A 144,179-nucleotide genomic window follows, 5' to 3' on the forward strand; every position below is an offset into this window, starting at 1 on the left:
CAAGAACAAATGTTGGTTGTTCTCAGCCTCTCAGTTTGTAGCACTTTTTTATGGCAGCTACAGGAAACTGAGCTGGGGGCGGGTGGCCGGTGGTGGTTAGGGGGTGGGGCGGGGAAGGATCTGTGATCATGGATTCGGGGGCATGATTTTAAGGACCCTGGGCAGCTGCGGGGTGTTTAAATGAGTGGGGACCACAAGGACAGCGACTGAGATCCCCAGGTCCAGCCTCCCCGGCTTCCCGAGAGCCTGGCCAGTCGCTGCCGCAGCAGCTCCCCGTGGGCCATCAGCCATTGTCAGCACAAACCTCCCCATGCAAACCGAGTCCAGCCCCCAACTGCTGTTTTCTTTTCTGAGCCTCAAGAACACATGTTAGAAATCAAGAGTTCCCTGCGGACCTCCTACCGTGATATTTCCAAGGCTGGTGATTTACTGCGCCCAAGAGATGAATAGGAGCCAAGCGCACCCCGGGGAGCGCCCGTTCTCCCACCGTGGGTCCTCAGGCTCAGGGAGTCACCACACCCCAAGGGGCTCACCCAGTGACCCTCCGACCTCGCAGCCTGGGAGCAGGGAGCACCCCCAGGCTACCCTTGAGCCCCTCCCCACTCCTGGAGGGTCCTCTCGGGGCAGGGAAGCCTTGGCCCTCATGCAGACTAGGAAGCTGCCAAAGAAAACGACATTTATGGAGAGGTTTTCCTTCTTTTGTTATGTATTTGCATTTTGTATTTTGTATTTGCAGCCAAGACTGCATATGCACTTAAAAAGAAAAAAAAAAAGCTTAAAGGCGCCTATTTTCTTGATAACGTACTGTGATGGCAGAAGATCTCATCCCCAGCCCGGTCCCTAGGACGGCCATCCTCAAAAAGAAAACACACACAGCAAGTGTTGGCGACGAAGCGGAGAAACTCGGGGCTTTGCTGGCGGGAGTGAAGCATGGGGCAGCCACTCTGGAAAACAGGACGGGGAGTCCTCAAAAAACGAAACCTATGGGGCGCCTGGGTGGCTCAGTGGGTTAAGCCGCTGCCTTCGGCTCAGGTCATGATCTCAGGGTCCTGGGATCGAGTCCCACATCGGGCTCTCTGCTCAGCAGGGAGCCTGCTTCCCTCTCTCTCCCTCTCTCTCTCTCTCTCTCTCTCTCTGCCAGCCTCTCTGCTTACCTGTGATCTCTCTCTGAAAAAAAAAAGAAAGAAAGAAAGAAAAAAAAAAACTAAACCTAAAGTTATCATATGATCAGCAATTCCCATACTGGGTGTGTATCTAGAAAAAGAGCCAGTGGGGTCTTGAACCCGTTTCGTGGTACACCCACTCTCCGAGTAGCTTCGTTCACAATAGCCAAGGGGCGGGAGCAACCCGTGTATGCATCAGCGAATGAGTGGGTGAGACGAATGGGGTCTATCCCTCCGAGGACTGAGGCAGCCTTCAAAAGAAGGGGGTCCTGACACCTGCTGTGCCACAGAAGAACCTTTGGGGCATCGAGTTACATGAGAGACGCCAGTCACGAAGGGAGAACTCCTGTGTGATTCCATTTACAGGAGGCACCTGGAGGAGTCACGTTCAGAAACAGAAGGCAGAACAGTGGGTTCGTGCAGGGGAAATGGGGAGTCGGTGTGTAACACGGAGAGAGCTTTAGTGTTGCAAAATGAAAAACATTCTGGAGGGGGACGGTGGTACCAGGTGCAAAATCACGTGAACGTACTTATGTCACGGAATTGCATGCTTAAAAAAGCGAAATAGTAAATTTTTATGTGATTATATTTTTCCATGATTTAAAAAAAAATGAAAAAGATAATATTTGGGGAAACCGGGCGAAGGGGGTACGGGAACTCTCGGTGCTAGTTTTGCAACTTATATGAGCCTAAAACGATCTCAAAATAAAAAGTTTTTTTAAAATCCATTTAAAGAGTAAAGATGTCTTTAAAAATGCACAGGAAAAAATTCTGAGTACACATCAAATGTTGTTTTTAGGTCATGGGATTTGGGGAAAATATTTTTTCCTCTTTTTTAAATTGTCTAGACTCGTTAAAATCCAATGGCATTATTTCAGTTGAGGGGAGAAGGAACCCAACGTTTAGAAACTCCTTGGAAACTCTTCTAGTTAAACAGAGAAATGTATCTTTTGACATCCGAGGGCCAAAACAGAGTCTTATTTTAAGATCCCCAGCCCCTCGCAAAATTTATTTATAAACAAATATTTATAGATTTGTAAATCTATATTTATAGTAGTAAGTAAATTTCTGTTGAAGGAATTATAGCCACCATCCCTCTAATCAGCAGTGAGATGAAAACAAGACAGACCAGCTACTAAATAAAGGAAACAGGCGTCAGCCACAGCCGAGACGAGTGGCCGGATGCTACATCCTGAAGGGGAAAGAGTGTCATTGCCACCAAAGACTAGCGGTCTTGTCCGTGGTAATCGGGAAACTTTTCTATGAAGCTCCATCATGACACAGGGACATAGGGGCTCTGGCGCCTTCCGTCATCAGGCCCCTTCAGCCTTTCCCACCCCCTCCTTCATTGGAAACCACCGCAAAAGTGCAGAGAAAAGATTTCTTGGGAAAATTGGAGCCAAAACTCTCGCCTCCTGGATGACAGGCTCTTAGAGGGTAAAGAGTGCGTCCCTATCCCCGCCCCCCCAACAAAAGATACATTGGAATCCTAAAGCCCAGTACCTAGAATGTGACCTTATTTGGAGACAAGGTATCTCTAGAAAGAACGAGGTTAAAAGGAGATCACTAGGACATCCCTAAATCAATATCCGTATAAGATATCCGGATAAGGAGGGGGGATACAGAAGCAGACAGGCTCAGAGGGAGGAAAGCGTGAGGACACGGGGAGAAGACAGCGGCCTTCAAGCCAAGGAACACGCGAGGCTCCCAGAGACCGGAGAGAGACCTGGAGAAGAGTCTCCTTCGCAGCCCTCAGAAGGACCCAAGCCTGCCAAAGCCTTGATCTTGGACTTGACGCTCCAGAACCGCGAGGCCAGATGTTTCTGATGTTCCAGCTTCCTGCCCGTGGCCTTGCTACGGCAGCTCTCGAGAGCAAATACACTGGCCTTCGTGGCACTTCCAAGCCCTCTGCTTTCTGGACAAGCCGTTCTCAGGCCGCTGATGGGGGGGGGCTCTGCCCTGGACTCAGTCGTTGCCGGTTCAACCCCCTTTCCAGACCCATCGGCAGCTGAAGCAGCTGCTTTCCTGTTTGTACCGGAAAGGTACGAGCTTGTCATCTTTGGCCCTGTTATTTTAGGCCGCCTGACAGACTGGATCTTAGCCCATCCCGAAGACCGCCTCTCTCCGTTCTGCCTCACCGCAGCCCAGAACAGAGGGATGCGGGACCTAATGACCTTTGACACCCAAGACACCAGCTACCCTGGGAGCCCCAAGGACAGAAGGACAATGGGTTCCAACCAGCCGGTTACTCAGCCTCTCGTGTCCCGGGTCGACAGACAGAGAGGGCACAGCCTCAGATCGGGTTGCGCTTCCACCCTGCAAGGACTAGATGGTGGCCACTTTTTACTTATTTATTATTTTTTTACTTTTTCAACCCACAGCTTGTGGGTTAGCCCAGAATGAAGGAAATGCAGCAGCCCACACGCCACCGTGGGGAGGGTGGTTGGTGAGTTCAAACGGAGTCACGAGCTCCAACTCCATGTGGTTTGGCAACATGAAGACCGAGCAGTACTAACGTCTTCAAACCTCAAACCTCCTCTGCGTGGGGAGGAGGGACCCTCAGAGAGCCTCCCCCACCCCAGTTCTGCAGGGCCTCCCTCCTGTGCACCTCCGACCTGCAGCTCCCTGAAAGGGCTGGATGTGGCTCCTCTGGGCTTGGAAAGGGGGGCAGGGACTCAAAGGGAGCCAGCAACTTGCTGGGCCCTTTCTTCTCTGCACTAGCTACATTCTTGGGTGATCTCAGCCCACGTCAAGTCCAGCCAAACGTTAGATCTGAAAACCACAGTAATGTCTCTATTTATATAACCATCCAACAAATGTTTGCTGAGCACCTCCTATGCTTGGGGCATGGCTGGTACTGGGAATACAAGGCGAGAAAGGTAGGGTTCCCATGCTTAAAGAGTATGCAGTTGGAGGGAGAAGGGAAGGGGGGAGGGGGAGAGAGATGCTGACATAGACGACTGTCTGTTGATAATAATAGTAAGTGACATATATAACCGGTTATGGGAGAATCAGAGAGCATCCTTGTGGTTCACTGAATAATGTCCCTGGGAAAGATAGTCACATCCTAATCCCCAGAACCTATAAGTGTTACTTGTTATGGCAAAAGGAAGCTTTGATCACAGAAATGATTAAAAGGCTCTTGCTAGGAGGGAGGAGATTCTCTGGGATTACCCAGAAGAGTCCGTCTAATTGCAAAGGGACTTGTAAGAGGGAGGGTCGAGGGTCCAAGTCGGAAAAAAAGAGGCATATGATAAAGGAAGCGAAAACGGGTGTGATGTGTGTTGAAGGGGTTCACACACCCAGGAATGTAGGCAGCCTCTAGAAGCTGGAAAGGCAGGAGACAGATTCGCCCTTCAGAGCCTCCAGAAAAGACCAGTGATGACAGCACCGTGATTTTAGCCCCATCAGATCCATTTCAGACTTCCGATCTCCAAGGACGCGAGAGGATACATTGGCGTTGTTAAGCCATTAAGTGTGTGGTGATCCAGGACAGCAGCCACAGGCGGCTAACCCAGTCTCCGAGGTCGCGGGGGATTGATTTCTCCTGGTAGGACCACACCTGACACTGTCTCATGAAACAGGCAGGAAAGGGGGCCCAGCAGAGAAGATGGCAAACGCGCAGGGGGAAATCTTAGCAGTTGAGCAGGGTCGGAGCACCAAGTTGTAGGCAAGAGACAGTGAGAAGTGAGTTGGGGGACAGGCAGGGACCAGAGGGCACAGAGCCCTGCGTTCTTGCTGAAGAGTGGGGATTTGCGCTGATGGCCATCAGGAAGCCAGGGAAGGGCCCCATGCACAGGAGTCACGTGGTCGGGGTTGCTATTAGGGAGAACAGGGGCCAGGGCCGACGCAGGGTGGATTTCGGGAGACCAGTTCCCCAGACCCTTGATGTGAGGGGCTTGATGAGAGTTGATCAAGATCAGTGTATAAGCGACTGAAGGGTGGAAAAAGTTAGATCCTGACGTTGGTTGAACATGGGAGCCGAAGGACAGGATTCTGGCCTGGGGGCCACAGACAACAGAACAGAGGAGTGAGAGCAGATTCAGAGGGGGAAACTGGTAAGTCGGGCTTTGTAAGGACTGACTTTGAGGTGCCCACAGAGTATCTGACAGACGTCCCTCCAGAAAGGGATGGACCCCCACATTTGAAGGTCAGGGAGCTCCAGATGGCGACAGCTCTGGCTGGCAGAGAGAAGCTAGACAATGATGGGGGACAGGAGGGGGGACGCCGTTGTTAAGAAAGCAGGTGAGAGAAGAAGAAATCCAGAAGAAGCAGGAATCCGATAGACAAGACGAGAGTGATGCAACCAGGGTAGGAAAGAGTTTCTGGAAGGAAAGTGTCTTAGCTTGGGCTTAAACAACAACCGTTCCGGAGTCTGAAAGTTCCCGATCAAGGTGTTGCGGGGTCAGTGTCTCCTGGCAGATGGCTGTCGTCTCACTGTATGTTCATGTGGCCTCTTCTCGGTCCCCTTCTTCTTCGGTCATGGGTTCTATCCCATTGGGGACTACCCTTATGACCTCATTCAGCCCTCCTTACCTCCTTAAAGGCCCTCTCTCCAAATACTATCACACTGGGGTTTTAATGTTTTCACATATGAGTTGGGGAAGGGGGGCAGAATTCAGTTCATAACAGAGATAGTCCAGGAAAATAAGCAAAAAATGTCCGCTAGAAGGCACAGCTGGCGGCCTGTCAGTGTCGCTGTGGCAAATGGTCTCCATTCCAGCAGGTTCCGCAGCCCGGGGCTGACTGACTCATGGCTCCCAGTGGGGATGCAGGGTACAAAAGAGAAAACCCAAAATGTCTAATATATTTGACAATGAGAAAAGTTTTAACAATGCGGGAGAACAATTTCTGCGAGGCAGTGGGAGCCCAGCATGCAGCATGCAGTGGTCCGGCAAGGTGAATGGAACAACGTAAAGAGGCAGAGGCAGCGAATGGGAGGACATCTATTTTTTTTTTCAGGGGGGGAGGGGCGGAGGGGGTGGGACAGAGAGATTCTTAAACGGGATCACCCCGGGGCTCGATCTCACCACCCTGAGATCGTGACCTGAGCCCAAATCAAGTCAGACGCTTAACCAACTGAGTCACCCAGGTGTCCTGTGAGGACATCTTTAATGATGGTGGATACGTTGGGATGAGAAGGGGAGAGGAGAAAACAGATTCAAGATGGGACCGTGTTGGGTCAAGACAGGGTAGGACTGACGCCTTACTGTCGTTTATGGGGCTCTACAGAATAAAGCTTTGTGGGGAATTTGGGGGGACTCCTAGACAAATGGCACATGGCCCTTCTCAGGTCGGTGTATTAGTTGGGGTTCTCCAGAGAAACAGAACCAATCAAATATGCGTACATGTTATACATACAATATCCATGTCTGTGAGGGACAGATTTACTATAAGACATTGTCTTATGAGATAAAGAGGCTGAAAAGCCCCACAGTCTGCCCGCTATAGGCTGAAGGTCCAGGAAAGCTGGTGTTAGAATTCAGTCCAAGTTCAAAGACAGGAGAACCAGAGGAGCATCTGATGTAAATCCCAGTTCAAAGGCCACAGAGGATGGGATGAGATGTCCCAGCTCAATGAGTGAGGCAGGAAAGAAAGGGGAGAATTTCTCTTTTCTCTGTGTTTTGTTCTATTCAGGCCCTCAAGGAATTGGGTGATGCCCGTCTACACTGGGGAGGGCAATCTGGGTTCTGTGTCCTCCAATGCGGTAATGCTAATCTCATCCGAGAAGGTGCTCACAGACCCAGGCAGATCTAACACGTAACCTGACTGGAGCTCCCTGACTCGTCAAGTTGACGGGTAAAATTCATCCTGATGGACAGAATAAACATTCTAGCTCTGCCCTGTGACTACATCTGTCTATCCACTGAAATGGTTTCTGTGTGCTCCAAGAGGGGGCCTGCGAGGCCGATGGAAGTCAATGACTCATCTTAAAAAGAATTTGCTCCAACCCGTCTATGCCTGGCGGTGGCTGGACCCCCCACACCTGGCAGACAGGTCCAGGCCAGAGGCCTGAAGAAGACAGGCGTGTTACTTCATGCCGGCGTGAAAATGGTTGTAGTTTTAAGAGCAAAGGATCTCAAAGTTTGTGTCAAGTGAAACAATGGGCAAGCTAGACATTTGACATATTACAAAGAAGCATTTGGAGAAGAAGCCGAGAACAGATGGCAAAGAGGTGAGGTTTAGGACAGTCACGGAAGGCTGAAGGCAGGGAGGAGAGCCAGTCAGCGAGGGAGCTCGAAGGAGTGGCCTTGTCACTCACGAGAGCGGTGGAAATGCTGAAAGGTCAGCATGTGGGACAATTCATCGTGAGCGTTGGCTGACGTGTTACATTCACTTGGAAGACAACTTGACCACCAGGGGAATTTCTGTGAAAACTTGCCAAGGATTCTGAATGATGAACTTAAAACTAAAGAGCCTTGGCATTTGCTCTGACTGTTCAAGGGTGTTGGGATGGGGGTGGGGTGAAAAAATTTTAAAAAGCACACGTTTTTGAGAGAGATAGTAACCGATCACTGAATATGGTGTTTCTATTATGATACAGAAGCAAAGCCTGAGGGTTTGTGGTAGAAAACTTCAATATCCCTAAGACTTAGAAGAAACACCCGGAGCACCTGGGTGGCTCAGTGGGTTAAGCCTCTGCCTTCGGCTCAGGTCATGATCTCAGGGTCCTAAAATGGAGCCCTGCATCGGGCTCTCTGCTCAGCAGGGAGCCTGCTTCCTCCTCTCTCTCTATCTCTCTGCCTGCCTCTATGCCTACTTGTGATCTCTGTCTGTCAAATAAATAAATAAAATGTTTAAAAAAAAAAGAAGAAGAAGAAGAAACACCCATTTCCAAAACAAAAGTGAAGAAAGTACCCATTTGTTTCTTTCACATCAGTGATGTTGTTCATGCTCACAAAGAAGAGCTGCCCAGATTTTTTGTATGCATAAATCACATGCAAATAGTTAATGCTTTCATTGCGCTTCCTTTGTACCAGAGTGTACAGGGTGTCATATATATTAACTAATTCATCTCATTTACCCTATTACCCTCAAATTCCTATTTTGCAGATGGTTCTGGATTTGATGTATCTTCAATCGCACCATGCTAAATGGCAAGAGTGACAAAAGAACGGGTTTCCTGCCTCCCATGTGGAGTTTGTTCTGATGGCCCCGGCTAGCCCTTCATCTTTGGTGGATGGAACTAACAGGTGCTTTGTGAATGGACCAGATGTGGGAGGTGAGGGAAGAGTGTGGTCCAGGATGATGCTCAGGTTGGGGCATCTGAGATGCCCTTTACTACGTTAGAGGGCATAGGAGAAGCTGATCTGGGGCATGAGATTATTTGTTTTGAATACAACGGGTTAGTGCGGACCTTCTATGGGCTCCATAGGCATGTCTAAAACTCCAGAGAAGGTTCTGTTCCGAACAGAGAATTGATGAGTGATCTGGATTTTGTGAGGAATCACAGGTCCCATGAAGATTCCATAAACCCTCAGGCACAGCACTCCCCCAGCTGTCCCTCAGTGAAAGTCTATGTCGGGAGGACACCAGAATGTCTACCTGCTTCAGGATCTGCCTTCCCGGAATGGGCATGCCAGTCACTTCGTGTGATCGGATATGGATTCCTCTCCTCTCCGCCTCTAAGCATCCTGAAGTTCCCACCCAAAATGTCACCTCCTAACATCCTCTATTCTGGATGTCACAAGACTTTGCAGAGTTGACTTCCCTGTCGTGCCCAAGCCTTTGCATCAAGTCCAGATTTGCCAGGCTTCCCGACCTGGTAACAGAGAGCGGGGCCCTTAACCAGTAGAGCAATGAATAGCGTCTCCTCCAAAATTCACATCCATCTGCAACTTCAGAACATGACCTCATGTGGAAATAGGAGTTTTTTAGATGTAATTAATTTAAGATGGCTCTAAGTTCAATGACTGGTATCTTAATACAAGCAGGCCACATAAAAGCACACAGGGAAGAAGGCCACGTGAAGACGGAGCAGACATCAAGAATAGGACACCAGAGCCGAAGAATGCCAGTCTCTGCCTAGAACCACCGGAAGCTGGAAGAGGCAAGGAAGGATCCTGCCCTAGAAACTTCAGAGAGAGCATGGCCTGCTACACCTTGCTTTCAAACTTCCCTTCTCCAGAACTGTGAGGGGATTAATTTCTATTGTTTGAAGGCACCAAGTTTGTGGTGACTTTTCACCGCAGTCCTAAGAAACTAAGCCAGGTCAGTGGGGTGAGAAGACATACCACCCCTCTGTGTGATACGGCATGTGCAAATGGACAGTGGCTGGGAGATATGTGATGGCAGGACTCTGACCCACCACCTCTGTGGTAACCAGACTCTGAAGTCAAGCCACAATCAGCCCAAATGATTAGGGCTTGGTCAGTGACTCCCCCCAGTTTTGCCCCTCCTTCCAACTCAGAACGAACCAGAAAAAGTCAAATATGCTCCCCGAACCAGTCATGTAGGATGCCCCCCTTCTAGTGTGCCTGCTTCCAGCTTCCCCAGGACAATAGCCACTCAGCAGGGCACACCTGAACTCTCCCCTTTATCCCGCTGTAAAGCTTTCCCACTCCTCTGCCCGCTGCTGAGTCTCTGCTGAACACAAGGGATGGTTCTGACCCCTTCACTGCAGCAAGCTCTGATAACTGCCTCTGTTCTCATCGGATGCTCTTCGTTATTTCCATACCTGCGATTTGTGGGCATGGACTGCTGGGGCCACCATAACAAAATGTCGCGACCTTGGTGGTTTAAACCACAGAGATTTATTTTCTCACTGTTCTGGAGGCTGAAGATCAAAGCTGGAAGATCTGGGGACTCTCTCTTGGGCGGACAGATGGCAGCCTTCTTGCTGTGCTCACGTGGTCTTTCCTCTGTGTTCTTGCATCCCTGGGGTCTCTCTGTGTCATCAAATCTCCCCTTCTTAGAATGACACCATCGAATCAGGTTAGGGCCCACCCTCCCAGCAGCCCCGTTCTGAACTTAATCACGTTTTCAAAGGCCCTTTCTCTGAATGCATCTCCTGCAGTACTGGGGGTTCAGGGCTCAATATATGGACTTGGGGAGAACTCAGTTCAGCCCACAAGAGTGGAGAAGGTCAGCTGGAGGGAGACAGGTGTGTGAATGCTGTCCGGTCAGCCATATACCTGCCTCGTAAAAATGCCTTATCTGTGTGTAGCCTTTAGATGGTTTGTGCGTAATGATGTTGGAAGCTTGGGGCAACAAGACATGAGTGAGGATACCGGCAGTTCAGAGTTGGCATTAGGACACAGAGAGGAGTCTGGACCTCAGTGTCCTGGCCCAGTAGATAACTGTGAGAGGGAAGGAGCTGGGCCATGGTGCTGGCCCTACTTCTCATATAGTTGCCTCACATTCTTGCCAAATCTAAGGTCACGAAAGGTAAACAGCCAAATGGGTGTACATGCATTTGACAGATGAGGACAATGACTTCGCCACACAACCAAGGTCCATGATTACTTGTTTCCAGGGTGGCGAATAGGCAGATTGTGGCTTGATCTGTAGGGGGAGGCAGTGCTTTGGCTGCCCCATGTGAAGGATGTTGGTACCCAAAGTTTGTGCCCTATTTATTTTCCAGGCCCTTCATTTTTATGTTTAAAAAGTATTTGAGGGCTCATGCCTGAATTAGGAGAGTATTTCCTTTCCCCTAAATGCCCTTCAGACATCCACTAATCTAAGTCATTTAACTCCTCTTGGCATTTACTCTCAATCCTACTCATTCATCATTCTATCCCCCACCCATCCATCCAACCTCCCACCCATTCACCACTATCCATCTATCATCCACTACCCAACCAATCACCACCTACCCATCTACCCACTACCTACCATCTACCAACCCATCTATTTGCCATCCATCCAACCACCCATCCATCCATCACCATCCATCTATCATCTATGCACTCATCCGTTCATCTCCCCAATGACCCATGCATCCATCCACTGTCTACCATCTAGCAACCCATCTATTTACTATGCATCCAACCCCCCATCCATCTACCACCATCCATCATCCACCCACTCATCTGTTCATCTCTCCACCCACCTATCCATCCACTACCTACCACCCACCCATCCATCTACCATCTACCTTCCACACACCCATGTATTTACCATCCACCCAACCACCCATCCACCTACCACTATCCATCTCTCACCCCCCCACTCATCCACTCATCTCTCCATCCACCCATCCTCCCATCCATCCAACTATCCACATACCCACCACTATCCCTCTACCATCCATCCATCCATCATCTACCCACCCATCCACCCACCTATTCATCCATTAATCCATTCATCTATGTGTTTAGATCACTGGGTATAAATACAAAGATGAGTGAAACAGTGTCCTAGAGCCCTGGAGGACAGGGCAATATGTTGACGATTATCATAGTCAGTGCTCCAATGTGTATACCTAGGGGTACTCAAAGGAAGTCAAGACAACTTATGCTTGGCAAGGTGGGAGAGAGCACTATCTGTATCCTCGCCCTTCAAACACTCTTCACAGACCAATTTCCTTCTTTCTGTTACGATCATCACCATATCCGCCCTGTGGACCAAAACTCTGAAAGGGGAGCAAGTAGACCCAACATCATGACATCCCCAAGCATCCCAGCCTTCCTTTAACTCTTGGCTCTTTGCCAGGGCTGGTGGGAAGAAAACTGACCATGGAGGCAGACATTGCCACCGACAAATTGTGAGTTCTTTAATGCACCGTTTGTCCATTTCAGTGTCAGATACATCATGTAAATCAATGTAAAATGAGGGAGGTTGGCTCTGACTTCTACCTTTCAAAATTATTCCCAGAACTATCCAAAGCAGAGAGGACAAGGAGGGTTGGACTCGCAAGACTCACACTGATTTTGCATCTGAACACTTGACAGGTTAGTTGTAAGTTAAAAGAAAAATTAAATTTAAATTGAGGTGAGTTATAGAAACTCCGCTCCATGAAGTTGTTTTGTGCTTATTCTAAAAACCCACATTTTTTTGGTGTTCTTTGAGGCCTGCCCCAAATTCCAGGAGACTGAGGCTAGGGCGGGGTGACCGCCCCCCACCTGCCAGGTCCCCGTGATTCTGTGGCTCGGACCCGAATGTTCTAAAAGTGAGAATTGTTCATGTAATTGAAGCGGTCATGGGTGGGAAAGACTCTGAATGGGCTCTTTGGAACTGATTCAGATGACACGATTCATCTTTCATGAAAGGGGACACTTGTCAAACCTGCAGTGACATGGCATCATTCAGGTGTGAGTAATGGCAGTGATTCATCTATGAGACACTGTCCCGCCTCGCATCTGCTCTAGATTTAGACTTGTTCTTTAGGACTTTCCGCAAGCTCTTTCTTTATCAGCCACGAGAACCCATTTTTGAGAGGCCATTCACAGAGAGAAAGGGGACATGGCTTGAATGGAAAATGATTTGTGCCCCAGAGCCACGCTCCGTTCAGCAAGGATGAAGGCAGGGATGAATCTGAGGGTGGGGACTCCATTGCAGGGGCAGACTTGTGACAGGGACGGCTCTCCTGAAGCACCACCAGGTCTGTGGACAGTAGCCAACTCTGAAAATCCACTAAGAGCAATACAGGGAGCAAGGCCAGAGTCTCTCCCCACCTCCAAATTCCCTTAGCTTAAATCCTCACCCCAGGCCCTTTGCCCAGTTCATTACTATGAATGATGACGCCTTCTGAGCACCTGTGAGCCCAGATATCACAAAAGAAGTTCTTTCTTTTGTGAAAAGAAAGGTGGCTCGTTCCTAAAACGAGTGCCTGCAGTGTATGGCTGAAATCCTGATTGTGTGAATTGGGCAAACGACCCAAACTTACCTTGTCTGAGACAACACAGCCATTTACAAGGTTCTTGGGAAGGTACAGCAAGAGGCCTGAGGGCCCAAGTCTGTGATGGCCTGTCTTTATGTGCCCACCAGGTAAGAATTGTTGTCGCACGTTTCAAGGGCCGTAAAGAAAACAAACACCAAACTACAAACCCAAAGATGAATATACAACAGAGTATATTTCCCACCTGGAGAAATATACTGGAGTGTATTTATATAAATATACCGGGAGTATATTTACTACCTGGCCCTTTACAGAAAAAGTTTGTGCATCTCTGGATTAAAAGAAGAAATCTACTTGGAACTGGCTGGCACAGGGCCTGGCACACAGGGGACACTTGGAAAGGTAGGCTCTCACTGCCAAAAAAAAAAAAAGAAAAGAAAAGAAAAGAAAGGATATTCCAGGAGTGATTTAGTTATAAGAAAATGTAAATGGGATGCAGATACAAGAGAAAGTTTGTCAGATTTGTGGAGCATATGAAAATGTTCCTATCTGGCCTCCCCACTGTGTTGGTTCTCTAGGGCTGCCATGATGAAGAGCCACAGACCAGGCAGCTTAACAGAAACTTATTTCGCTTTAGTTCTAGAAGCTGCAAGTCCAGCTTTCGGTGGGTTTGACTTCTCCTGAGGACTCTCTCCTTGGCTTGTGGATGGTTGTCTTCTCGCTGTGTCTCTCTCACAGTGTTTCCTCTGTCTGGTGTCCAAATTTCTTCTCCTTATAAGGACACTAGTCAGATTGGACTAGGTCTCACCCTAATGGTGGCCTTATTTTCACTCACCTCTTTAAAGGTTCAATCTCCAAAGACAACCGCATACTGAAGTCCTGGGAGTGAAGGCTTTAATATATGAATTTGGGGGAGAATAACAATTCAGCCCACAACACCCCCTCTTAAATTAAATGAAGCATTAATAATTAACAATGCTCATTCCTTTGTTTGGAACAAATAACCCGTATATACTAAGAGGTGCCATAATTGGGTAATGGAAAGGGAATGGCCGGTCTAGTTTGCGGGGCAGGCATCTTTACCTTCCCTGTGACAGAAACAGTGACTGTACCCCAAATATTCATACGCACCCCCACATCTCTCGCCTCTGGCTCACAGGAGGGCCACAGCACTAGCTGCAGCCCTCAGAGAACAGGCAAGGGCAGAGGAAGGCCCACCACTTCATGCTCTCTCTGCCACAGCAGCCACAGAACCACATTGGGTGGATGGAGCCAATGGGCCAGAAGCAGCCTGAATCCCTGAGTCACCACAGGGAAGATGGCTGCCCTGGCATCAGCCAAACTGCCTACAAATCTGTGTGAGAAATAACCTTTATTGGGCAAGTCACAGAGATTCGGGGTTTGATAGCAGAGCAAAGTCTCGTCTATCTAACACATCGGGTCACCAGAGAAGAAGTGAACCCCGACGAAGGGGTCACGGAAGACATTCTCCTCTCAGGCCTGCCATGAATTCACCGCCCAGCTTTGGGCGAGAAGCCTTGTTTGTGACATGGGCTCGCTTCCTGCCCTCTTCAGCTGGCTCCAGTAATGAGGCCGATACAGAATCCTTTTTGTTATTCCTGAGGGCTTCTAATACCAGCCAGAGACCTTTCTTTCAAAATAGCTAATGGGTCATGTTCTGAGCAGGGACTATGTTGCGTAACTAGCTCAGGACCTGAAGTCGGACCCATTTCTTTCGTCTACCTGAGAACCATGCCGTGTCCTGGCATTGTCTTCTCTGCCAAGTGCCATTGCTTGGTTTTATACCGCTAAGCTCTGGCTGACCCCTGGGTTTACTCCATTGCTTGGTTTAATACCGCTAAGCTCTGACTGACCCCTGGGTTTACTCCAACCCGCCAGAGCAGGTTGCCCCAAACGTCTCCTTACCCACACACCAGCTCAGACGGAGACAGACCCACGGAAGGAGACTACTTTCTGTAGGAAGGAGACTCCCCACCCTTCCCTCACCCCACTCCATCAGTGCCACAGCCATCAGATCTCACAGATAACTGTGTGTCAGGGAAACAGGACCGCAGAAAACAAGTATATACCCCATTGGTCTCTGGAACCAGATGTCTGAAAAGCTCCCTTGACGAAAAAGCTGCCACAAATAATACACTCATTTACTACTCAGGAAATACGCTCCTTTCATTGAGAAGTGATGACATTAAATTGAACCGGCTCCCAGTACTGCTCTGAATTATTCTCACTGTGCCTGGAGCTCATAGGGGGTCCTACAAAGAAAACAAATATAATAACCGAGAGGCTTCCAGACCCCCCCACCCCCAAAATATCAGTCTTGCACTCTTTCTGAATTCATTTCATTTTGTGACATGGCTATTGAGAAGATGTTTTATATTGATTTCATCTAGTAAAATCCAATAGCATTTTAAAAGCTAACACAGATAACTAAGAGTCCCAGGGGTCACTGCTCACTTAGAAGATCTGTTGAAACAGAAAGTCTTTCTCTGGTGGTCGCATGGTGAAAAGAGCGTGATGCACAGAATCTTAAGAAACCGCATGATTCTGATACTGACCTGAAATTGCAAAGACCGGTCTATGGAAGGAACTTAAAGACACCTGTTGTAATGGCAGCTTGTTCGCGGTGGATCCCCCACTCTGTCCACGACAGCCACACTCTGACTTCTGAGTGTTCTTGGAGGGAGGATCCCTGCCTCCCAGACTTGCTCTGGCACCAGCTCACTTAGGGACACTGGGGAGTCCTTAAGCCATTCAGGGCCCCAGTTTTTTTCTCTTCTGCAGAAAGCTTGGGGTTGAAGCACATCATCTCAGGTCCCTTTCTGTTCTGAAACGTTTCTGATCCCTGGGTGGAAAGAGCATCGCCGAAACCTGATACTCATCGGGGCTCCCTGAGCCCATCACACTTCAGGAAACCTCGCATGGCAAAAGGTGCACTCCCACTACACCATCCTCTGAGCTACACTGTGCTACAAGGCTTTAAGCAAGGTGATATATATGTATATATATGAAAAGCTTTTTGCAGACAGTGATGAGTGAAGTCAGAACTGGGACAATTCAACCCTCCCATTCCCCCTCATCACCCTTCTTCCCCCAACCCTAAAGCAAGGACAAAAGCTGGAGGTACTATTCACAGATGTCATTCTTCATGTGCCATTTTCAGAATCTCCAAGGGAGATCCTGAGCCTGCTGAAAAAGAGGGAAAATGTTGATTTTTCTTGAGCCACCATCAGCTGTCCCTCAGTCATAAAAGAATTCTGTGGATCAGGGCACCTGGGTGGCTCAGTGGGTTAAGCCTCTGCCTTCGGCTCAGGTCATGATCTCAGGGTCCTGAGATCCAGCCCCACATCGTGCTCTCTGCTCAGCGGGGAGCTGCTTTCCCCTCTCTCTCTTCCTGCCTCTCTGCCTACTTGTGATTGCTCTCTCTCTTTAGGTAAATAAATAAAATCTTAAAAAAAAAAAAAAAACCTGCTACGAGGGAAATGAAGCAGTGATATAGGAATGGAAGATGTCCCCAGATGCGCTACAGCTGGGTTCCCACCTGTACGAAGTCCGAGGTGGGGTCACAGACGTAGAAAACAGCCTGACTGTTGCAATGTACTCATTGTGTTAAGATTGACCAAAAAAAAAAAAGATTGACCAAATGCAAAGAAATGAAGCAGTCAAAGTGAGGGAAAAAGTGTATTTCACAGTCATTATAAAAGTACATATATTTAATAATGGTGACATAAATACGGTCCTTACTTACGACCAAATCGTACAATTACACTTGACTTTTTCCTCCTGGACTTCACGTGGCGATAGGTCAGTCATTTCCATTGGTTAACTACAGGCTGACTGAGGTCATGGGCACAGACTAATGAGAGACAGTCATGGGTGGCAGAGACAACACACTCTGTACCTAACCAAAGGGACAGTCAAGTTTCCCATATAAATATAATAAAATAATAAAGAATTTAACATTTCTTCTTTCACTCGGTTTCATAGATTTGTCAGGTGCTCACATACAAAAAATACAGTTGGCTCCCCCCCATTCTCACTCCCCCCTCACCTCTCACTGGATTCTGGAATAAACCTGAGTTCACAGTTCAAGCTACCAATGGTGACACGGTCAGTTAGTTGCATGACCATCCGTGGCTGCTCCTGGATTGAGGAACAGAACACAGGTCCCAATGAGCTAAGAGCGATACAGAAAAACACTATGTTCTAAAGGCAAGTGCAATACGAGAACGAGACACAGAGGGTAAGAAGTCCACAAGGCACAGGGACGGGGCCTACAAACCTGCAGAGCGGGACACTTGCAAAAACGGTTCTTCGCTGACCAGAAACCAGACACTTCACATCCAACGGAGAGGGGTCTTTTTCAGATGCTTTTCTTCTCTCTGCTTAAAAAGCTCCATTTTCAATGGAAAGTTCTGGAACCCGGTCTGGAGCCACAGAGAGGGATAACACCAAAGCCCAAGAACCCGACTCCTTCATAGCAAGCCCTAGAGCCAGGAGGACCCCATCGAGGGGGGAGGCGGCGGCTCCAAGGTCTTGTCAAGATCAGCCGAGACTGGGCCTATCCCAGCGGCTTCCAGGGTCAGCCAAATACCTTTCCTGCCTTGGTCAGAATCGTGCAGAGCAGAAGGAGGTCACAATGGCTAAATGAGAAAAGATGAAGAAGCACCCCACAGCTCCCCGGCCTGGGCTGGCTGCCAGTGGGAATGAAGGTGGGCTTCGCACTTCTCCAGGCTCACGGCCTGTTTCAGACTCAGAGGTCTGAGCGGACTAGTTTTGGGGTGACCTGTGGGTTCTGCTCACGCCTGTACGAGCCAAGAGCTGAAGACCCCGAGCCACGGTGTGACCTGTCTCCTGAGCTAACCATGATCTGCCCCGTGCTGGTTCTTCTTTTTTTTTTTTCCCCAATTTTGCTCATGACGGAGCGGCCTCCCCTCCCCCATCAAGCCCCAGGGCCCAGGCTCCACGTGGAGGCAGCCCCAGCAGGCTCCTGCGAGACATGGTCAGACAACATGGAGATCCACAAAGCCATGCAGGGATGGCACAGACAAGGAACCGGAGACGCATCTTTGGTTCAAGCCTTGGCAAAAGGTGTGAACATGGGACGCAGACTCAAAGCGCGTTCGAGGCATGCTGCTCTCCTCAGAGAACACGTGGAACTGCTTTTCTGACCACGATTCCCGCCGTGGGAGGCGGCTCACAGCTTACAAAGAACTCGTGCGGCCGAAACTCCTCTTGGTCTCTTGGCAGCCCCAAAACGGCACTGAGCAGAGGTAATGAATGGTGCTCTCCAAATGCATCCACATTGAACCTTAACGTCTTCTTTCTCGACACCCAGCTGTCACTAGGTCCCATGCCTTCCAGAAGGTTAGGCTGTGTTGGTTTGGTGGGAAGAACACAGGGCCCACGGCGATCGTGCCCTCCTGTGGGCCATCACGGGGAGGGCCACCGGCCACCGAAAGCCTCACGTAGGAGAGCGCCCAGGCCCTCCACGTGTATCATCTCGTGAAAACGTGACTTTGGTAGGCTTGCTTCTCATCTCCCCACCCAAGTTTTTAAAATCCTGTTACTTTGATTTGACATCCCCTAAGGAAAAATCATCTTTGGAAAAGATAAGTCGATGCTTAGCAAGTTTCAAACAAAAAAGATGGAAAATGTGTGTCCCCTTTGGACACACATTTGTGTGTCCTTTGCCTTTGCCTTTCGTTGGGGCGCCACTGTCTGGCTCCATCTTTACCTGCCCCTTCCCACGCAGAGAGGGCGGCACCGCCGGCCGAGGCTGCGGCCCACTTTTCTTGGAGGTGTCCGAGGCCTGGCCGTTGAGTCAGCCGCTCCCGGGGCCCTGCGGGGAGTCACCTCTACTAGCGGAAGGGGAACCGCTCTGGGACACTGCCAGTCCCCACGTGACAGGCTCCCTGCTGAGAAGTCACAGTCCCGAGAGGCGCCCCCAGAGTACAGCATGAGCGTAGAGCCCATCACAGGCTGGGACAGGGGTAGCCCAGAGGCTGATGGCCACAGTGGCCTGGCAGGGGGAGGTGAGCACAGGGCTGGCGGGCGGGCGGGCAGAAGCAGGACACAGAGACTGCACCTCGAGCCAGAACTCCGAGTGAATTCCGGCATCTCTGGGGGTCCTTGTGCAAGGCTGGGCTGTGCAGGCTTTGGGTCTGTGGGTGTCAGCCATTCACAGTGGGGAGACGGCACGGCAGGGGGAGAGGAGAGACCCTGAAGGAGGGTCCCATGCGACCTTCCAGTCGTCACACCCTGATGCGCGTGGGGAGCTCTATTCCTTTGCTTTCCTCACAATTACCCAGAATCCCACCCCGGCCCAGGTCAGCACTGGCCCTTGACCCCATCAGGCAAGTCGAAGGAGAGGCTCACGGGGGCCATGGGCTGCAGCGGGGGCATGCTGGCCTCCAGGGGCCGGTCTGCGGAGGGCTGCAAGCTTTGCTGGCGTTTCCGCAACATCTGTCCGATGCCCATCATGGGGAACCTGCCCCGGCTTTTCACGCAGTTTGGGCTCCCCAGGGGCTGCATGGGGCCACTGCCGGGAGCTGGAGATGGGGGACACACGCCCTCTTCCTTTGGGGGGCTGTTCTTTTCTTCGTGAGCAAAGGACACCAGAGTGGGATGCAAAGGAGTCTGCAGGGGGGACAGGCTTCCGGGCAGCAGGGCCGGGGAGAGCGTCCGCTCACCGGGACTCCCACGGGCCAACCCCCCAGGCGAGCCGAGAATCCTATAGTGATGAGACGGGGACAGTGGCTCCGTGTGGTCCTCGCGATCCACGGACTCGAAGGAGCGTACCATATCCAGCACCAGGGGGTCTTCCTTGGGGGGCAGGCCAGGGACCCCAGGGCCCTGCTGAGGGGGCTCTGGTCTCTTGACAATCCTGGGGGTCCTGGGAGGGGGGACAGGGATGAATTCCATGGAAGAAGAAGCCACACAATTGGAGTCTGAGGTTTTGCGGAAAATATTGCGGCAGCCGAAGGAATCTGCACCCAAGAAAGCAAAGGACAAAGGAGAAAAAGCATAGGACATCGTGAGGAGAGTTGTATCAACTGTGCAAACGGCCCTCCCCGGCCTGCTGTGGCCTCCTGACCGAGCCAGACCCCTCTCAGGGAGACCAGAAGGAACCGAGAAGCAAAGGGCTCTGGCGTCCGGCGCTCCCTGCAGGGAACCAGATGCTCTTCCTAGGACAGAGGGGACAGCAGGCCGGGGACAGGCGGCCTCCCGCATCCTGATCTGCCCACGGCACCACCTTAACATCTGCTCTCCTTTCGGTCGCTGAACTCCAGACCCTGCCAATGAGTCTTTGAATAAAAAAAGTACGTGGCTCAGCGGAACCACAGCCCCACAGCCAGAATGACACGTACCCGGCCTGGCTTGCTGTGGACCCATGAACCTAGTCCTCAGACAACTGACCCTGGAAGGAGTGTTTCCCTCGTGACTTTGTTTTATGTGTTTTTTTTTAATTGTGGTTAAAAAAAAAAATGACATAAATTTCTCATCTTAATCATTTTTCGGTGTATAGTTCAGCAGGGTTAAGTATATCCCGTGTTGTTGTGAAATAAAACTCTTAGTGGCAGAAATCTAGAACTCTCCCCGACTCAACAGGAACTCCCGTTCCCGGCCCCTGGCACCCACCAGGCTGCTTTCCGTCTGTGACTCTGACGACACCAGGCGCCTCACGTAAGTGGGATCTCTGCTGCCTTCTGGGACCAGCTTGTCTCACTGAGCAGAACCTTCTCGAGGCTCACCCGTATGGTAGCAAGTGTCCGAATTTCCTTCCTCACGATGCCCAGTAGGACCGGAGCCTCACCCCGTTCTGACAGGGGTGACACACTCCTCGTCTACACACCGAAGGCCATAAGCCAGTCCCCAGTTTCCACCTCAAGCAGGCCCAGCCTGGAATCCAGGTTTGCAAACCGGGCCAGAAAAGAAAGGGAACCCCCCCAAATTTGAAGTGCAGGGCAATCAGGCCAAGTTCCTGTGGAGCAAGGCCGGCCTCAGCGTCCCTTCTCTGCCACCAGGCTTTACGGGCCCCCGTCGAGCCTCAGCCGCAGGATCAAGCAGTGATTCACGAGCAGCCGAGGCCGCCGGGCATCCTCTTCGCCTCCCATAAATAAATCACAGGTCCCGGAATAAATCTCCTCCTCAAGCCACCGCAGATGCCTGGGGTCCGCCGGTGGAGACAAGCAAATTCTCACCAACGGCTGACGTGCCCAGTGCACCAGCCAGCATGCGAGCATCCCCTCCTCTCCCCTCCCCTCCCTGCGATGGCCGTGGGCTCCTAATTAGTGGCCCGTGGTCCCCCTCCTCTGCCCAGTCCTGCGTCCTCCACTTCCCCGGAGATGCAGAGCCTGTGAGGAAGCCTCCCACACACGCCCTGCTCATCTCCAGCCCAGAGTCACCTGGAAGTCACCCGCACACCGCATTACCCACCCCCAGCCCCCCAGCCTGTGAGCGCTCTGGCTGGCTCCTCCTCATCCATCCTCATCAGGAGGCAGGCGGCTGCATGGATCAGGAGAAAGTTCTAGAGCCAGGCGGCCCAACAGGAAATCTGGACTCTGCTGTTCACCAGCTCTCTGACTTTGCACGGTTCCCCATGCCTGGTTCCTCTGCTCTAGAGAGGAGGGTGAGAATAAGCTCACTGGGGTGAGCTAAGAGCCTGAAACAGGGTCTGGCCACACAGCAGGTACTCAGTGCTAATGTCTGCAACCTGCCAGGCTCTCGGACGCCTCAGGGCGAAGGAAGAAAAATGCAAAGAAACCAATGATGACCTGCCGAGCAAACTACCAGGCACAGAATCCACCTCGAGGGTGGCAAAGTTTTCCAAAGTGTCAGCACTGACCTAGACTTTCTTGGGGACAAGCACGAGATAGCACCATCAAGGGCCCAACTTCGCTGCTGGTGACCAAGCCAGAGAGCAGAAGCACTAAGGGGGGACAAACAGAGCTCCGCCCAGAGAGATCCCCTGCCTTCTGCAAGCTCAAGAATGAAATTGAATCCAGTGGAACTTTCCTCCCCGGCTGAGAACCAGGACTCTCCTAGGGGAACAGTCCCACTGCTCGGCACTCTGAATCTTTCCAACACTTTCCTGCCCCCACTGCTCGCTTTCCACACTTCTCCGTGCTGTCCGGGAGGAGGGAGCCTTGTATTTATTAGTTACCCGAGGGAACGAATTCGGATCCTCTGAGGGTCAGGATCTTAGCTCACAAGAAGCCAACAGAGCATGGGTCTGAGCCCCCCACCCGCAGCCCAGAGCCCAGACTCTATCGACCAGGCTTCAGTGCCTCTACCGGGCTCTCTCTCCTGTGCACGCTCTCTCAACACCATGCCCTACACCCCGATCTCTGTTCCTATAATACTGAACACCTGTCCCTTGTTCCACAACACTGGGCACCCCCGTCTATTCCTACATCCCAGTCTCTGCTGCTGGAATATTTTGTTCCCTGATCTCTGCTCCCAACCACGATACCATGTACCTCGTCTCTACTCCCACATTACAGCGCACCCCCCCCCACCCCGCTGTCTCAAAGCCTGCCTTCATAGGCAGCCAATACCACATGGTCTGGACCTTGATGGTTCTCGGGTTCCCCTGGTGTGCTCCCTGGCTTCCCATGGGTGCAAGAATCGTGTGTGTCCAGGGACCCACACAGCCACCCATGAGGGGTACACAGCGACCACGCATCTTGAAACCCAAGGGGTCCAAGACCGAGCTGACCCACCTTTGTCGGGGAAGCCGGCCTTGGGGGCCTTGCGGTCCTTCAGCAGCGCTTTCGTGTTCTGAATCTGCGTGATGAGAGAGGCCGAGGGCTGTTTGTGCGCGGGTGCGTTCTTGTCCGACTTCTTGGAAAACGGCCGGTGAAGAAAATCTCCTCTTTTTTCTTGTTCTTTGGGCTTTTCATCCTTCGAGTCAGAAGTAAACACATGGCCTCAGACACACACAGATCTCCGAGGAGATCGAGACAGCCCAGACTCCCAAAACTCTGCTCTCAACTGCACGAGGAACGTTGCAAGAGCCAGGGCCCTGCAGACGCTCGGGGAAAGCTCCCTTCCCTGCCAACCACCCCACCCCGGGCCCACAGCCAGCTTCCCTCACCCCCAGCTCCCAGCATGGCGCTGTTTAGAGGTGTTCCAGCAAGGGCAAGGTCACCCTGAGGAGGTCCCTGGTTCCAGAACACGCTGGAGAAACTAAGGCATAGTCCATGAGGACTTCTGGAAATCTGTTGACTTATTTAAAGCAGGGCCCTCAGATGCAGCCCCCAGAGGAGACACAACCGCTTCAATCCCCATGTCTACTCCTGTGTGTTCAGTCAAGCCAAGGAGGCGGGAGCCCTGAGCCGCCCTGGGCGTTTCTGACCCGAGCCCACCCTTGGTCACACACGCCCTCGTGTGCGCGCTGAACACCGGCACTATTTAGCTATTTTTGCTCGCAGTCTTGCCTTTCCTGAACTCTACCAGGATCCTTCTGACGGGAGTGAAGTTTCCTATTTTACGTATCTTCCACCCCACAGCCTCTGGCATAAAGCCAGACATACAGAGAAGGTTTAATAGTTATTGAAATGTTTATTTTTTAAAAGCCAGTGAAAACTGAACCGAATTAAAATCGAGTTCAAGCTTCTGGGAAGGGAGTGATAGGGCTCTGGAAGTCCTTCTCTGGCCCTGAAGAGTGTCTGATGTTTACCGTTTAACAGAGTCCCTGACCTCACCACCAGGGAGGGGGGAAAAAAAGACAGTTTTGCATTTTTGCCTTCAGTGTTGAGAGCATTTGCGATTCAAGAGAACTCATCCATTTTTCATGGGTGTTGTTGAAAAGCTTGTAAGGAAGCCTTGGAAGGCTCTTTCTGATGAGGATTTTCAAAGCCTCTCCAGAGTGGGGTTCATTACGCCCACTCTGAAAATGGGAGGGAAGGAATTGAAAGTGGGGGCGCCATGCTGAGCCTGGGGGTCTCCGTGAGGGCCACGTGGCTGTCACCAGTGTCGACCGAGGTGGGAAGAAAGGAGAGGAGGAGCCCAGAGAGTGGTCGTTCTCTCCCGTTGACACTGCGGGCCCTCTGGAAGCCTGGGGCAGGGCCAGGAGAGAGAAAGAGCGGGGCACAGGGGCTGGCGAGGGACAAGGACTGAGCTGTGGTCCCCAGGCTCCAGGTCGGCATTGGGGATGGCACAGAGAAGGCTTGTGCTCCGGGTCCCAATGCAGAATGTTACTGAGTGGAAAGAGGGGGCCGCCTGCTCCAGCCCACCTCGGTCAAGGCCACGGTTCTTTACTGCTTCACTCTCCCTGTTTCAGTGAAACACCAACATCCCCTTCTCTAATGCAAAGGGGAGCAAGCTTTCACACGCCCCCATTCCCCAAACATCAAAGGGCACATGAGAAGCTTGTCCTAAAAAGTCTGGCAAAATTTCCTCCTCTCACGCTGTTCTTTTACTTCTGTTTTTATGAGGAAAGTCACCAGGTCCACTGTTGACACTCTGAACAGCAAAAAGGCAATCAAATGCACTTCTATGAAACACTGTAAAACAGTGTTTAGAAGTAAAGACAAGATTGGCGTTCCCTGCTTTTCAGGACTGGTCTACAACAATGAGTACAGTCTCCTTTGGGCTGCTCTGGGACCTTAAACTCTTTAGAGGGCTGCCTGGTTTCATGGCTTCATTTTAGCTCCTCCCCAGCTGTCTTTGGCTTCTCAAAAGCTGAAAAGTCAAGATGCAAAGTTTCTGGGCCCCAGCAACACCACTTAACTAGAGTTCATTAGCATGGAGAGGTGAACTAGACATGAATTTTCTGCAGAGGGAACCCAAGGTTGGCTCTAGAAATCTCTCTGGTAACTGACAAAGGGATATTTGGCACCAAACAGAAAGCTGCTATGGAGGGGGGGTCAAAAGAGGGGGGAAATGGAATAAGGACACCTGCTCGGGCCACCCTATTGAACCTAATTCCAGGATCCTACACCCTGGTGTTTCTCCCAAAGGCCCCAGGACGCCCTTCTCCTGCCCAGAAGAATGGGTGATTTCATGGTGACCTGTTTCCTGGGGGGGTACCAAGAATTCAGAGTCCGGCAGATCCCTGCCAGGGATAAATTGCCCGATGGATCGGTGTGGATGGTCGACAGCCCCGACAGCCCACACGAGGGATGCGTTTGTTTGCATGTCACTAGCCAATCTCGGGGCGCGCTCCAAGTGCAGGTAACCAAATGCAACCGATCATCCAATTATACCTTTTCATTTGCATGCCCTATTTTCTCCACAAGAGATCTAGGGAACAGGATGCGAAACTGCTTTATGTAACAGAAACAGATCTTCAGAGGGACTCATTATGTTCCCCCTTCGACATGCCCACACCCGCTCCTGCGCTCCGCTCCCAGCGATGCTGTTGCCTGCGCGGCCTCTTTGGTTTTCTTCTGATTCTCACTTGCTCCCCACACCCACACACACCCCCCACTGCAACCGAACTCCCCAAGGCAGATCAGAGAGGGGGAACCCCAAGAGGACCCAGAAGCAAGCCCCGTACAAACCTCCTGGTTTTCTTTAAACCACTTTCTACCCACTGCCCAAGTGAGCGGACATTTATAAAACTGGACACTTTGAAAATGTGGCATCATAAAGGAGGGTCTACCCAAGACTCTTCTAGTGTCGGGACTGTTTCAGAGAAGAGAGAAAGCAGCTAGTGAGTGATGGTGCACCGGGCTTCTGGAAGGAGCGGTCTGCAGGCCTGACAGCAAGTAGGAAGAGGAAAAAGGAGGTCCTCAGCCTCTGAGATCTGAGCCTCAGCACTGGTCCCTTGAGACTTGTCCCTGGGACTCCAGCCTTCTGCCTTTCAAAGAGCAGGACCCCTCCCCTTTCCTCCTCAGCTCTGCTCCTGTGGGAGTAATAGGGTGACCTTCCGTTGGGATGGCCCAGGGGCCCAGGTGTTACTTGCTGGTTGCTTTGGGAAAGCCACAGAGATCTGATTTTGCCACAGGACAAACACAGCAGAGTTGAGAAAAAGAGGGCTTGGTTCATAAATTGGGCCATGGAAGCTCTGGACTATCACACAGCCCACTTCTCATGCAGGTAGATACATAAATGCATAGCCAAGTATAGAGTTACAGCAAGACAATAAAAAATGGTCAACTAAACCTAGAAAGCACCAGTCTAATCTGAGGGGATTCTGATAAACCCACTCACAACTGGATTCTGCATTTTAATTCCAGACTGGGATGAAGGGAAGGGATGTAGAATCCAGACAGCCCCGAGCAGAGAGATTCCTCAACCTTCAGGGTCATATGTCATGGTTAATTTCAAGCGTCAGCTTGGCTAGGCCACGGTACCCAGTGTTTGGTCAAACAGCAGTCCAGATGTTGTTGTAAAGGTTACTTTTCAGATGCAATTAAATCAGTAGGCTTTGAGTAAAGCAGAGGACCCTCCACAATGTGGGTGGGCCTCGTGCAATCAGTTGAAGGCAGTAGAGGAAAAAGACTGAAGCATCCTGAGAAAAAAGGAATTCTGCTTCCAGAAGGCCTTGGGACTGAGCTGAAACATCCATTTTTCTCTTGGTGTCCAAGCATCTCTCTCTCTCTCTCTCTCTCTCTCTCACACACACACACACACACACTTCCTGTTGGTTCTCCTCGGAGAACTTAGACAAATTCATCATAACCCCCAAGTTCTTACCTGCACAGCATGAAATTCAAGGTCTCTTGTCCAGGTGTCCAGGGAGGCCTGTGAAAAGCAACATTTTCAACAATTTAGAAACTGTACCTGCTATTTATTCCCTAAACTCTATCCCCTACCATTTGCACCTCTGGCTAAGAATTATTCATTTCCATGTTTAGAGACAAGAAGCCAAACTCTTAAATCACCACAAAAGTAGGTAGCAGATGCTCTAGGTCATGCACTGAGTAGGTTTTCTAGCCAAGTTTTTAATTAAAGTCTAAAACATGTAACAGAGGAGTGCTCTAACGGCAAGGGAGTGGTTCAACCAATGCATTTTCTCCAAGAGTAAAAACACGCACGGAATGAGCACCCAGACCAAGATACAGAACCCAACTGTACCCCCACCCGTGTCCTCTCCCAGTCCCCAAAGGTAACCACCACTCCGATTTCCAACAGCCCGGAGTGTCTGATCTGATTCCACACTTTATTTTTACAAGTTGCGTAGATTTGAAACAAGACACCAAGGGAAAGTTTTAGTATTTTCCCTTTAAACTTACTGCTCCTGTGATGGGTTGAATTGCATTCCCCCTAAGTTCATACTCTGGAGTCCTCACCCCCCAGGACCTCAGAATGAGACCTTCTTGGAAGACAGGGTCAGGACAGGCCGATCGTGTCCCCTTTGATGCTTGGGGGACAGGAGTGTGAAAGCGCATTGTCCTTCGCCTTTGAGGAGGGGCTCGTTGGGGAGTCACCTTTACGGAGGTCACCTAGCCCCACTGCGATGGGACTGGGATTCTCATTAAATGGGGGAAACTGGACCCAGAGATGCATACACAGAAAAGAGCAGGTGAAGACACAGGCAGATTTCAGTCATGCTCTAAGTCAAGAAACCCAGAAGATCCTGGTGACCCCCCATAGCGAGAAGGCACGGGCCAAGTTCTCCCCTCACAGCCCTTGAAAGAAACCAACCTTCGGCTCGGACTTCTGCCTCCAGAGCTGAGAGACAGCGAATCCTTGCTGTTGAGCACCCTGTGTGATGCTCTGTGACAGCAGCCCCCTGCGTGCGGGTCTGGTCCCTCTGCGACCCCCCCGCACAGCGTCCCTCCCAGGCTGTCCCGTGGCTCTCCGCCACAGAGGAGCCCTCCAGCCTGAGCTGACTTTGATCTGCACATGAGCGATTTTAACAAACACGGCCTCTGGTTCTCTGCGGCTTTAAGAAGCCAGTTTAAGTACGATGGCTGCCTCTCCTTGACCTCCACGGCCCTTGGTCCTTGAGGGCAGCTTTTCTTTTCTTTTCTTTTTTATTTAGGAAGAGGAGTCCCTGGGGCACATGCTCAAGGCATTCTAAGGTGAGACAGATGTCCCACTTTTACAGACATATTTGCCACCTTTTAAAGGAAAAGGAGGAGGAGAAAGGTGGGGAAGTCGTCCAAGAACAGCCCTGTAATCCCACGGGGAAATTATTCCAGCTTAATTCTGTTCCTTTGTCTCCTAGGAGAAACAGAACTGGAGCCGAGAAGAACAAAGAGGCCACGCACGCTCCCAGGACACGGACATGGCCCCGAGCCACCCCGGTGCCAGCTAGGGCGTGACCTGAAACCCATCCCTCTCCCCGCGGCTTTTCCTGGACCAGCGGATGGTGACTGCAAGGAGGCGCATGAAGGCTCCGAGGGGGCTTTATCTAGAAACCCTGGGCCCTTCAGCTCCTCTGAACACGCTTTCTAACTGGCCCCATTCCACGCTCTGGGCTCCAACAGAGGCGGGTGAGACAATCTCGTAACGGCCTGTAATTTAATTAGTACAAGTATGGCTGCCGTTTGGAGAAAACAAATGGCTCATAGAAAATTGAAATGCTCTTTTTCCATTAGCGTTCCTATTGAAACCCTAACCATTAAATGTTTCAACAAGTGTTTAAAACACTCGCCCTATGTTTTCAGGCCAAATGAGATAATCATCCGAGAAAATAATCTGGGTGGAAAAAAAAAAAAAGGCCCGTTTCCCATCACAGATGCTTTCAAACAAACAATCGCAGGGGTCAGGTTCAAGGGCGACCAAGGACATGGGCACCAGCAAGGTGACTTGGAGGCCACTTAGGGCACACACATGGGGCACTGGGTACGTTGTTACTGGAGTTCCTCAAGAGTCAAATGCAGACCAAGAGGCAAGGGAGCCTCATGGTGAATTCTGAATCCTCTGCACCCCAGTAGAGGTAACAACCTCAGAGCAAGTGACTGGATGTCCCTCCCTGCCTTAGGGCTTGAGCAGCAAAAGGGACACTCCCTGCTCTTAATGAATTCCCAGTCCAGAGTGGGAGATAAGCATGAGTCAAACACTCCCTGAGCAGCAGAACAGGCAAATGGGACAAGTTCCAGGATGTGGAATGGGGTGTGACAGCCTGTAGAGAGAGGGGACCCAACGGCAAAGGCCAGAGAATGGTGGGGGTTGGAGTCTGAAGACAGAAGAGATCAATCAGCAAAGAGAAGCGAGGAGAACATTCTGGAAGAGGGAAACAGGGAGTGCATAGCGCTGGGAGCCAGGAGAGCACAGAAGTCTGAAGGTCCCGTGGGTCTGAGCCCACAGCAGGAACCAGGGCTGCGTGTGAGGGTCTGGGGGACAAGTTAGATGCGGCGGCCGTGTCACCGACTTTGCCTTCCAGGTGAAGGAAGGCTTCGAAGGCTTGGAACAGGGAAGTGATCCCATCTGAGTATGGATGGTTGGCTCTGGCTAGCATGCGAAGAAGCGAGAGGCAGGCGTTCATGGGAAAGGGGTGACCAGCGAGGGCTGTGGCCAACATCCAGGCCAGAGGCGGTGCTGTCTGGATGGGGGGTGGGAGGGTCGAGACGGAGGGGGTGGATGGGGTTGGAGAGGTTTAGGTGTCAAGCTGGCAGAGGGGCCAGGAAAAGAAAACACTCCTGTGTTTCTGCCCTACACTGAGTGTGGGCGGTCACCTGCAGAGGGACACAGGGGTGGGGCGGTTCCAGGCACGCTGGCCTGGGGACACCTTTGCTCATGCAGGAGGAGGGTTAGTAAACAACCGGCCAGAGGGGTCTGGAGCTCAGGGGAGTCTGCCCCCTACACCACCTGCGCCCTCCAGCCCTCAGCCTGAAAGCCGTGCTCGGGCATGGGGCCCAGCCCCAGAACACCCCCACCCCAAAAGCTGACCTGTACCCCTTATCATGCTGGCACTGCAGCCGGTCTCAGAGGAAGACAGCCCAGGGTCAAGGCTAAGCCCGGTCCCACCCCCAGCCATCCCTGGAGCTCCTCCGAAACTTCCCCGCCCTCACTCCTCCCAGCCCACACGGCCTCTCCTCTTCACTGCCAACGTCACCAGCAGAGAGGCCTACCCTCACTGTCTACACTTCCCTCCCTCCCCTTCTGGAGCCCATGAAATCTCTTTCTGCCTCTGCCACTTCCATAGGCTGGTCTGCTGACCCCGCCAGAGTCTAACTAACAGCTCAGCTGACACCACGGACCATTTTACACTCAGCCTCTCTCCCGGTCTCCTCCGCGCCATTCCCGGGAGCGTCTCCTACACGCCCCCAGACCACCCCTGTCATCCTTGCCGGTTCCTCAGCCACGGGTGCCTCCCCATCCCCGCCTCCCTCAATCTCACCGCCCCCTAGGTTCTGCCTAGACGGGACAGCCCTGCCATTCTGCCCTGCCTCGACGCTCGGGGTGGCCTTCCCTGGGCTCCTGTCACAGTGGTGCCTGGCAGCTCGGCTCTGGGTCACCCATGTCCCCAGGCTGGCCTGGGCCATGCCCCAGGTGCTCTCTGTCGCAGCCAAGGAGCCCAGAATGGTGTTCAGTCACCACCCGCCCTCACTCAAGAACAACCCAGAACTTCCTTCCGAGGGGACGGGGCCCAGCTCGTGCAATCGCAAGGATGGAAAACGGAGTCCAAACAGGGAAGCGGAAGGGGGCAGGCCCGTCCGCACGAGGAAGGCTTCCATACTGATCTCTCCTTAAATGAAAACATTCCGGGGGCATATGGCAGAGGCTCCTGGGGGAAAAGCAAGCAGATTCCCAGGAAAATCAGTGAGAAGGCAGAGGAGCCACGTTTGACAAAGCACCAAGTGAGGAATCCGGGATGGGTGGTGGGGGTGACCTCAGCTTGGGCCCCGGGACCCCGGATCTGGCTTTTCAGGCACAGTCTCTTCCCAAGCACATATATTGGGTCCAAAACTGGTACAATTTGCCATACGATAGTAGTTTTCTAGTTTTTCTCTGAAATCAAAGAATCTCAGTGTTTTCTCTTAGATATGTACTGGGTAGCAATAAGTTGCCAGGAACAGGTGCCTGAAAAAACTTGGTTTCATCCAAAACTTTTTCTGTCCCTCATTTACTATCTCCTTTCGATGCCAGGCATTACACTCATGTACTTTTCTGAGCATCTATTTTTGCCTTCTGAAGCCCTGACAGTGGTTTCCGACCTTGGCCACTCAATGGAGTCAGCCAGGGAGCTTTAAAAAATACGGAACCCCCACCCACCGCCCCCTGATTCCTGCCCCCATGAGCTTCAGTGGGGGGTCAGAGGGGGCAGTCCACACACCCAGATGTTTAAATGCTCCCCAGTGATTCTAACATGTGGTCACAGCTGAGAACCACAGTCTGACGACAGAGATGGTAGCTTGACTGGAAACCATTTTTCCGGGCTCAGTTAAGCCAGGAAGCATTTGTCTTTTGCTGCTTCTATGTCCCACCATCCTTGGTTTCCTTTCCATTCTGCTCTCCAAATGGAAATCCACTCTTCCTAAGCGATCCTGGGTTTTGCTTTGGGGGTCACTCACCTCGTAGGGCTCCTTGGCCGGCCTGCACTTTTCTATCTGGTAGAGCTGTGTCTTGTAGCAAACGCTGTCCTGGATGTCAGATTTCTATCAGACAAGAAGAGGGGGGGAAAGCATGGTTTAACCCACAGGAAACAGAAATGTCCATTAAGCAGTCATTAATTTTTCAGCCAGCACTTGGCGAAACAAGTGTTGAAAGCGGCTGGCAAGCCAGTTCATTGCGATGCAAAGCCTCATCTGAGGACAGCAGGCAGGCAGGATGCGGCGAGGGGGGAGCCCCGGACCCAGAATCAGGCAGCCTCTCCTGCTAACTCTGGGCACATCTCCACTCTGGACTGGTCTCAGATTTTTCATCTGCATGATGAAGGCTGCTCTAAGATGTAAAAGCAGAAACCAAGTATGTGAGCTAGAAAGAATAACTTATGTTATAGAACCATGAATTAGGACAGGGACCTTGTTTATTGGCTTTATTAAAAAACAGTGAGCCTCGTCTGCCCCTCCCCCCGTGATTCACAGCAATTCATAATATGGCTTAAAGACGATGGCCAACTATATCTAAAACAATCTAGGTGCATGATGGAGGTCCAATCCTGCCTGGAGATGGGTAAATTACATGACTAATTGGTTTACTAACCAACAAGACCATTCAAGGAATGGCCTTACAGGCTCCCACACAAAGTCCACACTTCTTGGTTCTACGAAGAAGAGATGAGAACCAAGAGAGAAAGGGAGAAATGACCAATAATTAAGTAATAATCAAGGTATGTATTTTACTTTTGAGTACACTGGTTTCGGTTTTTAAATTATACAAGGCTTGTTAGTAATCGGTTGATGAGATTAATAGCTGAGACAGTGCATCCCATGCAATTAACTTAGCCGTGCGCGGAAATTGTGGAGCGGGCCAGCTGTAGCTGTCTGTGGGGATTAATTCACTCTGGTTAAAAGCAGCCCCTTGCCTAGACACTGGTTCTCAGACCAGGTAGGTGCTGTGATTGAAGGAACAAGCACCAAACAGACATCATACAATAAAAACCTTCTCCAGCGAGAAGCACATTCGCTGAGTTTCCATAGAACATTCTCAGGAGACAGAGCAGGGCTCAGCTTTGCAACACTTGCGTGCCACCCCGACGCTGGGCAGAGCGGAGGAGCAGAACCAAGCAGATGGCAAGAAACAAAGACAAATCAAGACACAGCCGAAGAGCTTCAGTGATTGTTTAGGAAGAGCGTGAGTCACCGAAATTTGTATCTGTACGTACGGAGGCAGGCAGCAGAAAGAAAATATTTTAAAAACTAAAGACCTGGGGCACCTGGGTGGCTCAGGGGGTTGAGTGCCAGGCTCAGGTCATGATCTCAGGGTTGTGAGACCGAGCCCTGTGTTGGGCTCTGCACTCACTGTGGAGTCTGCTTGGGATTTTCTCTCTCCTTCTCCCTCTGCCCCACCCCTTCTCATGGTGTACGCTCAGTCACTCAGTCTCTCTGTCTAAACATTAATTAAATGAATCTTTTAAAAAAAATTAAAAAATAAAGTCCCTTGGGGTGCCTCGCTGGCAGTAGTGTGTGACTCTTGATCTTGGGGTTGTGAGTTCGAGCCCAAAGTTGGGTATAGAGATTACTTAAAAACAAAATCTTTAAAAAACAACAAAACAGGGGCACCTGGGTGGCTCAGTGGGTAGGGCCTTTGCCTTTGGCTCAGGTCATGATCTCAGGGTCCCAGGATGGAGCCCTGCATCGGGCTCTGCTCAGCAGGGAGCCTGCTTCTCCCTCTCTTTGTGCCTGCCTCTCTGCCTACTTGTGATCTCTGTCAAATAAATAAATAAAATCTTTTTAAAAAACAACAACAAAACAAAAAAACCCCAAAGTCCCTCCATCTTATCGATCGGCATCCAAACAAGTTCTGCCAAAATAATGTTTGAATCGGCTAGCTTGTTTAGGAAAGTAGCAATTTGAGCCTTTAAATATAGAACTGTGACTTTGATAGTCAGCTTCAGGGAGACACTTTCCAAAAACTAATTTTTGAACAACAGTCATCATTTGAAAAAAAAAAAACCGGTGTGTTGATCCTCTTTTCTTCCTTTTACTTGACAGCTATTTAAATTCTTTTTCAAGATCTTATTTATTTGAGAGAGAGAGCATGAGAGGGGAGAAGATGAGAGAGAGAAGTAGACTCCCCGTGGGGCTTGAAGCCCCATGTGGGACTCGATCCCGGCAGTTCGGGATCATGACCTGAGCCGAAGGCACTCGCCCAACCAACAGAGCCACCCAGGCACCCAACAGCTGTTTAAATTCTTAACTACTATCTTCTACCACAGTGGTCCCCAGACGGTGTGACCTTGAACTCATATGAGTGAAAAAGGTATACAAAGGCACCTATAATAAATGCAGATTTGTTTGTAACTATAAGCATGTACCAATGTACTAACAGATCACATACATGATAAAATATATATTAAATAGGAATTTAAAAGGATAAGATAAGAAACAGGGGGCATGTGGACTTCTTATACAAAGGAAATGGGAAGGATCTTCAAGTCCGATATCTCTTCGGTTCATCATCATGGGAGGGCAGGGAACTGGGCAGGGTACAAGAGGTTTTCTTACTCCTTATCACATAATAAGATGATATAAAAATATACTGTGTCAGAGCACCTGGGTGGTGCAGCCAGTTAAGTGTTCCACTCTTAGGTTCGGCTCGGGTCCTGATCTCAGGGTGGTGGGGTCAAGCCCTGCCGCGGGCTCTGGGCTCAGCATGACTCTGCTTAAGACTCTCCCTCTGCCCCCACCCCAGCATTTGCACATGCACTCACGCGTGCGCTCTCACTCTCTCCCAAAGAAATAAATAAATCTTAATAAAAAAAATACTGAGTCAAGGGTCCTGTCTTTCTGGCCTCCACTCCTCTCCTACAGTAGCTTTCCTGCAACGGCGACACCATCTCTAACACCCAGTCTCAAAGCTGAGTATTTGTCCCCATCAGAAGCGTCATCCGATCACTGCTTACACAAAGCAGGTTTTCTTCCCCTCCATAAAACACTGTTCTTATTTTTAAAAGCCTTTCACTGTTGAGAATGCTTCTCCTTGTGTACGTCTCTCCTTTCGTGGTTCACCCAAGAAGTACTTCTGTGGATAATTTCCCGCTGGAGCCAAGTCTAGCAAATTCCCCAAGCTGAGTCAGCTTAGAAACATCTGCAGTCTCGGCCAACTGTCTGACAAACCTCCCAATGAGCTTCTTCGTCGATTCAGCAACGTTTTCTAGACATCTCCCAAATCTGTTTGCCTAAGAGATACGCAATGACCATCTTGTCTTCTGGGCATCATCGCGTGGTCCTTTCTGCCGTGGCAGGGGAATATCATCTCCCCAGTTCTAGGCAGATTATCGTCTTTAGCCCTAATACAGAAACCTCACAAAAGGTTTCAAAGCCTATTGTTTAGTGGAATTTTGCGGAACACTGGGTTGCCTATCACATGACTTTAAATAGCACCGCCATGAAGGGCGATTCTCAAGGGGTGAGGACTTCCTTTTTACTTTCCAGAGAAGTACAAATAAATAATGGCCTCCTCATAAACCATGCTTTAGAAATGAATGCCTGAGAGACCTGCTCCCCAACTGGTAGGACCACAGAAGTCCCCGATGCCTTTAACACGGGAACCCAAGATACTCAGAGGCAGATAGAGAAGGCAACAGAGAAACTGAAGGGGAAAGTGGCTTGAATGTCTACCGGTGCCGCCCCGGGGGGTTAACTCTGTGGGAGGATGTTTGAAAAACACCTCAGATAAAAAGCACCAGCCACCTGAGAAGCAGGTTTTGCTACTACTTTATCCCACATTCAGAAACCCAGCCTCCCATTAGTTCAAATGAACAGCTCAGATCAAGTGTCAGCAACGGAGAAACACTCCAGGTGTAAGAGCTCCTTTTTCCACGGAGAGCAGAGAAAATTGCCACGAGGGCCCCCACTCACCCCTGACAGATAGCGCTCGAGTTTCTTGTTTAAAAGGAAGTAGATGGCGAGGATGTGGCAGGCGCGGTTGGAGAGCACAGTGTTGATCACGTCGCTGTTCTTGTAACCCAGCTTCTCCGTCATGTGAAGCACCACGCTCGGGCTCAGGTCCTCCAGGGAAATCCTGCCCAGCAAAGAGAGCACCGGTCACCTCTCCACCTCCACTGAGAAGCTCCGGGGCCCCCTTAGCGATGCTCACAAACATGGCGGCACAGAGCACCCACTGCCCCCCACCAACCAGGGCCCCAATGGATAATCATGTCCATCCATCCACCTGTCCATTCATTCACTTGACCTTTTTTATTATGAACAATGTCACACAGACAGAAAGCTAGTAAGAATAGTATAAATCACCTTTGTGTACCCAATACCAGGAATATACCACTGATAACACTTTGCCCTATTTTCTTCATTTATTTACTTGTTTATTTAGTGCTCAAGCATTTTAAGTCACAGACATCATGACCTTTCATTCTTACACACCCCAGTGTGCTCCTTTAAGATCCAAGGACACCTCCTGCAGAATCACAATGTCATCCGTGTACCCAATAATTTAATAATTTGTAATAATCCTTAGTATTCTCTAATATCTAGCCTATACTCAAATTTCCCCCAATGAGCTTCGAATTTCTTACCATCTGGCAGTGATTTCTAAAAATGTGTTTATTGGACACAGGTAAAGAGCCCACACTTGAGTTGGGTGAAAGCTGGGCTCGGAAAGGAGCACATTCACGAGCCAAACCATACTGCGTTTAAAGGAACAGTGTGAGACCCCGCATTCACAGAGGGAACTGGGGGCTCAGGTGTAAAGGAGGGTGCTCTGGGAAGACAGATTAGAGCTTCTTCGCAGGAGTATTATGAAGATAAACTCCTTGGTTAGAACTGAATGCTTGTTATTCATTTATCTACTTATCCACTCATTCCCTTATTTATTCCTTCAACAAGTCCCTATCTCGTGGAGTCAACATTCCAGTAGGAAACACGACATTCGTTCATTTAGTCTTCATGAAAATCTTATGAGTGGGTACTATGATGATCCCCATGTTACAGACGGGACAAACTGAGGCCCGCAGCTGTGAAGTGCACTGCCCCGGGCTCCCACAGGCAAGAAGGAGTGCACCCTCAGGTAGAGTCTGGCTCGGAGTCTGGATGCTAAACCTCTACACTCAGCAGCTCTCAAACAGACAGACACGAGGAAGGGCTGCGGAGAACAAGCAAGCAGGCTGGGGCGTGTAGCACGTGTGTGAGGGTAGCGGGGGTACATCATCAACAGAACACTCTAAACCCCATAAGAGAGCTATACATAGGGCAGTCTGAGCAGAAGGCAAGCACAACCAGCCGGAGAGCTCTGTAGCCCACCGACCCTCCGCCAAGGGTCCCAGGACACTTTTTATGGGACCTCAGACCATAACACCCCAAGAAAACACACAGGACAAGTCCATAATGATACAGAAGATGAAACTGATTTGCCGGATTTACAGGCCAGCTGAAAAGGGGGGCAAGAGCAGACCTGGGCCCGTGGCCCACCTTCCACCCCGCATCAGTGTCGCCCATGGCCGCACACTCCGTCGCTAGACACCTAAGTGCCATTCAGAGAATGCACCCAAGGAACCACAAAATCTGCCCTCCCCTCCTTGTTGGCCACAAAATCAAATTCTCCATAATGGATGGGAGGGGGGTAGGAATGACTAGTGGTTTAAAAAAAAATAATAATAAATAAATAAATAAATAAATAAATTAAATAATAATAATAATAACGTTTGTTTAAAAAGAATGCAAATGAACTTTGACAAAGCACTTACTAAAGCAGAAGGCTCCATTTTGGAAACTATCCAGCAATGCCTGTGTGGGCGTGGCCCTGCCCCTGGCCAATCGGACCACGGCCCTGTACCTAGTTCTTGGCCAATCAGAGCACGGCCACATGGCCTCACCCCTGGCCAATCAGATCGCGGGTACGTGAGCCGCCCCTGGCCAATCAACCACCGCGCCATCCTCTGCAGCACGTCTGGTACCCCGCCCTCTACCCAGAGCAAGCCCGGGAAGGGAGAGCGATCAGGAAGAGGGGTGCCTCCAGGGTGAGGTTGGGGCATGGAGGTGAGAAGGGGGCAGTAAGCAGGGTCAGGCACCCCATCTCTGCCCTTCATATCTCCTGTCCTCAGAAACAGGAGAGCTCTGCCAGAAGACACTGTCGACTTCGTTCACTGGGAGTATTAAACATTTTCAGTAAGCAACATGTATATTTGGAAGTCTGCAATATCAGTTATTTAATTGTTTACTATCTCCCCGTGTTTGAACGATATAGACCCTCGTAAAACATTCCAGAACACTAGCCAATGACTTCCTTTCCCTCACACCCAACCCCAGAGCTAAGTGGACGGTGGGAGACTGTCCAGGCTCGAGTAGGGCGATGGAGGAAGGCTGCCAAGGTCACCTGCCTAAAAATATCTGCTCCTAGCACAGGGAGGCTGGCTCCCTGCACAGCAAACTGTTGACTGACTGGCATGAATATTTATTATAAAAAGTTGACTTTTAAAGATACTTTCCTCTTGCCTTTTGGAGATCAACTTGGAAGCCAAAATGACTTAACAGAAGGCTTTACGGAAGAGTGATATAAAACATAAGCCCCGTATTTTCACTCTTTCCCAAAAGTAAAACATTTTAACGACATCTAAAATAATGACATCTGAGGCTAGGCTTGTTGGGAAGCTATAAAATATACTTTATGATATAGTCTGTATTCCTTTCCCTGATCACACGCTCTGACCCCAATTATCTGTGCTCCGGTCAAACCAGAAAAATAATTATCAAAAGCACTGTTTCTTTTTAATTTTTCTTTCTTTTTTCTTTCTGTCTTTCTTTTTTTTTTTATTTTTTTGCCTTACACAGTTTTCAAAGTCAAGACTAAAAAACCAACCTCCTGCAAGAGTTTCTTTAAATCTCTTTAAATTTCTTTAAATCTAAAACTTTTAAACGGAACATGATTTTTGCCTCTGGTACAAAATGAGCAGTGGGCCGTGTATAAACAGAAAATAGTGGTTGTTTTCTTTAATATAGTGATCTTAACCATTTTCACAGGCCAACTAGTTCATGGGCAGCCTTTATGTTTCTGACCCAAGTCCAAAGGCAAAAAATTGCTCACCTGGCAAAAACCAGTGGAGGATCCTTGCATTTAAGTTTGGATTTACAAATACTGACTACCACCCGTGGGAAACTATAGTATGAGATGCCACGGTATGATTTTTTTGTCAATGACTATGCGGCCAACAAGGTGGGGGAGACTGGATTTCCAATACCAGCGCTGCTTCCTCTGAACAGCTGCCATGCTGAGTGGATTGATTACGCTCATTTAGGCAGTGATTACATTAGCTTAATGACTCATGTGGCTGCCACCAGCACCCCCTCCTCTAAGGGAAAGCACACCTGCGTGCTGCCGTCTTTCAGGAGCACAGGTAATGAGGCATGGCTCCTCGGCTTTGCTTTGCATCTCACGTTGAGGTAATATTTCTGGTGTCTGTTTCAGATACGGGCCAAGTGGAGCTAGTGTTGGAAACCAGCAATCTATTTCCAGGTTCCCTTGGTAACCCAAGTAACCTAGACTTTGCTTAAATTACATCTCAAGAGTCAACTGCTAGAATTCTAGATCGCTCTGGAGTGAAACCACCTCATCTACGGCCACAGGGAGGGTAAATTTGGCTCAGTAGCACAGGAGGCAGACTCTACCCGTGGCCTCTTAAATTCTTTAGGAACTTTCTCCCCAAGACAGAGCCCTGCTTGCCCATCCGATTTGGAGAACTCAATGCGACAGCTTTCTTACAGCTTGGTGGATGTTTCTAAAACTTTCTGGACATTTTGAAAATATCTGTACCCCTTCATCAGCATCTGGGCTTCAGACCAGAGTGACCAGGCCCAGGCCCTAGAGCGTGGGTCTCAGGCCTGGAAGGTATTTGACCCATGTGGTCTTCATGTTTGCTGTAAACGAACCAAGGTGAGGGGCCTTGTGCCTTCACTCGGGGCAGTTAACAATATATCCAGTGAGTAGGCAGAAAGCACAAGGCAATGTTTTCTTGTACTAGTTTTCAAATCTGTAGTCAGCACAGCAACAGTGGAGACGTGTGTGGAGGGGCCCCTCAGGGTCTTCACGCTCTGGATCCCCGCCTGCAAGCCTCGCCTGACGCGTTCTCCTCTTGGAAGCTGCGACGGGGGAAGCCCTCACAGGAAGTCCACAGGGAAACATGGTCTGAAGCAACTGTCTCCTTCTACTGCCTTTTCTTCCTGCCCCCAACATTCTAAGCAGGAACTCAACATCGGAGCAAAGAGGCAGCAGCAGAAGGGCCCAAGGGGCAGTCTGAATGGGAAGAGGGACTGTCCCACTGGATTCTGTCTGAGCCTGGCAGGAGGGCTCAGGAATGGATCTCACACACACTCAAACACAACCAGATACCCTCACAGATGCACTCAAACACACACACACACACTCACTCACTTAGGCCACAGCTAGTCCTAATGGTCCCTTTATGTGAATTAGAAGGAGGGGCCACTCTGAAGATGCAAGTCGCCAGGGCAAGTCTGACAAGGGGACTGTGGTGTGGATTCCAGCCTCCACCCACCCCTGCTGGGTGTCCCAAGCCGGGCACACTCGGCACAACCACATGGAATGGCCCCATCTACACTTCCTCTCGTGTGCCGAGGGTATGCGGGCACCGAGTGGGGGGGGGGTGGGCTGTCACGAGAAAACGCAGCTTTTCCTTAAATCACCTACCGCTTCCTGTCTAGAAGGATTCGGGGCTCCTAAGGCCGCCCCATCCGGGCTGAGAAGGGGTCCACTCTGTGTGTACTTGGTTACCTGTTGGGATAGGTGACGTTACACGGCACTTTGCCCGTGTAATTCTCATTAAGCCAGCGGTTCGCCAGTGCTTGCTGGATATTGGGTCTCTTCACAGGATCTGGTTCCAGGAGAGAGCGCAGGAAGTTGATGGCGCCTGGGAAGACATTGGGCAAACATACCCATGTTACAGGCCGAACACAGAAGCCCTCAAGACTCAAGGCAGGTGGTCCACCCCCTCTCCGAGTCACGGCCGGCACTGGTCTCTTCCCTGGATCTCCGGGTGCCTCAAGTCCAAAGAGCTTAAGATATCTGTCCAAGAGTACACGGTGAAGCAAGAACCAGTTTGGGTCTCCCCATGCCCTGCACTTCCCAGGACAGCCTGTGTTCCAATCTCACAGCCCATCTCTAAAGATAAGCCCAAGAGCTGTTCTATTTCCAGGCTTGAAGGGATAAAAGCAAGTAAAGAGAAAATGGTTGTCCTCAAGGTGGGTTTTTGAGTAAGTACTCAGAAAAGAGCCAGGGGGTAAAGGCACTCTAAATTATACTATACTATACTCTAACTTGCCCCCTCACCATGTAACACACAGTCTCAAGACACCAAGAGAGGTCCTGCTTGCTTTCCAGTCTTTTTTTTTTTTTTTTTTAGGTTGCGGGAGGGGCAGAAGGAAAAGGGGGGAGAGAATCCTAAGCAGACGCAGGGCTCCGTCTCACAAGCCCAAGATCACGACCTGAGCTGAAATCAAGAGTCAGATGTTTAATCAGCTGAGCCCCCCAGGCGCCCCTGGTCCTTTCTTTTAAAGGCATTTTACTTGGCCGCCCACTTAGTCCCCAGACTCTGAGCGGACAACACGGTGCCCAGACCAGCCAGACCCCACACAGCCAACCCGATCAGAGAGCCAGGTTGAGGGAAAGTGTAAGAAAACTCTCTAACAGTCCCCCAAGTTTTAAACGCCTCGTTTGTGTGCCAAGTTCCAGTAAACCCATGTCTACTTGACGGGCCCTTTCCTTTTGCGCTTTCCCTCAAAATGAAGGGGCTGCTTGGGCAAGACGTACGCCATTCAGGGCTGTCCTTATTTTGCAGCCGACCAAAGTTGGCTGTGGTCACATCAGCTATGCGGAGCATGGTATGTCATAAAAGAGTATGAGAAGCAACTGACAAACTATACGATCCTCCCAGCCCCCTTTCCTTTCCACCCCAAGCGAAAATGATTTTCAAAAGCCCTGGGTCTCTTTTCATTAGATGAGTTTTTAACAGAGCACCTGCTGTCCACCAGGCACTAAGGATAGGAAGCCGGTTCATCTCTAAGTAGGTATTTGCAACCTTGAAGATTCTAACAATGTGGGACAATGGCATGACGTTGGAGAACATGCGTATAATTCACAGGAAGGTCACAGGCTCCCGGACTGCTAGCAGAATACACATGAACACATATGGGTAAAATGCCAGGGATTACTTCCAAATGAAGATGGTCTGTCTTGCTTGAGTTGTGGGGCTACTCTTTTCTTTTCATTCTATGCTCCTTCTTTTATGGAGCATGGTCATATCATCTTGGCACTACAAAAAAATATCCTTTTACATAGCTTTGTCCATAATATTCAATTTCCCATATACCAAGTAATAGACTCCAGAACACAGTCCTAATTGGCTTCTCCCACTGCCTGCCACTCCCCTGCTTCTGTGCATTCTCCAGCTCTCTCTGACAAATAAATAAACAAAATCTTAAAAAAAAAAAAAAAAGAAAGAAAGAAACAACTTTTACTTGGTCATGCCACCAATAACCCCCCAGTGGGCTCTCATCCAGTTGGTGTGGTCACCAGAAGGTCATTTCTCATTAAGAACGGCGTGGGTAAAAATGTAAGTGCAGACACCAGCTCGCACATGAGGAACATTTAACACTCTGAGTTTTATAGTGGGGTCTCCAAATAAAACTTTCCTAAAATATTCTTCAGTGGTATGAAAAGCAAGATCTCTTTAAAAAAAAAAAAAAAAGTTCCTCTTTCCAGAACCTCTATCTCCCTTCTCTCAACTCCCCAACGTTGCAAGAGTCATCTGGATACCTGATCAGGGCTGTCTGTGGGTCAAACAAAAAAGATGTGGGCTTCCTCAATTGAAAAGTGGAGGCTGCAAGTTCACAACGTTTCTGAGACATCTCTGTAGCTTACCCTCAAAGGAGCTGTACAGCAAGGCTACCACCAGGCTTCTTCAGAGTATGATTAACCAGAAATGCTAAGAACAGACTGGATGTGTGTTTCTGTTCTATTTTCAGAACCACGCGCTCACCATCTTCACAAATTGCTGATGAGCACAAGTAATTTTAGTTCTGATCTCTACTGATGAATTTTATTTCTTTGGACATCACCGACATTGCGTTCCTATCCAAAAAGGACTTTGAAAATATCAGGAGAGTTCTCCAAAGTTTGTCTTAATGATCTTGAAAATCCCAATGTTTCATGAGCAAGAGGGATTAAAATTCTCTACTGTCCTGGAAAGCCATGGCGGGCACAGCCTCTCATGGCTCTCCGCACCTCTAAGCTAGTCAGTGGGGTCTCCATTCAGGCCCCAGGGTAGGGATGGCCCACACAAAAAGCTCTCTCTCTGAGCCCATATCACATGCAACACACACTTCTCTGGTCCCAAACCTACTTTCCTCCGGGAGGCGTCTGCATTCCATAGTCTAGACCAATGTGTGTGAGCACCTTGACACCGTACCTAGGGAAAGGGCTAGAGGCTACAGACACAGCCACGGGACCTTCTGTAGAAGGGGAGCCCATCAGACACGAGTGGAGTCCCATCCCACTCGAGGCTCCTTCCCTACCACCTTCAAGGCAAAAGCAACAAGTTATATGACCGTTGGACCTTCTCAGAGATCTCCGTTGGCGCTGGCTTCTCAGAGATCTCCCTTGCAACTGGGAACACCTCCCCTTCAGCTTCACTTCCCTGACTTCATGGTACAAAATTCTCCTGCTCGGAAATGACTGTCTGGAATGTGGAAGCACCATCACTGAGATGTAGAGATGTAAAGACAAGCTGTCTGAAAAATATGTAAGCCATGAAAGGCATTCCCGACGCTGTGATACGCCAAGTGCCAACAAGCCGAGAGAGACTGTCTGGAAGCAAGCTGGAAAGGTCCCAGAAGCTTCAGTTTCCAAGCTACGTGGTGGAGATGAGGGGCAATTCTTCGAAAGCATGCTTGAAGGACTCACAAAAGCAGTAACACTGTCTTTTTTCTTCCAACTCAGCAAAAATGCTCCCAACTTAATCTAAAAAAGAGTACTACAATACAGTCGATGTATAGAGATCATTGCAGATATAAGTGACAGAGTCATTAAATTAAAGATGCATTAAGGCTCAGTCGGTTGAGCGTCTGCCTTTGGCTCAGGTCATAATCCCAGGTGTTGGGATGAGCTCTGCATCGGGCTCCCTGCTCAGCCGGGGGTCTGCTTCTCCCTCTTCCCCAGCCCCTCCCCCCAATTGTGCACACATGCTCTCTCTCTCTCTCTCAAATCAATAAATAAAATCCTTAAAAAATTAATTAAGTGGGGCGCCTGGGTGGCTCAGGGGGTTAAAGCCTCTGCCTTCGGCTCAGGTCATGATCTCAGGGTCCTGGGATCAAGCCCCTCATCGGGCTCTCTGCTCAGCAGGGAGCCTGCTTCCCTCTCTCTCTCTGCCTGCCTCTCCGTCTACTTGTGATTTCTCTCTGTCAAATAAATAAATAAATAATCTTTAAAAAAAAATTAAGTAACGGTGTTGGTGAGAGACTTAATGAAACTGGCATATTTACATCTGGACATCCCAGTTCTGACATTACTCAGAATATAAAAGCAATAATAAATAATTCCCCCAAATCTGGGGGTAAGGGAAGCATCTTATACCCAGTAAAATAAAGGGAGAGAGGCAGCCCAGTCTAGGAGGAAAACCCAGGTTTGGGAGTTGAGCAGACATAAAATCAAAAACAGAGAAGCTACATAAGTTCATTGAGACTCAGTTTCCTCACTGATACACTGGAACTAAGAGTACTTACCCTGCAGGATTATTACGAGAACAAAGGGATGATGTGAAAAGCACTTACATATGGCCATTCAGCTACTCTTGTTGCTGGACAGTTAGTATTTCTGGATATAAACGAGATGGTACCACACGGTATCATACATGAAGGTGGGCCAGGCTGGTTGGGAAGAAGGGGTAAACCCAGCAGGGTGTAAAAGGCAAAGGGCTGGAGAAATGGGGGGTTGTCAGGAGGCCAGGGGCTCATCTCCAAAACTGGGATCCTTCACTGTGTAAACAAGATAAGAGGGCCAGCGCGGAGTTCAGGGCCCCAGTGGCTTGGGTCAAGTCCCATGCGTGAGCAGGCAGGTGGATCTATGGGCTGCCTCCCAGAGACATACATTTGGACAACCCAAGTCAGCAGCCTAGATTCCCTGAGCAAACACCACGCTTGATATCTGGCATGTGCCCTTGTTGAGAAGAAATACTTGTATATCCCAATAGTGTTTAAAAAAAAAAAAAAAAAAAAAAGGTTAGGGGAGGAGTCTGGATTCCTTAATTGGAAAATCAAATATAGAAATGCAATTTGGGGGGAGCCTGGTTGGCTCTGTCGGTTGAGCAACTGACTCTTGGTTTAGGTCCGGGTCATGACCTTGGGGTCCTGAGACTGGGCACTGTGTGGGGCTCCACACTCAGCAAGGAGTCTGCTTGTCCTTCTCCCCCTGTCCCTCTCAGAGAGAGAGAGTGAGAGAGAGAGAGAGGCAGAAAAGCAGACTCCCGGGGCACCTGGGTGGCTCAGTGGGTTAAGCCTCTGCCTTTGGCTCAGTTCATGATCCCAGGGTCTTGGGATCAAGCCCCACATCAGGCTCTCTGCTCAGCAGGGAGCCTGTTTCCCACTCTTTCTCTCTGCCTGCCTCTCTGCCTACTTGTGATCTCTCTCTCTCTCTCTCTCTCTGTCAAATAAATAAATAAAAAATCTTTAAGAAAGAAAAAAAGAAAAAAAAAAGAAAAGCAGACTCCCCACCCAGCAGGAAGCCCAACACAGGGCTTGATCCCAGGACCCTGAGCCAAAGGCAGACACTTAACCGACTAAGTCACCCAGGTGCCCTTAAATAAATGAAATCTTTTTTTAAAAAAAAGAAGAAGAGGAAGAAAGAAATGCAATTCTTGCTTGTTCACGCTTGACAAGTCAAGACAACAAAGTCCCTTAGGAATGTGAAGATCTTTAAAAAGCACACACAGAGCTTAAAGCCAAAGTCAAAGCTGTCTGCTCAGAGCAGGAGCCAACCCCAGTGATGCTAAAATTGCTCAGAACATTTCTAATATATCTTCTTTGGAATTTCTTCTGAACTATTTTTTAAACACCTTCGGGGTGGAGCTTTTACTTATTTAAGGTAAATTTAATTTTCACAATCAGAAAACGCTCAGAGCCCAGCCTGCTAAGTCTGGGTAAAATTACTGGGGTTAAAATGGTGTTGGTTCTTTGCCTTTTAAAGGTTGAGATATTGATTGGAGAGAGCGAGAGCACGAGAGGGAGGGGCAGAAAGAGAGAGGATCTCAAACAGACTCCATGCTGAGTGGGGACCCCAACACGGGGCTCGATCCCAGGACCCTGACATCATGACCTGAGCCGAAACCAAGAGTTGGACGCTTAACAGATGGCACCACCCAGGCACCCCAAAACAATGTCAGTTCTAAAGTCAGGAGACTGACTTCTTGGACTGCTGAGCTACTTGCCCTTGTCCTGCTGCACAGCCCATCCCAGGGACCATGGGCCAAACCATCTGCTCCTCCTCCCCTAACCCGTGGCTCACACTCATGCTGTTCAACAGATGTTACCAGTTTTCTGCCTCCTAGACACACAGTTGGGTTGTATTTCCCCATCCCTTTTAGTAGGGTGAAGCCAGGTGATATACACTTTACAAAGCACATTGGTGGGAGACTTAATTGCTAAACGAGATATGATCTAGACTTTTCTTTTCCTCCACATGGACCTGGTATGTTTGAAATGATAGCTGCTCCAGCTATCCAGTTGGGACCCCAACTGACTAGGAGGGGTGGAATCCTCCAACTCTGGACTCAGTTCTCCACAGATCTGTGGCATGAAGGAGAAAGAAGTCTTTGTCGTCTGAATCCACTGAGATTTGGGGGCTATTTGTTACTGCAGCACAGCACAGCCTATCATGACTAAAATAATGAGAAGCCTTTCTCTAGGTCCTTAGGGTCTCCACGGGATCCAAAGTGAGCTCTGTCTGCCTTTTCCAGGCATAAGGGTACAAAGAGATTCTACCCTCCCTAGCCAAGGGGAAAGTACAGACCAAATTAGGTCGTTAAATACAAGAACACATTTCAGCTTGAATTCCATTTGGCAAGCATAAATTCAAGGTCAGCTTCATGGATGCCTTACAAACTCAAGAGAAAAAATACCTAACAGTGATAAAATAAAAATGCTATATTTTAAACCATGTATTGTAAGTTGAAATAATTACTTTTTTTATTGTTGGTTGGTCACATGCCTTATCTCAGTGAAGCTGAGTTTATTGTTTATTCTAAGGAGCCAATTAAATGATCGCCAGGGCCAACCTGAAGCCAGGAACTTGAAGTGAATCGTGACCCAAACAAAGGAACGAACTGTGCTAATTTACTGGATCTGAAACCAAATCTCAAGGCGACCCGTTTACTGAAATGTGAACCACCTGAAATTCGAGAGTACTTGCCAAACACACCTGACGATTCAGTCTAATCAAGTCACTGAAACTACGTATATTTAAAAATTTTCGACCAGGCTCCAAACCTCAAATAGCGAGACAAATCACAGACCAAACTTGAACGAAAGCAGTATTTCTTTACAGGGAATTGACCGAGGAAAGCACAATAGAAATGTGATTACAAATGCTTTTTTCAAAGACAACCTTATAATATGGTGAGATTTAAAACAATCAAGGCTGCAATTATTTTTCCAAGATCCTTTCGATGAGTGTGTTTTGTGCAGAAGGAGGAAGGAGTTAGTTGGGGGTTCAGAGTTATAACGGAGAAGAAAAGGACCAAGGTGAGACAAAGGGTGGCTTAGCCATGGGAAACTCAACCACCCCTGAGTCATAGTTTAATCCCAGGAAAAGGCCTGATACTATTTCTGTGAAGTAAATACTGGTTTCATGGACAGACCAAATCGGATAGGCACACAAGTCCTGGAACCCGGGAGCCACGGCAGCGGGTACCTTACCTGCGGAGAGCTGGGTGGGGAGGGGGTTCATTTCCTTGTCCACCATCTTCTGGTACAAAGCCCTCAGGCTAAAAGGCTCCACCGTGAAAGGCAGGGTCCCGGTCAACATGGCATACATGTTCACGCCTCTAAAGAGAGAGACACCAAAGCATGAGACCAGAATGAGGCTCCTGAGAGGGGAAGACAAAAAGGGCACAGGCTTGGCGAAGTTTCAGCCCTGTCACTTTCACGCTGACCTCAAGAGGCCTTATTTCTAGAAAACTCGGCGCCACGGTGAAGGAGCAAAAGCGAAAGGCATGGGTAAAAGCTCGCCTGAGAAGACTTGGACAATGGACTGTGGAGATCAAAGGAGGCTAAGGAACTTCTAGAGCTGCCCCCTAAGGAAGGGAAACCATGTCCTTCCTTCTGGAAAGAAGTCCAGACGAAATTCTGTGGAAAATACCAGAAGCATACTAGGAACATGCTAGCATGAGTGAACATGATCGCTAACATGAGGGAAAGTAGTCTTGCCATTATGTGGTCTTCCAAGGATGGCTCACAAGGTGGAGCCTGGAGCCCAAGGATGACTCACAAGGTGGAGCAAGACCCTGCATGGGGAGGGGGCAGGGTGGGGGGAGTCACAGCCCAGCTGGCAGGCCTGGTTCCTGGTCAGCCCTTCAAAACAAAAGTCTCCTCCCCCAAACTGGCCTGTTGTTCCTTGCGCCTGTAACTAGAGAATTCCACGGGTGGCGGGGAGTGGGGGGAGGGGGGCGAGTGTCTCCTTCCCGCTCTTATTTTTTATACCACTCTTCATTGTGAGATTTGGCCCTGAGCCCTGGCCCCCGTAGCTCCGATGTGGTCGGAAGACCTTCTGAGTGGGCTTAACTGCTCATATCCAAAGCCAATGGCAACATCTTCTTGGAGGACTTTTATTTTCCTGATGTGCAAACCCAGTATCATTTTGATGAGATTTCCTGATGGGGATGAAATGGATGCCTCGCCAAGAGGTCGCAAGCGTTCAAAAGGGCCCGAGGGACTATGTTTTAAAAACAGGCAATAGGATTTCCAGTGAAAACAAATCCAATGAGACCGATTGAAATGAAGACCCTTGGGGCCCAATTCCACGGAGGCACCTCTGAATTACAGTGCCCGGATGAAGGCAGGTACAAAGCCCACGGGCTCCAGCCAGAAACCATTCTCAAATTGCAGGCATAACTCTTAAGACCCAGTTCCTCCTCTGCAACCCACAGTGGAGTTAAGGAGAGAGATACATAAACGTCCAGGCGACAGACACCTGCTGGCCGGCTCTCCGCCCCGGGCAGTGGTAGAGGTACTGGGCAGCCGTGAACCAGACAAGGCCCCGCCACCTTAGATTGTGGGAACAGACGGTCAACAAGTCAACAGGTGACTAAGCACAATCTCTTCAAGCAGAGATGAATGCAGGGGGTTTAAGAAACTCTGCCGCTCCTGACCACAGAGGCGTTCAATTAAGGGAGAAAGAGGTCTTTAATGAATACTTGAAGACAGGTGGCCTCTTGGGGAAGGGGCGAGTATCTGAGTGAGCTTCTGCGTCCTTGGGATGGGGATGGTAAGCTGGGCGGAGAGGGTCCGGAGACAAGAATGAACCAGGCATACACAGAGCCATGTAGACAGCATTTCCCTGTGTGTTTGGTGGAACGCCCTCCCCAGGACAGGAATAGATGTTGGGCAAATACAAGTTCACGGCCAGACAATCTGGAGAGCAGTCATCTGGCATGAAGTGATTTTTAGAGGCTCAGAATGGGGAGCAGGAGCCTGGGGCAGTAAATCGGCAGGCTGCTCTCGACGGCGGAGCGAGCGGGACAGGCAGGCCAGAGAGAGAAAGGCTAGTAAGTGACAGACATCAGAAGGAAATGTGCCAAGTTGTCCCCAATCCTGGCAAGCGGGCCGAACGGTGGGAATGGTGACAGAACTGAAGATGCCGGGAGGGGCGGAGGGATGGAGCACGAGGGCTGGTAACGCATTGGAGGACTCATCCTGCAAGGCTGCATCGTGGGAACATTTGAGCCAGAGCTAAACATCTTGGCTGGGAGGATTCTGGGAGACCAACAAGAGAGAAAACTAAGAAGATCCCCCCTCGACCCAGCTGTAGAATTTCTGCATTTGAAAGGTCTGGGACACGTGGCTTTTAGAACAGGAAACCCTCCCAGAACATCCACAGAGTTCCTGTTGGGGATCCCTGAGCCGCCTTCAAGACCGCTGTTTCCAACCTTCCCAGTGCAGCTCATTCCATTCAGGGCAACTCCAGGCTCGAGGAAGGCATCCCCGTGCTAAGCCACGGTCTCGCTCTTCTCCCCTTTGGTTGTGGAACAAGACCGGTCCTCTCTGTCCCTGCTTGCATCGGGGCACCTTTGTCTTGTCTTCATATTCACACCTAGACCTGAAAAGCCTCGTACTTACACAATATCATTCCCCCCACCAACAGGTAAATGTTTTACAATACCCAAGGGTACAGCGTTTCCCAAACTGAAGTATACAGGACACATCTTCAGGGCTTCTATTTTTTAGTTTCTTTTGGCGATATACATCCTACAAGTCGCAACCTCGGCCATCGGACGGCCACCACAGAACCAAGTACACACTGGATTTCCGAGCTTGCTTTTGCATTTGTGTTTACTAATACACAACCTTTGCCCAAATACAGCACTCTTATTATCACAGACTCATGAGGAAGGAACAGAAATGAACTCTGGGAGGGGGAGTTCCCAACGTGCACAGCATCACCTGGAAATTTGGATCTGCAAATTCTGGGGCCCCGCCCAGAGTCTCTGGGGATAGGGCTGTGGCTGTGGGCTGTGGGTTGTCACAAGCCCTCCAGGTGCTTCAGAGGCAAGGTCAGGTGTGGAAGCCACTGGAAGGGTGAAAATGGGGGAGGGGGGAAAGTTGAATTATCACACAGCAAGGGGCCGACCAGCTCAGAGCGCCTGTGCCCAGCAAGGAGAATTATGCCCAGACCTCTTAGCGCAATTCTGTTCTCACGGCACCCGTCTAACGCTGCCCATCTGGCTACCTGGGGATTCTTTCAGTCTTGGTTATATTTAATTTGTAAATTAGTTTGGGGTTTTTATTTGTGCAGGGCAGTACACAAAAGGAGTTTAATCTTGTGTAGTGTACATTCAAGTACATTAAGCAACACTTAAATAAAATATAAATTACTCAAGTCAATATCAATAACTCAACTCTTAAATAAAAAGAGTTCAAGTCAATGCCAGGGGTTACCAAGAATGTTCTTCCCTTTTAAGAACAGTATAAGATACTTCAACTTAAAGAATGCTGCCCTATGACCTTTTCTATTTCCCTTTGTCTTCAGGGGACATAGAGCTTCCTGTCACAGGTGGGGAGAATAAAATAGTGCTACATTCTTTGTGGTGAAGGAATGATGAATATTGTTTTTCTGAAAATAAATAAATTGGGGAAAAAATCCTAAAAAAAAAAATAAATAAAGGTGGGGTTTGTTAAGATGGAAAAAAAAAATAGTGCTACATTCTGTAGGAGGCAGGACATTATGGTCATCATGGAGGGAAATCCGACTGAAGGACATAATATGTAACATGAACGTAATATGTAACGTGAGGACCAACTTTAAAGCCTTATAAAGTTTCTTTCTGGGGCTCAGTTGGGTAAGCGGCTGCCTTCAGCTCAGGTCATGATTCTAGAGTCCTGAGATCGAGTCCCACATCGGGCTCCCTGCCACTGCACCGGCGGGGTGTCTGCTTCTCCCTCAGACCCTTCCCCCCTTCATGCTCTCTCATTCTTTCTCAAATAAATAAGTAAACTCTTTTTAAAATAATAATAAGAAGAAAGTTCCTTTCTTCAAGGTGTCTTTGAGACATCTCCTTGCCACCAAATGGCTTCAAAAGTAGACGTTCCGGTCACCACCTTTCTCCATTATCTGGCTGAGACCCCCGATAGAGGAAACAGATGCTTGTTCTAAAGACAGTGCTGGTAACCCTAGGCAGAAGAGTCCAACCGCGATGGAGCGAGTTATAAAAACTAATTCTTTTACCAAACCGACTCCCAGAATTTCATGTCGCTTGGAGAATTTTATCATCAGCATAAATAGTTACAAGTCATTAAAGAGAACTCCGCGGTCTCATCCAGGGTCCCTCCTCTACAAAACATTAGGAACAACAGTACCTCCTTCTCAGGCTGGAGGAGGATCAAATGAACTACGCCACAGAAAGTACTGGATTCTGGGCCTGGTACAGACTCAGTGCCTGATCAACGTGATGGGCTTCATCACTAAACTTTTAAAAACCACAGATACAAAGCTACAATTGTTATACAATTGTATCCTGTTGCCAAATTAATAATGGAAATCTACATGAAGAGTCATTTCGTCCCAGGAGATTTTATCAAGAAATTAGATCGAGCATCTTCCTTCCTCTCCTCCAGGCTTTTCATACATGTTTAATATTGGGATAAAGGGAAATCTCATCCCTCTGACATTTCAGAAGTATGTGAGAATACCAAGGGAAAAATGCGGAATGCAGTTTATAAACTTCTGTAATCCCACAGAATTAGTAGGAGTCCCAAGACATGTTCAGAATTTCCTGATGTGTCTTTTGAAATATGGTCCAGGGGCTTTCTAACTGTTCTGTGGCAGACATGGGGCCCCCAGGAATCACAAATAGGTTTTTTGCTTAATATTTTTAAAATTTATTTAGTAGAGGGGCAGTAGAGGGGCAGAGGGGGAGGGACAGAGATTCTCAAGCAGACTCCACGTGGGGTGCAGAGCCCAACACTGAGCAGGGAGCCTGCTTATCCCTCTGCCTGCTGCTGTCCCCCCCCCTATCTCTGTCTCTCTGTCAAATAAATAAATATTAAAAAATAAAATAAAGCCTTGAAAGTAGAGTGGGAACAGATCTGTCCATTTGGAAAATCTCAAACTTCACGACTGCTCCTTAAAATGGACCATGAAGAAAGTAATTTGTTGTGGATTTTAACACTTTTCCTTCCCTTTTCCTTTCTCCTTTCCCTCTTCTTTTTATATGCACAGGTTAGCCACAAAAAAAAAAAAAAAAGCCTGAGATTTTTAGAAGCTGAAAAATTTTAGAAGCTAAAGGAAATTTGTCTGGTAAAAGTCAAAAGCCCTAAGCTATCCAAAAGAAGTCATAGGTCTCCTGTTTCTACCTCCTTCTCCGGCCATTTTGAGGGGGTATAAATGGTGAGAAAACACAATTTCTTCCCCATTGGACCACTAGCAGTAGCTGGTGGTATCTGTCAGTATTTACAAAAGAGAGTCTAGGGGCGCCTGGGTGGCTCAGTGGGTTAAGCCTCTGCATTAGGCTCAGGTCATGATCCCAGGGTCCTGGGATCGAGCCCCGCAACGGGCTCTCTGCTCAGCAGGGAGCCTGCTTCCCCCTCTCTCTCTCTGCCTGCTTGTAATTTCTCTCTCTGTCAAATAAATAAATGAAATCTTAAAAAAAAAAAACAGAGTCTAAAGCCTAAATGCCTGAGCAGGGCCGGCAACAAGATGGCCTCCATTCAGTCAACTTGCCTACCCAAAGGGACAACACTGGGGAGAGACTTTTCCCACTAAGTGAAAAGAGATTCAGAGAGATGGGGTGGTGGTCTGGGTGTGTTGTACACCACCCTCCAATAGGCACAGGTCTTCACATAAATACTTCACCCCCTCCCACTCTCACCCCCGACCAGGCACTCCCAAGAGAGCAAAGAGCAGCTTTGGTTGAAACAATATAGCATTTCCAATGTTTTGGGGATTGGACTCTCAATTTCTATCTTCCTTACTCTTAGAGATTCACCAAAGTTCTCAAAAGGGCTCTGTAATGTTCTGAAAATAACGTTAATTTTTATTCTTTTCATTTAAAAAGTACATCTGCATTAGTGTTTTTTCTTTTTAATTAGCATATATGCCACTCTGAGGAAAAGTCAATTAACCATAAAAAAGGTTCACTACCACAGAATGAACATTTTTGGTTTCATGTCTGACATCTCAAAGTTCACTAGAGATCAAGATATGCCAGTCATCTCGATTAAAGGTAAGACATGGATGATTTGAAAGATACTCATAAATGAAAATGAAGACCACTGGAAATAGTAAGCTGACATTGTTAATGCCTGATTCACTAGAGGAGGAGGGTCCTGGGGGCCCAATTAATGGAAAGAGCTCTCCTTCCGAAGATTTTCATGAGTAACAAGCTGGTTTTCTTCTGAAGTCAGTCCCAGAAGTCTTGGAGAAAGGCGCCATCCATCCGTCAAAGTCCAAACCTCTGGGAGGCAGAAGTTTGCTCTTGATTTGAGAAGTGAATTCTTCATTCTGTTGTTTCAGAACGATAAAAAGGATGTTTTATAATAACAGTGTCTGACCCAGAAAGAAAATTGGTTCCATTTCCTCTCTCCTTCTTAAATGGCCTTTTAAATTAAATTCTCTTTGGGTTTTCCATTTCCAACTCTGCCAGCAAAGTCGTGGGCACCAAACAGAAACCCAACCAGTATCTCAGACACAACACCCCAAAGCAGTGGAAAATTAATCTCTTAAAGAAGGTTCTGAAGTTTTTCATTTTCTCCAGGATCAAGAATGATCGTCATCAGGTTTTCATACGTTCAAGCCTCTGCATATGCTGTTCCCTCTGCATATCCTGTTCCCTCTGCCTGGAAATCTTCCTCTCCTTTCCTTCACCTGGCAAAATCCACTTTATGCCTCAGACGCAGATTAAACTCTCCTCTGATGGCTTCTTGAACTCACCCAGCTACGCAGCTGGGCCCCCTGAAAAGCCGGAATTGTTTACAGGTAATGCAAGTAGGAAAGTACGTGTGTTAGTGGCTCCAGGCCACCATGACAAAATACCACAGATGGGGTGGCTCAACCAACAGACATTTTCTCACAGTTCTGGAGCCTGGAGCCAACATGGCGCGGCTGTGGTGGGCTCTCTTCCTGGTGTGAAGATAGTCACCTTCTTGCTTTGTCCTCACTGTCGGAGAGCAAACAAGCTCTCTGGACTCTCCCTTCTAAGGACCCTTAGCCCATTATGGGCACTCCGCCCTTGTAACCTCACAAAGGCTCCACTTCAATTCCTAATTCTGGGGAATTAGGGCTTCAATGTATGGATTTGGGGGGGATGGGCTACAGTTCAGTTCATAGCAATCCATAAGTGTGTTTGATTGCAAAACAAAACAAAAACCCAAATCCCACACATTCCGTACCACTCCCCTCATCACAGGGTGGAAGCTTCTCTCTCCCCTTGATTCCGGGTTGGCCTCGCAGCCTGCTTTGCCCACTGAAAGGTTAGTAAATATGACACAGACGCTTCTTGAAAAGCATTCATGCACTAGGGCTTGCCCTCTCTTACTCCCGGCGGAACCTTCCACCATCATGTGAATGAAATTCTGCATATTTTTTGGTCTTCTTTGTTTCTGGTTTTCATATATCCAGTAACTTCTTACTTATGGGTAGCAGCAATGCTTGAGAATTTGGATTTACAGTCGAATCGCATGGGGCTCTCAGCTGGGTGGCAGATGGGGGCTTCCACTCGGATGGGTAAGGGATGACCAAGAATTCCGTTGGTCTACTTCATTTGTCTGTTAGTGAACTTGATTCAGTACAGGAATCACTTCCTACTTCCTGGGAAGGAGAATGGCTCTTGAGATCTGGAGTGGTAAGTTTTGACTCATCAGTTTACTTTTGGCCTTTCCTAGGATTTCAGAGCTTAAACAACAGAAGTTGATTTTCTTACAGTTCTGAAGGCTTGACGTCCGAGCCAAGAGAGTCAGCATGGTTGGTATTTTCTGAGGGCCAGGAGGGAGAACCTGTTCCATGCTGCTCCCAGAGCTTCTGGTGGTTTCTGGCAATCTGGTATTTCTCAGCTTGGAGATGCAGCATTATGGCGTCCCCCTGTGACTCTCTTGTGTCCCAATTTCCCCCTTTATAAAAACATCTGTCGGACTGGATTTTATGACCTCATGTTCACTGGGTTACCCTTATAAAGACCTTCTCTCTAAATAGCACCACATTTTGAGACACTGGAGGTTAGGACTCTGTCACATCTTTCGGGAGGAGAACCAATTCAATCCGTAACACGTTGTTACCCACCTGCTTATAATTTTCCAGTGGCTTCTCACGACCTTTAGGGCAAAACCCAAACCCCTTCCCACACCTCCCCTCCCCACCCCCACCCAGCCTTGCCACATCCTGTTCCCTGTGCCCTGGGCCTTTCTCCCTGACACCTCCCCCTCCCCAGAGTTCAGTTCTACTCATCCTAAGGATCTGGTTTTGAGGTCTCCTCCCCTGGAGGCCACCTCCATCCTTCTTTGCTGTATCCCACCTGCCTCCTCCTCAGCCGTTCCCACACCCAGCTTATAGCTTGTTTAAAAACCGTCTGTCTGCCCCACTAGAACGTAAACCCCACGAGAAGAAGCACAATGTAGTAGAAGTAGAAGCAGTGAAAAGTAACCGTTTAAGGCCAACGCTAGTGTCAAGCCAGCTTGGTCAAATCCTGGCTCTATACCCACTATCAGTGCCACTTGCCTGAGAGCCCAAGACTCCCTGGGCCTCAGTTTCCTTATCTGTAAAGTGGGATCACAGAGCCTCCCTTGAAGGGTTGTTGATAAGATAAGTTAATGTTGATGAGATAAGTTAATATTTGCAAAACCCCTGGAGCACTGCCTGTGACTCCATCCGAGGGCCATGAGCGTTAATAATGACCTTTATGGGAGCAGGGACTGACCAAGGCTGTTTGGCTATTTTACTCCCCGTTGTGCACTCAGAATTCGGCACAGTGCCCGGCTCAACCCGTATTTGCCAAATGAACAAATTGCTGGTAAGCTATCTCTGGCTCGCGTGGCTTCTTTTTGTTTTCTAAGCTTTATCAACGGCTTCTAAAAGGGGCCTCACTGATGCCATCCCTGTGAATTAGGCATGGGTCCTGTGACCTCATCCCCTAGAGAACATTCCAGGGTCAGCTAACCCAGACTTCCTCCAGGGAAACCTCGTTATAAGAATAAAACAGAGTCCTTCTCGGCTAAATAGGGAGAGACTCTCCTACCACAACTCCCCCCTGCAGGGAACCAGCACACGGAGTCTCTGGTTTACCTGGGATCCAGAGCTCTGTGCCACAATCAACGGAAGACCAAGGTGTATAGGGTGTGTTACTTTCTGTCAAAGACTTCCCCACACATCAATCTCTGACACCAGGACCAAGAATGAGGCCTGATCGGAGCTTTTCAAAAGACCTGAAGCTGCATATCACCTTTTTGGCGGGATGCGGGGGAAGCGGGGGAGGCAACCAAGTGGGAGGTGAGTGAAGAAACATCCAGCAGCTCCAGACAGCCCAATGGTGACAGAAGTCAGCGTGGGGGAGGGGAGCGAGCGTTCCGGGTCACCCCCATCCCTCCCGCAGCTTCCCCTCCACCCTCCCTCCTCTAATGCCACGTTCCCCATGGAATCACTGCTTCTGGCGGAAGGAGGGGGACACAACGGGTGGCAGGAGACCACGCCCCTTTCTTTGAATCATGGGGTCCCAAAAACTGAGAAATAGAGCCCCTGGGGTCCCTAAATGTGGATTTCTTTCTCAAGTCCAGGGACTTGGCAGGATGGGCAGGAAAGAAGCTTGAGCTCACACCTGACCCTCACCCTGTGCTGCCTTGGATTTCCCCAGACAGGAGAGACAGCTTCTTCCCGTCCTACAGTCAGCACAAGGGGACAAGAGGTTCCACGCCGGTGAAACGTGCCCAGGAGCTTCCCTGAGGCTCTGACAATCCACAAGGCTCCTTCCCTCTACCAATGCTTCTAGACAGCGAGGAGCTGCCTGCTTTGCGAGTCACGGAGCGGAAAGGTCCCCCTTTGTAGGCTGAGCCTCGTCACCATGACAACTTGTGCTGACACCTATCCTTCCATCCCAGGGACAGCAGGGCCGAGGAGGACACTGTCACCGGCTCTCCGGCTGCCGGCTTCTCATTCCCGGGGCCGTTATGCCGCTCACCCACCTGTTACATCACGCCTCGGAACCTCTTGGCCTTTCAGGCTCCCTGTGCTCCACAGCCTTTTAATTTTAATTTTATTTTTTGTGCACCAATGGTCCCTGGTATACCTCTCCATTTAGCATAAGTGAGTTCCCCAACTGTTAAGGAGTCTGTAATTACAGACTCTAACATGTATATTCCTCCTTTAATAAATATCTACATGCACCAGACACACGTGAGAGTTCTTCAGCATTGAAAGCGACAAGAATGGATTTCACCTCAAGGGTCGACTCTGATCCCTTGGCAGTGCTTTCCGACATTGTGCTAAGAAGGATTCTGAGGCCCTTCTGGGCCCAGAATAAAGAGCCTGTGAGTCACCGATGCCGACCAAACAACTCAGGGCACCTCAAGGAGAAGGCTTCCTCTGCTGGGACTTCCTGCCCCCACTCCCACCCATTCCAGTAGCCCCCCCACCCAGGACCCCCTCCCTGGTTCAATCCCCAGCTCCACCGCTTAGTAGCCCTGTGATCTTAAGAAATTTTATTTTTGGCTCTTGCGATGGGTTTCTTCTTCCATAAAATAGAGATAGAGGAGAGTAACAGCTTCACTGGGTTACCGTGAAGATTAAATGCCATACACCACGCATGGGGCAAAGGTTCCCTTTTCTCCAAACAGGACGAGGGACAGGTAGCGAGAAGGGAGAGATGTAGGGGAATTCCAGAAATGTATGGGATCCACACACTCTGGGTTCAAATAAGCCGCCCTCATTGCCAGCTTCCTTAATCGGGAGCCCCTCTGTCTGCAGCCCATCTCCCCTCGGTGGGGAACTCGATCCCCACCCTGGAATCCAGGATTCTGCTCGGCTCCCTGTACCATGCACACCTGATGCTGAGGGGCTCACTCGGCGTGGGGACCATGGGGACCATGGGGACCTGGACTCAGCCACGCCACAGCAACCCCTGACTCATCCCTTCGGCGGTGACTGAGTTTGCCCCAGGAGGCCCATGCTGTGCGGGACACTGGCGGAGCGGACCCATCAGGTCCCCATGCTCACGCAGCATCCTTTCCCGACTGGGGAGACAGACACTAAATGGATTCACAAACCATAAAATGCCAGGCCGCCATGGGTGCTAGCGAGGGCTTTGCACGGGTGAGGAGACAGCATCGTGGGGGCCTTTCTCACAGGGAACTCAGCGATGCATTCTGCGGGGGAGGGGAGGGGACACTGGATTAAAACCAGAACGTGGGAATGGACAGGCCACCTGAAGATCCGGGAAATGGCATTTCAGACCCGGGGCCTAGCAGGTGCAAAGCCCAGACCTGGGAGAGATGAAACAAAGGCCAATGTGCCTGAGGACTCGTGAGCGGAGGGTTGGGTAGGACGCCCAGGTAGGAGGCCTAGGCGGCTTGCTTTCTGGAACCCCGGAAAGCCGCGAGATGATTTTAAAGCAAGGGAACCACAGGAGTGACTCTTGAAACAAGAACATGAATTCTGGGAGCTCAGGACCCTGTTTTCTTGTCTCCCCAGCAACAGAATGAATTTTGGCAAAAGCCTCTCCGGTGGTCTGTGCAGAACCAACCAGAAGGCACAGAGGTGGGAAGCCAGGCCCCAGGAATCGCAGGATATCTGTCCCAGAGCAGGTAACATGACACCCTTCTCATTGAATACTCAGAGGTTATTTTGTAAGAAAGGGAGAGCGGACGCGGCAGGAGGGCACGGTCCATAACTCACATGGACCAGACATCAATTTTGGGGCCATATTTCTTCCTGGCGAGAAGTTCAGGGGCGGCGTAGGCCGGGCTGCCGCACTGCGTGCTGAACGGGTCGGAGTGGCCCAGGATCCCCGCACAGTTGCTCAAACCGAAGTCTGCAAAGAGGAGAAGACAAAACCGCCTCCAAGTTAGAAAACTGTGAAATAGAAGAAGGAAGGAAAAAAACAAAAAAGAAAACGAGCAAACAAAGAACAAACAAAAAACCCACAAAACCAAAAACAACAACAACAACAACAAAACCAACAACCAGAAGGCAGCAGGAAAGGAAACATTCTCTCCGGCTGACACATCAGTCAGGATCCCAAAGGAACACCGGCAGCTGCAGACCATAACCTCCGGATACGGGTCTCAAGCCTGGAAACACCGGACATCAGGCCTCACTGTGAGATCCAGCTAGAGCTAAAACGATGTTGCACCAAAACATATTTTCATCAAACCTTGCAAATGAGTCATCTAGGAAAAAAAGGGAGGCTTCGCTTTCTAGGACTAAAGGCAAGAAGAGAGGAAGAGCGGAGGCCTCGGAGTCAGCAATCTGGCTTTCCAGGGGCCACGTGTGAAACGCAGACGGAAGATCCGTTTTCTCTGGCTGGGTCAGCGTCACCCCGGGTGACATGCGATCCCCCCACGTAGACTTGACTTTTTTCAGCTCCATGTTTCATGTTATGCAAGTCACGGAAAAGGCTCCGGATGCACGTAGCCCTATGTGGGGATTGGAAGAGGGAAAACCATGCCCCCGACGATTTAGACGATGCTGAGTGTTGGCTTGGACGCTCAGGCCAGGAGACAGCTCAGCGACCTCGTAGCGTTGCCTTGTTCTCGGATGATGAAGCAAATGGGAAAAGCCAAGAAGAGCCGGATGCCTCCAAAGCTTTTCTTTCATGTTTACGTTTTTGATCCGCCAGCTACGGCAACTGACAGGTGATCAGCGACGTCAGTGTCCCGTCCTCATCTGACATCTTTCCTCCATCTTTGCTGGCCCCCAGAATTCAGATCATGGCTTCTCCTTTGAACTTCAACATGAACATTACGGTTCTCGTTCCCCAAACAGGAGACTCTGCCCACAGGGCTCAGTGGCCAGAGACGGGCTCCATGTGTCTTGAACAAAACCCCTGTCTTTTTTTCCTCAACTGGCAGGATTTATACCTGCTTTCACAACTGTGTTTTCTCCTTGACTGATGGGCCACCACCTGCACATGCATGAGTGCTCTAACCACTCCGGAAGGTTCAGGAACAGAGGAAGACGGGACAGGGCGCGAAGGGACTCTTTCAAGTCCACAAAGTGACTCACACCCTGGGTCAAGAGGCACCACTAGAAATTCTCCCCACAGTCGCTGGCTAAGGCTGTGTCATGAAGGAGCGTTCCTAAAAAGAACCCCCACCAGGCAGAGCGCCAAGAACTCTTCAAGGCTCCAGGCTCGGAGACGGAGAACCAGAACCTACCCCGGGGACTGGCAGCCCACCCAGGGATGCTGCTTGTGGACACAGTTAACTCTTCCTTTGTTTCTGGTTTTTATGATTTCATGTTTTTTTCTCATGATTTCCCTTTGCTCCCTACACTCCCCCCTACACCTCCACCCAGCCCCCATTTCCTTCCCCTCTCCGACTCCCCCTGCCCCAGTCCATACCAGTAGGTCCCACATAACCTGCCCAAAAAGACCCCTACAGGAGCCACGGGGCCCCCAGTTCACCATCTCAAGGGAAGATCTCTGTGCCAAAGGATCTGAGGGCGCCTGTTCTCAGACCTCTCGGACCGTATGGTATCGCCTACACGGGAAAAAAATGGAAGGGCGAATATTTTCATAAGAGGAAAAATCATAGCGTGCTTGAAATTGGATGGTTGCTTAAGTGTTTTAGATCTGCAAATCACCCTAAAGGAATTTTAATAAAACAACAAATGCAGAAAGAACACCATGCAATAAAGATTACATTGTTTGGGAAGCAACACTTTAAGGGAAGTTTCGCAGTCATGTTAGAGGCCTGATCTCCTAGGAGTCCCGTAAAGTTTCTCTCTAGATTTCTGACATTAAAGCAAAAGACTCGGTGTCTAATCTCAGCGGGGCGCCATTCCCAGCAAAGGACCTCCTCATTCAGGTCTCTCCCTCCACCGCGCCTCCCCCCACTGGGGTCTGAGAAGAACAGTGGGACACCAAGAGAGTAGGGTGAGATAAGAGACCAGGTCACCCCCGACCCTCCTACCTACCCCCTTCGGCTCCCCCATACCCTCACTCTGCTCCCAGGCAAGCTGGAGAACACAGCGCCTTGCCTTGTCACAAGCACTTTCAAAAAGGTAAATTAGCAGCTGATCTGGTGCGGGGAGGAGAAATCTGCATTTTTAAATGACTTAAGGTTGACCTCGCTGGAAGGGTTTCATTTGAAAATGTATCCTAGAGAAATAACCGGTCCTTTTCACACCCATAAGGGTAATTATTAAAATGTTATGCACGTGCCTATAATTAGAACGGTGAAACCAGAGAGAGGTCTGCCTCCTGGGGTGTCCCCCAAGTCTGCTCCAATTAGATCTGGTAAATAGAGAAGCCCACGGGTCTCAGTTTTCCGAGAACCACAAAGCGAATCTCACAAAAGGTCCCAGGGAACGCTGCTGTGGGACACCAAAGTGAAAAACCGTTCTAAACCATCAAACATCAGACTGCTTTTTCTGAAAGGGGGAAAAAAATCTTGATTAAATCAGATCTTACCCCCAGTTAGCTCTAGTTTATTTGAAACATGGCAGACCTGGCTTAAGTAAATGCACTTAAATTGAATTATTTCAAAGAAGGAAAACTATTATATGAGGCAATGCAAAGAACTATAATCCATCTTTGAAAAATAACTAGGTAATTCCTTTGAAGAAAAGGTTCAAAGAGCTTTCGAGTTGCAAAAAGACAGTCACAGAAACATGGGGTCCAAATGGCTTGACCCAGGGGCAAGAAAACGCACATGACCCCGGGTCTTCCCTTCCTCCAGCGCCCACCACTAGCTTCGTGATTGACCCACTGGGGAAAATCGGATACTGGCCAACACAAGGCAATTCCCAGTTGTCCTCTACTACTGTAACGTCTCCTTGGATTACGGGTGTGTGGTAGGACTTCTGGTTTATCCTGGTCATAAGGGAACTCGGAGCTACATAAAAAACTCCAATAATGGGAAATCCAAAGATCAGAGCCTCCTTGCCAGCAGTCTTGGAAATGGTGGTCTCTGACACCACAGACAAACCCACTTGCGTCCCAGCTTGGGTGCCTGTCCATTGGCTGCCATGTTGAGTGGAGATGACTTGAGGCATCCGAATCCAAATCCACCATCCTGCTCTCCTCCAGGGGAACCGTGGGCTCCCATGCACGGAGGGCTTGTCTTCCTCTCACTTGCACGGCTCTGCTCTGAGAGGGTTTGCCGGATGGCCAACCTGTAAGCTACTTATCCACGCATCCGCCATCTACAGAGATTGGTTCTTCCAGAATCTTCTGAGTACCCTTCTAACCAACAAAAACAGCTGTGCTTTTCAACACCGCTCATTCCACAGTGCATTTTTAGTGTCATACGTGATTGTCCAGGGCTATCACTTGGGGAGAAAAGAGAGAGCAAGCCCCCAGGGCAAGGGAGGGAAGAGGAAAGGGAAGGGACAGCGGGAGTAGCACCAGGATAGAAGAAAGATACAGCCCCTGGTGACCTGCCTTGGCCTCAGTCTGGATGGTGCACGGGGGACGTGAGCTTAGCCTTTACTATAAAGGACATCCGGCCTTCATGTGGCCTACTTTCTTATGATCTGCTGGAAATCAGAACCAGTAAGACATCCACAGGAATGTCAACATCTGTCTTGTTTAATGTTTCTGTATTTGGCCCTCGGGACAACTGAAACATGACAATGAAACAACACAATAAAAAGAAAACTCTTTGAATTCTCCATTATAAAGCATCTGATCTTTAAAATCTTTGGGAGGAAATTAAAAAAAAAAAAAAAAGGTTCCCTCTGGTTAGTTTTCTAAAGATTGGTATGTTCATTCATTAATACCTGTCGGTGGTGTTTAATCAGCCAGCCAAGGACTCCTGGTTTGGGGAGCCCAAGAATCTAACTGGGTTACTTGAATGACATGTTTCGGAGAGTCTAGTGATGGTTTTTAGTAGTTGCCAAACAAAATTTCCTTCTTGGGGACAAGAGTTAAATTCACACTGTTCTATTGATCCTTCTTTTTTCTCCTAATATAAAGCCTTTTCAAGCCATCGAGATGGAAAAAATGACTTGCACCTGAGGTGGGAAAAACAAAGAAAAGAGAGGAACTAATGATGGGGCTCACATCTGGGTGTAAAAATGACGCCATGAGACTTTTGCCAAGAGCAATCATTCAGGCAAACAAAAACGGATTCTTCTAGAAAATGAGTCATGGAGTGACCTCACTTATGGACCCTGAATTATGAACCAATTATGACTCAGTCTATCCTGGAACTTCCTTCTAAATTCTCCCTCTGTGGGGATTTCTCTCTGCACAACCACCATTGTACGATGGGCTTGGCTAAAACACAGAATAAAGTGGGGTTCCCTTTTACTTCAGTGTCCCGATATTCACAGAAAGGGAATTCAGCCATGGCTAAGCTAAGAGTAGGACTTCTGAACACAACTATTTCCCATTATTTTTTTTTTAAAGATTTTATTTATTTGACAGAGATCACAATTAGGCAGAGAGGCAGGCAGAGAGAGAGGAAGGGAAGCAGAGTCCCCAATGCGGGGCTCAATCCCAAGACCCGGGTATCATGACCTGAGCCGAAGGCAGAGGCTTTAACCCACTGAGCCACCCAGGCTCCCCTCTCATTATTTTTAAGAAGTTTTATGGTTAATCGAAATAAAAATAACCACTGTAAAATTCAGATCCACCTGAGTGTAGGCAAAGCTGAACTCTGGACAAACCGTGGAACACGGAACCAACAAATACTTACTTGTAGCTGCGAAATTCATTTTGTGGTCACTTTACAGTATTTCTACCTTCCCAATTATGATTATTATTAAAATTAATTTTACTTTCAAAACTATTATTAAACAATTGGAGGTAAAAGGAGGTGACCTCGAGTATTGTCTGGGATGAGAAACAGACCATGAATCATTTTCAAAGTCAATAATCCAGCAATAAATAACAGAGAATTGACAACACAACACTTAAAGGATAATCTTGCTTAAAAAAAAAAAAAGTCATACCAATCAGCTTGATATTATTGTCTTCATCTAGTAGCAAATTCTCTATCTTCAAGTCCCTGAAATAAACAAAACCACAGAGCATTTCAGATAAGGCATTTGAAATCGTGGAGTAACATTTTGCTTCTGAAGGCAAAGGAACTGTTTGAGAGCCACTTTGAACCAGCCCAAAAAGCCTGCTGCCAAAACTCACACGATCGACAAGTAAATATTTTAAGTATGATACAATTAATGGCTGCAGACTGAAAAAGCCAAAGGATTTCAGAAAAGCAGGGAGCCCTGAGGGCAGAACGCATCCTGAGAAGTATCTGGAAGGAGTGGGAACAAAGCTGAAACTTGGGATTTAAATAAACGGGGCTGGGACAGACTGGAAGAACATTCTGCGACAGGCACTGCCTGTAACAGGTGGGGACATACCAGTGCGGCCACATGCTGGTGAGCTGGTGAGAGACACCAGCCGCAGGAAGGAACAGACTTGAGGAAGCAGCCAAAAAAACAAATTGACAGATGACAAAATTTATCCGTTCTTCGAACTCCAGCCATGGAGCTCAAGTGTCATCTGCAAATTGGCAGGCGATCATCTACTTAAGCAAGCAGACATCATGGCAGAAAAATGGACACCAAAGATCTCAGCTCCTAATGCTGGTGCTACACCTGAGTGGATGTTACCGTTACCTACCCAAAAGGAATGAAGTTTGCAGATGGGGTGAAGATTGTTAAATAATCTGTGGGTGATTCTGACTGATCACGGACACTGGGGGACCTCGAAGAGTGGATGGGAGAAATGTATTCAGGCTCAGGCTGATCAGGCTCAGGGATCTGTGGGAGCTGAATGTAAGCTCCTAGCCAGCAGGAAACATGGCAGCCTTGCTCACCACTGCACCCCAGTACCTTTGCACGTCCCAGGCACTCAGTCAATACAAATGAATCTAACTTTACTGAAGAGACTGTTTAGGATTTCAGAAGAAAAAAATGTGAGCGGAAGTATATATTTGGTCATCAAAACCATCTAAGTTGATGATTACAGTATAAGCATCTTTAAGCTGTCAACTCAGACACACCATGAGTATTCGATATATAAGAACATCTTTCTCTTACAAACACACACACACACACACACACACACAAACACACACCATGTTCTCTTTCATGGTTTTGAAACACACAGCACTCTTGGTCCAGTTTTTCTCTTTTTCCCACTTTTGAGCAGAGGCATAGGCAAAAGAAATCCTTTTTTCCTCATATCTCTACTGTAAGGAATAGAATAGCGTAATCATAAGGAAACATGGCAACGGACAACACTACATCAAAGTCGTGGGACAAAAGGGAGCAGGACTTTTCATAAATAAACAGGAAAGCAGTGTCCCATATGTCATGAGGATAGTTGTTCACAGCTTGGTCCCAGCCAGGCCAGCTCTAGCCAGGAGCTAGAAATCTGGATTTTATCCCAGTTTTTTTAAATGTTGGCAACAAATTCACATTCAAAACAGTAACAACCATGCTGCATGGGCCAGCCTTGCAGACAAGACATGGCCTGCAAACTACCAATTTTCAACCTCAGTACGTGGGGAGGGGAAGCTGAGTCTTGAAAGGACATGAGATTGCCCAGGGAGAGAATGGGGGGAAAAGGGGGAGTCAGGAACACTGCTGTCACGGGAACAAGGAAGGGAAGCACTGGGAAGCATTTCAAGATGGGAAGAAGTCAAGTGCAGAAAAAGGTGAGCTCTAAAAAGCGTCCAATGTCTTTCAAAATTGGAAATGTGGCTGGTAGCCTTAGGGCTGGACACTTGGATGAGAAGGATGGTCTGAGTTGAAACTTGCAGCTAGGGAATATGGCTTTCTTCCAATCTGCATACACCCACCCACCCCCCCGGGGGGCGGTGGAGGGGGGGTAGAACTGGATCCTTCCACTTGGATCCAGTTGAAACAGTACACAGATTATCTAAACACAATGTCAGCCTTTAAAAGGTATCATGTGGGGCGCCTGGGTGGCTCAGTGGGTTAAAGCCTCTGCCTTCGGATCAGGTCATGATCCCAGGGTCCTGGGCTTGGGAAGCCTGCTTCCCTTCCCCTCTCTCTCCCTGCCTCTCTGCCTACTTGTGATCTCTGTCTGTCAAATAAATAAATCTTTTTAAAAAATAAAATAAAAGGTATCATGCATGTCCAAATGCAGGGTAACCCCCAATATACAATAATCTCCCCCTCGTTTTTCCAATGGGAAGACTCTGTCCCCCGTAAAGCGCTTTTGGAAAGCACAATTATGTAATTTTTTTTAATGCAATGGAATTATCAAATGACTATCTACGAAGCTGCACTATTGGCTTTAAGCGCATATACCATAACATTAACTTTAGAAATATTGTTCCCACACCCTCACAGTTCATGAAACAGTTTCATTGAAACGCGTCACAGCCAGGACCAGGATGACAGAGTCTTCGTGCCATATTACCCGAGGGGCACGGTCTTAAAGTTGACTGGATGTTTGTCACAAAGCACTTTTTGAATCGCTTGCTGGTAATCTTATTGCAAGCCATTTAAATAATAAGCGCCTATTTAAAATCTCTATAAATTAACCACTCAGTGAATTGTTCTTAGAGTCGTCTCCCAAACCCTCACAATGGTGAGGTCCAATCGTGAAACGTTATCATTAAAGCCCTGTAAAATGTCTTGGCCTCCCTTTCTCTCTGTTTCCTTGGGAGATTTCTAGAGCTCCCTAAGTCATAAGTGAGTCCAGGTGAATGTGGCTTTTCCAGTAGTAGTACTTTGTTGTTGAAAATGAGGTACTTCCTCTTTTTGGAGGAGAACCAGGACGCGATCTAATTCGACCTTATATTCAAGCATATACGGTAATTCCAAAAAAAACTGCCCTCGCACACACAACAGTGGGCCAGCAATAGCCCAAACTGTGATCCTGTGAAAACTGATTATAAAGCAGCAGTGCTATTTAAATCTAAAGGAAGGCCACAGTTTGTTTCTACAGAAATTCAACCTCCTTCCCTGGAAAGAATGGAAGCCACACTAAGGTATTGAAGGAGAAGTTTGGTTCAGAACATACACTACGGAGAAAAACAATTTAAAGAGGTGAGGTAGAGAAAGCAATTGCTGAGCATTATAAAGCGAAGCTGGATAATTCTGGAACCACAAAAGCCTAGAGAACAACCACAATGATTAGAAGAATGATATAAATGGGAGACTAAAAATAAGAAAAAAATGCAAAAAAAAAAAAAAGGCCCACTTTTGAAATCAGGAAAATGTCATAAAAGCAGGGGAGGAAGTATAAAATGTAATGATTAGGCAAAATGAAAAAAATGAAATCGGTTTTCATTTTCACCCACCGCATCCCAGAGTAACCTACTTCGACCCCTGGGGCAAACGCTCAGAGCAAATATGTTCACCGGCTGTTTGCCCCTGTATCGCCCTTTTGTCAATGTGTCTAGAAGATTTCAGCAATCACCAATCTAACTGCCTAAAGATTCCATGACTCGTTAAAGGCAAGCTCCATTAGTCTCTGTCCAGCAGATGAGTGAACCTAATCCATCCAAATGAAAGGAACATTCGACCGCTTTTGGCTTCATCTATTTCTACCTCCCACCTTGTCTTTCGAAAGATCTAGAAGGAGGGGGTGACTATTTTCCTTCTGACTATTAGGGGGAAAAAAAGCATTAAAATCATATTTTTAAAAGTACTTTTTGCCTAGTTATTAGCTCAAAGAGTCAAAAACGTGTGGATATAAATGTTCCTAGCAAAGCAGCTTTATTCATAATTACCAAAACTTGGAAGCAACCAAGCTGTCCAGTGGGTAAATGGATGAACAGACTGTGGTCCGCCCAGACAATGGAAAGAAATAAGCTATCAAGTCAGGAAAAGCCAAGGAGGAAGCCCAGTGCGTGTTTCTGAGTGGAAGGCGCCAGTCTGAAAAGGCTTCATACTGTGAGATTCTAACCATGGATCCTCAGAAAAGGGAAACCTATGGAGACAGTAACAAGATACCCCATTGCCTGGAGGAGGAGAAGGAAGAATAGATAAAGTAGGTTTTTTTATAGGTGGTGAAATTATTCTTTAGGATACTGACATCATGCATTTGTCAAAATCCACAGAATTATACACCACGGAGAGAGCCCTAAACCACGGGCTTTAGTTACTAATGATGTTATCAGCACCGGCTCATGAATTCTAAAAAAGGACTGCACTATTACAAGATATTAACAGGTAAAACAATGTGGAAGTGGGGTGGGAAGGCAAGTACAAACTCGATGCTTTCAGAACATTTTTCTGTAACCCTAAAACTGCTCTAAAAAAATAAAGTCTCTTAATTCTTTAAAAAGTAGCTTTTGGGTACTTTTCCCCTTTCCCTAGGAGTTCAGTCATGGCCACAGTCACAAGTGCCTCACCAAGGATGCTCACGGCAGTGTTGAGGATTCTTACCCCCTGAAATTAATAATGAGTCCCATTCAGCACAGTGGGCCACTCAGACCCTCTGCCTAGCTCATCAACAATGACCAAAGGAGCCACAAAATGTCCCCAAGAGGCCACAAAACTAAGAGACACCTCTTTGAATAATAAAAGAGGGATGAATCTATTCATAAGGTTTTAGTGTTAGCTATTATGAGGTACCTTTAAAAGAAAAGACTGGTAGGCCTCTGTTATCCAGAAATCCTCCCATGAATCACGTGAAAAGCATGGTGCTGACACTAGCTCCACCCCCAAGAACAAAATATTTGGCTCTCTTTAGTGTCAGATTTGACATGGGGGAAGGAAGGTTCTGGACAGCGGACTGGTTCACACTTGATGATGGAAGCAACGCTCAATTTCACAGTAATGCTCCTCGATCATATTAATCACTTTATGGAGAGGAGAGAGAAGTAGGACGCTCTTCCCACGGTCCGGCAGGGTGAGGACTTTCTCCTCGTGGTAGGCAAACTGGAAATTCGGAGTAAACTTGTAACTCAGGAAAAAAAGGGAAGGAAAGAAGAAGGCCCCACGGATGGGGGGAAAGAGCTTTTTCCTTGGCCAAAGGAGCTTCAAAGAGGGGTCAAGACAAGCAAGAAAGAGGACGGGGTGTGCCCCAATATAAGAGGGCACCAGAGGATCGGTTTACCTAGACAATGCTGGGTGGAAGGATGCATGTATCTTGGGAATTTACTAAAGGAAGTTACCATGTGTTTTGGGAGCAAAGGAGGGAGCCCAGCCCAGAAAAGTCCTCCCGGGGTACAGGCACGGACCCTCCTCTGGAAACTGGGCCGTTCTGGGAGACATGCCCAAGGGTCTCTCATCACAGCGCTCTGCAGACCTGACCGTGGGTCAGGGGTGTACCATGCTTCAGGAAGGGGGAGACTGGGGAGACTGAGAGGGCCCAGGGAGAGCCCTAATCACCAGCCCTTTGTTCTAGTTTATTTCAAAAGAACAAGCTCCAACAGGACTAGCAATTAAAGGTTCACCCACAGGCTACGAAGCACACTCCCCTGCACCTACTCATTCACCCACACTCTACTGGCATTTCTTAACCGATGGCAATCTCTGAGATCTGGAGCTAGCCACCAGGAACTCCAGTCACAGCCCTCCCAGACAGAGGGGCGTGTGTTGACCCCGTTGCCATAACAAACATACAGGGCCCCAGTGCTCAGCGGGGGAGGGGAGGGGAAGCGGCTGCTGGGCCCCTTCAGACCAGAGGCAGCCAGGAGCAGTGCCGCGGAGGTGTGGCGGGGAAGCATGTGTGTGTGTGTGGATGTGTACATGTGTGTGCATGCGTATGTACATGGGTGGGCAGGCATGTGTGTGTGCACAGGCATGTGTGTATATGGGTGGGCGTGGGTGTACACATGTGCACGCGTGGGTGTGCATGTGTATGTGGGTGGGCTGTGTGAGTGTGCATAAGTGCACGCGTGCATGGGTACGTGGGTGGGCGCGTGAGTGTGCATGAGTGCACAAGTCCACGTGTGCATATGTATGTGGGTGGGCACGTGAGTGACATGTCTGCACGAGTGCATGTGCGCATGTGTATGTGAGTGGGTGTGTGAGTGTGCATGTGTGCATGCGTGCAAGTGTGTGTGGGTGGGCGCATGAGTGCGCATGAGTGCACGAGTACGTGTGTGTGTGGGTGGGCGCGTGACTGTGCATGAGTCCGTGTGCACTCGCACGCTTGTGTGTGTGCACATGGGCGAGCATGTGTGTGTGTGCACACCTGAGCACACACGCAGGCACACACACCCAGAACACTGGGATGGGAGAAGAGGAAAAGGCTCTCCTGGGCTTCCTCAGGCCCCATCCAGCCCCGCAGGGAAGATCGAAGGTCGGGCCCCTAACAACCCTCCGGCCCAGATGGAGGGACCCCCGAATGGGGCCACTTGGGTAGAAGTGGAAGATGAGAGTGAAGAATCCGGCGCCACGCGCAGCCAGGGTTCAAGTCCGCGAAAGTAGGTGGCCAGGTGGGCGTGAGCAGCGGAGAAGATGGGAAGACCCAGGGCAGACGTACTGAGTGGTCTCGGGGCAAGACCCTGCAGCTGGGGACAAGGAGAGACAGGCCCTCTGACCCACCGCCCTGCAGCCCTGGGCAAGTCATTTAAATACAAAGTGCCCGACTCTGGTCTAAAAGACAGTGTCCCGACCGTGACCGCCTGGCAGGCCGTGAGCAGGAGTCCATGCGCGAATGTGCCCAAGCGTCTGGTGGCCCCTCAGAGGCCAACCGGGAGGCCAGCCGCCAGCAGGAAGAGACAAGAGGCTGAAGCGGAGGGTAAGAACGGCGCTGAGCCCAGTGCACTGGGGGGCCCAGCAGAGACTCGGGAGGGTGATTAATTAGGTGATAAGCAAACAGCATTGGGGGCTGTTAGCCCTCCAATGAAAGGTCAGGGAGCAGGAGCCCAGGGGGTGGCCAGAGCAAACGCAGACAGGGTTAGGTCTAGAGGCGAGCTCTGTGCCTGTGGAGATGGATTTTAGCAATAAGCTAAGAATAAGTATCCAAGAAAAGCACACAACTCCCCAAGGCCATCAGCATTTTGCAGGAAACAGGAGAGGTGATGTGTCTGGTTTTTTGGGGTTTTTTTTTGGGGGGGGGTTAGGTTTGTCTTCAAAAGCACTGTATTAAAAGCAAATGACTTTTTTAATCACTGGTTTACTTACAATATGGGCATTTTGATACAACACAAGAATAATTTGTTAAGCATGTACCTGATTCATTTATTCAGAATGAAACCTTTTATTGAGTTCCTACAGTGCTCCAGAAATGAACTGATTATAAAATCAAAGATACGTTTAGTCACTAAAAAGATGCGACTCTACAGACTGTGACCTGAAAAATAAACAAACTGGTACTAAGTCCATGAGGAAACTCCCTTGAAACTCCAGCGACAGTATGGAATATTCCAGAATGACCATGGACCTGGCTACCAGAAAACTTCCATCCCCAGGGCCAACTCTGACACTAGCTGTGCCCTTCGTGCCTTCAACAGAGTCTAGCTGCGTGCCTGCCAGGCTCGAGGCTAAGCTCGCCTGTGGCCTGTGCAGAAAACAGATATCAAAAAAGTCAGTCATCGTTGGAGAAAAGTGTTTGGAAAGCAAAGTGGAAATGCAGCGTGAGTCTATGACCAGGGCGGCCTAGCCCGGAGAGCCGCCTGGAGGAGGTGAGCTTAGGGCAAGGACCTGAAGGATGAGCGGGACCAGTGTGAGGCCAGGACATTGTGGAGGCTAAGCACTCAGTTTCCCAGGCACAGAATGAACAAGGTTGGCTTGGGAGCAATGAGAGCATGTGCTCGGTCCCTACCGTCTCAGATTTGACACGATACCTGAACTGACTCTCAGTCCTCACAACTGCCACGTGAAGTAGATAATCCATTATCCCCACTGTGGAGGGAGGCATGAAAGCCCGAGGGATCTGCCCCAGTGTGGCTTGTACGTGGCACAGCCGGCAGATAAGGGCGGGCGGTCTAGCTTCCGAATCAACACCCCCGACCGCGGGACACCCCACTCCGCAAAGCTGCTGTGTTAGAGCTCTGTGAAGTCTCGTAGTTCCGATCATATTTTTAAAACCCAAAACCTTTGATATACATCACCAGTGCCTCTGGATAGGTGCTCTCTCTCTCTCTCTCAGCAGAAGGCCCTGGGAACCCAAACAGTTCCTAATCTCCTCCGCCTTCCCCTACCCCTCCCCTCTCCAAGAAAACCTAAGGGTTAAAAGTCTCAAGACCTGGGGCACCTGGGTGGCTCAGTGGGTTAGGCCGCTGCCTTCGGCTCGGGTTGTGATCTCAGGGTCCTGGGATCGAGTCCCGCATGGGGCTCTCTGCTCAGCAGGGAGCCTGCTTCCTCCTCTCTCTCTCTGCCTGCCTCTCTGCCTACTTGTAATCTCTCTCTGTCAAATAAATAAATAAAATCTTAAAAAAAAAAAAAGTCTCAAGACCTTTCCAGTGCTTCTTGTCAGGCCCAAGAGAACAAAGAAGCGTCCCTCTCTTCCCCAGCATTTCTCTTGAGCACAGAGGGCCCTTTCCCAATACTGATGAATGACTAAGGTCATGGCCTTGGAACCGCAGCCCTGACGTCCGTCCAAACATGGGCTCTCACTCCCTTTGATCATGTGTCTCTCTGTCCTGGTCCCGCGGGGCCCCAGGGCTTGTCTCTTCCTGCTTAGGGAGAGCGGTATTGTGTGACCCTGTTATGTTTTGTCTGTACAGTTTGATTGGATTTTGTTATTTTGAATGAGCAGATGAATCTCAAATTAGCCTCTCGGTATAATCACACTTTTCACTGATGGATGTTAAGCATCAACGCTCCATCGACAACAGGCAAATCGTCAGGTTTTGGCATCGTGCTGGGTAAGCACGTTTGAGGGAAAGAGAAAAGAAAAAGCAAAAACTCTTAAACGTGGAGTATCTCAGGCAATCCTAACACGGGGTAATGAAGAAACGGGACCATACACTTCTTTTGCAAAAGGTCGCTGCCGTAGCCCTCTTACAGCAAAAGTCACAAAGGTATTGGTGGGTCCAGTTTACAAACAAATTTCTCTGCCAGCTCAGGGAATTTGCTAGATAGAGCTTTGGTTTCTTTTTTTCTTTTTCCACTTAGAATATTTACATGATTTTTCGAGATCTGCTTCCTTTAAATGATCTTTTAGTAGTTCTGAGTAGATAATTAAATATTTAGATCCCATGTCACAGGAAATGAGGGCTGTGCCAAGCATTAAGCTGATGAGAACCCAAGGATACAGTATCAGCCTAATCAGGAATTGCGCATTTAGAGCACACTCTCTGACCCGGTAACCATAACTGTAACCGAAAGCCCTTCCAATCACTGCATATGCACAGCAGCCAAAATTCATCCTGAATTCTTTGGGGGGACTAAATCTGTTTGCTCCGAAATCTGCCCACCAGCGACCCGGGCCACCCCCAAAATACTGCAGTCTCTTACTCGTTTGCAAAATCTACCTTCAAAAGAATTATGAAATTCATTGCATCTCTGTAGCACAGAGGAGAGAAATTCCCACCAAGCAGAGGGGCTACAGGGAAAAGCACATCAGCAGCAAGCTGGGTCCAGTATGCTAATAGCTGGCGGTATAGAATCCGGGAAAGCCACGATATTCAGCTGAAGTCACCCATTCTCACACGAGGTCTCCACCACCTAACCCCCAACGACGTCTGTGCGCACCGGCGCTCTTTACCGTGATTTCTAGAAAGAAACAGGAAGAACTCCTCCAAAACAACACCCAGCTTTCCAACCCTCCCGAACTTTAAAAGATCTGAGCCTCTGCCCTTCCAGGCTGACGGGATCTCTTTCCAAGGAGCAAGGAAGAAGTAGAACGTCAGAGATCAGAGGAAGAAAAGCACCCGTCTTTGCTATCAAAACATTATTAAATTCATTCCTTTGACATTCTGGCAGTAATTGCACTGAGAGGGATTGGAATTTGTTAAAATTACTTGAAAAGGGGTGTTGAGAGTTTTCTGCGCGAGAGGCCGGGGAGTCATGCACAGCCCTCCCTGGCTTTCCCTTGTGCGTCCCCGGAGGCCTGCGACGCCGGGCCCTCCTCTGAGGTCTGACAGCACGAAGCCCTTGTCACAACACCCCAAGCATGCCCCCGCCCCCGCATCCAGGTTCCGCTGTGGCCAGCAGAGCCCGTTATCCCGGCTGATCCATTCCCAAGGCTTCTGTGCCTTTGTCATCGCCATAAACAGAGCGCGAACCAGGCACACTCGCCGCTGTCATTCTCCTAATCATGGCAGAATGGTGACAGGGCAGGCTTCACACCGGCATTGTGGGAGAGAGCCAGAAATAGTGTTATTCACTTAAAATTTCTGAATGTTCCCTTCCTTGTGGATCTCAACTCCAAGAGTTCGAATGAACTGTGATTTCACGACGACACGGCTGACTAAAAAAATATATATTCACGGAGAGAGTCTCTCACTCGGGGAAGGAACGATCCATTTACAGGGTGCCTGGCCAGGGCCGGCCCCGGAGCAGCCCTGAGCCAGGGGACCTCCCCTTTCGGTATCCCAAGGCTTCGCCCAATGGGGCAGAGCATCCAAGCCCATGAGCGGGGAAAGCCCTCTTCACCTGGAAAGCCTACAGGTTCTGTCAACGAAAGGCCTAGAGCTGCCCTCTGCACCCATCAGAATATGAGTGGTTTTCAAACCCAGAGCATGCACCATGAGAAGCTGAATTTTTAAAAATATGTGTCTGGGGGCGCCTGGCTGGCTCAGTGGGTTAAGCCTCTGCCTTTGGCTCAGGTCATGATCTCAGGATCCTGGGATCGAGCCCCGCATCGGGCTCTCTGCTCAGCAGAGAGCCTGCTTCCTCCTCTCTCTCTCTCTCTCTCTGCCTGCCTCTCTGCCTGCTTGTGATCTCTGTCTGTCAAATAAATAAATAAAATCTTTAAAAAAAATAAAAATAAAAATATGTGTCTGGTCCAAAAGTCAAACACAGAGCAGCCATGTGACCTAACAGGTCCGCTCCTAAAGGCAGAATTTTGCAGAAGGGAAAACATGCTCATGCTGTAGCCTGTATACGAAGGTTTCAAGCAGCATCGTTCACAGAAGCCAAAAGGTGTACACAGCCCAAATGTCCACCAGCTGATGAACAGATACACAAACGGGGTCTCTCCGTACAGTGGACTAGTACGCAGCCATAAAAAGGAGTGATAATCAATGAAACAGGACCCTTAATTTTTCTCAACAGCCCAGAGTGATTACTGATCATAACTTCAAGAACGAAGAACTACGCACTTATTGGTGAAGTCCACGTTTCCTTGAGAGGAAAAGATGGCCACTTTTTAAAAAAAATTTTTTTTCTCACTTCCTTTTAATACAGAACTAAACATGGCAACATTGCCAAGAATGCTATTTCCTTTCCCTTCTCCTTGTGGAGCTTCTCTCAGGAGGGAGCAGATCATTTCAAGAAAAAGTTTGATTTTCGCAAGCATTCGCAAGGTGGGTCTGGCTTATGGGAAAAACCCTCCCTTGCAAGTGCAAGGTCACAATTTACATGCTGATTCAGTTCAGCTGAATAACACATCTATGGAGTGACTACCACAGGTAAAGCAAATATAATGAAAGCATCATCCTTAGCACGAGCCGAAAAACCATCTCGTGCCATCATAACACTGCTTCTTCTTTCAGACTCCCAAGCAACTGGACTCATTACTATTTGCAAGTCAGAAGAGCAGCCAACACTCAACGTGGCTGTTACTACGTACCAAGCCCACTTCCAAGTACTTCTCATACATACACTCATAGCCTTCTCTGTTAACCCTTACACCAGCCACAAGGTAAGTATCGTTATTATTCCCATTTTACAGAAGAAGAGACTGAGGTTCAGAGTGGCTAAGTAACTTGCCCAGCGTCACACAACTGTGAAAGGGTAGAGCCAGGATGCAAACCCAGGCGCTCTGGCTCCTGATGTCACTCTCTTAATGCCACGATGGCATTAACCCAGCCCACAGAATAATTCCACGACACATGCACAAGAACGGTAAAGCCCCCTGCAACCATATCAGCCTTGTGCAGAGCACGCGGAAGCGCTGTCCAGCCACTCAGCACAGAGTCACGATTGCGAGCAGGGGAGGGCCCTCACCTGTGCACCACCCCCGCCCGGTGCAGGTGCTCCACGGCGGAGATGAGCTGCCTGATGTATCTGCGGGCTTCAGACTCCTCCAGACGCTTCTTCTCGTAGATCTTGTGCATCAGGTTGCCCCCAGGACACAGCTCCATGACCAGGTAATAGCTATTCTCCGTCTCCAAGATATCGAGGAGCTGGGTGATGTTGGGATGGCGGATCATCTGCTGAATCTGCCCTTCTCGCCGAAGGTTCTTGGTGACGTAAGTGTCCTTTTTGGCTCTCTTCTTGTCAATGACCTTTATGGCCACCTGAGGAGACACCGAGAACACGGCCATTGTCAGGCCCTGCAACCACAGCTTGTTCCCCGTGCCAATCAAAAGAACCCCAGGAAGATACATAGCTACTCCTCTGTCCCAGGAGAAAAACCTGATTTAAAATGGCATCAAGGGGGGGGGACACCTGGGTGGCTCAGTGGGTTAAAGCCTCCGCCTTCGGCTCAGATCATGATCTCAGGGTCCTGGGATCGAGCCCCGCATTGGGCTCTCTGCTTGGCAGGGAGCCTGCTTCCTCCTCTCTCTCTGCCTGCCTCTCTGCCTACTTGTGATCTCTGTCAAATAAATAAAATCTTTTAAAAATAAATAAATTAAATAAATAAAATGGCATCAAGGGGATGGGGGCGCCTGGGTGGCTCAGTCGTTAGGCATCTGCCTTTGGCTCAGGTCATGATCCCAGAGTCCTGGGATCAAGCCCCGCATAGGGCTCCCTGCTCAGCAGGGAGCCTGTTTCCCCCTCTGCCTGCTGCTCTGCCTACTTGTGATTTCTCTCTGTCAAATAAATAAAATATCTTAAGAAATAATAATAATTAAGTCTTGGGGGTGCCTGGGTGTCTCAGTTGGTTAAACATCTGCCTTTGGCTCAGGTCATGATCTCAGGACCCCGTGATCGAGTCCCACATCAGGCTCCCTGCTCAGGGGGGAGTCTGCTTCTCCCTCTGTCCCTCCCCCTGCTCAAGCTCTCACATTCTCTCTCACTCACTATCTTTCAAATAAATAGGGAAAATCTTTAAAAATAATGAAATAATAATTAAATCTGGCCACCACTCACCTGAACTATGACATCAATGTCCTACCTCCTTTCCCTGGTGCTTGTCTTGACTCCCCTTGAAGTCACTCTGTGCTCTGCCCTAAAATCATTGGGTCTGGAACTCTGATTTCTTGTGTAAATCTCTTCGGACATATCACTGCCTACAGGGCAAGGTCCACACTCCCTGGCCGGGCACTCAAGCTCTACCACCTGGGCCAGCCCCAGCTGCCCTGGGCGGCCAGTCTCCTCTTTCTCCCAAACACACACCGGGTGACCCTCCAAGTCTGTGCTCATGCCACACACCCCCCACCCATCTGAACACTCCAGTCCTCGAGCCATTAACTCCAGTCCCAACTCCCTCCCAGAGGGTGCTTTCACGCCTTTTCCCTCGGGCCCACCACAGCCATCAGCTGGGATCCCCCTGAAAGCGCCCATCCCTTGAAGCAGGGACCACGCTCCTCCTCTCCAACACACACACTCTGCACAAACAGTAAGGGACCAACAGGTTACTACCTGAGCAAATCCTAAATATCTTAATTTATTATCTCTTCTGGAGAGCAGAGTCTCACTTGTTTTTTGTTTTGTTTTGTTTTGTTTTTAAGTTTGTAATTGACATGCAACAGCACAGCAGTTTTGGGTGTACGACATCCTGATTTGAGACATCCTGATTTGAGATGGTGTTGAGCCTACAAATGGATTACCACGATAAATTTGGTGAACATTCATCACTACACATAGTTACAACTTCCGTGCTTGTGTGATATGAACGTTTCTGTCCTGTCTCAGCAGCTTTCCGATACACAAGACGGTATCATTAACTAGAGACATCATGCCATGTGTTATAACCCTACGACTTAATTCTAACTGGAAGTTTGTGCCTTCTGAACCCCTTCATCCACTTTAATGGGGATCTTCAGGTCCCTAATCCAAAGATATGATGAAGAGGGAACAATCAGCCAATGCACCACACAAGCTGGGGGTCTGCTGTACCCCAAGTCAGCCTGGGGCTGAGGTTGTCCCCCCAGAGTGGGTGAAGCTACACTCTGGTTGCAGTTTGGTCCCAACGAGGTCAGGAAGTGCTAGACTAAAAGCTTTATAAACTATACTCATTTGTGACCCCCCCAAAAGAAAAAAATATATAGATACACATACACACACGTGCAAACACATGCCTAGACACCCACAGACATCCACACCCACATACACACTTCTATGTGTGCGCACTTGAGTCCCCGCGTGTATGTACCCATGGTCTCCTGGGTGGGGAGAGAAAGGGATGCTGAGAAGTACAATTAGAGTCTCTCTCTGCTCGAGTCTATGTGGCAATGTTTTAAAAATTACACCCTCTGGCAATGAAATTCTTCAAAGTCCTATGAACAGACAATAGTCTGAAAGCCAGGCGGTAATACGATCTGCCCTTTTCAACAGAGCACACAATAATTATGAGGATAATTTATTTAGCTCTTCAATCTCCTGTCGTAGGTTACATAAGGGCCACCCAAAGACTTTGGGTCCTACTCCCTGGAATGTGTGAGTGTGGCCTTATTCGGAAAAGGAGAAGGATTTTGAGATGAGATTAATCGGGACTCTCTGAGTGGGACCTAAATGTCAGCTCAAGCATCTTTATGAAATAGAGGGGCGGTGGGGCAGTGGGGCGGTGGGGCGGTGGGGGGGGGGCGCCTAGATTTCGCACAAATACCCAGAGGAGCAGGATGTAGAAAGGCGGAGAGACACCGTGAAAGCCCACAAGCCAGGGTGCGCCTCCAAGTCAGAGCCATCGGAGGGAGCACGACCCTGGCAACACCTTGATTTTGGTCCAATGACATTGACTTTGAACTTCTGGCCTCCAAAACGGAGGAGAATACATTTCCGTTACTTTAAGCCACCACGTGTGCGGAGCTCTGTCTCCGCAGCTCCGGGAAACTAGTGCACCAGATGTGCCCCCTGTCACTGGGTACCTTGGTTCCCACCTTCTGCTGGCTCTGAGAGCCCCCTGGTGAAGACCCCCCAGCCCCCAGATCACCGCACAAATCCCCCCCCTTTCCATTTCCACGCACCACCCCGTCCCCAGGCTTTTTAATTCACCCGCGACACTCATCCCCTCTGCCTTGATAATACTGAAAATGGAATGCCGTTCTTGATTACAGCTTTCGGTTGTCATCTCTAACAACCGAAGTGGGAAACACTAAGCGGGGAAATTAAGGGAAAGGCAGTCAATGATCAGCAAAGGGAGGGATCTAATTGAGTTTGACAGTAATCAGAGATCTGCAGGCAGAGTAGATCTAACGCTGATTCTACCCGGTGGAAGGCTGGCATGCTGATGGGTCTGAAAAGAGAAACTGCTTGAGTCAGGAGAGTTTTTAAAAAGTAAAAATTAAATGGGTACAGACTCGCTGAAGACCAAGGCCAAGGACCCAACTGGAAGCAGTTGTTCGGGGAGGGCAGGAGGGGGTTGTGGAGGGAGTGCGGAAGCCTGGACGGCATCCAGAGCACATCAAGAGAAAAAGTCTTGCTGTGGAAGGTGAAGTCAAGGGTTCCAGATCTTCTCCAGAGTCAAGTTGCAGAGTCTCCCAAAATCTCACAAAGGAATCTGTTTCCAGAGATTGCCCCCATGCTTCCAAGATGAGTCTCGAGTCTTGTGCGGGGGCGGGAGGGTGATGAGCAGAGAGAGAATAACACGGCTCCAGCGGACTCCAGCTGAAACAGGTTATTCACCAACTTCTCTCACTGAAGTAAGAAACTGCATTTCTCACAACCTGGCAACTCCTAGCATCCTCCCCACCCCACCGTCCTCCCACCAAAAAAAAGGAAGAAGAAGAAGGAGGAGGAGGAGGAGGAGAAGAAGAAGAAGAAGAAAGGCCAACCAATGATGGATAAGATCAGCAAATTTAAATAGCTAAGCTCCTAAGATATGAAAGCAAATCCCCCCAAGGCCAAAATAATGGGTATATCTACGATAACTGGGTGCCTACGGATTGGGGAATAGAAGATACAGGAGAGGGGTGCCTGGGTGGCTTGTGGCTTGGTGGGTTAAACGCCCCACTCTTGGTTTGGGCTCATGTCCTGATCTCAGGCTTGTGAGATGGGGATGGAGTCCCGAGTCAGGTCCGCTCCCGGCAGAGTCTGCTTGACATTCTCCCTCCGGCTCCCTCTGCCCCTCCCGCTGTATTCTCTCTCTCTCTCTCTCTCTCTCTCTGAGATACGTAAATAAATGTTCAGGGGTGAGGTGATGCAGGCAAGAAGACGTAACTGCAGGTGAGAAGACCTCAAGGATGCAAAGGAAGAGGTGGAGGAGTCCGCCGGGCATGGAGGGGGAAGAGCAACGCAGGGAAAGGGGAGGAGCAATGTGGAGAAGGGGGAGGAGCAATGTGGAGAAGGGGGAGGAGCAACGTGGGGGAGGGGGAGGAGCAATGTGGGGGAGGCAATGTGGGGAAAGGGGAGGAACAATGTGGGAGAGGGGGAGGAGCAAAATAGGGAGGGGGAGGAGCAACGCGGGAAAAGGGGAGGAGCTCAAGCGCCCGAATCCCAATCCATCAGGAGAAAGATGAGTTGCAGAGAGGAATTCGTGCTTAACGGCCTGTATTAGGAGAAAAAATTCCAACACTGAATGAAGGAAACACAAAATCATCTGACCCCGTCATGACACACGGTCATTCCTAAGATAATGGGGACAAAGCACGTAGTACGATGTCAGGCACATGGGAAGCGCTCCTCAAATTGATGCTCTTACTCTCATTACCATGTTATTTTCACTGAAGCAGCCTACAGAGAGGGTGAAAAAGCACTCCAGCTTAGCTCAGCTAAGATTTAAAAAAAAAAAAAAAATGTGCGTTTCCGTCCCCAGCCGATTAAAAAAGACACCTGGCCCGCGTGTCGGTGTCCTGAACTCTCTAGAATGGAGTTGCTTTTCAATCCCTTAAGGCAGTGGTTTAAGAGCGGCCTAGTCTCTCATCTTCTTTAAATATTGACTTTGTTGAGACCGTCTACATAGGATCAGAGTTAACGGGATTTAAAATTCATCCCTTCATCCTCGATCCCCTTCCGCTGCCTTTAAAATTCATTCCTCTCAAGTGCGTCAAGAATCGTCAAGAATCGTAGATGTGGCTCATCTCTGAAAGGAAAAGCCAGATGCAAAATGGAGCTTCCAGAGGACTAAGAAAAAGAATGCTGACCTAAGACCTACTTCTTACCATCCCCAAAACACACGGATGTTTTACCCTTCCTACAATGTGTGCTGTGGTTTCGAAAGTTTAGGTCTTTCTTAATGTAAGCGCTTTCATGCCATGTTTTAAATAATCAGAAGGTATAGGGAGGAAGAGGCCACGACCAACAGAATTTTCTTATTACACGGAAATTAGCTGAAAAAGGAGCTTTCCTCCAGAATGTTTTGGTTTTTCTTTCTTTTTTCCTTCTTTCTTTTTTTTTTTCTTTCTTAAGATCTACTTATTTATTTATTTGAGACACAGAGAGAGCGCACAGGCACGTGAGTGGGGGAGAGGCAGAGGGAGAGGGAGAGAGAGAATGCTCAAGCAGACTGCCCGCTGAGCGAGGAGGCTGACGTGGGGCTTGATCCCAGGACTCCCGAGATCATGACCTGAGCCAAAATCAGGAGTTGGACGCTTAACGGACTGAGTCATCCAGGCGCCCACAGAATGCTTCGGTTTCTTAATGAATAATGTACGTGAAACTCAAATGACTCTTTTCTCCTTCAGCAAACATTTATTAAGCAGCTAAAATAACACTTGACACTGTTCCAAATGCCAAGTGTATACTACGGAAGAGACCTAGATCTCCAGACCCTCTGGTGGAGACAACTCAGATCCTTTGTCCGTGGTTCAAGATTATCATCTGTTCTGGACGAAAGGGGGTCCTCCTGCTACAAAATGTGTGTATGGAAGCCCAACTCCCCAGGTGACTGTACTTGGAGAAAAGAGCCTTTAGGAGACATACAAGATTAAAGGCGAGGATAAGGGTGGGCCCTAATCTGGTAGGACTGGTGTTCATATGAGAAGAGGAAGAGATACCACTGATCTCTCTCTCTCTCTCTCTCTCTCTCTCTGCACATGCATAGCGGAAAGGTCATAGGAGAACGCAGCAAGAGGACAGCCATCTACAAACAAGAAAGGAGGCCTCACCAGAAACCAACCCTACTGGACATCTAGCCTCCAGAGCTATAAGAAAATAAGTGTCTGTTGCTTACACCTTCAGCGTGTGGCCTGTAGTCACGGCCACCCAAGCGAACCAAGAGATCATCCAAGCATCAGAGAATTCTATGGGATTCCCTTATCTTGCAGAAGAATGAAAACCTAAGTTAAGAGCCTAGAACTCGGGTCCCTTCACCCAGGGCTGGAGCCAGACCTGTTTCTTTCCTGATCTCACCTGCTTTCCACCCTCCAGCAGGTGACGGGGAGGCACAGCACATCAGCTGGGCCTGCGGACTCCGAGGCCCCGGGGCCTTGATATCAGGGCCTGTCTCTGCCACTTGTTAGCCTGGACCTCTCTAAGCCTTCGCTTCCTTACTTTAAAAAAAATAATAAAAATTTAAAATGCAGGGAAGGATAATAGTGCATACCTCATAGGGATGCTGGAGAGAGAAACGAGGCCACCCAGGAAGAGTGCTCGGCACCCAGAACATTCACAGAAGCCCTTAATCAGTGTTCACTGCCGGGAGCGGCGTGTTTGTGCAAGAGGAGTGGACACAGAGCCAGGAAGGTCCGCCCCCAGGCTCCCATCCCCGCCACTCCCTGTTGACCTCACAGGCGGGTCTGGGGCCCTCAGAGCCCCCCAGTCAGGAGGTGAGAGCCGTCTCAAGCTTCCGCCCCAGGCCTCCTCCCTCCTTCCATGATGATGGGCTCATGTGCCGCCCGCCGGGCTCTACTCCGGGCTCCCCCACTTTGTGACCCGTATGTTGGTGAGACCCAACACCCATGTCATGTTCACACCTCTTTTCTGAGCTCTGTCTCCACCAACCCCTCTGGGCTGCCTCCCCAGTCCTGCCCCCAAGCCTGGCCTGGAATTCGCCCCCAAAGGGCGGCCCTTCCCTGGCCGGGCCCCACTCCCTCCTGATCTCAGAGGACAGTTTACTTCTCCAGCCTGGACTGCCTCAGGTCACTGACACTTCCCCAGCTCTCACACCCACCACACATGCTTAACAGCTTGGGACACCTCACTGAGATCTCTAAGGTCTATAAATTGCCTCTCTTTTGGGTCCCCCAGCTTCTAGCTCAGTGCCTGGCTCTTGGAGAGCTACTGGGGGAGAGAAAGGAAGAGAGGGGAGAAGGAAGGAAAGAAAGGAGGACAGAGGGTCCCCTCAGTCTGCTTCAGGTGGTCAGTACGGTGGCTTCCTGGGCACCCCTGCTCCTGCCGTGGGTAGGTCTAACCGCTCCAGCCCTCCTCATCCTCTGCTACAAGGCAGGCAGACCAAAATCCTTCCCTTTGACTATGGAAATGCCACCTGTGGATGTGTTTCAGCTTGTGAGGGATTATGAAGCAGAGACACAGACGTGTCCTCTTCGAGAAACGTCACCTTCCAGGAGAGGCTTCCCAGACCCGTCTGATTCCAGCTGCGCCCATGCCCTGTGCCCCCCACCAGGGCACTCACCATCCCTCACTCTACCCTGTGCTTTTACTGGGCTCTAACGTGCTGTCCCTACTTCTCAGCACAACATTCGCCCACCTCCACACCCCCTTCGCAGACTCTGGGCCGGACCCCTCTCTGCTTTTCTCAAGCCTCATCCTTTTCCTAGAATGCTCTTCTTCTTAGAACCCCCTTCTTGGCACTAGCCCCACTGTCACCTCAAATGGTGGCCTGCCCTTGTGTGCCCAGTGCCTGGCACAGTGTCGGGAACAGAGGAGCTCAGGAAACAGGTACGAGAGCAAAGGCATGTGCAAGCTAAGGATAGCGGGAGACAAGGAGCAAAGACGGATGCCTACAGCTACCCCCTGTGTACCCTGGGGACGCCACTTCAGGCTCGACAGAAGGCACACAACTTAAGACTAAATGTCTTAAGCAGATCAGAGGACACTGCGCAAAGGGTATCCCTGGCGGCCCTCTCTGGGCAAGTCAGAGAGAGAAAGAAATTTAGGATCACTGTCAAGCTAAAGGCGGTGGGCTGATGTCCCCTGCTCCCCACGCGTGGACCGAAACCATCCCGCCATCCTCCCCCATAAAGCCGTTTCATGCTTCCCAAGCGTCTGGTTGAGTATAGGAGAAATCACTAGGGAGAGAGGCGCCGTGACCAGAGTTAAAGGGTGCGTCTGAGACCCCTGGCATTCCAGAGCAGAAGATCTGTCACTCTTCACCAGCCACTCCCTGGGGTCACCTAAGTCCCTCTCAACGCCACAGCTAATTCTGGACTGGGCATGGGCTGGGGAGCCTTTCTCCCTCCCAAACTGGTCTGACTCACCTGTCACTTTCTCGAGAGCAACTAATGGGGGGGGGCGGTGGTGGATAGGAAAGTTCTCCAAAAGCAAGGACCAACCCCCATTTCTCCCAGAGGAAGAGCCAAGTGCTGACAATGCCCGCAGCTCCCCACAGGCAGCCAGCTCATCCCTGACCCCATTGCCCTCTGGTCCCCCTCCCATTCCCACCACTCACCCACTGCTTCCTTACCGTTCCTCGGATGTGACAGGAGTATCCCCCTGCTGACAGCTATAACCACCAAGCCCTTAATACAATCCCCTTACTCCTGCCTGCTCTCCCCGCTTAGCACTGGTTACTTCTTAAATCCTATACCGCCCGCTGATTGAGTGTGGGATCAACCTGACCCTCGGATGCCCCAGAGGGGAAGGCACAGTCCTCCGTTCTTCACTGACATGCTCTCACCATCCAGAAGGGTCTCTGGCATACAGACAGCACTCCAGTATTCTTGAAGGAAGGAAAGAATGAGTACAGTGTGGTTGGAAGAAAAAGACACTAGTAGAATCTGTTACAGACTGAATTGTGTCTCCCCACCCAATTCACCTGTTAAAGACCTAACCCCTCCTGTGATTATTTGGTGACAGGATCTTTAAAGAGGAAATTATAAGTAAACGAGGAAATGGGGAGGGGGTCCCCTCATCCAAGAGGACAGGTAGCCTTCTAAGGAGCAGAAGAGACACCAGGGGTTCACAGCGCAGAGAAAAGAAGGCAGCCGTGTGCAAGGCAAACACAGGGGTCTCGAGAAACCGAACCTGCCAACACCTTGACCTTGGACTTCCAGCCTCCAGAGCCTTAAGAAAATAAATGTCTGTGGTTTGAGCCACCCGTGAGGGCATTTCTAGCAACCTAACGCAGAACGTTTACAAAAGTTATTAGCAGTAACTGAACGGCTTACTCTGTATCGCATTCTAACAATGAAGTCTCAATGAACAACGCTGGACTAAATGAATTGGGCAAGGGGGTGAGCTGGAGGGACTGTCCCTAAAGCCGGGAAGAAAATGACAAGGGCCCAAGGGCTCTGAGGCTCCAGGCTCCAGCCCAGGCTGATGCACAAGAGCTGAAAACTGGAGCGATTAGCATGACCCAGTGGGGAACTCTGAAAATAAACAGGTTTCACGCCTTCTTCCCAAGAAACGGTATGTGTAAATGCATCCAAGTGGAACGGGGGCCTGTGTGCAGGATACTCATTTCGCAGAAAGCAGAAAATATCCTTTGCTGGCTTTGTAATTAATTTCAAGGTTGCTCCGATTCACAGAGAGACGATGCTCGACAGCAAACACACATCGCTCTCTATTACAGGGGTCCATTAATTGCTGCTAGGGACGCAGCCGAGCGCGACAGTTTCTGACCCCTGGTTCCCCGACGGCCGCCCTCCCGCTGCTGCACACTAAAATCTGTCTTCTTGTAAATGAGGGGGAAAAGTTTCCTTCCCCAGTTTAAACAACAGAGCTCAATGGGACATGATTTGGCAACAGTAACAGAACCCTGCGCCAGGTAAGGCAAAGAGCTCAACTCCAGTGGATGGGGGCGGGGGGGGGGGGCAGCCAGCTCGCAAGGCACGCCCACCCCGTGGACTTCTGAAATCAAGGTGCTGGGATTCTCTGTGCCGGGCTCCAGCTTCCGCGCAGAAAGCAAATTACATCCCAACGTCCTAGAACTAGCTTGCTGGTGGGAAACCAGAAACTGATTCCTACAAGGAAGGAAAAATGCAAACTAGAGAATTTTCAGACAGCAAGGTACACTGGTGGGGCCCTATACCAAGGGCAATAGCTACGCAAGCTGGAATTCTTAGCCAAAGCCCCTCTATGTAGACAGAATATGCCCACCGCTTGGTCATCAAAATCCACAGAAAAGTAACCCCAAACTCCAGTGCCCAGAGTTCTCCACAACTCGGGAATCTCCAGGGGAGAGGAAGTTCGGATTAAAACAGGTAATGCTAAAATCATTTCTCTTTGGCTTTGGAAAAGAGTCAAAAGGCCCAGCTTGGCAACAGAAAACAAGCTTTTTTTACACCGAGGAGAGTTAATCCGGGTATTCCCCACCAGGCTTGGCTCCCGAAGTGCCAAATACATTGAATCCATAAATACCTAGGTTAAACAACTGAATACCCAGTTTTCTCCAATGTGCTCTAACTCCGATCCCCCAGCAACCCCTTCCTGCTCCATATTCCTTCCAGTTTGGCCCTGGTTTTAATTACCCAGAATGTCACTTGGTGACAATGGAGAGGAAGCCGCAAGTGACGTCATCTGAAAGCAAAGAGATGGATGAATCCACAACAAAGTGGGCTGGTTAGGCAGGACCGCCCCGGCCAACCATCACTACCAACGCGCTGAGAAGAGCAACTTCCCCACTGCCCATGTGGACGGCTTGCACCCCACCGCGCTGTAGCCAGCCTCATCAAAAATCCCAACTGTCCCTGTTCTCTGTGCTCCTGTCCTGGAGGCCATCTCATCTCCACTCGTTGCCAGAGCCATTGACTCTTTCCCTTCTCCCCTCCTGGCAACCAGTCATCAAGTCTCCTCCAGTAGCTTCCTTCCTTGCCATGTCTATGGCTCTGGGGAGCCTTCTAAGGACGTCCCTGCCCTCTGTCAGGTCTCTCCCCTCCTCCAAACGGAGGCATTAGAGTCCTCCTTCTAAGGATGGTTAAGATCATCCTTTAAAATAAACCTGATTCCTTAATGAGAAATTTATTTATTTTCCTTTTTTTTTTTTTAAGATTTTATTTATTTATTTGACAGAGAGACACAGCGAGAGAGAGGAACACAGGTGGGGTAGTGTGAGAGGGAGAAGCAGGCTTCCTGCTGATCAGGGAGCCCGATGTGGGGCTTGATCCCAGGACCCGGGGATCATGACCTGAGCCGAAGGCAGACGCTTAACAACTGAGCCACCCAGGCGCCCCCTTAATGAGAAATTGAAAAAATCCTTCTCGATCTGGCACCAGCCCCCTAACTTTCTCCTCTGCTTTTTTTTTTTTTTTTCTTCCCCTGAACATTTTATTCTGACTAGCTTCCATCCTATCAACTGCCACTGACCCAGCTGTTTTTGGTCAAATATTTTCAAATAAGAGTCACGGGGAGACTTACGGTCCTTAGGGTCTTGGTTATTCTTTTTTTATTATTTCTTTCGCTAAGATGCCTGCCATAAAATAAACCATTACTAAGTATGTTCATAACGGTTGTGCGACCATCACCATCTTCCATCTCCCGAACACATTCATCTTGCAAACCTGAAGCTCTGTCAATCTCTTCAACAAATGGTGTTGGGAGAACTGGACAGCTACATACAAAAGAAAGTGAAACCGGACCACTTTCCTACACTGTACACAAAAATAAACTCAGAATGGATTAAGGACTTAAATGGGAGATCTAAAACCGTAAAGAGCCCCAGAAGAGAGCACAGGCAGTAATTTCTCTGACATTGGCCATAGCAACATTTTTCTAGATATGTCTCCCGAGTTAACGGAAACAAAAGCAAAAATAAACTCTTAGGACTACATCAAAATATAATCTTCTGCTGAGCAAAGGAAAAACAATCAACAAAACCAAAAGACAACGTACTGTATGGGAGAACACATTTGCAAATGAAAATGATAAAGGGTTAGTATCCCAAATGTATAAAGAACTGATACAACTCAATGCCAGAAAAAAACAAATAATCCAATTAAAATAGGGACAGAAGACGTGAACAGACATTTCTCCGAAGAAGACATCCATATGGCCAGCAGATACATGAAAAGATGCTCAAGGTCACTCATCATCAGGGCAATGCAAATCAAAACCACAATGAGATTTCCCCACAGGCCTGTCAGAACGGTTAAAATTTAAAAATGCAAGAAACAACAAGTGTTGGTGAGCATGTGGAGAAAAAGGAACCTTTCTGCACTGTTGGTGGGATTGCAAACTGGTAGCAGCCACAATAGAAAGCAGTTTGGAGGACTTCAGAGAGTTACAAATAGGGCTACCCTTTGATCCAGTAATTCCACTACAGAGTGTTTATCCAAAGAATGCAAAAACACTAATTCGAAAGGATATAGGCACCCTTACGTTGCTGTAGTATTATTTACAATAGCCAAATTATAGAAGCAGCCCAAGTATCCCTCAACAGATGAACAGATAGGATAAAGAAGACATGGTATATACATACACAATGGAATATTACTCGGCCATAAAAAAGAATGAAATCTTGCCATCTGGAAAGACATGGATGGATGCAGACGGTATAATGCAAAGTGAAATGATCAGTCAGTGAAAGACAAATACCTTGTGATTCCATATGTGGAATTCAAGGAAAAAAACAGACAAAGGAAAAAGAGATTAACAAAAAAAAAAAAAAAACCAGACTTTACACTGTAGAGAACACACTGCTCTTGGCCATTATTGTGAGTGGCTGTTAATGAGATAGGTTACATTTTTTTTCATACTTTGCAACGTCTGACACGTATATTTTACACTTCAAGCACATGTGAACTTGGACAGGTACGGTTCCAGGGTTCAATAGCCACAGGCGGCAAGTGGCCAGGGTGTTGGAGAGCCCTGTCCAGGCTCGATGGCTCTGGCCAAATCACTTACCCTCTGAGCCCCAGGACACAGCACCTACCTTCCTGAGACAGACAGAAAAGTCTGAATGAATGAATGTGTAAAGAAACACTCCACAGTCTCATATCATCTACAAGCTCTGTAGATTACCCACCCCACAAATTTGTAGTGAGGCTGAAATCACACCTTTTATTTTTTTTATTTAAATTCAATTAGCCGACATATTACACAACTGATAAATTAACTGAACTACATCATTAGTTTCAGATGTAGTTCAATAATTTATCATTTGCATGTAACACCCAGTGCTCATTACGTCACGCGCCCTCCTTAACGCCCATCCCCCAGTTGTCCCATCCCCCCACCAACCTCCCCTCCAGCATCCCTCAGTTTTGTTTCCTACAGTTCAAAGTCTCTCCTGCTTTGTGTCCCTCTCTACTACCTCACATCGTTTAGGACAAACCCAAGGAAGGAGGCCCAGCACTAAGAAATCCTGGACAAAAAGAAAACCTAACCCCAGTAAACCTCAGATTGCTCATCTGAGGGGGCAATAACAGCGGCCAAGGTACATCGCGCCAAGAGCTCGGTACACAATAACTATTCATTAGCTGTAGTTACAACTGAGCAAACACAGCGACAACACGGTTGGATAGGATATGACTGATCTCTGCAGATAGTGCTCATGGGGGAGAAAACGAAAGACGGCAGTGCTCGGGGAGAGGGGGTTGTGTCATGGAAACCCGGAGGGCTGGGCTCCTCCAGGTGCAAAAGCTCTGCACAAAGTGGGGAAGGGCAAAGGCCCAGTGGGGGGCAGGGGGTGCTCCAGGAAAGGGGAGTCGAATAATAGTTGTGCATTAACCAAGCACAGGAACCCTTATGAGCCCTCCCATCTCCGGCCCCCAGGCCTGCTGGTGACCCTTTCCCATGAGGTCCTCAACAGACGTCTGCGGATGGCTTCCCCACGCCACGTGCATGCCCGGCTTCCTTCCCCTTCTGCTTAAATCACGCGCTGAATGTCAGGGCCAGCCCCAGTGCCTGTGTTCATCAGGAAGAGAAAGCCAGGTCTTTTTTCCACTCTGCTCTGATTTATACATGTACATTTATGGTGTCAGTCTGGATAAAAGCGGAATTTGTGTTCCTGCAATGACACCATAAATCCTCCTGGCCTCCGTTCCACTCACCGGGAATATTGAACGCTCGCCTTCCACCGACAGCAGATAATGGCTCTTAGGGAAGGGCAAGGAATTCACAAGCAGATAACAAGGGAACTCGGTGGGAGGTGTGTGCGTGTTCGCACGCATGTGTGCACAGGATGGGGACAGCGGGGAGAAGGCCTGGGCTGAAACCCGAACCCCCCCAAGGGCTTGACTCTTGTTTCCTTCTTTAAATACAGCTCGTTCTTTCCGTCGTTTTAATAAATCTCCCCCAGTGTGTTCGTTTGCAGAGGCTGCTATAGTATAACCGCTTAAACGCAACTGAAATTTGTTTTATTACAGTCCTGGAGGCCAAAAGTCTGAGATGCAAGTGTCAACAGGGCTGATCCGCTCTGAGGCCTGGCTCCGCAGCCTACAGATGGCTGCCTTCTACCTGCGTCTTCACACGTCTGCCCTCCGCGCCTGGCGTGTCCTCATCTCCTTGCATAAGGACGCCAGTCAGACTGGATGAGGGCTCACCCTAATGACCTCGTTCAAAAGTAATTACCTCTTGGGGCACCTGGGTGGCTCAGTGGGTTAAAGCCTCTGCCTTCAGCTCAGGTCATGATCTCAGGGTCCTGGGATCCAGCCCCGCATCGGGCTCTCTGCTCAGCGGGGAGCCTGCTTCCTCCTCTCTCTCTGCCTGCCTCTCTGCCTACTTGTGATCTCTGTCTGTCCAATAAATAAATAAATAAATAAATCTTTTTTTTTTTTTTTAAAGTAATTACCTCTTTAAAGATCCAAATCCAAAGATAGTCACAATCTGCCCTACTGGAGGTTAGGACTTCAACATGTGAATTCTGTGGGGGAGACAACTCGGCCTGTAACCCCCACCAAGACGACGTCTCACAAATGGGAGTATTAAGAAAGGAAGCAACCAACAAGCACAAAGGAGACTCACCAACACTTGCAAGGGGGAGGTAGTGTGAGCTGAGCAAACTCCGTTCCAGTCATTACAGCGCTTGGTTTCTTTTTATCTTTGTCACCTGTTTTCCCTGCTTGTGAGTTTCAAAATACTTACTACTCTAGGTTATTAACTTTTCTTTTCTTTTTTTTTTTTAAGATTTCATGTGTTTACCTGAGAGAGAGAGAGAGAATGAGAGAGAGAATGATAGAGAGCATGAGAAGGGGGAGGTCCGAGGGTGAAGCAGACTCCCTACCAAGCAAGGAGCCTGATGCGGGACTCGATCCCAGGACTCCAGGATCATGACCTGAGCCAAAGGCCATCACTTAACCAGCGGAGCCACCCAGGCACCCAGTTATTAAATTTACGACCAATGAGCATAGTTTTTAGGTCTTTGGACATCTACTTCCTGCTTCTCTTTGGAAAAGGAGGCCGCCATCTTTTTATTTGCATGCGGCGTGGTGGATTTTCTTCCTTTTCTACTCTTTCCTTTTTTGGCTGCTTTTAGTGATACATGAAGTCATGAAGTTTAGGAAACGCCAGCTAGATATGCTTTCTACTGTCTACCTTTTGTCCATTTAAGGTTCAGCAAAAAAAAAAAAAAAAAAGTAATCAGAGACAGAAAGGGGCAGCAAACGTAGAACCAAAAAGATTTCCTAAAGAAGATCCATGTCAGAAATCTGCCAGAATTTCAATCTTTGATCATTTCAAACAAACAAACAAACAAACAAAAACAGTTCTTTGTAGCAAATAGTCACGACCTGAACACTCAGGTAGAGAGCCGTGATTACTTGCTTAGCTTACAAGAATGGGAAGAACTCGAGATGGTTCTAGGAAGAAATAGAACTGGTTTTTGGCTCCATCTTCCTTGAAGAGGTCTTCAAGCCTCTTGTAGTGACTGCAAGTTATGAATTGGGAAGGTCACACCCATGCCCATCGGGGCTGTACTTTCTGTAGCTATTGTTGAATTTCCTTAAAAGTCAGTGTGTTTCAGAAAGAGTTCACTTAAAAAAAACCTTTCTCTTATTTTCTCTAAAACCCCTCATTTGTGAAAGTGCACATTTTTCTTAGCCAATCCCTCTGAAAATGTGACCATTTAAGAAAGGATTGGGAGTTCCATTTTGTTTCCATTAACGAAAGGGGCTTAACTATATTTAGCAGAGGTTTTGGGGACTTGCCTGGGGTGACACAGTGTGGCAATTCCCCGACTGGCACAATCATTCTGATTCTACACAGGACATCAATGTTCAGAATCCTTGTAAGATGTAGACATTTTATTCATCATTTAGTCAAGTGCCTGCTATAAAAGGTTATTTTTTTGGCAAGAATAAGTTAATCTGTTCGGCCAAGAATGAAAATTATCTTCAATTTAACACTATTTTCAGTACCTCCCAAGCATTTTTTTCCTATTCCAATGGCGAAAAAAAAGTAACTAATGAAGCAATATTAAATACACACGTACAGCAACATGAATATTTATATAGTCAAGTCCAAAAAGAGAATCATTTCAAGAGAGCAATCATTGACTTCAAAAGGATGTTTCCCACTTAAAAGTCTGTGATCACTAACTCTGAAAATACATTTTAAATTCCGACATGCCTCTTTAAAATTTTTCCCTGACGTGTTCCTAGGACTGGGGTTATGATTCTCGGCTTGTGATATCCTGTGCTCGGGTCCCTACTGCGAATTTGGGTCAAGTGCCAGTTACCTACTTCTTCCATCAAAATTAATCGAGCTTTGTTATGTCAAAATCAGGCTGGGAAGATGTTAATAGTGTCTTTTATAGGAGACAAGACAGACTCCTTGGAAAGCTCGCCTCTCCCTCTCCATCAAAAAAACAAAACAAGCAAACAAAAAGCTAGACATTTTGATCTGCTACCATAGCTTTGTAAAGTAGATCAGTAGTGATAATCTCATTATATTGAACACATTTTTCTCATTACATCAAGAAAAGATTAACTAATAGCGGAATAGCATTAAAAATTCATGCTGTAATTAGGCCTGGGTCTCCACGGTCCAGATCAATCGAACGATCAAGGCAGACAACTGTCTGAAACTTAAGCTAGAGAAATAATCAAGCGACTGGGGATCCATTTAGTGATCCAAATTACATAGTTTAGTTACCTATAAGCATAAAATTAATGAGCTATTTGGACAACTGCCATTTCTCTGTCAACTGCTTAGTGGGAAAACAAATAAAAAGGCACATGTATGGGCCACCGTCCCCAAGCCACATAAATCTCAGCTGGGGACGAGTCCCACTTAGCAAGCACTCGACAAGCAAGACTCCGCAAGACCCAGTCCGTACATTGTCCCCTGAAGCTCCCACAGCCTTATGGAGAAGATCCTCTCATTCTCCCTTTTTACAGAAGGGCAAGCTCTTGGTTTATGCAGATTCAGAAATGGACATCACCCTGCTGGGCCGTGGTACAGCCTGGATTTGACTCCCAACCCACAGCAAAGCTGCTTCTCGTCATGTAGATGGGACCATGGGATCGGGGTTGGGGACCAAGCTGGGCTAACCCAGGCTGATTAACGTAACTGGCTCCACCAAGAAAAACAAAAACATATCCTCCTATCAACATGGATCACTATAAAAGCATAATTCCCAAATCTCTACATACTTCCACTGCCTCGTGAGACCTGCATGGCATCAAGGGCATAGTTCAATCACCCCGATCATCAGAACTTGGTGAACAGAGAAAGAAACGGCCTGGCTGGGAGAATGTAAACAGAGAAGAGTGAGTTACAAGTTTAAGCACTAGTTAAACACAGACGTGACTAATGTTAGGTCCTTATCTCTGAGCTCTCGAAAGCTCTCCCTGGGAGGTCCTACTAGTCCCCCTTGACCAGGAGAGCAGGCCTGACCCCTGCCTGCCTCACCCAGACCAGGCTGGTCCCTCTTGCCGGCAAGCCCGACGCCCCCACAGGGCAGAACAGCTGGGACCCCACCCACAGCAGACCCAGGATGGCTCTCCCGGGGACAGGAAGGGAACAGCGTGGACAGAACGGTCACCCCCTTCTCACCTCCATCTTCTCTGAAGAAACAGCTCCCTGACGTGGCAAGCTTCAGCCCCTCACCCAAGTCCAACAGGCTCCAGGCTCACAAGAGACCTGCTGCTGGGTACTGAAGGGCTGAGTTGCCTGCCATCACCCCCAGCCCCGCCTGCCAAAATTTCACGTTGAAGTCCCAACCCCCCAGTACCTCAGAATGTGGCCTTCTTTGGAAATAGAGCTGTTGCAGATGAAATCAGGTAAAATGAGGTATGGGGGAAGGGGCAATCCAATATGGCTGGTGTCCTTCAAGGGGGGAAATGGAGACACAGAGACACACAGGCAGCAGGGAGAAGACGGAGGTCACAGGGATGTTGCCACAAATCAAGGAGCTACAGGAAGCTGGGAGAGATGCACCTTGATCACAGACTTCTGACCTCCAGGGCTGCGTGAGAAGATGTCTCTGTTGTTCTAGGCCACCAGGGCTGTGGTCCTTAGTTAATGGCAGCCCCAGAACACAAACACAGGACTCTGAGGTTACCTGCATCCCCCCCCATTCTGACACCCAGGAAATTCTTCCCAGCCGCTCTGCATCCAATCCATCAGAAAGTTAAACATAAACCACAATCAACTGGCAGCTGACTTTGGATAAAGGCTGATTTCCACAATACTGATTAACTTAGGTGTCACGCAGGCCTCGACAGAGGGATGTTGCCCAGAGGAAACCTCTGGACCGTGACCAAGCCTTAGAAATGCAGCCAGAACTTCCACGGGAAGACAGACCTCTGCTCTGCGGAGAGGCCCAAAGACCACCCCGTGGGAAGGCTCAGGCCAGGCACTGACGAGACTGTTTCCTTTCTCTGCCTCAAACCTGGTTCTACCTCAATAATCGGACAAATTGGCAAGGAAGCAAAGGGCCGCTCACTTAATGTCCACAACGCACAGGGAACAGCGGAGGGGACATGGGCAGGTGAGACAGAGACAGTGCGGCAGGCTGGGCACAGCAGGGCCGGCCCTTGGAAAAAGGGGGCATCTCGGTGGTCTTTAAGGGCAGGCGGGCAGGAGGGGGCCGGCGGGACCCCAAGAGGGACACTCAGAGGACAGAGAACCTTTGCCAGGACCAGCACGAGTGGGGGTGGGCCAGAAACAAGAACACTGACCAAGGACTGAACAGAGAGTCCTGAGTGCAGGCACCGGAAGGGGGAATTCACTGTGTAGTAAGGGAACCAACCAGTCCAGGGTTTTGGGTTTTGTTTTTTTTTTTTTAAGCAGGCTATAGCATGATTAGAGTCATTTCAAAGTGGTTAAGATGGATTATGGCCGCGAGCAACGGGAGATGCGGGGGATTAACAAGGACTCAACCTGAACGTGGCCCAGGGACGGGTCAGCAGGAGGTGACATCGAACAGCAACGTGGACCTAGAGCCCACGGGAGCCGCGAAGGACCCGAGAGGGGCTGAGGAGGACGGAGGACATGAGTCGGTGCTAAGGCTGGGCGGGAGCAGCAGGGGAGCACGGAGAGATCGGGAGGCACCGGGCTCGGTGGCCGCAGCCAATTAGGTTTGCAATGTACTAAGGGTCGAATTAGGTCCCTGCAAAAAGACACGTGAACATCAGAAGTCTCCGTCCTTCCCAACAGGACCTGATTTGGAACCGGGCTCATTGCTGGTGTCATTAGTTCCAGCAAGGTGAGGTCAGACGGGAAGGGTCCCCGATCCAACGAGGCCAGTGTCCTTAAATGAAGAGACCCGAGAAGGCATTGGGAAGGTGGAGGGAGCCTGAGTGAGACCGTTGCAAGCAAAGGGACACCCACGGACTACTGGCAAATCACCAGAAGCTGGGACAGGGGCGAGGAACGGTCCCCCCCCACAGGCTTCGGGGGAAGTGGGGCCCATTCAGACCTCTAGCCTCCAGGGCCAGGAGACCAGGAATTTCTATTGTTCTAAGCCACCTGGTTGGTGGTGCTGTGTTACAGCGAGGCCAGGAAAGCAACACAGAGGGTGAGAACAGAAGATCTAAGTAAGGTTGGCTCACCAGGAAATCGCCGTCAGCCTTAAAATCACTTCCCGCATAGCATCGGTGCGGGGGGGGGGGGGGGGGGGCTCCTCAGCTCATGCTCCTGTACCTATAGAGAGCAGGGGGAGGGGCGTGATGACTTTAGAGCAATTTAGCATCATTAAAGCTGTCTCCGCTATAGCATACATTATAAACGTGCACAAGGACAGTGAGTTCACAAATGGTGTCCCCACGGGACCCCTGACCAACTGACAAGCCACACCAGCTGAACGCTGCGTGGATATTAAGGGATCTGCTTTCAAACCAGCCTCTTCCAGGAGTGGCCGATGCCGCCCTTGCTCTCCGCCCTCCCAAGTTCACTGCTGCACAGCAAGCTAGTCTCACAATCGGCCTCTCTTCTCACTTCCAGAAACCTCCATCCCACCCCACAGCAAAGTCCGATGCTCGACTTCTCCGTGAGGGTGACTGACACAGGCCTCGAGAGTCCCGAAGAAAAGAGAGCTCGCAAAACTCATGTTCAACACACCTGCCTTTGCCCTAATAACACCAAGTACTGTAATAACCACAAAACATAAAATGTGTGTGCCCGGTGGGGATTCACCGTGGTCAGGCAGGGAAACAATAAGGCTAAGAAATACTGCCTTGTGTTGCTCACCTCTTTGCATTTCCATGGAAGCAACACTGGTTGGTCCCCATGTCTCTCTCTACCCAAGGGCACTGTCACTCTGGGATGAGCCCCAAGCACCCCTAGCAAGTTCAGGGTCTCAGAAAGCTAGAAGATGGGGAGCGGAGGCGATGACACCCCATGGAAGGTGCGAGAAGCTCTGTCCACCCAACACCCAGGGAACCCAACGCCTGGGCCGTGGACCTTTTGGTCCCAAGCACTCCACCTCCTTCACTGTCCCCTTGACTTTGTTTGGAGGGTCCCAAGGCCATCTGGGGCTACTGAATGAATAAGACAGGGTAAGGAGAGAAAGCCTAGCAGGGGGTGATGGACTGAATTGTGTCTCCCCCAAAACACACTGAAGTCCTAACCCCCCACACCTGTGGATACGTGACCTCATTTGGAACGAGGGTCTGTGCAGATGGCGAAATTCAGAGGAGAGGAGGTCATTAGGGTGATCCCTAACCCAATATGACTGTGTCCTTATTAAAAGGGGACATTTGGACACAACAGGCACACACACACAGAGGGAATAAGCAGAGAAAATGCCTTCTGTGAGCTAAGAGATGCCTGAAACTACCAGAGGCCAGAGAAAGACCTAGAACAGATTCTCCCTCACAGCCCTCAGAGGGAACCTGGGGCAGCCTGATTTTGACTTCCAGCCTTCAGAACCAAATACATTGGTTTGTTTGAGACACACACACACACACACAGAGAGAGAGAGAGAGAGAGAGAGAGAGAATTCCAAGCCATCAGAGGATGCTTCATGCCCAGTTCGGAGCCACTGAGCACGGTACCTCCTGATCGCCCTCTCCATCTTCCCCGCTGCTCCGGTCCAGTCTTAGCAGTGACTCATGCCCTCCATCTTCCCCAGCCCCCCTCGGCTCATTTGTGTTCCTGCGAGCTCTACCTCCCCGCGGTCTGTCTCCCTCCCTCTGCCCCTCCCCCGTGCTCTCTCTCTCGCTCTCCGGAAGAAAAAAAGAAAGAAATTCCTTTAGAAATTTAAAACACTTTCATCTTCTGAAGGCTACAGAAAGTAAATATATCAAGAAAATAGAAATACTCTTGGCACTGAGTTCACAAACTTTTCAGGGGGTTGGTTAGCCGGTTGGTTGGTTGGTTGGTTGATTGACTGATTGAACTATTCCCACACGGAATCAGACAGCACATGGCATCACTCGACAAAAACAAACCCGGAGTTCAATCAGCAACACTAACTTCCTTACTGAGGGAGCGGGTTGTTCCCAGGCATTATCCCACGTGGATCCAACACCACTGACTAGAGTGAAGCAGCCCAGTGTGATTCCTGAGGCTGGCCCTGGCGCTCGGGACCCCCAGCCAAGAGGGGTAGATAATCACTGTGTTTGTTTGCTGGGGCCACCGTGACAAAATGCCGCAGACGGGGGGCTTAAACAACAGCACTTATGTTCTCACAGCCGTGGAGGCTGGAAGTCCAAGAGCGAGGTGTCGGCAGGGCTGGCTTCTTCTGAGATCGCTCTCCCGATCTTGGGGATGGCCGCCCCCTCCCTGTGTCCTCACATGGTCTTCCCTCTGTGTGTGTGTCTGTGCCCTAATCTCATCTTCTTAGATCGACACCAGTCAAACTGACCCCATTTTACCATAATCACCTCTTTCAAGGCCCCATCTCCAAACGCAGTCACATTCTGAGTAATGAGGGGTGAGGACTCCAATGTAGGAATTTGGGGGGACCCCACTCAGCCTCAACAAACACCTACACAGATGCGAGACGTGAGCCTCCACGTGAGGATTCTCAGGCCAACGGCAGCCTGACAAGCCCCACAAAACACCAGACACCAGCTCACGAGCCCTTCTGGACACAGAAGCCACGCTGAGCCGCCATATTTAAAAGGCTGCTTCTGCCCGGGCACCAGTGAGGCACGGCCCACCCAGCTGTCTGTGATAAATCAGAAGTCACTTTCCTAATGCTGACATTTTCCTCGGTCACACCAAGACGGATGAGCCTCTCAGATTACACACAGAGAAACCCAAAACCATCCTGATCCTTTCCAGGGAGGGGAGAAAAAAAAAAACAACACCGCTTTTGAAAGACCCTTGCTTTTGACTCTCTCCACTGGCAAGCAACAGTCACTGACCCTTTATTAAACTGTCACACTATTTACCCATCCAAGGAAGGAACTGTGCAGAGGGGACTGATGAACGATCAGCACACGGGGGGGATTTTTCTCTTGGAGCTCCCAGAGCAGGGGCTCCCAGGCCCCAGCCGAGCAGCTGCTGTAGCTCCCGACACACAGGAAGTCTCAGCCCCGGGCCCCTCCATCAGGTTGAATGATGACTCCGGAGACAGACGGGGTCACAGGGCTTGAGGCTCCAGCGAAGGGCATTTCCCCCAAGATCTTAACTGTTACATTTGCTGGAGTATGTCTTCTGTCTCCTGGGCAGTGAGTGACTCAAACAGACCAGAATTTGTTTCTCATCTTGTTTATCTTTCTCTTCTCCAGCAAAGCAATGAAGTGGGCTTCTTCGGACGGGCACCAGGACTGAATCTGCAGTTTTACTTAAGATCTTCTAAAACCCCCGAGGACACTTACTCTGTCACTCTTTAAGGAAAAATTCTCACCGTAAGGCTGTAAGTTCTATGTGGGGTTCACAGCTCCATTCCCACTCTGGGATCTAGCGTTCTTTGAGGGAAGATCTGATTCTTGTGCCTTTCTTTCACAAAAACACCCAAACAGGGTCTCCTGGGGGGCTCAGTGGGTCAAGCCTCTGCCTTCAGCTCAGGTCATGATCTCAGGGTCCTGGGATCAAGCCCAGCCTCGGGCTCTCTGCTCAGCTGGGAGTGTGCTTCCCCCTCTCGCTCTGCCTGCCTCTCTGCCTACTTGTGATCTCTCTGTCAAATAAATAAAATCTTTTTTAAAAAAATTTAAAAACACCCAAACACAAAACCACAAACACGGAGGGGGCCATTTGGGACAGAAACCCAGGCTTGCTTGGCTTGCCATCCTGTATGCTCTGATGTATAAATAAATTTTTCCCCCGAAATACTCTGCTTACCAAATCAGGCATCGTGGAGCCACAGCCACTTAGAGGAAGCCCCTTTTTCCAACTGGTCTACCAGAGGGGATGCCTTTTTCTAAACGGTCTGCCTAGTCATACCTTTTTCTAATTCACACAAAAGCCCATACTGGTTCCCAGCAGCTCTGCATAAAGAAGGCAATCAATAAATGTTTTAATGAAAAGACACAGGATCATCTCCAATGACCAAGTAAAGATAATGCTTTTTTTTTTTTAAAAAAGATTTTATTTATTGATTTATTTACTTATTTATTTGAGAGAGAGAGAGAGAGAGCACACGAGAAAGCTCCAGTGGGTTGGGTGCAGAAGGAGAGAGAGAGGAAGGATCTTAAGCAGGCTCCATACCCAGCACAGAGCCCCACATGGGGCGCGATCTCCCGACTCCCAGATCATGAGCCCAAATCAAGAATTGGTTGCTCAACCGACTGAGCCCCCCAGGCGCCCCAAGATAATGCTTTTTTCATTTTCTTAAAGATGTATTTATTTATTTGAGGGTGAGCATGCGTCCCAGTGGGGGGAAGGGCAGGGGGAGAGGGAAAGAGAGAATCTCAAGCAGATTCCCCCACTAAGTGCAGAGCCTGACGTGGGGCTCAATCCTAGGACCCTGAGATCATGATCTGAGCCGAAAACCAACAATGGCGTGCTCAAATAACTCAGTCACTGGGTGTCCTGAGATAACGCTTTTTTTAAAAAAAATTGGTTACAACTGGAAAACTTCTCCAGCAGTGACCATTCTGACCTCACAGTACACCTAGCAAATGGCTTTAGATTAGGAAATCTATCTTTAAAAGGACGTTCTGAAAATGGGAAGGGTTTTCCATGGGTGTAGAGGGAATGATTTCAAAAAGCAAGAAGTCATCAGCTTTTTTCTGTTTTCCTCTTCCTTCCCCTAAGCCTTACATGACCTTCTCTTCCACAACAAAGAGATCTCAGACATGCTTTCTTCAAAATCTGACATTTAATACTTAAACTCCAAAATTAGCCCTAATTCAAGAAGTATTCCTGTCCCAAAGGCAGCAGGAAACAATCAATAGTCTATTCGCACATCCTGGGACCAAACTGGCAGCCAAATGTGGCTGAAAAGGTACATGCATAAAGGAGCCTTTGGGTTGGGGGAAGTTTGTGAGACACTCCAAGAGCCGGAAACACAGAAATTTCGGCAATAACAGTCCAAGACAAAATCCTCATCCCAGTCCTGGAATCTAAAGAGGTCTTAGATCACAGCAGAAATAACGGGGACTTCTAACAGAGAGCCAGTGGGCAAACGTAGCGTAGTATCTTCAAAACCACAAATGTAGAAGAAATCATAACCCCTAAAGACAGTAACATGTTTTGTTGAATGTTGAGTACAGAGTTGGCTACCAAACCAAAACATCGGGAATTAAGTTGTCCAATAAATTTTTCCGATCTGATAACTCGGTGGGGAATTACCGTTAGATTTCCTCTTTCTTTCATCGTTAAAATAACTTCCTACTGTTAAAGGCTGCTCTGTCCCGAGAAGGTGACCAGAAATTAAGGCCAGTAAGGATTCAACAATCATACCTTCCTAGCTGTCACCAATTTAAGAAAGGTAAGGGATCCAGTAATACTCAGAAAGTGCTGGAAGTAAAAACCAATCAGCACAGAAGCCATCAATAGTACCAAGCTGTGAGGCAGAGAGGAGGGCGGCCAAAGGAATATTCCCAACTAGCCATAGAAGCTGCTAGAAGCTCCAGGCAGAGGAGAGAGGAGGGAAGTGGGATCCTAGGAATCCAGGCATCTAGGCCCCCTGGGGTGCTGAGTGGCCCATCGGGTCCTCAGGGAGGTGTTGACTACAGCCCTGAGAAGCACAGCCCTAATCTTCCTCACTTCCCTTCACACCTAAAATAAAACTCCGTCACCCAGTGCTGTGAACTGTGAAAGCCTGACCATTCACAGACTTGGGGCAAATAATACATTATATGTTAATAAAAATAATTAATTTTTTAAAAAATGAGTCTCTTGTAGACACCATTAAAAAAAACTCCATCACCCATGATAAACTCAGTGAGCATCTATTTCTCACCATCTGAAAAAGCCTCATTCACACCTACCTTAAGGTTAAATACAAAAGTGAAAGTCTAACAGAAGAGAATAACCACCTGCCACTTGTTCACTGACAGATAGAGATCATAAGTAGGCAGAGAGGCAGAGAGCCTGATGTGGGGCTCAATCCCAGGACCCTGAGATCATGACCTGAGCCGAAGGCAGAGGCTTAACCCACTGAGTTACCCAGGTGCCCCGATATTGAATATATTTTCAGAATAAATGTGTGCTTTATACAGACATACATATATAAAATATATTTGTGTACACTGCATATTATATATATGTACATCACATACACGTATATGTATGTGCATTATCTATATGTATATATATATGTTTCTATGCTCAGGTATATATAAATATATATAAAATATCAAATTCCCATTGAATACCTAGAGTTATTAACTTTTTTTTAAGATTTTATTTATTTATTTATTTAGTCAGAGAGAGAGAGAGAGCACAAGCAGGCAGAGTGGTAGGCAGAGGCAGAGATAGAAGCAGGCTCCCCACTGAGCAAGGATCCCAATATGAGACTCAATCCCAGGACCCTGGGATCATGACCTGAGCCAAAGGCAGTGGCTTAACCAACTGAGCCACCCAAGCGTCCAGAGTTATTAACATTTTGTAGACACAGAAGTTAAAGTCTGGAGGTTTTGAATACCTTGCCCAAGATCACACAGCTAAGTAGTAGAAAGGTGATAGGGACCCAAGATAGGCATTCCCCTAAAGCCTGTGCTTTAGTTCATGATACCATTAGATTCCACTGCAACCAGGTAAAAAATAGAGTCAAAAATTCCCACCCAACAACACAAAGAGTTTTCTGCACACAACAATGAAACACTGGCAAGAGTCTTAATACTATTTAGCAATAAGAAATTTATAAAGCCAAACTAGTAACAGACACTCTAGTTTACTTAAGCTTAAAAAATAAGAGAAAACCGGGGTGGGGGGGAATAACTGGTTGGACTAGATAAAATTAAAATTTCTATCTGCCCTCCCTCAAAAAAGAAGGACACACAAAATGAGTCAAAAGACAAATGACCAATTAGGAGAAAATATTTTCAAAGAATCAAAAATAAACAACTAATATCCTTAACATGTAAAAAGTTTGCAGAAATCAACAAGACAAAAAGAAACACAGGGGGTGGGATATTAGCAATAATGAGTAGATGAAGTACAATCAAGTATACAAATTATGCTTATCCCTAATAATTACCAAAATGCACTTTTTTAAAAGTCACTTCCATAGATTGTGTCACTTGATACAATCTTTCCAAAGTGCAATTTGGCCATATGCCAAAAGCCTTCTAAGTATTTATCCTAAAGAATGGCTTCCTGATGTACATACAAGGATAGTAACACAGTATCATTTATGTAGGGAAATGCTAAAAATAACCTCAAAGGACAACAGCTGAGAACGAGGTTGTAAAATTACAGTAACTCTAAATAATGGAATGCTAATTATCACCAAAAAGTGATATTTTATTTTATTTTAAAAGAATAGTTAACAACATGAGAAAATCTTCTCATATTAAGGTGGGGGGAGAGTAATCAGAACGCTGGAATCTCAATTTTGTAGCAAATGGGTTCAAAGGGGAAAAAATAAACTATGTGTACATGTATCTGTATACATAGCTCTGCTCACATGTACGCAACCCAAACACCCAAAAATGTTCACAGCGATTACTGCTGGGTTGTGCGATGATGACTGATTTTTTTTTTTTAAGATTTTCTTTATTTATTTGTTAGAGAGAGAGGGGGAGAGAGCGAGCACAGGCAGACAGAGAGGCAGGCAGAGGCAGAGGGAGAATCAGGCTCCCTGCCGAGCAAGGAGCCCGATGTGGGACTCGATCCCAGGACGCTGGGATCATGACCTGAGCCGAAGGCAGCTGCTTAACCAACTGAGCCACCCAGGCGTCCCTGATGACTGATTTTTATTTCCCTCTTTGTATTTCTGTTTATTTCTCACAAGGAACCACAGATAAAAACTCATGTTTAATTACTCAAAAAACAAAAAAATACCATTGTTCTAAGGCATCTGAAAAAAAATGGAAGTAGACAATGAAGTGTGATTAGGGTAGTGTGGTGGCAAGGGGCTGAGTTGATGATGAAGAGGGTGTCCGTAAGTAGCTATGCAAGAAAAAGGGCATGGCGATGAGGAAATAATAGCCCAGGGCCTAACTGATTAATAACCTCAGATATTCTGGAATGTACCTGTGACTGACCTGGTTTAAAGAATTTTAAAACACTTAAATACCTGGTCAAAAGTGGTTTTACTTATTTATTTTTAAATATTTTGTTTGTTTATTGAGAGTGTAATTGTGTGTGTATGCAACACATGCACACAAGCTGGGGGAGGAGCTGGGGGAGGGGCAAGCGGAGGGGGAGGGGCAAGGGAGAGGGGGAGGGGCAAGGGAGAGGGGAGGGAGAGAGGCTCTCGCACCCACTCTGCACTGAGCATGGAAGCCCAGCTCTGGGCTCCATCTCACAAGCCTGAAATCCCAACCCGATCTGAAACGAAGAGTCAGATGCTTAACCCACTGCGCACCACCCAGGTGGCCCCAAAAATGCCTTTAAAAATTATTTTTGAAATATTTACAGTTGGTCATCTGAAGAAATTGGTTTCTAATATATGATCTGTATTTATTTTTAAATAAATATGCCCCTTGGAAATCTGGAAGACAGTCTTCTAAGTCTGGTGACTGGAAAGAAACTGTTAGTCCATACACTCTTGGGTGCTTGAATGTAAAGGCCTTCTATGACAAAAAAGAAAGAAAAAAACCTCATTCTTGATCTAGGAAAAGGGCATCTCAGAGTCATGAATCAGGTGAGAGTACAAGAGTCATAGAGCCATTCCCTCTAGAGGGAAATTCACGTTTCAAACATTACACCAAATTGGGCTTGAAATTGTAACTATGGCTCACAAATGTTAGTTTTTAATAGAATGAAATGTCATCCTGTGGGAATGACACTTTAGAAACCTGGAGAAGTGTTTTCAAAACAAGTTTTTTTGTTGTTGTTGTTAATATTCCTAAATACAAATGTTCAACTGAGAACTGAGTCAGAGTCTACTTTCTCTAATTAAATTTTCACCCTGGAATAAAGACTACACTTAGAAAGCAAGGCTTCTAATCGGGGCAGCAGTAATTCCAACTGAAAACCAGATTACATCAGTGAGAACACTGCGTTTATCCACTTCGTTTCACTAACGTGAGGCTCCGATAAAATTCTAGAACATTCTGCTCCCAGATCCCACAGCCAGCCTGCCCTCCTCACCTGGGCACTTCCTCATTTCATTTGCCTCGGATACCCCTTCTCAGCCCAGACAGAGTTTGGAAAAAGCTGGTCAAGGTCCAGCTGGTCTGCATAGTAAGGACGGTGAAAGCCCTGGGTGTTTTCCTTTGTTTTTAATAAATAACCTGTGTTCACTCTTGCAGGAGGGCAGTTTTACGAGAAGACTGTAAGGGACTGTTCGGGACTGTTCAGTGAGCTACAGAAGACATGCACTTCAACGCAACTTCACCGTTTGATCCAAACTCCTCCCTCCCCTCGTGGAGATTTTCCTCCCTCCAACACAAACGAAAGGTACCAAAACTAAGACTAAGATGCCAGGGTGGCTCAGTTAGTTAAGTGACTGCCTTCGGCTCAGGTCATGATCCCGGAGTCCGAGGATCAAGTCCCTCATCAGGCTCCCCGCTCAGCGAGGAGTCTGCTTCTCCCTCTGACCCTAGCCTCTCTCATGCTCTCACTCTGTCTCTCTCTCATTCTCTCTCTCAAATAATTAAATAAAATCTTAAAAAGAAAATCTGCTGCTAAAAAATTATGCATTTATATTTAGCATAGTATGATGTGCTTTCTATTTAATATAGATACACACACGTTGGCGTACGTGTATAGGCATTTATGTGTGCACGGGATACACACATACACACCCATGCACGTGCGTGCAAGGATCAAGGTCCTCATGTCCTAGTGAACTTATAAAAGGTGGCAGACCACAATCGCTGCCCATGCTCCAAGACTCGGAAGGAACGGTGAACCCGGCACAGTAAAGCGAACAGGTGGGAAGGAGACCCTTCACTACCCGGGACCACACGAGGAGAATGTCATCCTCAACAAGCAGCGCCCCGCCCCCACACCCCTAGCCATGCCCAGGACTCTGGGCTTTGGTTCATTCATTGCTGACTCATGACCTGATTAGCTGCTCACTAAAACTTTTATTTGAAAACCCTCGGTAGGATTCCAAACACTCTTGAGCAAATCTGGTTTTGCCATGATCTGACGGGTTTCCCAAAATGTGGGATTTTCATTGCTAAACTTGAGAGCGCCCTGGGCACCACGGGACGGCGGGTCACTCTGCAAAGTTAATACAAAAGTACCTACCACAAAAGGCCCTTGTAAGGGAGAAATTACATTACGCAGCAAAGCATCCAGGACACAGCCTAGCAGACCGTATGAGAGGCGTAAATGCTCGTGATTATTATATCTGCATGGGGAGAGCAAACAGCGGGCATTCTTTCCTTTCCTGTAGAGTTTTGGTGATTCGGGAGTTCCCGAAATCCCTGTGTTGCTCTAGGTAGACAAAAGATTCGCTGGAGTGTAATTTCATCCTCCACAGAAACAGCGAGACTCCCCAAGGGCAGGTGCTCCCTCTGTGCCCCAGCACCCCACTCCCTGCTCCATGAGTGCCCATCACTGTCGTCCGTCTCCCGTGTTCTATTCACAGAGCTCTGGCAAAGGGCACAAAGTGACCAAGAGAGGAGTGTCATGGAATAAGAGTAGCTAAACAGAGGCTGAAAGAAAGCCAGACCCCTCACCAAAAAGCCATAGGATGGGATATGAGACAACGAGATAAAAATGTAAGAAGTAACGCAAACAGGGAGACGAGAAAGCATCCAACGGCTCAGAGAACAGGCGAGAGGAGCAAGAAGGATTGCCAAGTGTTCTGGCAGCCATTTGGCTTCAGAGACTGATAAACTTATTAAAAAATTATAGTCAAAGAGACAGATCCAAACCTCCATATATCTCCATGGGAAACATCCAAAAAAAATGTATGTTTGCAAATAGCAACTTCACCCATCTGTTGCAGCATTGGTACATTTTCCCAGGAAAGAGCTGAGGGTCCATTAACAGTCCCGTGACATTGCAAAATATTTGTTTGCTTCTGGCTGGTCACCTGTCGCTCCGATGTCTAGGTGCCTTCCTTAAATCACTGCCAAAGGCGCAGCTGTTCCGGGGCTGGGATTTTTTCCCCAGGAACGCCACCTGGACAGCCCATCCCCTCTACACATCCTCACACAGGCAGACCCTCGAGCTGCAGGGAGCGGAGACACGGTGCCGGCAGTCAGTCTCTGCTAACTTGGGCACTGTCATCGGGACCCTGCCCTCCTGTCCTGTCCTGGGAGACATCAAAGCATTCTCTGATGCACTAAAAAAAAATATTGACTGAGGACCTTCTCTGTTCCAGGTTCTAAACACCAGGGAGAGAGCAGTGAGCCCGTCCTCATGGGGCTGACAGTCCAGGGTCCAGGGCGGAGACAAACAGTAAACACATGCACACATGAATACATACCATGGGGTCAGGCAGTGCTATGGACTGAATTTCAACACCCCCTCCCAAATTCATATGTTTAAGCCTTATCTAATCCATCCTAGCTACTATAATAAAATGCCATTGGCTGGTTGGCTTCTAAACAACAGAAATTTATTTCTCACAGGTTTGGGGGCTGGAAGCTCAAGATCAAGGCGCTGGCATATTTGGGGTCTGGTACGGTGTCTAGTGCTGTGTTTACTTGCTGTGTTCTTGCAGGGGTCAAGGGAGCTTTCTGGAGTCTCTTTTGACAAGACCACCAGTCTTATTCGTGGGTGCTCTGTCCTCCTGCCTAATCACCTCCCCAAGGCCCCACCCCCAAATATGATCACACTGGGGCATAGGCATCAGCATATGAATTCTAGGGGGACCCAAGCATTCGTACTGTAGCAAGTGCTAACCCCCAGTGCCTCAGAATGTGACCTTGTTTGGACAGTCTTCACAGAAGTAATCAAATTAAAGTCATTAGACACCTAACATGCCGGTGTCCTTCTAAAACTGGGAAATGCAGACACAGAGACGGACTCACATACGAGGAAGATGACAGAAGAGTCACAGGGAGAAGCCAGCCATCTGCGAGCCACGGAGAGAGGCCCAGAGCGGATTCTCCCTCACAGCCCTCAGGAAGAACCAACTCCACCCAGCACCTTGATCTTGACTCCTAACCCCCAGAACTCTAGGACAGTAACTTCGTGGTGAAGCCATCCAGTCAGTGACACTTGGTTACAACAGCCCCAGCAAACTAACGGAGGGGATGAGATGCACTTTGAGGGAAGACAAAGCCTCTTCGGGGGTAAGCGGGGAGAGAGTGACCTCTGTGATTCCAAACACCAAGGCCGGCCGTTCCTGCCACCAGCACTGCTCCCCAGGGGGCTTTCTCAAGGAGACAAAACACCCCGAGGGTCCCAAGCCGTATTTCTACCCAGGTGCTTACACTTAGGGCATGTTATGTCCGAGTCAAGAGGGGGCCACTGCTCCTTTAACGGTTCTCATCTCCCGCAATAGCCCCCTTTTTCTTTTTTTTCAGCCACCCACCATAAATTCTATCTATTGCCTTTGAGATTACGGGACATGGGTTCAGAGCTGTCCTGCGGACACCGGGCTTGCTTCCCAGCTTCCCCCGCTTCAAGGCTAAGGAATTTCCTCCCTGCTGTTGCTGACTCCCAGCTGTGAGCCCCCCAGAAACGGCCCTCAGCAAGTGTCCAAGGCCATGCCCCCTTCCCAGGGCAGCCCCCCTCCAGTGACAGGTCCCCTCACACCAACTCAGACACCTGTGTAAGACCATCTCAGCTCCATGGCCCAGGCAGAGACCCCATGCACTGGAGCCCAACTCCTCCCCCTGCCCGATGCTGCTCTGCCCCTCCCTCCCCTCCCCTCCCCTCCCCTCCAAAGTCCCCGTGTAAGGATACTCCCAGAGACCACATTCTTGTCTGTCTCAAGGCCTGCTTCCCAGGAAACCCCGGGCAACACAAGCCTCACAGTCTTCATGGGCGCTGCAAGCTGCACTGGGTCCCAGAAAAAGACATGTTCGGGTCCCACTCCCAGCACTTGTGAGCAGGACCTTATTGGAAACAGTGTCTTTGCATGCCATCAAGGGAAGACGAGGTCCTACTGGCTCAGGGTTGGCCCTAAATCCAAGGACTGGTGTTCTTATAAGGAGACGCAGATTTGGAGACAGAGGTGACACACGGAAGGATGAAGGCCACGTGAAGACGGAGGTAGAGCCTGGAGCCACATAGCCACAAGCCAAGGAATGCCAAGGATGGGCGGTGAGCACCAGAAACGGGGACAGCAAGGAAGGATCCTCCCCTAGACTCTCAGGAGGGGGCCTGGCCCGGCTGACCCATGGATTTAGGACTCCTGGCTTTCAGAACTGGGAGGGAATAAATTTAAGCCACTTGGTTTATGGTTATTTGTTATGCAGCCCTAAGGGGAGAGAAGAGGAGGTCAGAGGGAAAAATCTACTCCCCATTCCTCCGCGTCATCCATATAGGGAGTAAGAACCCCAGCAAGTGGCTTCTTAGCTGCCCAGGGCCGCTGCAAGCGTGTGGTGAGAAAATGCATGGAGGACGCCCGATAAACCACAAAACACACTACACCACACCCCTGAGGGTTGGTCCTTGTGATCAAGGAGAGGCAGTAGCCCTTCCTTCCCTCCAACACGTTATCAACCTCCTTGGGTCCTACTCAGGCCCCATGGCTCACCTCCTTCCTACCGGTCACCCTACCAGACAGTGGCCCCCCAACAGAGAGCACAAAATTCAATTCAGGTCCGCATGTGGAAGTGGCCAGGGAGGGCACAGGCTGAGCAGAAGAAAGGCTCTCGCCAGTTTGCTGAGAATAAGGCTTAAAGGTTTGTCTATGCATTTCCATCAGCCAAGAGAGCAGGTCACCGGGTTACCCCGAATAATGGAGAGGGGGCGTATGTCCCAAGGGAAAGGATATTTCATGCCCAAACTACCCAGTCACTGAGGACACGCAGAGCCTGACCATTCCCTGGGGCAGACGACTCAGCTGCCACTCGCTCCCAGCGTGCAGATCTCCGTCCTCAAGCCCCGCCCCCGAGCCCTTACCGTGACTCAACACCTGCAAAGAAAATTGAGGGTTGGACCACTCTCCGTGGGCTCCACACAGCACTTTGGTGCCGATCCCTAAGCTCCCTTTTAAGCCCACGGGACCTGCGCATCAACGAACACTAAGCACCCAGCCCTACGTGCCAATTTCCACCCTTCACGCGTACTTCAAAAAGATGAGACGGGGCAGGAAGTTCAGAAAGAATGTGCCGCAACTGCGGCGTCCAATCTCGGAAATTACAGGCATTGCCTTGTCACGCACGCCAGGCTGAGCAGGTGCTTTCACCGAATGCCTCCTTCTTGCCAAGAAATCCCTGCTGCAGATTAATAGGAATTTCCAGTTCTCTAAGTATTTCTTGTTCCTCGGAGCTATTACCCCTAAATTTCTAGCACTTCAAAAAAAAAAAAAAAAATATATATATATATATATAGGATTTAGCACCTGTTTGTTTCAGAAACACTTGCTAAAAAGAGATCTGCCAAAAGGCCATCTCTAAAATTAGTCATATTTCCTGTTCTGCAAAACATAGTAAATTGTATTTTTAGTAACTCCTTCACTCCAGGTATCTGGAACTGTCGTGCTCCAAGCATAATTATTGGCAACTTACTAAGCAGGCAACCCTTATTTTTAGCCCTGAAATAGCTCCAACAAAAGTGATAAACAGGTTTTTTTTTTTTAACCAAGGGTTAGAACAAGATATATAAACATCTTACCCAATCATTTATGTACCCAACTTTGTATCTTAGAAAGACTTCAACACAAAAGAAGGTCCTCTGTGGCATCAACCTCTGTCCCTTTTTTGCAGCTTTGCTTCTGAAACTAGCTCTCTACCTGAAATATACCATGCTTTTCTCTGTCAGCCTTTCCAACTTTCTTTTAGCGAGTCTTTAAAAAAAAAAAAATGTACTAATAACCTATTATGTGCCAAAATGATACAATGCATAGGTATTGGGGACAATTTCAGGGGCAGCGAGCACAGCCTCTCTGGGTCTTTCAAAGTCATCACTCAATACCCCTGTTCATCAACTTTGCTCTTTGTCAAAGCCACAGTGAATTCTCTTCAAAATCCGATTTTGTGGTCCCTTTTCCTCCTCCAATCATCAGCTTCCTGGAGTCACAGACACTGTGCCCTAAGAACATACCAGTTAAGCATCTCACATGACCAAGTGAATTACTTATTTTTAAAGCCATATGAAGAGAGATGACATCCACTCAAAGCTAAAGGAGGACAAAAGTAGATGTCACCCAAACCCACTCTTTCTTTTTCAAGCAGCAACAGCGCCGCGTTGATCCAAATGACTTTCAAACAACTTCAGAAGAAAAAGGCAGACAAGAGACTGCCCAGCAGACAGCAGTGGCTGAAGGAAGCTTCTTGATGAGATAGGATTGAAGGCTGAGATGAAAGTCAGGGAACAGTGGTTTTCTGTCATTTTGGACCGTTAATTCCCAGCAAGCCGGGGAGAGAGGATATTGCCCAAATCTTTCTGGAAATGTGCACTGAGGTAAAACATAATTAACACACACACACACACACACACACACACACACACCTTCATCCTATGCACCTAAACCAGCAGCACTCTGGATTTTGGCATGGATCACCCAAAATGCAGTGCATAGTTTGAGTGCAACCGTGAGGCAGGCCAAATGTGGGTACCCCCTCTTCTTCCCTTTCTCCATCCCACCTTTCAGCTTTTGCATGAATGGATTCCCCATCACAAGATGCCCCAGGTCCTGCCCCTCCGGGGACGGCGTGGGGCCCGTGCATCCATTTCTTACTGCAGTGCTCATGACTTAGTTTCCCTCCCGCTGTGGTCTATGTCCTTTAAAAAAGGAAGGCAAGGATGAAAGTGGAGGGCTCTATCCAAAGTATACACCGCAAAAAAGGGGGCAGTATTGGGGAGCAGAGGCTGGAAAGGGCCATTCACATCACCCCCTGGGAGGGACACCTCACTTCCCTTCCCCCAGGGTACTGTCACCTTAAGGTCTCCCTTTGCTAAGTTCATGTAAGTACCCCTTCGCCAGTCTGAAAATCCTCTTACGGCTCCCCTTGTGAAAAGAGGGCAAGGCTGCACATAGCAGGAGGTTGACTTCACCTCCGTTTGGGCTTAGTAAGACAATATGCAGAAGGCGAGTGCGGATGGGGGCTCGTGAACTCAGTAATCCCTCCCAAGGTCATGCATGCGCGTGCATGTGTGTGCCCGCACGCGCGCGCGCGCACACACACATTTTAATCTCTGCGATCTGCCAAAACCCTAATCTGTTAGTTAAGCATTAAAGGTGTTGGATTTGGGAGATAAAAGCTATGAATCACACCCATTGTTTCCTTAAAGCCGGCAATTAAGTGAACTAAAATCCAGATTTCTCATGATGCTTGTACTCCCGAAGCACTGATTCTCAGGACTAGAGCCAATCAAGCCGTGGAGAATGACAACTTGACAGCCAGTTAATGGTCTCCTCCCCTTCCGGAGACTGGGTGAGATTCACTTAAGAAAGGTAAGGCAAGGGGCACCTGGGTGGCTCAGTCAGCTGAGTGTCTGACTCTTGATTTTCAGCTCAGGTTGTGATCTCAGGGTTGTGGGTTCAAGCCTCCAGCTGGCTCTGCTTAGCAGCGAGTCTGCTGAAGATTCTCACTCCTTCCCCCTCTGCCGCTCCCCTCTCACCCCACCAGCTCACCTGCACACTCTCTCTAAAATAAATAAATCTTGAAAAAAAAAGAAAAGAAAAGAGAAGAAAGATAAGACGGGAGGGGAAGAACATGGACACCTAGGGGTACAGAACGCCCATTTGGACCCCATTTAGGCAAGAACTCCCTGCATTCCAGCTTGTCCTCTGGGCCCAGCATGGAGCTCCTGAAGCCCCGAGTAGAGACTGAGCTAGGAGTGCATCCTCGCCTGGTTCGGCCAAGGCCAACAGCCTTATGTTACGGAGCAAAACGCACCAGTGAGGAGCCGGAGGCACAACGGGGCATGGGAAAGTGGAGAGAGAAGCCAGCAGAGGCCGAGCAGCCAGCCAGGCAAGATGAATGTGCCGCTAATGCTGGCCATATGCTGTCAGTATCCAGTCTCGTCTCTTTTTGCTAAGTTTCAAGAGGGAACGTGCGCAACCAGACAGAATCCTGTATGTTTCAAAGGAAAAACAAAGGTCTACTACCCATGCCAACAGGAATTTGCCCAGGCATGGGGAAGTGAGCCCGCTGTAGTTGGCGAGGGGGCCTCGGCCATGCACCCCAGCCGGATGTATAAGTTGGCCGGCCCACTGCAAACCAAAGGAGGAAAGTATGCTGTGCTCCCCTTGGACTAGAATGAGGTTAGGAGTGTTTTTTCTACGTCTTTGAAGAGTTACTCAATTCAGTGAGTTCATTCTGTGCACTCCCTTTTTACATGGAAATTCAAGCAAGAGGCACTTTTTAGACTACTCCCTCTAACCCCACCTATGCAAAAGGAAGGTGCCCCACCAGAATGGGGAGCACCAAAGGGAGAGAGGACAAACGACAACGGTGACGGAGACCTGCACTCAAATGCAAGGGGGCTTCCGAACCCAGTGGGAAAAGGAGCAGGAAAACCAAAGTTAGGTGAGGCTGGGGACAGGAAGGCAAGGCAGCTCACCCTAGAATCGGAGCTCCACAGTCTGGCACTCCCAGGAACTCCCAGGCTGCGCAGAGGATCCCAAGTCCATGGGCAGAAGGGTAGGTAGGAAGCCTACAGCTTCCCTCTACCCCATATGCTGATCCCTCCCTGATCAATGAGCCACCAAAAGGGGCCACTCCCAGGCCAGTGCTGGGAAACTCCAAGCCTTGGGGGGGGGGGGAGACAAGGAGAAGGGGGAGCCTTGAGTCTGAGATGACCATGAGCTTGCCCCAAAACTTGGGCAGCTGCCAGGCAGCCTCACCACCTGGGGTGACCCAGAGTCTGGGCCACTCCCTGCAAAACAAGTGATCCTATCTTGGGTTTCTTCTCGCAGATCCAAAGTTACAACTTAGAGCTACCCTGGCAACACCTGGCCAGGGGTTCACAACTATCTAACTTCTCGGTGGGGGGTCTGTGCCCCTTCCGGTCTCTGGGGCTCTTCCTTTGCTTTCCCTTCTTCCTGGAAGATCTGAAGGCACCTCCCAAACCCCAAAGCCTGGGGATATCAGTGTGTAGTTCGGTACCTGCAGCTCCCACCCAGTGGCTGAAGAGAACGGAGGAGGGATGGAGGGAAGGAGATGGTCACGGTTGAGGAACGGAGGGGTGGGTGAGATCGGAAAGCAGGGGTGGGAGGGAAAGGGAGTTGGGGGGCGGGGAGGCAGAAAACCCTCATCTGAGCACGAAAAACTTCCCTAGCTGTGCCAGCCTACAGGTGGAAAACGTCCCTGGAGTCTCGGCCTTGCCCCACCTCCTAAGCCCAGGAGGGGAAGCAGAGTCTAAGCTTCCCCAAGGGATGGCCAAGCGGCTCCCCCACCCTCAGAGGAACGGCCCACGCGACACAACAGCCTGACTCCTGCCGCTCCACGCATCCGGGACCCCTTTGGGGCCGCAAGAACGCAGCACCTCCACCCCACCCCACCCCCGCGCTGGCGTCCACCAGGCGGCGCCCTCCGAGGAGCAAAAAGACTGCGGGTGGCTTCGTGGGTAAACCAGCCGCCCCCCGGGGAAGCCGACCCCACTCCGCCCCTCGGGAAAGGCCGGTCGCTCGGTCGCGGGGGCGTGCGCGCGCGATGGACTCGTCCCCTCTCCCCACCCGCAAGGAAAGACAGGGGGAAAGGGGAGGGGAGGGGCCCGGCCGGGACTGCGCCGCCTGACTCCCGGTGCAGTGCTCCCGGCGGGGTCCCCTCCGCTCCTCCCGCCCCGAGAGCCCGGGGACACCGCGCCCCGGGCGGCTCACCTTCTCTCCGGTCAGCACGTGCAGCCCCTCGCGCACCTTGGCGAAGGAGCCCTCGCCCAGCTTCCTGCTGCCGATGAGGTAGTTGCCCACTCGCTTGTGGTGCTGGAAGTCGCGGAGCCGCTCGCGGGGCACGCCGCTCACCCAGGCCGGCAGGAAACTTCCCTCGCAGGCCGCCGCCGGCCTGGCCGCGTCCTCGGCGCCGCCGCCGCCCCCGGGCGCCGCCGGCTCGCCCAGCAGCCCGTCCCCGGCCGCCGCCGGCATCGCGCTCGACCGCGGCCCGCCGGCTCGGCTCGGCTCCCGCGCTCGCCGCCCCGCCGCCGCCGCCGCCTCCGGCTGTCCGGGCTCCTGCGCCGCCGCCTTGGGCCCGGCCCCGCCCGGCCCGCGTCTCCCGCGCCCCGGGCCGCCGCCGAGCACCGCGCGCAGACAATAGCGGGCGACCGGGGGCCGGGGCCCCGCCCCCGAGAAGTTCTTCCTCGGAGGGTCGCCCGGGCCCCTGCCAGCGCCCCGGGACCTCGGCCGGGTCCCGTCCGGCGGCTGATGCCAGCGGCCCCGCTCGCGGGCGCCGGGAGCCGGGCTGGCGGGGTGCGGGCGCGGTCGGGTGCCGGGTGCGGGGTCCCGGAGTCCGGGCGCCTCCGCAGCCTCCGCCTTGAAGCCGCCGGCTGGCCCGCACGGGCTCGGGGCCGGCTCGCTCGCCCTAGCTGTGCACGGAGGGACGGCTCCCGCCCGAGAGCGGCGCGCGGCGGGCTGCAGGCGCCCTCTGGAAGGCAGCAGAAGAAAGCCCCATTCAGTTTGAATTTGCAGAAATTCAATCCGGTCGCGGGCGGCGGGAACAGATGCGAGCTCCACTCCGCAGCCTGTGCACTTTCAAATCCCTCGTAGCCCCTCCTTCGCCGCGCGCAACAGCCAAACTCGACCCTCGCCGGAGAGGGGAGGGCCCGGGGAGGGGAGCGGCGGAGTGGGCGGTGGAGTCACCTGAGCGCCAGAGAGGGGGACCCTGCGCGGCCTCGGAGACGCGCGCTCCCGGGCCGCCCCAGTCGGGCTGCCTCCGGCTGCGCCTCTCGTCCGGATTCCGGGCTTGGGCTTTCTGGACCTTTCCGCGATGAAATCCACCCCCAGCCGCACCCACCCGGGGCAGGGGGAGGGGAGGGCGGAGGGAGAGCTCTGGAACCCCGCGGACCGGGCTTAGGAGCCGGGGGGTCCAGTCCAGGGCCCGACACACAGTAGGGCCCTGCGGACCCTAGATGGATGGAGAGACGCCGGGTGCGAGGAGGGGTGGGGAGGCGGCGGGGCGCCTGTCCGGGCTCGCACGCAGACCCGATTGCCGTGTTGGAGGAGGAGCAGCCGCAACAATAGTAGTGGCGGCGGCGACGGAGGAACCCGGGCGCCCGCTGCCTCTGCGTGTAGGTTTACACCTTTGCTTTCCACCGAAACGCGGCCGGCGATGGCCGGAGGAGCAGGATCCGCGCCCCCCACCCCGCCCCGGCTCCTCAAGGCTTTTGTTCTGAGCGCGCCGTGACCGTGCTCATCCCTCATAAACAAGTGCGGCTGTCCTGATGGCTCTGGCTTTCTCCTGCGTCCCCAACGCCTTCCCGAACCCAAACGAGGAATCTCGGGAGGCAGGAGCTTGGGGTGGGGGGGAAGGGGGAGTAGGTAAGGGGAAACATTTACCAAACACTACCTGTTGAGCGGCTAGATAAAAAGGCGTCAGCGTTTAATGCAAACTTAACCCCGGGTGCGACATCAGAGTTGAAAGGAGAGTTCGGTCCTAACCTAGTTCCTTTCTTTATGAACCCCTCGGTGAACGAGTGTTGCGAGATCCCCGTCAGCGGTCTGAGATGGGGGAGGGGGGGACACCGCCGTCATCAATCCAGTTGGGGGCTCTCTGATCCATCTGAAAAGCGACCCAGAGAAACGCCTCTCTTGAATAGATCAAATGTTAAATATGCTATAGTCTGTTACTCAGAAGTTAGGAGGCACTAGTCACGACTAAGCTAGTGTTTTCTGTCAGTCTTATTGTCCCCATTTTCCAGAATTACATTTTTTAAAGATTTTTTTCTAAGATTTTATTTATTTATGTGACAGACAGAGATCACAAGTAGGCAGAGAGAGAGGAGGAAGCAGGCTCCCCGCGGAGCAGAGACCCCATGCAGGGCTCAATCCCAGGACCCTGGGATCATGACCTGAGCGGGAGGCAGAGACTTAAACCCGCTGAGTCACCCAGGCGCCCCAAGATTTATTTATTTATTTTTAGAGAGAGAGAGAGCACAGAGGGGAGGGGCAGAGGGAGAGAGAGTTTCAAGCAGGCTTCTGGCTGAGGGGTGAGCTGACCAGGGGCTCTATCCTACAATCAGAGATCATACCTGAGCCGAAACTAAGAGTGGAACACTTTTACCCACTCCGCCCTCCCAGGCGCCCCCCAACATTACATGTTTTTCAAATGTTTTTCTTGCTGTGCTTTGAGACTATGCCCACACCCCACCCGCACAATTTCTGCAAGGCCTGTCCAATCACTTTAATGTGTCTGGTTCAACAATCAGAGTTGAGGACAGTAACATGGGGTGGAGGGAAGGGGGGAGTTGTATGACCAGCCCTGGGGTCCTGCAAAGTAAAACGGTCAACAAATGTCTGGTGAAGAAGTACGGACTCCCTTTGGGGTCATAATCATTCTGAATCTTCTTTCAGGAAAGATTTTGGAATTTCCCCAATGTTGTTTTAATAGAGTGTGATGTTTTCATTTTTTTTTAAAGATGTAATTTATTTATTGGAGAGTGAGACAGAGAGAGTGAGAGAGGACAGGAGCAGGGAGAAGCAGGCTACCCGCTGAGCAGGGAGCCCGACAGGGGACTCGATCCCCGGCGTCCAGGATCATGCCCTGAGCCAAAGGCAGGCGCCCAACCAACTGAGCCACCCAGGCACCCAATAGAATGTGATGTTTAAAAAAAAAAATTTAGGCCACTGTCTCTGTATGAAAATTTGGAAGTTCCTTTTTTTATGGTATAAGGCAAATTTCAGAGCCGATTCATCAAAGTTTCTTCATGGCCAAAAAATAATAATAATAATAATAAAGTCAGCTTCAGGCACAAAAATGGTGGAATATGTTTACAGTAAAATAGAGACTTTTCTTTCCTTTTAATTATCCTTTCAAGGTAGAGGCCAGAAAAAGAGCGAAGAAGAGAGAAAATCCAGGCCCATTAAACCTTTTTCAACCCTTGATGCCTGGGTTTGATTCAAGTTCACTGCTAATTCCATCAGCTGGGATGGATGCCAAAGAGAAGTCCAAATCCTATGCTTGCCTGGGTTTAGGAACCGGTGTTTGAACTACAGGTCCTCTTCTCTGAAATGATCTGGTTTGAGAAGGAATTCCTTTATGTAAGACAAATTAGTACCCAAAACAATCTACTGCCCTCATAATAGATATGCAGAAAACATCTGGTTGAAAAGCAGTAGTCCAGCATCCAAGATTTACTCTGAATTATCTATAGACTTCTCATCTTCCTGTGGGATCTCTCTGGCACCTGTCTTCATCGAGGATCGGGCTTTTGCACCTTTGCTTACCTCTGCACCTTTGCTTACGCCACACCTACCCCCCAGTCCGCTGCCTCCTACCCATCTCTGCCCAGTGCAGATGTCCCCTTTCCCACGATGCCCTCCCCCATCAGACAGCTGCAGGAGGCTCATCACTGCTTCCCTCCCTTACTCTAGGTCATTGATTTCACATTCTCCTTATGCCCTGCATTCCTTACCATGAGGATCTTTCTTCTCTGTTAGACTCCCTAAAAACAGGAGCTGTGTCTTATTTTACATTTTACTTGCCCCAGGGCACCTAACAGAGTGCCCAAGACATGGTCATTGTCCGATAAACATTTGCTGAACAAATGAATGAAAGTAAGTGTTCACTGATTCTCCAGCGAGTAGAGTTTGATGGCTCCTGACTGAGACTCCATCTGTCTTGGGGAAGAACATGTCTAATAAGTTTCCAAAAGCCTTTGCAGTTATATTGTTGGTTGCCTTGGTTGGGGGGTGGGGAGTCAACAAATCAAACTTCCTGTCTTGCCAGAGTTGAGCCATTGTCTCCTTTGGATGAGTTAACCCTTTAAGAAACATGACCAGCTCCGGCGGGCTGGAAAGCTTTGTCCATTGACTTGTCCCCACCGCTCCCTTCCTTGCCATCTTCCTGCCCCATCTCCTCCCTCCAGATGGCAGGCGACTGTCTCTCTGCTCCCACAGAACAGCCAGCTCGGAGACCCAGCTGGAAGCAGTCAAAGACAATTAGAAGTAATCAGGCTGGCACGGGCAGGAAATGAAAGTTGGCTAGAGGGGGTGAGGCAGGCAGAAGCTGGCTGGTGACTTGGGCAAGGGACGCGGAGAGCAAAGCGAAGACAGCAGGCAGGAGTGGATCCATGCTGCCTGGAAGACATTTTGTGAACTCTGTTCTCGATAATTCTTCCCAAGCCAAGCTTCCAATAAATACTCGAGGCAGCGTTTGCACCCAGGTCCCCAGAGTTCAAGGCCCCATTCTTCCTTCACGACCCCCCCCCCCGCTGTTGAGTGTCAGTCACAGTGTGAGGCTGAGGAGGGAAGCATTCCTCTGAAGGAAAGGCGTGTGTGGAAGCAGCCTGGTGTGGTGCTGGTGAGCAGGCTCTTCCGCCAACACCCCGCAGTGAAGTACTTCTCTGAAAATGAATCGTGACTCACCACCCCTCTGTGCCTTGGTTTCCTTCATCTGTAGAGCTGGGATGTTAAGCACGAAGATTAAATGAGATGCTGTACACGCGGCATTCAGCCTGGTGCCCGGCACTTAGAGGCAGAAGGTGACCTTTATCAACACCTCTTTTGATACCCTCATCACAACACCGGGGGAAGTCCTTGGAGAATGCCCCCAGAATTCCACAGGCACAGGAGGTGTCCCTGTTACGGAAGAACTCAAAGCCTTTTCTCCAGGTTGGATCTCTTCCCTGAATCCAGAGTCGTGTAGCTTCCACGCCCAAGCCAAAACCATGTCTTAAAAATGGGATTCGGCTCACATCGCTTTGCCACCCCAAACCCTTTCGCAGGCCACCACCACGAAAAGATATCCCAAGTGACTCATCCTGGTGGTGCTTCCCTCTTCGGCGCCTGGCCCCCGAGACCAGCTGTGCCTCCCTCGCACTCCTCCTTCAAGCCACCAAGTTCTTTTCCACACCAGAGCCTTTGCCCTTGCTGCTCCCTGCACCGGCAACACGTGGCTTCTAGAACTTGGAAGGGTGTGTCACTCACTTCATTCAGGCTCTGCTGTCTGCAGCAGAAAGCCATCCTCTCCCCACCCACCCACCCCCATTCCGGGTCAGCATTTCCTCATGCCATTCATCTAGCTTATGTGTTTACTGCCTCTCGGTAGAATTTCTAGAATTTCAGGTCCACGAAGCAAGGAATTTTCTGTCTCCCAACCCCTGTGCACACCTGCTCAGCAACACCTCTGGAACCTCCCATAACTCCAGCAAGAAAGGGGAGAGCCCCGGACTCCGGTCGGCATGGCACCTGGAGGGTGATGGGGCGTGGGCTGTAGCACCAAGCCCACCCTCTTGTGACAGCTCCCCAGCACCCCTGAGCTGATGTTTGGGACTGGAATTTGAGCAAAAGGCTGATAGCTGGCCCTACAAGAGCCAGGCTGTTACCATGAATGTTTCCCATCAGTCCTCAAGAGCCAAATGTCCCGGCTGTTTCAGTACAAAAAACGGTATCCCTCACCTCCCAGCTATAGGGGAGCCCAAGGCTTCCGGACTCCACATTTTGAGGTTTGCCCCTTCCCTCCAAATTCCGGACAGAGGCTACTGAGAAGGAATGGAAGGTCAACTGTCCTATAGGAAAAGGCCTTCACAACATAATCCTCATTCAAGAATCCAGCTCTTCTTGCATGAATTTCTCATGGGAAGTGGCTTTTCCCAGATCATGTCAAGTCAACGCAACATCCTTCCCATAACCTACGAAGCATCCTGCCCTATGAGGGACCCATACTCCTTCCCTCGTCTCTCCACATCTCTGACCTTGGTTTCTCTGTTCTCGCTACCCCCACCATGCTGGCCTGCACTCTGCTCCCTACACCTGCTGGCCCGCGCCCACAGTGGGCCCTGCCCCTCATCAGCTCCCTGGAATATCTTTCTTCCAAACACCTGCAGAGCCGGCGCTCTCACCATCTGTGGGTCTTTGCTGGAGTGTCACTTGCTGGAAAACCTAAGTCTGACCCCCTCATTTGCAATGCAGATTTCCCCCAAATCCCTATTTGCGCTTCTCTTCTTGATTTTTCTCCGTGGCCCTTAACACCACGTGACAAAACCTATGTCTCCCTTGTTTATTTTGTTTGCCCTCTGCCTTCCTTCCTATAGGATGGAGGCTCCCTCAGGGCTGGGCTTTTTCTAAAGTGCTTGTATGCACTTAGGAAGAACTCCATACAAATTTGTTGTGGTTGAATGAATTCTTAATTCACAGAGTCTCCCGCTGCAGAAGAGGAGACCTTAATACATGAGAAAATTGGGGCGGGGGTGTGTGTGTGAAGAGTTCTGTTGGAGAAAACATGCATCATAAAGACATATTTGAAAAAAAAATCAATATTCATGCCACAAAGATAAACCTCCATACCAAGCTCCACATTTGTATTATGGCAGGAAAGGAAAGGCTATTATTAGCACTAAAGGCTTAAAATGTATGGCCTCCATTTACGGATGCTACTGCCTGTCCATTTCTTGCTGGGGTCGGGGCAGAAGCCGGTGACATCACCCGGTCTGCAGCGGGACCTGGAGAGGGAGCACACTCAGTGGGACAACTCTCAACTGTGACCAGCAGGTGGGGAGGCGGTGAGAGGAAGGGCAGTCGGGAAGCCAGCGGAGTCCCCAGCCACCTGTGGGGGCTTTCCCGCAGGCTGATTGCGGCCGAGAAGAGGCGGGCGCCCCCTGCTGGTTGACTCAGCTCTGCTTTCGCTCCAGGGCAAGGAGAGGAGGCCCAGGGCAAACCCCGACAGAATGCTACTGTGGAAACCAGAACCTTCCTCACCAGCTGGCTCTGTGACCTCGAGCAGGGCACTTACCACGTGCGATCATCAGTTTTTCTGCATCTCTAAAGGGACTAGCTCACGGGACAGGTGGCAAGGATAAAATAAGGCAGACGTAAGCGAAGGAGACGATCGATCTTGGTTATTGTTGTCTTAAACCAACATGGAAAGTGTCTGGGAGGTAGATTAGAATACAATGAATTTATAAGTGAATAAATAAAATAAATACAGTTGAAGTGATGGGGTCGTCTAAAGCCTCTTCCTTCAAGGGGGTAGTTTGCTAGTCATCATGGGCGTGACTCTAAATACCTCTAGGCTTTGTGCCCACTGTCTTAGGTCCATCCACTTGCCCCTACCTCAGCCGATCCTTAATCCTGACCTTCCAGTCCCCCCCCAACACCAGGCCTCTGATCGCCTGACCCAGTCATGTGATACTGCCCAGGGGTCTGTGCGTGTAGAGAGAGATGGATGGTAGATACCCTCCATCTAGACCAGGGAGATAACCAGGGGCACCATGAAAGCCCCACCCATTCGAAGGAATTCCCTTCACTGTGGTCTTTAAGGCCAATCCGTGGGCAGCCGGAGCGCAGTCACAGTCTATTTCTGGCATGTACCCACACACACACCTTCCAAGAACCAAGTTCGTGTTTTTTCCTCCAACATCAGTATGTCTTAAGGGGCTCTCCCTTCCCAGTGTAGCCACGGGTGTGAGCTGGTGGTGGAGACAGTGGTGCAGGTTACAGAGGTCTGAGCAGCGTTCACGTTACGGGGGTCTGAGCTGCGTGCTCACGTAGCTTGCGTCGGGCTTGTGCCGGCCCTCCCCTCCCCCTGCTCACAGTCGCTTCTGGAGACCGCATGTCTACCCAGGCATGGAGGCTGCTGATCACAGGTGGTCTTCTAATCTAATGACTCGGACAGAATCCAACCTGTGATGAGCAGCTCTGGAGGCATGGTCACTGGGGGTCCCAGGTCCAGATGCTTTATCTCTACTGGGGTCCAGAAGCAATGCACCATGAGCTCTTTTCTAAAGGATGTGAAATTCCCCGCTACAATGGCATGGCCAATCTACTCTAGGATTCTCCGACTGGGACCTACTATAAGCTGCCCACAGTGGTCTTTTCCTGGGATCTTAGCCTAGGGACTAATGTCCCTAGGAACCTAGGATCTGCTGGCTCCAATGGCCCAAGCAAGACAGCACACTGGCACTATGTTCTGGATCTCCTCCAGATCCTTCCACTGGGCCTGGCAGTGGGCAGCCTTTCATGTAACCCAGTCTATGGGTTGGAAGATTATTCCCAGGCATGGAAAACTCCACCTCCAGGAATTATAGGACCTACAAACACTGTGCTTCCTTCTTTGTGGTGGGAGATGGGAGAGGCAGTCATGTGTCCTTTTTCATGGAGGGATCATTGCAGCCGTCCTCAGACCTCTGGATTCGTACAGTGATGTAGCAGTCCTCTGAAACAAGTTTATTTTCCATGATCCAGAGCTCACGTGACTCGTCAATGCTCCCACTACACTTGCTACTTCTTGCTTCTATTGGATCAGCAGGAGGCATTGCTATAGTCCTCTTCAGGGAGTCCTGTTCAGACTATATATGACAGAAAATGAGACAGTTAACTTAACCCGAAGGAAAACAACAAATAGATACGATTATCTGTTCTAAATGAATGAAAATTGTGGGGGTTTTTTGTCCTTTCCCATAGTGATGGAAAAGAATACATTCACCAGACCAAGGGCCACATACCATGCACTGAAGACTACGCTCATCTACTTTGTCAGACATCTACTATGTCAGACCAGACATAGTATCACCGATCTGTGCTACTTCTGGCTGGGTCTGCAGCGATCCACTGTCATGGTCCGGGATCTAGTGGCTCTTGCCAGAGCCAGGCTCATGAATGAAAGGAGATATGCTGGGGCCATTGTACCTGCATCCTTTAAGTCCTTCAGGATGGAACTAATCTCTTGTGTTCTTCTTGGGATGCCCAGCTGTCTTGGCCTTTCCCGCTATAAGACCTCTTGCCCCACAAGCCAAATAATCAAGGTAGTGGTTGTGGCAGTTACCACATACACCCATTCCAATTGTACATGTGGAAACTGGAAGCATCACCACATGAGTCCATGGATATGGTGGACCCACAACACACTGGACATGGGTCAAGACTCCATTTATTTATCTATTTATTTATTTATTTAAAGATTTTATTTATTTATTTGACAGACAGAGATCACAAGCTGGCAGTGAGGCAGAGAGAGAGAGGAGGAAGTAGGCTCCCAGCCGAGCAGAGAGCCCAATGCGGGGCTCGATCCCAGGATGCTGGGATCATGACCTGAACCGAAGGCAGAGGCTTAACCCACTGAGCCACCCAGGCGCCCCAAGACTTCATTTATTATCTTACTCCCGTACGCCTCCACTCTAACAGAGGAAGGACCCACCTTGAGGATCTAGGTGTCTGGATAGCAATTCAGACCTAAAGAGTCATTGAAATATTTGGGCATTTCCCTGTAATAACTATATATTACTATATAACAAACTGCCCCCCCAAACTTAGTAGCTTAAAACAACAATAAACACTCCTGATCTTGTAGAGTTTCTGTGGAGAAGGAATCTGGGAGTGATTTACATGGGAGACTCCAGACCAGGATCTCTCTTTAGGTTGTAGACAAGATGTGGGCTGGGGCCGCAGTCAGCTGAAGGCTTGACTGGGGCTGGAAAATCCAGTCCTGAGATGCACAGCTGAAAAGTCATGTGGTTGCTGGCAGGAAGCTTTGGCCCTGGTCACATAGGACCTCTCCAAAGGGCAGTTCAACTATCCTCCTGCCAAGACAGCTGGCTTCCCCCAAATGCAGTGATATTTAATAAAGGGGAAGGTGGGAGCCTTAATATCTTTTCCCCCTATTTTGTTGTTTTAATTAACAATTTAAAATTGCATCTATTTAAGGACTACCACTTGATGGTTTTATATATTGAACTCTGAAGTGTTAAGGACAATCAAGTTAATGAACACACCCATCACCACACATACTTGTCTCTGCGCGTGTGGTTAAGATCTTCCCTTTTAGCAAATTTCAAGTCTACAATACAACCTTGTTAGCTCTCGTTACATTGTGGCCGTCAGATCTCTGGAACTTATTTATATGGTATAAACAAAATTTTGTACTCTTTGACCAACTTCTTCTCATATGCCCCTGCCCCAGCCCCTGGTAACTACATTCCACTCTCTATGTCTATGAGGTTGGCAATTTTAGATTTCAAAATCTAAATTTTAGATTTATAAGTAAATGACAACATGCAATATTTGTCTTTCTGCCTCTAGCTTATTTTCCTTAAAATAATGTCTTCCACATTCACCTATATTGTTGCAAATGCCGGGATTTCCTTTTTGTTTATGGCTAAATAAATTACACTGCCTATATGCACTTTACTTTCTGAATTCATCCCTGGGTTGTTTCCATATCTTGGCTATTGTGAGTATTGTTGAAATGAACATGGGAGGGCAGATATCTCTTCAAGATAGTCATTTCATGTCCTTCAGATACATAACCAGAAGTGGTATTGCTGGATCATAAGGTACTTCTGTTAATTTTTTTTATTTTTTGAGGAGCCCGCATACTGTTTTCCATCAACAGCTGCACCAAATTACATTCCTACAAACACTGCAGGAGGTTCCCTTTTCTCCACATCCTCCCCAACAATTGTTATCTTTTGTTTTACTGAAAATAGCCATTCTAACAGGGGTGAGATGGTATCTCATTGTGATTTCAAGTTGCATTTCCTGGATGATGAGTGAAACTGAATGCTTTTTAATGTACCTCTTAGCTATTTGTACATCTTCTTTCGAGAAATGTCTATTCAGGTCCTTTGCTCATTTCTTAAAATATTTATTTATTTATTTATTTATTTGAGAAAGAGAGAGAGAACTCATGCACAAGCAGGAAGAGGAACAGAGGGAGAGGGAGAGAGAATCTTGAGCAGACTCTGTGCTGAGCCCAGAGCCTGATGTGGGGCTCGATCTCACCATCCTGAGATCGTGACCTGAGCTGAAACTAAGACTCAGATGCTCAACCTACTGAGCCACCTAGGCACCACCTGGGCACTGATTTTCAAATCAGATGATCTGTTTCCTTGCTGTTGGGTTGCATGAGTTCCTTATGTTGCAAAAATTAACCCCTTATTGGATACATAAACCATATTTTCTCCCATTCCGTAGGTGGATTTTTCATTTTGTTAAATGTCTCCTTTGCTTTGAAGAAGCTTTTGTTTGAGGCATCCCATCTGCCTATTTGTACTTTTGTTGCCTATGCCTTTGATGTCAGATCAAAGAAAAAAAAAATCATTTCCCAGCTTGTTCGACCCAGTATCCCAGGACAGTGTTCCCAAATTGATGAGATCTTCCTTATCCAATTTGCTGTTCCACTCCCCTTGATCCAGCATCTGCAAATCCAGTTCTTTCCATTCTTGTTTGGCTTCTGCCAGCACATGTTGGCTAGGTTCAACAGCTTCTTCAACATATGATCACATTGCTCCCATATTCAGACCAGCACTTCACTGGTTCTGTTATGCTGTGACTTATCCCTAGTTTTTGGCCTCCTGGCCAGGAGGGGAGATTAGACCAAGGCTCTGTGTCATCCTCAAGCAAGAGGGAGAGGCTCTAAGCCTTAACAGGGAGATGAGACTACAACAGTAAAGATAAATGAGATCCAGTGCCAAGATGGACATGAAAAGTAAAAGAAATCTGGAAACTACATGCCGTTTTTAGACCAAAAGCATAAAATTCAACATGTCAACCAATCTCAAAAGAGAAGCAATGAAAATAGGCACGTTGATGCTTATAACATAGAAACAAGTCTAAGTGCACAATAGCCAGTTCTGAGTCCAGACTTGTAGCAAAAAATGTATTAAAGATTTCAAGGTCTACCTTGAAAGGTCTACCTTGCTTAAAGTCAAAATTATAGATTTTCAGTGATACAGTACACAGTACTATTGGAAATAGACATAAAATAAAGCTTTGGTGACTTACTGATGGTGTGCATTTGCCTCTAAGAGAAGGCTGAAGATAATTTCAGGGAAGAAATAGCCCAGCACCAAGAGTAAAGCAAAAACTCAATGGAAATAGGCTGAGAGGAAACACTGGGTGTTTTCCCCCCATTTCATCCTCAGGAAAAAGAAATGTGAGAAGGAGCTGTCATTCACGAGTTGAGACAGTGGAGTATTTCTATTTCAATTTATTTATGCCATCCATAAGTTTCTGGGCTTCCTGAAATTATAATTAAGAATAAGGATGTTTTGGGGGCGCCTGGGTGGCTCAGTCAGGCAAGTGTCTGCCTTCAGTTAAGGTCATGATCCCAAGGTCTTGGGATCAAGCCCTGCATCATTCTCCCTGCTCAGTGGGGAGCCTGCTTCTCCCTCTCTCTCTGTCTGCCTCTCTGTCTACTTGTGCTCTCTCCTACATCTCTGTCAAACAAATAAATAAAGTCTTTTTTTTAAAAAAGCATAAAGATATTTTGGAAATATTTTTCATAATTTTTACAAACTGTAAGTAGGATCAGACAACTATGACATGGGCCTGAAACATGGTGTGGGGACCCTGGAAACATGTGGAACTCTTCACAGGTGGCAGGAGACGTGCTCAATTCCAGGGTTTCACGGAATCATGAGTTATGGATATAAGCCATTATCACTACGTAGGGAAATTTCTTTGCCAAGGGCCTTCTGGATCCTATAAAAATGACAGGAAGTAATACAAACATTCCTAAGTGTCCAAGGTTATCCCTCAGAGCTCAAACATCCCAGAAACCTTGCTGACCTCACCCAGCTAGGACACCTTGTTTCAAATGCATACTCCTTGAATTATTCTGGTCCCAAAGTCCTCCCTGATACAAAGGACATATACCTTGGTATTACAGAAATTTGCTTGGTCTGACTTAAAAAAAAAAAAAAGTTGAATGAAACTGTTGAGTGAACGTAAGTGAACTAATTTGAATTGATCTGAAAAAGAGTTGTTTATTTTTTATTTTTTATTTTTTCTTTCACTGACCTATTTTATTAATGATTTTACTAACAGACAAAAAGAATGCAGCCATTTTTGTCTCTATTCTTATGCTTTCAAATCTTTTCTATTCATCTTATTTATGTATTTATGCTAGCTAAATAATATATTTTTATTAGTTCCAGAGGTAGAATTTAGTGACTCAAAAAAAAAAAAAAACCTTCACTCATTAGTTATTTTATCTTTTCAACTCAATTTATACCCCCTTCATACAAAGATTTTCACCTTCTTCCCAGAGCCCAGAGAAGTAACTGGGAGAAAGTGCCAATTTCCCTCAGGTACTGGTGAGGAAAATGAGAAAGCAAGATTTGAGCCCATAGTCACAAACTCAGTCATGGAAAGCTGTAGCTAAACCAACATTCAAACTATGTCAAAGGGTTCTTCATGATGCCAAAAATCACATAACTGACACAGAAAGAGGACACGTTTAAAGGGCAAGATCTTAGAAAGACATAGCAGGAAACCCCTACTCAACGAAGATCTCAGTGCTATCCATTCAAGGCTGGCATCAGGAACAGTGACAGTGTCATTGAAAAAGAACCCAGGTACAAAAGAATCATCTGCTACTGCAATAATCCTGCCAAAGAAAATGACTGTAGATCATCTCGATGAATGCAGAAAAAGCATTTGACACAATTCAACATCTTTTCGTGATAAAAGCTTCTGACAAACCGGGGATAGAGGGAACATATCTCTACATAATAAAGACTATGTATGACAAGCCCACAACTGACATCACACTCAACAATGAAAAACTGAAAGCTTTTACTTTAAGATCAGGAACAAGACAAAAATCTCCACTCACCATAGTACTAGACAGAGCAATAAACAAGAAAGAAAAAGAAAGAAAGAAAGAAAGATAGAAAGAAGAGAGAGAGAGAGAGAGAGAAAGGAGGAAAGAAAGAAAGAGAGAGAGAAAGGAAAGGAAAAATGAAATAGAAGGCATCCAAAGCAGGAAATCAGAACAAAACTTTATTTGCAGATGATTATATATAGATGATATATTATATATGGAAAACTCTAAAGGCTCCACCAAAAACTTTAGAACTCATAAAAAATTTGATAAAGTCATAGGATGCAGAATTAATGTATACAAATCAGTTGTGTTTTTATACACTAACAACAAACTGTCAGAAAGAGAAATTAAGAAAACAATCCCATTTACAACTACATATAAAAAAATATTTAGGAATTAATTTAACCAGAGGTGAAAGATTTGTATACTGGAAACCCTAAGGTACTGATGAAAGATCCACATAGATGGGTGATTGCAAAATTTATTGCCATTAAAAGATTTCAAACTGCATTCATGCTTCTGCATACATGTAGTGAAAAATAGGCAAAATAATGAAGATTGATATTTCCCTAAGTTGCTCTGTTTAATTCTACTGTCTGATCCTCCATAATACTGCATCTCTAATTATACACAGTTTAGTGATCTCTAAGAGTGTGGAAGTTGTTGCTCATCAATAAAAAAAACCACAAAGTTGGTTTTAAAAAAAAGATATTGATGAAAGAAATTGAAGAAGACATAAATAAATGGAAAGATATTCCACGTTCATGAATTGGAAGAATTAGTATTGTTAAAATTATTAACACACAATCTACAGATTCCATATAAACCCTTTCAAAATTCCAAGGGTAATTTTCACAAAAATGGAAAAAACAATTCTAAAATTTGTATGGAACTGCAAAAAGACTCTAAATAGCTAAAGTAATCTTGACAAAGAAGAACAAAGCTGGAAGAATCATTTACTCAGATTTCAAAGTATATTGCATAACTATAGCAATCAAAACAGTATGGTATTTGCATAAAAATGGACACTAGATCTGTGGAACAAAATAGAGCCCAGATATAAACCCTTACATATATGATCAATTAATTTATGAAAAAGGAGAGGATATACAATGGCGAAAGGATAGCTTCTTCAATAAATGTTGTTGGGTAAGCTGTCTAGCTACACACAAAAAGGCAACCAGACCACGATCTTACACCATACACAAAAATTGACTCAAGATGGATTAAAGACTTGAAGATAAGAAACCATAAATATCCGAGAAGAAAAGATAGGCAGTAAGGTCCTTGACAACGGTCTTGGCAATGCCTTTTTGGATTTGATGCCAAAAGCAAAGGCAACAAGGGCAATAATAGATAAATAGGACTACAGCATTCTAAAAAAAGGTTTTATACAGCAAAGGAAACCATCAACAAAACAAAAAGGCAACCTAAAGAATGGGAGAAAATATTTGCAAACAATATAACTGACAAGGGGCTAATATACAAAATATGGAAAGAACTCATACAACTGGATAGCAAAACAAAAAAACACAACTGACTTGAAAATGGGCAGAGGAACTGAACAGACTTTTTTTTTTCCAAAGAAGATATACAAATGGCCAACAGGTACGGGAAATGATGCCCAGCATCACTCATCATCAGGAAATGCAAATCGAAACTACAGTGAGAGATCACTTCACATCTGTTAGAAGTGGTTATCATCAAAAATACAAGAGATAATGAATGTGGGTAAAGATGTGGAGGAAAAGGAGACTTGCATGCTGTTGGTGGGAATGTAAACTTGTGTAGCCACCCTGGAAAACAGTATGGTGGTACCTCAAAAGATGAAAACTAGAACCACCCTATGATCCAGCAAATCTCCTCCTGGCTCTACTTCTGAAGGAAGTGAAACCAACTATCTTAAGAGATATTTGTGTTCCCATGTTCATTGCAGCATTATCTATAACATCTAAGACATGGGAACAACCTAAGTGTCCATCAACAGATGAATGAATAAATAATGAGATTACATATTATATAACACATTATATAATAAGATATTATATTATTCACCATAAAAAGAAGAAGGAGGGGCGCCTGGGTGGCTCAGTGGGTTAAGCCACTGCCTTCGGCTCAGGTCATGATCTCAGGGTCATGGGATCGAGTCCCACATCGGGCTCTCTGCTCAGCAGGGAGCCTGCTTCCCTCTCTCTCTCTCTGCCTGCCTCTCTGTCTACTTGTGATCTCTCTGTCAAATAAATAAATAAAATTAAAAAAACAAAAGAAGAAGGAAATCCTGCCATTTGGGACAACATGGATGGACTCTGAGTGCATTATGCTAAGTGAAATAAGTCAGAGAAAGACAAATACTATATGATGCACTTATGTGAGATCTAAAAAACAAACAAACAAACAAACAAATTCATAAAAGCAAAGAGATTGGTAGTTGCCAGAGGCAGGGAGAGAGTCAGCAGGAGATGGCTGAAGATGATCAAAAGTACAAACATGATCAAAAGTACAAAATAGTTAACAGGACTATATTGTATATTTGAAAGTTGCTGAGACAGTAGCTCTTAAGACTTCTCATCCCTAGGGGCGCCTGGGTGGCTCAGTGGGTTAAGCTGCTGCCTTCGGCTCAGGTCATGATCTCAGGGTCCTGGGATCGAGTCCCGCGTCAGGCTCTCTGCTTGGCAGGAAGCCTGCTTCCTCATCTCTCTCTCTCTGCCTGCCTCTCTGTCTACTTGTGATCTCTCTCTGTCAAATAAATAAATAAAATCTTAAAAAAAAAAAAAAAGACTTCTCATCCCTAGAAAAAAAAGTCACGCTATGTATATGAAGTACTGGATATTAACCAGACTCATTGTAGTAACCATTTCACAATATATACATATGTCAAATTGTTACATTGTACACCTTAAATTAATACAATGTTATATGTTAATTACATTTCATTAGAACTTGGGAAAAAGAAAATTACTATAAATCATTTTATTTTTAATATAAAACTTGGACCCTTTAGTATTTTATCCACTAATAGCATTTGCTCTAAAGGAGACAGATAGATATAGAAATATATAGATGTACGTATTAGAGGCCATCTTCCAGGTACATTAAAGAAGTCAGGCATCACACTAGCTAAGCTAAATTTGACATATTGTGAAATGAACCAATTCATAGAATGTGCTAATTTTAAGCATGTAGAATTTAAAATATAAGTTTAAGGAAAGCTTAATTACACATAGATCACAAATCGTAAATGCAGGTACAGTTGCGTGATACGATATATGACAAATGGTATGATACAATATTTGGAAGCATGCTTCTTTACTCTGCAACTTTAGTGAGACTATAAAAATTAGACTATGCATCAGTATAACACCCACCATTAATATAATTAAATGTGTGCACAAATGAAAGAAACTGGATGATCTCTGATAAGATTAAAACTCATGGACTACTACCAGGTTCAGTCACACCACCATCATGGTATGGCATCATACCACCATCATGAAGCTAAAAACGTGAATTTTCTCTTCGTGTACATCTAGACTCTCGGGTCTTGTTCAAGCAAGTTTGCCGTTATGGGTAATGTGCTACAAGTCACGCCTCTCACCACGCAATTTTCTTTGCTCCTTAGAAGTGAGATGAATTGGTTTGCAGTGGGATTGAATTGCTTGGGACACACTTCATCTTAAATCTGAACATTTTTGCAAGGATGTGATATTTTTAGAAAGCCTCCTGATATTTCTTTTCAGAAGCACTTCTGAATTTATTGCAATACCAACTGTAATAAAAGCAAAAGCCATAAAGATAAACATTTAGAATAGATGAAAACACATTTATGCTTTTTGTTCTGAAGAAAATAAGTTTATTTCAAAACATCCAACATGACTTTTGTTGAATGTTCAGTTTTGATTCCTCAGAAATGAAAAAATCATATTGTATGAATATATGTCAGAGATCTCGGAAACATATATGCCTTTTGACCCAGGAATTTTACTTCTAGGAATTTATCCTTAAAAGATTTCCTAGAAAAGTATTCAAAGCCCCGCAACAAATACATTCATTGCAGTATTTACTAATCTCAAAATACTGGGAAAAATCCATTTGCCTCACATTGGCAGATCGAATAAATAAAATACAGTACCCCAAAAAATGTGCAGCTAACTGCAAAGCCTTATTGTGAGGTAGAAGAAAATTTGTGGCCATGGGAAAGTCATACTATTAAGTGGAAAATATTATAATGTCAATGGTATTTATAGAAGCAATCAAGCAAAAAGAACATGTGCCGATACAGTCCAAATGTTGAAAAAATGATGGAATCATATTTTAATAGTGGCTATCTCTAGGGAGGAGAATAAGTAACATTTACTTTGTTTGGCTTGGGCTTTTCTGTGTGTGTAGTCAACAACCATTTGTGGAGCATCCTCTATGTGCTAGGAACTGAGTTAGGTGCCAAGCATGTGAGAGAGTCTGAAAACATCACCCAAAAATTTTCCAGCTTTGTTGATAGACTGGACATATAACATTGTGCAAGTTTAAGGTGTACAATGTGATGATTTGGTATACATATAATAGTGAAATAATGACCACAATAAGGTTGCTTAACACCTCCATCATCAAACGGTTACCTTGAGAGTGTGTGTGTGTGTGTGTGTGTGTGTGTGTGTGTGTGTGTGTCTGGTGAGAACCCTTAAGATGGATTCTTTTAGCAACTTTTTTTTTTTTAAGTTTTATTTGGCAGAGAGAGAGTGAGTGAATGCACAAGCAGGGGAGCGGCAGGCAGAGGGAGAGGGAGAAGCAGGCTCTCTGCTGAGCAGGGAGCCCGATGCGGGACTCGATCCCAGGACCCTGGGATCATGACCTGAGTAGAAGACAGTCACTTAACCAACTGAGCCACCCAAGCACCCCTTTATTAGCAACTTTCAAGTATACGGTACAGTATTGTTAACTCTCGTCATCATGCTGCACACGAGGTCCCCAGATCTCTGCAGAAAGCCTCCCGATATTTCTTTTCAGTTCTCTTAGAACTAGAAGTTTGTGTGCTTTGACCACAACCATCCATTTTCTCCAACCCTAAACCCCTGGCAACGGTCACCGATCAAGTCTCTTTTTGGGTGAGTTTGGATTTTTTTCTGATTCCATAATAAATGAGATAGAGTATTTTCTTTCTCTGGCTGGTTTATTTCACCTAGCATCATGCTCATGAGGTCCGTTCATGTTGTCCCCAGATGGCAGAATTTCCTTTTTTTTTTTTTTTAATGGCTGAATACCATTCTGTTGTGTACACGCCACATTTTTTAATCCATTTTTTAAATCTTTTCTGATAGAGATATCTGTGTCCCCTCCGGTTGAATCTGGGCTGAAGACTGCTTCCCCCACTGGAATACGGCAGAGGTGGCATGCTGTGAGTTTGGAAATTAGGTCGTAAAAGGCCAAGCCACTTCTCTCTGGTTCTCTCTGAATCCAAACTGTCCGAAGAACTGCCCTTAGAAACTCGTTCTCAGGGTGCCTTGGTGGCTCAGTCCATTAAGCGTCTGACTTTGGCTCAGGTCCAGATCCCAGGGTTGTGGGATCAAGCCCTGTGTTGGGCTCCCTGCTCTGCAGGGAGTCTACTTTTCCCTCAGCCCCTCCCTCCACTCATGCTCTCTCTCTCTCAAATAAATAAATAAAATCTGTAAAAAAGAGAGAAAGAGGGAAAGTATGGAAGGAAGGAAGGAAGGAAGGAAGGAAGGAAGGAAGGAAGGAGAAAACTCCCTCCTAGTTACCATACTAGGAGACACCCAGGTCACATGGGAAACCATGTATAGGTGCTTCTGGCAAAGTTTCAGTTGGACCCATTCTTCACCCATCCCAGCCCAGGGACTAGGCGGATGAGTGAAGAAGCCCCCTGAGAAATGTCTCCTGAGCCTCTGCCCTTTCAGCCCCCAGCCCTGAGTCTTGCCAACTGAGTCTAACACTTGCTAGAGCAGAGAACACTCATCCCCATGGTGCTTTTCCCAAATTCCTCACTCACAGAATGTGTGAGCACAATAAAGTGGTTACTGTTTAATCCACTTGGTCCGTTCAACAGCAGAGATAACCAGAATAGCACGTAACCATGAACGATACTCTAATAAACAAGGTAGGCAACAAGAAAGACACCAAAGAGACAGTTACAGATCCTTGCAGGGAAGGAAGCGGAGAAGGTGAGGGGGTTCTCCATTGCATTTATCACGATCTGTGTCCTAGATCATTTATTTTTCTGATTTATCTTGTCTGTTGTATTCATCAGGATTCTCCAGAGAAACAGAACAAATACAATGTGTGTGTGTGTGTGTGTGTGTGTGTGTGTGTGTGTGACAGAGAGAGAGAGAGAGAGAGAGAGAGAGAGAGAGAGAGAGAAAGAAAGAGGTTTATTTTAAGGAATTGGCTCACATGGGGCACCTGGGTGGCTCAGTTGGTTGGATATCCAACTCTTGATTTTGGCTCAGGTCATGATCTCAAGGCCTGGGATTGAGCCCCACGGTGGGGAGTCTGCTTGGGGATTCTCTCTCCCTTTCCCTCTGCTCCTCCCCTGATCAGCCTGTCTCTGCCTCCCCCTCTCTCTATCAAATAAATGAATAAATCTTTAAAAAAATAATAATTGACTCACATAATGGTGGAGGTGTGGCATGTCCAATATCTGCAGCAGGCTGGAGACCCAGGGAAGAGTCAATGCCTGCCTGAAGTCTTAAGGCAGGTTGGAGGCATAAATCCTTCTTCCCAGGCGGAGGTTAGTCTTTTCTTTTAAGTTCTTCAACTGATTAGACAAGGCCCACCAACAAGAGAGGTATCCTCTGCTTTACTCAAAGCCTACAGATGTCCATGCCAATCACGTCTGAAAAATATTATCCCAGCAACATCTAAACTGGTGATTGATCAAAAATCGGGGCATCAAGGCCTCACCAAGGTGACACAAAATTAACTGTCACATCTGCTGTTTGACTCTTAACCACTACAAAGAAACATGCATGTGGGCAGCAATTCTTGTCTGTTGGAGTCACTGTTTCAACATAGACCATGCCCGGCACGTGGTGGGCGTTTATTAAATATTGATGGAATCACAAAGCAGGTGTGTGGAGTAAGTGTGCACACTAGGACGGTCACTTTATTAGGTGGTTAGGGAAGACCTCAGAGGAGGCAATTTCTGGACCAACACCCAAAGACTGAGAATGAGTAAGTCCTGTGAAGAGCATTCAAGATGATGAGACCCACAGCTGCCCTAGCACGGAGGTGAGAATGAGCACTGGGGCAAGAGCCCTGGAAACAAGGGGCTCCATCAGACGCCGGTGGACATCAATAGGCTTTTGGACATGCAAACCCCGAGCTCAGAAGAGAAGAACTAGAGGAGGATGTAAATTGGGGGGTCAGCACATAGATGCATTTGGAGCTCTGAGCCAAGTTGGGATCCCCTAGGAACTGGGGGTAGCGCCCAGAAAGGAAGAAGAGCCAGGACAAGCCCTCCTGCATTTCTGCCCTGGGCTCCCATTTCCAAGTTTTGTGCCCGTAGTATAAATTACAGTTTGGATTAGGGGAAACAAGGAATAAATATCATCTTCTAAAACATCAAAGTGTGTCACACGGAGGTTCCTTCCCGTTAGAAACAGCTGGCACACCGGGAGGGAGAATGGAAGGTGAGTCCGTGAAGGGAGAACGGCCAATACAAGGAGGGTGGGCAGGATGGAGGGAGGGCTGCGAGGAAGGGACGCCCACCCACCGGGCTCGGGAAGGTGGCACAGCTCTTGGCCCTGGGCTCGAAGGGGCATCAGGAGGCGGCCACAGGCGGAGACCAGCAACCCCTCGGCCAACAGCCCCCATCCAAGAGGCAGCTGGGGGAGGCCATGCTGTCCTTGTCCCTCTCAGCCACTCTCTGCTTCGGCTGGGCCTCCTGATGCCCAAACGCAGTGGGGATACAGGGGGTAAGGATCCAGGCAGAACACTTCAAGATGCCCCAAGGAGGGTGGGGAATGCGGGGGCGGGGGGTGTCCAGGCAGCCCTGGAGGGGAAGAGCAGCCAGCTCTCCTAGGCGTTCTCTTTTTGTTGTTGTTGTCGTTGTTGAAAGTTGTTAACAGTGGGACAGTTAACCAAGCACGGGACCCTTCTGAGTGTGGGGTACCGGGGGATGGCATAGGTCTTGTGCCCAGGAAGCCAACCCTGCTCCCAGGAACTGGCTGTCTTAGTGTCCCCTTTGTGCTCTGTCACTTCCCCCAGAGCAGCCCTTGGAAAGGGTGGCATCAGCTCCATTTGTGATGGATTTTTCAGAGCTCAACAATGAGGCCCTGGGTTGGTCAGGATCCCCGTAATTGGGGGTCCGTGAGGCATATTTTCCCAGCCTCCACAGATGTGGTCAAACTGTGTGTTTGTGTCTGTGCGTGCGTGTGTGTGTGTGTGTGTGTGCATGTGTGTGTGTGTATGTGGGTTTTGCTTTTTGTCTCTTAAGAGTGCTGAGGATGAACGTATTAGCCTCAATTTCCAGCTAATACTTTAAAACTAGGGCTTTAAGCCTGACACAATTTATTCGTATTAATGGTGTGAAAGCGGATTTAAGTTTTCCCTATAGGTGATAACCGTGTGTCCCATGACCATTTCTTGAATGGCTGCTCTTTCCCCTTCTGATTTAAATACCCACTGTGTCAGATATTAAATCCCCAACCATATATAGGGGACAGGAAGTGACAGTGGAGCTGTTTTGTCTCCTCAAGAAAGCAGATGTCACATCTCCTGCACCACATGGGAACGCCATGAAGGGTTGGCAGAAGGGTGACTCGAGATGGGGTTGTAATCCTTGTCCTCTCCGCAGCATAGGACGGGTGAAGAAGTAAGATCGCAGCAGAAGATATGAACAGACACTTCTCCAATGAAGACATACAAATGGCTATCAGACACATGAAAAAATGTTCATCATCACTAGCCATCAGGGAGATTCAAATTAAAACCACATTGAGATATCATCTTACACCAGTTAGAATGGCCAAAATTAAAAGACAGGAAACAACATGTGTTGGAGAGGATGTGGAGAAAGGGGAACACTCTTCTACTGTTGGTGGGAATGCAAGTTGGTGCAGCCTCTTTGGAGAACAGTGTGGAGGTTCCTCAAGAAATTAAAAATAGAACTTCCCTATGACCCTGCAATTGCACTACTAGGTATTTACCCCAAAGATACAGATGTAGTGAAAAGAAGGGCCATGTGTACCCCAATGTTTATAGCAGCAATGGCCACAGTCCCCTAACTGTGGAAAGAACCAAGATGCCCTTCAAGGGACGAATGGATAAGGAAGATGTGGTCCATATACACTATGGAGTATTATGCCTCCATCAGAAAGGATGAATACCCAACTTTTGTAGCAACATGGACGAGACTGGAAGAGATTATGCTGAGTGAAATAAGTCAAGCAGAGAGAGTCAATTATCATATGGTTTCACTTATCTGTGGAGCATAACAAATAGCATGGAGGACATGGGGAGTTAGAGAGGAGAAGGGAGTTGGGGGAAATTGGAAGGGGAGATGAACCATGAGAGATTGTGGACTCTGAAAAACAATCTGAGGGGTTTGAAGTGGCGGGGGGGTGGGAGGTTGAGGTACCAGGTGGTGGGTATTATAGAGGGCACGGCTTGCATGGAGCACTGGGTGTGGTGAAAAAATAATGAATACGGTTATGCTGAAAATAAATAAAAAATAAATTTAAAAAAGATCACAGCTAGAGGAGGATTTTCCGAGAGAAGTTTGGTAAGTCTGGAGTCTCTCTCCCCTACGAGGGTGATGGGGAGCTTGCGCCTCTCGCCAAGGCTAGGGAAAGGGGCTTCCCTGGGACCACTCTCAGAGCTTGCTCTATATCTCCCACAGCTGGAGAGACACAGCAGGCTGGTGTTTCCCTCAACCAGGAAAGCCTGAAGGTCAAGAGTGCTGTGGAAAGGGACACCCTGGGTGGCTCAGCAGTTAAGCATCTACCTTTGGCTCAGGTCATTATCCCAGGATTGTTGGATCAAGCCCCACATCAGGCTCCTCGCTCAACAAGGGAACCTGCTTCTCTCACTGCTCGTTCTCTTTCTCTCTCTCTCTCTCTCTCTCTCAAGTGAATAAGTAAAATCTTAAAAAAAAAAAATATTCTCACTCTCCCACCAAACTAGTAAATAAAATCTTTAAAAAATAGGGGGACAAAGCCTACAGTGAGAGCAGGGTAGGTGCCTGGGTGGTGCTAAGTCATGCTGGTGTCCCCACAGAAGGAGAATAGGAAACAGATAGCTGGTCACCCGCAGCATAGCAGATGGCAAGAGCCAGAGGGCTTTGGTGGGAGCTCACAAAGAGGCCCATATCAGCTGCAAAGGAAAGACAGACACAGGCCAGCAGGCTGAGACCTGATTCTGCTGCAAGTAGCTCCAGAAATGTTGGACTGCTCAGCCAAGGCGGGTAAGTTGTGCAAAGATCAAGACCCAGGTTCAGAAACCTGGATGGATGGACCCAGCTTGTGGAATAAAGCCAAACAGAAACAAGGACGACAGGGAGACAGAGACAAAGACCACACATCATTGCACGGACTCCTGCACCCAGCCGTACCTAAGGCCAAATCCATCTCTGCATTCCTCAGCTTTGAGAACCACCATTAGTCCCTTTTGCTAAAGATAGCGTGAGTCAAATTTCAATTGCTTTCACTCCTGAGTCCAACCATAGCTTTCCTTCACGTACCTCTTCGCACAGAGAAGCGTGCTTCCTCTATGTTATCCAGGCGACATCGAAATTTTCTGGATGCTTTCCTTCATATTTTTGCATGAAAGTGGAAAATCATAGATTCGCAGAAAACATGATTTCATAAATTGGTCTTGGTTCAATCAAGAAAATGCTCATGGTCATCTGGAAACCATTTCATTCCTTCATATTTTGCCGCCCTTTGAGGCTTCCTCTTGGCGGACCATTTGTTTTACATAGGATGGCTCCAGATTACTTTTTAAGCCCTGGTTTATACAATCTGGCTCTCGAACTAAGCTCTTCAACTCCTTGGGGCTTACAGACTGACCTTCTGCTGATGCAAATTTCTTCTTAATCCTAAGAAGTCCCTGGCCTTTTTCCTTCTAATATTTACAGAAGGGATGTTGCGTTGGGGGAATGGATGTTACAGTTTTGTTACCTTAGTGTGGAAGAGTAGCTCTGACTGTGTTGTGGTCATGAAAGTCTTGAAATGATTTTTAACCTAATTTCAGCTCTTCTCACGATTCACAAAAGCACACAGTCGAGGACTTCTACTCAGAGAGACTGACTTCTGTGGCTGGGATTGGAGAATACATTGGTACCTGATTATTTATTGCATAGAGCTGTTTAATCAACAAATATTTACTGAGTACCATGGCACTTTGCATTATTACTCTCAAATATTTGCTGCCCCTCCCTATGGGAAGATTGTATTTCCTTGTGCCAATGACATAAGGCAAAGTTGTATAATTTGTTTCAACCAGTGGGAAGACCATAGCGGTGGTAAGTGTGGTCTCCAGGCAGAAGCTCTCAGAGCCAGTGTTAAGCTCTGCCATGTTCCTTCCCCCCTGCCATGGGCCAGCAAAGTTCCAGACAGAGGCTTCTGTGTCACCTTGAGTCTCAAAGTAGGATGACATGTGAAAACGAGCCACAGATGTGCAAGGGACATCTAACGTCAACAAGTAATAAACCTTTTGTGTTTGGGGTCACTTTTTCATGCCAGCGGAAGATAGCCACCCCGAATTAACACACGCACCCACAATGTGCTCGTCATTGTGCTAGATGTACAGTTTATTTATACATATAACTATGAGGCCATGGTTCCAAAATAGCGCTGCTTAATAGAAACTTCTTTTAAATAAGTGTACTCAGTCACAGAAGATTTCGAACTTTCTTTGAACAGCAGAACCTCCTTCCCCAGAACGCCAACTATAAAACAGATACAGCAGGGCTGCTCTGACTGAAAGAGTGAAGGCCAGAAACTTGGCGGTTCTATCTCCCCAAAGACCATACTCAACTCAGTGCCAGACATCTGGCCAGCCCTCAGTGAATATTTGTAGAATAAATAAACAGATAGATTATTTCCTCCAGGATTCTTTAAGGACTCTCTGGAGAATGCCTTAGTTCTGTAAAACAGAGTGTAAAGTTCCCATAGTAATAGTAGAGTCCTGTAGGAGGTTTTGGGTTCACTTATCAAATTCACATGTACAGACGAAGAGGACAAGTGCAGAGATGGTGAAGATTCACATCCTATTTTGGCCCGTCGTTCCTGTGTCTTTCCAATTAAGGTTCCATAAAAGATTTTCATGACTGGGTGCCTGTGAGTTCAACCCAGGTCATGTTCTCAGGGTTGGAGATCAAGCCCCGCATGAGACTCCAGCCTCAGCGGGAGGTGGGAGCCCGCTTGAGGATCTCTTCCTCTCCCTCTGCCCCTCCCCCCTGCTTGTGTGCTTGCTTGCTCTCTCTCTCTCTCTCTCAAATAAATAAATCTTCAAAAAGATCTTAATGATGGACCTGAAACTAATACAATGCTGTATGTTAACTATACTGGAATTAAAATAAAATAAAATAATTTCTTAATGGTAATGATTGTTATTCAATAGTTTTGTTCAATGTTTCCAATGACTCCTTTTTCCATGGTCCAGCCAACAGTAGAGATGTTAACAAATAGAGAAGAGGAATGAAGACAAAAGATCTAGTAATTCATCCATCAAGTAATTAGTCCTAGAACAATAAGTCAGCCTGCGGTGTTTGGACTCTTTGTTTGGGAAGACTAAAACACCAGTAAGCCCTAGTGAACCAGCTCAAATTATACCTTCACTGTAACAAGAATTCTCCTCCTTACTATCTCTCTCTCTCTCTCTCTTCCCATCAGTGTAGCCGGCTAGACATGGTAAGCTTAACACTTGGATTATTCCAGTAACAGTGGTCTGTTAGCAAAAAGTTTTTAAAAACAGGGATGGGGAGCGCCTGGGTGGCTCAGTGGGTTAAAGCCTCTGCCTTCGGCTCGGGTCATAATCCCAGGGTCCTGGGATCGAGCCCCACGTTGGGCTCTCTGCTCAGTGGGGAGCCTGCTTCCTCCTCTCTCTCTCTCTGCCTGCCTCTCTGCCTACTTGTAATCTCTGCATGTCAAATAAATAAATAAAATCTTTAAAAAAAAAAAAAACAGGGATGGGGAGGGACAAGATGGCAAGCCAAAATAACACAAACCTCCCTCAATAAAATCCGAGATATGCTGCCTTTTTAAAACATAGTTTAAAAAAAAAAAACAAAAAACAAAACAAAAAAATCTCTTACAAATTTATAGTTGTACTGACAAGAAAGTAGAAATCCCAGTGGGCCATGGGAGACAGAGCTGAAAACTGCCCATGGAACGGACACTGTAACAGAATGGAAGGTAGTTGTTGGTCCAAATAATGAAGGGACGTGGATTTCAGTGTTCATGTGGGGCTAGGTGCTGAGGTCTGGGACAGGATGAAGAGTGGGGAGCCAAACCCTTTATATGCAGTGGGATTGGCAAATAGCTGTAGTGTCAGCCAAAGGGTAGACCAGAAAGACTTCATCCATCAGTCCAGCCAGTAGCTTAGACAGAAAGTTCGTCTGTTTTCTTCTTGGTCTCTGGGTCAAAAATAAAGAGAAGTAAAAACCTTAGGTCATTGCCTCATGCATCTGAGATTTTAATTTATGGTAATTGTAGAGGCCAGGAAACATCAATGCTGGAAATTAATATAAAAATTCGTTCTGGGCTAGAAAAAGAAAACATGGCAGAAGAAAATGAAATATGCTCTCTCATTTCTCTGCAAGGAAACCTCTGTAGACTTCCACAAAACAGAAGCCTGGCTAAAGATGAACTTACAAATATATATTTTATGCACACACATGCGTACACATATATGACCTCCAGGTATCATGAGACAAAAGAAACAAGAGAATTAGAGGACCCTAAAACTTGAAGATTTAAAAAATCAACAATCTGGGGTGCCTGAGTGGCTCAGTGGGTTAAAGCCTCTGCCTTCAGCTCAGGTCATTATCTCAGGGTCCTGGGATCAAGCCCCACATTAGGCTCTCTGCTCAGCAGGGAGCCTGCTTCCTCCTCTCTCTCTGCCTGCCTCTCTGCCTGCTTGTGATCTCTGTCAAATAAATAAATAAAATCTGTAAAAATAAATAAATAAATAAATAATCAACAATCTGGAAAATAATACAAATTAAGTAGGCTAAAAACAAGTAAAGAATTAAACGGGAGAAATGAAAACCTAAGAAGCAAACAAATAATTATTAAAGAAAATTAGTAGATTTGAGAAGAAGACAAGTAGAAATTCTAGAAATGCAAAATATATTCAGTGACATTAAATCTCAATAGAAAAGCAACAGATCAGATGCTGCTGAAAAAAGACTTAAGGAAATAGAAGATAGATGTGAAAGAATTGCTCAGAATGTTAAACAGAAAGAAAAACAGAAGGTTGTTACGAGATTTGGAAAAAAGGGGAACCTGAGTGGCTCAGTCAGTTAAACACCAGCCTTCAGCTCAGGTCATGATCTCAGGGTCCTGGGATTGAGCCCCACATCAGGCTTCCTGCTCAGCGGGGAGTCTTTTTCTCCCTCTCCCTCTCATTCATGCTTTCTCTCTCTGTCTCTCTCAAGTAAATAAATAAATATTAAAAATAAAGAGATTTGGAAAATGAAGTCAGAATATCTAATATAGTTCCTCAGAATTTCATGGAAGAGTGGAAATATTGGAATATAAAGTGAGTAAGAATTTCCTAGGATCTTAGGATACAAGATCTTATCTTAGATACAACACTAAAAGCATAAGCAATCCAAGAAAAAAATAGATAAATTGGAGTTCATCAAAATTAAAAGCTATTGTTTCTCAAAGAACAACCACTCAAGAAAGTGAAAAGACAAGCCACAAGATGGAAGAAAACATCTGCAATTCATATATCTAATAAGGGTTTTGCACCTAAAATTTAAAAAACTCTTATAACTCAACAATAAAAATAAATAAACTCAGTTAAAATATGGGCAAACCATTTGAAAAGATGTTTCTCCCAATAAAA

General features: G+C 48.3%; 1 protein-coding gene across 1 annotated transcript; it reads right to left on the reverse strand.

The window, feature by feature from the left end:
* Nucleotides 1-16,628: 16,628 nt before the first annotated feature.
* On the reverse strand, nucleotides 16,629-115,543 carry HUNK (hormonally up-regulated Neu-associated kinase). Its single transcript, XM_044251026.1, has 11 exons — nucleotides 115,283-115,543; nucleotides 76,339-76,631; nucleotides 64,294-64,349; nucleotides 59,071-59,206; nucleotides 47,400-47,527; nucleotides 40,210-40,345; nucleotides 35,328-35,490; nucleotides 31,377-31,460; nucleotides 26,608-26,655; nucleotides 22,686-22,866; nucleotides 16,629-19,949 (listed from the first exon to the last, which is right to left on the reverse strand). The coding sequence occupies exons 1-11, from the start codon at nucleotides 115,541-115,543 to the stop codon at nucleotides 19,291-19,293; spliced, it is 2,145 nt and encodes a 714-aa protein (XP_044106961.1). The 3' UTR covers nucleotides 16,629-19,290.
* Nucleotides 115,544-144,179: the final 28,636 nt, after the last annotated feature.

The sequence above is a fragment of the Neovison vison genome, chromosome 6, assembly GCF_020171115.1.
Source record: "Neovison vison isolate M4711 chromosome 6, ASM_NN_V1, whole genome shotgun sequence".
NCBI classification, from domain to species: domain Eukaryota; kingdom Metazoa; phylum Chordata; class Mammalia; order Carnivora; family Mustelidae; genus Neogale; species Neogale vison.

What these genes read in the sequence shown, in the direction of transcription:
- HUNK (XM_044251026.1), bottom strand. Translation starts at nt 115,543, where the DNA reads ATGCCGGCGGCGGCCGGGGACGGGCTGCTGGGCGAGCCGGCGGCGCCC. An exon ending in ACGTGCTGACCGGAGAGAAG is followed by an intron (nt 76,632 to 115,282) that starts GTGAGCCGCCCG and finishes GTGTCTCCTCAG; the next exon opens with GTGGCCATAAAGGTCATTGA. An exon ending in CGGCCAAGGAGCCCTACGAG is followed by an intron (nt 26,656 to 31,376) that starts GTGAGTGACCCC and finishes TGCTTTTCACAG; the next exon opens with GCCTCCCTGGACACCTGGAC.